The following is a 144,179-nucleotide window of genomic DNA, read 5'->3' as shown; positions in this document are numbered from 1 at the left end:
AAGGCTTAACGCCATTACGATGATAAAAGCTGAAGTTTTGTCAATGCGAGGGTGCAATGTCCACCTGGCGTATGTTGTCAAAGCTACGGCTGACACGAAAGAAATGAAGGATGTTCCTATAGTGTGTGACTAACCAGAAGTATTCCCGTAGGACCTTCTGGGGTTAGCACTAGAACGAAAGGTAGGATTCCAGATAGAGTTAATACCATGAGCACAGCCCGTCGTGAAAGCACCTTACCTCCTGGCGCCGTCCGAGATGAAAGGGTTAATATCCCAACTACAAGAACTCCTTGACGAAGGTGTACTATGCCGAGTATTTCCCTACGTGGTGTACCGGCGATGGTCATGAAGGAAAAAGATGGAAGTATGAGAATGTGTATAGATTTCTACGAGTTGAACAAGCTTACTGTGAAGAATAGATAGTGCCACAAATAGATAATTTGTTTGATCCAATGGAAGGTGCGAGTTGGTCCTCGCAAATAGACCTCAGAGCAGGCTATCATCAGTTGAAAGTGAAAGAGGCAGACATCCCTAAGACAACATTTCAGACGCGATATGAATACTACAAGTTTCTCGTGATATCGTTGGGTAAACGAATGCTCAAGCAACATTTATGGTTATGATGAATAGTGCATGTCATCCGATATTTGGACAAATATGTCGTTGCCTTCAAAGACGATAGTTTCGATTATTCAAGGGATAAGTCCAACCATGTTGAACACTTGAGAAAAGTGTTGGAAACACTGAAGAGAGAGTAATTGTATGCTATGTTTTCAAGGTGTACCATTGACACATGTCATAAGAAGCAAAAGGAACGGAATACAATGCAAGAAGATGAGTGAGGCTGATAAAGGATTACGATTGTGGAATCAAGTATTTTCCTGGTAAGGCTAATATGGTTGCTGACGGCCAGAATGTGGAGAAGATATCACGACATTTAAGTAGTATAAATTAGTTAGTACTCCGGATTGCATTAGAATGATCCACAAGGTACAGTTAAAAGTTATAAAGGATGAGAGCAAGACCAAAAATTAATGAATTCTCTAATTACACCGAGAGTTGAAGGATAATACTTATGATGTGAAGATCAGATTTGGTCGCCTGAGGATTCCACGTCATGGATATCTTCGAGGCCAAAGCCTAGATGAAGGTCATCAGTCTAGATGTCGCTTATAATGAAGGCATATACTAATAGAAGTGACACGATTTAGTAGAAGTCAGATGAAGATGAGTCCATGGCATGTGACAGTTGTGGATAGACATGATAGTTTGCCAACACAGGTAAGAACAACCACAAGTGTTACGAATGTGGAGCCGAAAGTCACACTGCAAGAAAATGCTAGAAATCAACGACAAAAGGTGGAAAGACATGCATGGAAAGTGCAGATATGGTTTAGATTTATTGAGTCGTGACACAAATGATTAGTGAGTAATTGATAATCATGTGATCATGGAAGGGAAGTCCTCTGGAACGGAAAGGATAGAATGGTATTATAAAAGAAGGTCAAGACATACCAGGAAAGGAAGTCGGTTAAGGTAATTGGTTACGACAGATCAGGCAGCCTGATATACAATGGCAAACAACAATGGATTCATAGGACAACGTAAGGCTTGATTAGTCAAGAAAGAGAGAGATGTATTATCATGGACTTCATGATCAAGCTACCTTGGACAGCTATAACTCATGAACCTTACATGTTGATGCAGAGCTGAGAATGAAAGAAGGTATAAGTGGTGACTTAAGGAGTCCTCCGACAAGTTATGCAATGGATGCGCTCAAGAATTGCAAGAAGTGTTCTCTCTCAAGGAATAGACAAAGGGATTTTAAGAAGTAACCCTTAAGGATAAACTGGAAAGGTTTCCTTTTCTTTGGAATTAATATGTTTTGAAAGTATTGCAAGCAATATATTTGCTACATGTTGTAATTAGACGGAATGGTCATTCAGTGCTAATTTAAAGGACAAGGAAGGAGACCATACTTGTGGAAGTGATATGCACTAGCAACATCTGAATAAGGAAACATATCATCAAGGACTTCATGAACAAGCTACTTAGAAAGCTAAAACTGATTAACATCACTCGATGAATGTGGGACAAGGATAAACCGGTAAGTTAGGGAGCTAAGCCGGTTCAAGAAAGAATGCGAATACAGGAACTATTCCTTTTACAAGGACAAAGCAAGTTTCAAGGACGAAACATCTTATAAGGAGGGTAGAGTTGTAACATCCCGAAATTTCTAAGAATAAATAATTAATACATTATTTATTTAAGATGGAAAAGTTTACTTAAGTTAGTAGAGAAATAAAAGAATAAAGATGGAATGATAAGTAGGCTAATTAGATGGAAATTAATTATGGTCCAAAAAGGAAAGATGGGCCTAAGGTCCATGGGCTTAAGGGAGTATAAATACCCCTTTAAACCCTAATCCTTTCCATTTCCATATATCTCCACACCATAGCCTACACCATCAAAACATACTTAACCCAATTCCCGTTTTTGAGAAAAACACCTACAAAGATACAAAGATTCCCGGAGATCTAGCCGCCGGATCGGTCTAAAATTTTAACTGAGTATTCCTGACATATAAATGAAGTTTTCCAACGAAAAGATCTTCGATCAGAGGTTGGGAAGTCCGATTTGTATAAGTAAAACCACAGCAGCTCAAAAGTGAAGATTCCGGCGACTGTTCAGCTGTTCCGGTGACTGTAGCGGCAGTTTCCGGCTAAGGTGAGCTGATGGGTTTGTAGATCGAGATGAGATGGTTCCGTGGCCGCTTAAATCGCTCAAATCGGAGTTCGTTTGATATGGTTTTGAGCATCTCAAGTGATTTCATACAAAAACCTCAAATGTACGTTTTTGTTAAAAAGGCTTACTTTTCATGAACGGATTTACATGAAAATTGGTAGGATGATATATCGGGTCATGATTATTGAAAAAGTAATGAACTTGATAATATACGGGTTAGTTGGTTCGTTTCAGGTAAAACGAGTAATGTTCGGTTTGTAAAAAGAACGAGTAAACGAAGTCGGTTTTGCATGAAACTTAGTAGGTTAGTAAATTGGACCCTATTATGTGATAAAGTCGCAAACTTGATTTATTAAACGGACTTAACGAACTCATGGACATATACGGTTCATAAAATAAACCCTAGATCTAGTTTTAAATGTTTTAAGCCTAAAGGTCCAAACTTTATGCTTTTCCGGGCCAAGTCTTATCTGAAATTGACCATGGGAATGTTTACGGGATTGGTTAGTACCATATCAAAGGGTTACACGTTGAAACGGAGATGGTTAAAGGGGTTAAGATCGAACCCGTAGCTTATGCTACAAGTTCGCTGAGTAAGTTCGCCATTTCAAGTTCGCCTATTGTAAACTAAGTTCGTCTGATATCTAAGATCGCTTATATCTAAGTTCGCTTATATATAAGTTCGCCTGATATCTAAGTTTGCTTATATCTAAGTTTGCTTATATATAAGTTCGCCTGATATCTAAGTTCGCTTATACCTATGTTCGCTTATATCTAAGTTCGCTTATATCTCAATTCGCTTAAATTGAGACCCGGATACATGGCGACCTGTATATGTATACATATATGTGCATACACGTGAGGGTATGCATTGTAAGGACCTAAAAGGTAAAACGCTAGAATGTTAAAATAAAGGAAAACCATAAAAAATGCTAAGCTAATACTAGGCCTTTGGATTAGATTAGATGAGTATTGATACATATAACTTATATACAGTTAGCCGAGCTCAGTTAAAGAAGGGGATAACGATTAACGGTGAACACAACATGATCCAGGTAAGTTTCTAGCCCCATTCCGTGTTATGTTTTCGGGGTTGCGTACATACTTGATGTGATTAGTTAATACACTTACCTTAAGTGGTAAGTGTATGCTTTATATGATTTTTGTATGAATGAATTCTTGACGGTGCGTGAACGATCTTCGGATATTGCATGTACCGCCAGGTGATAGTTTGAAGATATGATAGTTATATATGATATGTAAATGATGTGTGTATGTATGAAAGTTATAATTATGAATATATAGACTAGTAAGGTATGGTTGTATGGACGAAAGGGAGACCGGAACTTAATAATATCCGAGGATGGAGGGTGACCGGACCCTAATAATATCCGAGGATGGAGGGTGACCGCACCCTAATAATATCCGAGGATGGAGGGTGACCGGACCCTAATAATACCCGAGGATGGAGGGTGACCGGACCCTAATAATACCCGAGGATGGAGGGTGACCGGAACCTAATAATATCCAAGGATGGAGGGTGACCGGACCCTAATAACATCCGAGGATGGAGGGTGACCGGACCCTAACAATATCCGATGTATGTAGGGCGAAATGCTCTTTATAATGTAAGGTTAGTTACGTGTGTATTGTGTATGTTAAAGAAAGAAAGTATGAAAGAATGCAAGTATGTGTATTGAAGAACGATGAACAGGTTAAGTATGTAAATGTATCTTCGGATACGTATATAAGTAAGTACGTGAATGTATTGTATGTTGTTTGATTAACTAGAATTCACTCAGCGTAGCTGAATTTTAGTATGCACGCAGGTGAGTAGAATGAGGCAGTTAGCTTGAGCGGGACACACGGCGGCAAAATAATGGGCTGGCATCTGAAGACTCAAGATGTTTTATAATTAATGTTTTATAACTGAAAGACAAGGATGTTTGGTTAAAGACAAGTTTATGAATTGTTATGGTATTTTAATGAAAGTTTTATGTTCCGCGTTAAGTTTCAATTAACTCTGATTTGTAGAACTGTGTTTATGAGTAAATCCAACGTCCAAAGTGAGGCACCGGGAACGCGGCCTTACAGTGAAAGTGAATAATAACTCTTCACCAACTGCAACCCTTGCATGTCTTTGTAAATAACAAAACTAATATAGACAAGAGAGAGGGGGGGGGGGTGGCCCACTTTTGGTTTCCCTCCAACAAACTCAAAATGTCAAGTATTATTATTTGTTACTTATGTAATATTGACTTAGCAAGGTCTTGTAACATGTATTATGTAACATGTCTTTTATGTTTGTTGTATAACAAAGTTAAACAACAACATAAAATACTTTCTCTCAAAATATAAATTAACCATATAATTTATATATTACACAAGTGAAAATATCTAGAAACCCATTTCTAAATATTCTAAGTGTTGATATTTATTTATTAGATCATATCTTAAATAAATATCATGGTGTTTGTCTAGCTTGTTTTTGGGTATAACCCGACTTGGATCATAACGTACTAGCCACATCAACTCTAATATGTGTCTTGGGCGGACCGATTCCTACATAATTATGTCTTAGGGTCCTTATGCGTGTTGCCGATACGTGTTTACCCTACTCGATTGTTCATTACACTTATTTAATTTATATACTTATTTATGTCATCAAATCGTAAATATACACATACACACACTCTCATAATAATCTAAAGTATCCTTACCTTACCACAAAAGGATTAGCTTTTATCGTGTTTTATGGATCACGAGCTTAACTTGTTGAGTTCCATGGTTATGGGTTTGTAGAGAATAGCCTCGGTTTAACCGTAAATAGCTCCAAACCATAAACCGAACTTTGTTTACTAGTTTTATTAAATAATTGTATAAACATGCTTTATGTCAGATTTAAGTTTCTTAAATCATTTTTATGAGTTCAATGGTTATGGGTTTGTAGAATCTAACCTCGGACTTGACCCGAAACAAGATCCGAACCGAAAACCAAACTTTCGTTTAAAGACTTTATCATTGACTTTTTGGTTGTAAAACTTAAGTATCATCATTTATAAATTATTATACGAGTTCTTTGATGTTTGGGCATATGGTAACCATTCTTGACCTTATTCCAAGATAAAAACCGAACAAAACCGAACTAAGCCGATTTCACTCGCTTAAGACACACAAGTGTGTCTCTAGCTATTAAAACTTGTATATTTCTTTAAAAATATTTTATAAACTGATTTTAATTACTTTCTAAAAGTACTTGGAATGTTGAATCCAACTTGATCTTATGACTAAGTTTGGACCGACGAAACCAAACACTCGCTTAACGGACGCTATTAGTTTTAAAACAATAGAACTTCATACTTGGTTAAGTCTTCTTAAATTTTATTGAGTTATCTCATAACATTCGTTATTTTGGAAAGTTGACTTTGGCTTTGACCAATTATCAAGACCCGAACGAACAACCCGAACACTCGTTAAAACTCGTTTTAGTATCTATACTATAAAGGGACATGCATTCTTGCATTTTTACCCACCTTATAACTCAACATATTTGTGTAATAGTTAAGGGCTAGATACGTTAAACCCGGTTTCGAACAAACTTATATTTTTAAAGGAGTATTATTATAATTTCTTAAATATTTACATTTTAAACCTTAAACTTTAAATTGTTTGCATTTCCTATCATTTACTTTATTTAAAGACTTCCTAGACAACATTTCTAATAAAATACTTCCTTTCATCTAGGCTTTTCTCGTTAAACCTCATCCTTCCGATTATTCCTCATTTTACCGATCATGTTTATTACATAAATGTTAGTACTTCCATCCCCCCATATTCTCTTTTTTGTTTTGGGGGTGATATTGCATACCTAATCAAACTAAGCTGTTTTATACTTAAGTCTTAAACCACAAACTTTATTGTATACCTTACTTAAAAAAAAAATGCCCGATTTGGTGTTATATGCGTACATGCTTGATTTCCAATGTGTTTACCGCTTTTGGTTGGCTGATTCATAAATCCGAGTATATTTGGCATCCCTTAACGAAAGGTGTCGTTAATGTATTCTTATTAACGATTTCCTAAAAATCCGAGTCTATTTGGCATCCCCTTATATAAAGGTGCCATTAATGTATTCTTATTAACGATTTCATAAATATCCGAGTCTATTTGGCATCCCTTATAGAAAGGAGTCGTCAATGTATTCTTATTAACGATTTCTTTATCTAAATTGTTGCTATTATTTATTTTTTTGTATACAAGTTGTGGAATTTCCAATTATATACTTATTGTTCAAAACTATGAAATTGCTCACCAATCTTTATGTTGACAAATTCTATTTTATGCAATGTCACATGTTTGACTTTTGGTTGACTCGAGGACTTTATGAAAAAACGTTAACAAGACTATTAGGATATTAGCAAAACGATCAATATATTATTTGCTAAGATTGAATTCGGTTATTGTATGAACACGTTATGTGACTCTTTATGGTTTTATGAATTTAAATGAGTTGATTAAATATTGTCACTTTAATAGTGTCTTGTGTTCTTGAGCAATCCGTTGCACCCCGGCATGTTCCGCCGCCTTTGGTCGGGGTGTGACAGATTGGTATCAGAGCCATGACTATAGGATAGGTGGTTTTACGTAACGACCTAGTATAGTTTATTGGATTTTAACAAGATTATCAAAGTCATATAAACTCATTTATATGAAAACCGCAGCGGATTAATTAGTTAAAAATCTTGTTATATTGATTAATATAAAATCTGTTTTATATGTAAAACCCAAGCCCCGGATCCAAATATGAATTTGGATGCATAAAAAAACATCATCCATAGGGGGTTTATGTAATACAACCTTTCAAGATGCAAGAAAGATGAAGGAGATGACAATTTGAATAGCATGCCTTCAATGGAGAAGTGCCTCAAGCTTGTATACCCTCCAAGCCTTCAACAAACACCTTGTATGCTAGGATTTGTACTTAGAAAGTCTCTTTCTTGTTCTTGTTCTTCCCTTGGCAGAAAACTGGAAGAAGGAATGAGAGAGAGTTTACTTGAGTGTGTGAGAGAGAAGGTTAAAGTGAATAATAACTCTTCACTAACTACAACCCTTGCATGTCTTTGTAAATAACAAAACTAATAAAGACAAGAGAGAGGGGGGGGGGGGGGGGGGGAGGGGTGGCCCACTTTTGGTTTCCCTACAACAAACTCAAAATGTCAAGTATTATTATTTGTTACTTATGTAATATTGACTTAGCAAGGTTTTGTAACATGTATTATGTAACATGTCTTTTATGTTTGTTGTTTAACCAATTTAAACAACAACATAAAATACTTTCTCTCAAAATATAAATTAACCATATAATTTATATATTACACAAGTGCAAATATCTAGAAACCCATTTCTAAATATTCTAAGTGTTGATATTTATTTATTAGATCATATCTTAAATAAATATCATGGTCTTTGTCTAGCTTATTATTGGGTATGACCCGACTTGGATCATAACGTACTAGCCACATCAACTCTAATATGTGTCTTGGGCAGACCGATTCCTACATAGTTTATGTTTTAGGGTCCTTATGCGTGTTGCCGATACGTGTTTACCCTACTCAATTGTTCATTACACTTATTTAATTTATATACTTATTTATTTCATCAAATCGTAAATATACACATACACACACTCTCATAATAATCTAAAGTATCCTTACCTTACCCAAAATGATTAGTATTTATTGTGTTTTATGGATCACGAGCTTAACTTGGATCCCGTTGTTTCAAATCTCCTTAAAGACTGTCTCATATGAGACAACCACTTTAAGTTTTCGAATGCAAGTGTTCCGGTTGCCTCCTTATATTTTGATGTTAAGATATAAAAGCCACGGTGATACGTAGACAAGTGTTTTTTATATCTCGTCGTATCTCAAATTATATTGGTTGTTAACATCGTGAATTGAGTCGCATACATGAACGACGCGGTGATACGTGCATATGTTCGACACCACATTTTATCTCATTTTTTAAGATTTATCGTCGGGACGTCAATTCATGGTGATTCATGTACCACTCTTCCGTCTTTTAATTCTTAAGACATTATTTACAAGTTTTAAATTTCCCTTCGATTTAATCATATTAGTCCTCAATCACAAAATTCTCATTTATATAGTTTTATTTTTCCGTTATGATTAATTCTCATACGTTTTGATTTCACATAGTAAAGTTATTTTTTTCATTTTGATTTCACACCCTTATTTTCATTACAAGATTTCATCTATTGTGATTTTTCTTCAATTTAAATTAATATATTTCCAATTACTTCTAATGACTTTCAATATTCCATCTTTGTTCATTAAGATTTTTATAAACAAAATTTTTATCACATAATTTCATCATATTAAAAAAACAAAAGTTTTATGATAAATTTTACCTTGATTTTTCAAGTAAATTCCCATTATATAGATTTTAAATTGTCTTTAAAGTCCTCATACAAGATTTCAAAAAAAAATCTATTTTTTATAACAATCCCGTTTATTTGAAACTATCATTTCACGATATTGATTATTTAAATTTCTCATGACATTTTAATTACACTATATTATATAATACACTTAGTAGAATTTTCATTAGCCAAATTTATTCTCGTAACAACTTTCATTATGAAATTTTTGATTCATTATAACTTTTCACAAATAAAATTAGTATTATACGATTCAACTTGTTTTACATTTCTTAAGATAGTTTCGTCTTGATTTTTCAAGAAATTCACAAACTTATAACTTGTAATTGTCTTGAAATCCTCATGCAAAACATCATAGAAATTCTAATTTTAAAGAAGATGTCGTTTATTTCGATTTCTCGATTTACAATGCCGGTAATTTTAACTTACTATGATATTTTCGTTACACTATATTAAATAACGAAATTGGTAAAAAAAATAAAAAAAAATTCATTACGTGAATTTTTATTCCCAAAACAACTTTCATCATTCATATTGATATCTCATAACAAATTTCGACAATCAATTCATTTATTTTAATTTCCTCATAAGCAAGAAATTTTATTTGACCCGTATAAAATTTATTTTGCTTCCTCATGACAATCGACTTTTATTTTTATAATAGACATCAAAATAAAAACTTTATTATCTTAGTTTCCCGTGATATTTTCCACTACTTAATTTTAAGTATTTCAAGAACGATTTACGTTACACGGGTTGGTTTATTTCACAATTTTCTCATAAATTTTTTTACAACTTAAGCCGATCCGATGTATCATAATAACTCTTGATTTAGTGGAAAATTTTTAACAAAGAAATTGTTGTGATTCACAAGTTTCAATCTCAATATTTTTATAAAAACTTTATGTTTCAAACATTTGTAGGAACCTCTTAATTAACTTTCTCTAACTACATTATAGCACCCTTTTTTTACGAACGTGAGTATGCTAAAACGCGAACAATCCGTGGTGGTTCACGAAAGTTCCGTTTTCGTGCAAAAATATTAACTTGTAATTTTATTATCAAAAGTTTAATGAATGTTTCAATCATTATTTATAAATTATGATATTTTCAATTTAAAACTAATTATTAGTCAAAAATTACCTAAACGCAACGACTAGTTTCCAAATGCCCGTATTCCATCTCAAACTACCACCTTAATTCAAACCATCATTCCACTTCAAAAGTTTTCCCACCCAATCAAACCTTTCCTCAAGATGAACGAAACCTAACATCCAAAAGTATACCCTCACCAACTCAAACCCCATGCAAATCCAAGATGTACAACATCAACCTAACAAAAAGCCCTAAATACCGACACTTTTGTGCCATGAAAACCTATCAAACTCACTATCCTTATACTTCGAAGACACCGACACCCACAACCACAATACCTCGAACATATACAAACGAAAGCTTACCCAACTATGACTCAAACCCTTCGACCCATGCTATGTCAAATCACAAACCATATCGCCACACCGTTTCCATCCAACCATAGAGTTTGATATCAAAATAACAACCCCAAACACTCCTTGCAAAATACATGTATAAACCGAACCTCAACCCAAACTAGTCAAGGTTGAATTATCCAACCCATTAACTTGACTCAAACTCAAATAAGCAAACCTCATCCAAATAGCGCAACCACTACTCACACAAGTCATCTAAGCCTAACCTACTCGAACGACCTAAACTCAACAAACCCTATCAATCCAACTCAAGAAAACCCAACTACGTAAGACACCCGAAACATACTCACTCTTCACCAAATATCCAAACCATTCACTATTTGAAGCCTAAAACCTCTCAACACACACGCAAGCTTCATTTTTCCCTTAAATTTCTTTATATATATATATATATATATATAAACATACTCACTCTTCACCAAATATCCAAACCATTCACTATTTGAAGCCTAAAACCTCTCAACACACACGCAAGCTTTATTTTTCCCTTAAATTTCTTTATATATATATATATACACAACTAGTGTATTTATAACGACCATATGTGCTCAAATATTCATTTTTTTAATTATAAACTATTTCAAGGATAACGATTTACGTATTATGCTCATATTTTATAAATCATCTTTGTAGAATACTATATTGTCATGACAACAAAATGTTATTATGAGGATTTGTTTTCAAAGATTATTGAACAATTATACACCTGTTTTCAATATTATAAATGTTGTCACCTGATGTGATAATCCCATGATAACTTTATAAATACGAGTTTTCATTTTGAATGCTGAATTCGAGAGTTATTCAATAATCAATTTACAACTTTCATTATTTTCTATAAACTCAATGATCATGGCTTTACAAATCCTTTTTGGGACACATTCATAAATGCTTCATACACTAAATACTGTAACATGAATTGTGTTCGATAATGATATATGCGAATTATTACTTCTTATTATCGCAAGCATCATTTCTTTCATGATTTATTATAATCACAACAACTTTACGTGTGCAAAATTCATTTAATAGTTTAACTTACAAGATTTTCGTTTGATAGCAATTTAGATGTTTCTCTAACTACGCGTTACCGCGATGCTTTGTTATTATATACATTTTCTTGGTAACAGTAAAACAGCTTTACTTGAGACTTAATTTTCGACTTTATTTTTAAAAGGGTATATGATACGCGATTTACATATTTGTCATTACTCCGAGTCTCACTGTTATTGTCATTACTCCGAGTCTCTTTGTGTTTTTGATTATTCATGACCGACTTCAAGTTACTCAATAACAATTTGTGAACTGCTTTCAAGACCTCATTTTCGCTAAAAATTTCGTTTACATTTTTAAACAATATTTTCTTGACTATGTTGTTTATGTTCGAGTATTATGCTTTTCAAGCAAAACACAATTCTATGCATGTTTTGCACATCATTTCATTTACACAATCAACGGCCTATGTGTGGCTGTCCGAAAATTTTGGCGCTATTGGAAAACGTACTATTATCATGATTATGTAAATGGTTTCACAATATGAGCCATGTCCACATTTTATCACATATCATATATTGTTTTGTCAAGTTAATCAAATTTTTGTTTATTTTAAGTTTGATATATGTATACATCACCCCAAAGAACTCACCTCATCCTCTTGATATTTAATCTTATTTCACGCTATCATATCCTCAAATACCTATAACCTTAAGTTTGTACACGCATGAAACTCATCGTACGATGTTATTACTAATGGTATCGTTGTTTATCCCAACCTCATGTACTCACTATTTGGATTTTTTTTCTCATTTACACTTATTAGATTTCTCATTCTCACTTATTGTATCTCTCCTTTTCAGCTATCGGAGTCCTCATTTTCAGGTTTCATTTATCGATTTTATTTAGTACCTCGATTTATAGACATTGACATTTATCTTGATGACTTTTGACTTCAAGTCTCATTTCATATTGTTTACCCTAAATTATTTTTATTTATTTGATCGTCTTTACTTATTTAAACCGAATTGGTATTTTCACCTTGTTATATATCTTAAGGTTTTAGTTGTTTCAATTATTTATCACATTTTTCCTACTTATATAAAATTCAACCCCAGAATTTTCAACCGCTGATATCTGTTTGTCAATATTGGTAACATTTAATAGATTTTATTTACGTTTCTAATATTTAAGAATTCAAAATAAATATGTCTTTTAACCCACACAACTAAATGAACCATGTGGACTATACGACGATCCAAATAATTATGGGTGCACACCTAATTATCGAAATTCTCGTATGGAAGCCATAGTAAGTGCGGTTGTGTGCGATAACTCGGACTAGAGAATGATAGCAGAAAACTGGTATAAGTGCAAGATGATAAAGGAATGGTGGATACGTCCCTAGTACATCCTATATATAAGTGCCTTTATTATGTTTCTCATTTGTGGCGTTTTTCGAGTCATGCAAAGATTTGACATTATTCCTTTTCTTAAAAAATTTTCTTACATTTACTTTACTACAAACGACATTCGTTAGTAATTACCTTTACTTTAAGTTTATTTTAATTTTGGGACGTAATTCCCTAAAGTATTTGATACTATGACATTCGTCAATTTCGGGTCAATCGTATATTTGTCCTGCGACTAAAACTGCCAATAATGGAAAGCTGATGGTTTTAATCGCGTAGGCATAGCAAGACACGATGGCTTGGGACATATGGCCATAGCGTATCTCTATGGCGTGCAACTGCATATTCGAACTTTTGTGTTTTTTATGCCATCTTGTGACTTTAACCAACCCATTTTTCATGCAAGACTCTTTATACTTGACCATTTCAACTTACCCTATATATACATGAACATCTCCTTCATTTTACACCTGCTCATACTTCAAATTCTCTCTCAAATTCAAAGATCTTAAGGTTGTTCTTCATGAATTCTTGGCAGTTTGACTTTCCATAGTCAAACTGACAATTTTCTTTCATTTTAATTAACTTGTTAAGTCTTATTAATACTTGAAGCTTATTACACAACATATATATAATATACACCCATTTTTACCTTTGGTGGTTACTTCTCCGGTCTCGGTCGGTGGAGTGTCAGGCCTCGTAAAACAAGGCTTCATGGGGGACTCACGTGGTCCTATATATATATATACATATATATATATATATATATATAACTTGTTTATGCTTACTAACCATGCTTAACTACTGCTCATTTTATTTTGTATTTCATATTTGTTGAGTTCCATGGTTATGGGTTTATAGAGACTAGCCTCGGTTTAACCGTAAATAGCTCCAAACTGTAAACCGAACTTTGTTTACTAGTTTTGTTAAATAATTGTATAAACATTCTTTACGTTAGATTTAATTTTCTAAAATCATTTTTATGAGTTCCATGGTTATGGGTTTGTAGAATCTAACCTCGGTCTTGACCCGAAACAAGATCCGAACCGAAAACCAAACTTTTGTTTAAAGACTTTATTGTTGACCTTTTGGTTGTAAAACTTAAGTATCATCATTTATAAATTATTATACAAGTTCTTCAATGTTTGGGCATATGGTAACCATTCTTGACCTTATCCAAAGATAAAAACCGAACCAAACCGAATTAAGCCGATTTCACTCGCCTAAGACACACAAGTGTCTCTCTAGCTATTAAGACTTGTGTATTTCTTAAAAATATTTTATACACTGATTTTAATTACTTTCTTAAAGTACTTGGAATGTTGAATCCAACTTGATCTTATAACTAAGTTTGGACCGACGAAACTAAACATTCGCTTAACGGACGTTGTTAGTTCTAAAACAATAGAACTACATACTTGGTTAAGTCTTCTTAAATTTTATTGAGTTATCTCATAACATTCGTTATTTTTGGAAAGTTAACTTTGGGTTTGACCAATTATCAAGACCCGAACCAACAACCCGAACACTCGTTAAAACCTGTTTTAGTATCTATAATATAAAGGGACATGCATTATTGCATTTTTACCCACCTTATTTCTTAACATAGGTTGAGTAAAATTAAGGGCTAGATACTTTAACCCGGTTTCGAGCAAACTTATATTTTTAAAGGACTATTATTATAATCTCTTAAATATTTACATTTTAAACCTTAAACATTAAAGTGTTTGCATTTCCTATCATTTACTTTATTTAAAGGCTTCCTAGACAACCTTTCTAATACAAGACTTCCTTTCATCTAGGCTTTTCTCGTTAAACCTCATCCTTCCAGTTATTCGTCATTTTACCGATCAAGTTTATTACTTGAATGTGAGTACTTTCATCCCCCCTATTTTCTATCATTCTTTTTGGGGGTGATATTGCATACCTATTCAAACTAAGATGTTTTATACTTGAGTCTTAAACTACAAAATTTATTGTATACCTTACTTAATAAATGCCCGATTTGGTGTTATATGCGTACATGCTTAATTGCCAATGTTTTTACCTCTTTTGGTTGGCGTAAATGTATTCTTATAGAAAGGTGTCGTTAATGTATTCTTATTAACGATTTTATAAAAATCCGAGTCTATTTGGCATCCCCTTAAAGAAAGGTGTCGTTAATGTATTCTTATTAACGGTTTCATAAAAATCCGAGTCTATTTGGCATCCCCTTATAGAAAGTTGTCATCAATGTATTCTTATTAACGATTTCATTATCTAAATTGTTGCTATTATTTATTGTTTTGTATATAAGTTGTGGAATTTCCTATTATATACTTATTGTTCAAAACTATGAAATTGCTCACCAACCTTTGTGTTGACAAATTCTATTTTATGCAATGTTACAGGTTTGACTTTTGGTTGACTCGAGGACTTGACGAAAAAACATTATCAAGACTATTAGTATATTAGCAAAACGAAAAATATATTATTTTCTATGATTGAATTCGGTTATGGTATGAACAAGTTATGTGACTCTTTATGATTTTATGAATTTAAATGAGTTGATTAAGTATTGTCACTTTAATAATGTCTTGTGTTCTTGAGCAATCCGTTGCACCTCGGCATGTTCCGCCGCCTTTGGTCGGGGTGTGACAACCGTGATGATATAGACAATGATCATAATGCATCAAAAGGGGCAAGTGGTGAGATGCCAAGGACTTCACAGGTTCTTGGTACTTAAGCTACAACTTAAGGGGAGTCAGGTAAGACAGGTTCGGGTTTTGGAGGAACTGACACAGTTATTCTAGATGAAGATATTAGTGCTCTTCAGGGTTTAGATAACTTTCATGCTATATCTTATGTGGATGATGAGATAGAAGAGTGGGAGATAAGATAAATATAGTTGAGTCCTTAGAAGAAGGAGAGATTTTTGAGGTAGGGGTAGAACATGTTATACCATCTCCTAATAATGAACAAGTTTGGATAAATGTTGATGGTGGTGTGTTAGTGAATCTTGAGAATATTTCTAAACTGGTTGAAGGAAAGAGCGTAGAGTCTGAATGGAAGAGAAGTCCAAGTGGAAGTAAGGGTGTGCTAAATGGTTTATAAGAAGAAAGAAACCAATGATTCCCCCTTCGTTTATAAAACGTTATAATATCAAGGGAAAGGGATTATTAGTTGGTCGTAGGATGAGGGGCGGAAATTGTTTGTGTTGAAAAGATCTGATGGATCTAAGGTTATTGAGGTCATGTAATTCGTAATCTGAAGTGAGGTGTAGGATTTGGCTAGAATGACATTGATCAATCGAGGAAAACATGATTTTTCTGATTGGGTGAAGAAGATTATATGGAAAGAAGTTATGAAGGAAAAGAAATTCACTCTACTCAAGCCTCAATAGGGAAAATATATTTAAGATGTTGAGAGACGTGTAAGATCAAATAGGAGACCATGGATGATGGTAAAATATAATAAACCTGTTCGATGCTTCAAGAAGATTCCAATGAAGCCGTTTCTGCAGAATGTGTTAAAGAATATGAACTTATGGGGAATTGACAGTGAAACGGCTGAAGCAATGATGGAAGATAAATATGAACAAGAATTGTTGAGAGTGTATGATACAATGCACTTGGTGAATCTTTCTAAATCTGATTTGCAGGCACTCAATGACATAAATATTTTCTATATTCCTGCATGGAGATTAGAAGGGATGAAGTTTCAGAGAGTGGTCTCGGTTTGTTTGAGACATGGAGTGCATGCTGGAAGTTTTATCTGAAAACGGTGTTATATTGCAGACTAAAAAAAAAAAGAAAAACTAGAAACAAATGAAGTTACTACCAAGGGGGAGTCTTTTGGTTGATTTTTTGTGTGTCATTACTTCATAGGTGTATCGTTTGTCTTGTCTATAATATAATTTATGTTTTGTTTTGTGTTTAATAGTTAAACGGATTAGTGATTAGCCAATTTAAGGTTTAAGCGATGTTAAGATAACTTCGCCCATTATGTAACAGGCGAAGATGTGTAGTATATAAACACATCTTCGGCCTAGGGTTTTAGTAGTTGCTCAGTTGTTTACTCCAGTCGTTCGAACTTGTGAAATGCTTTATCGTGTATTGATTGATAGAGACATATTATTCAATGCAAGTAAACGTTTGCTACAATACTTGCTGGTGTGTTCTTTTCTACAAATACTCGTAAACCAAATACTTAGGGGATTCCATGCCCTCTGTGTTTGTGATATCTCCTATAGCGATCCATCCCAGGGACATACAAATGTTGAATATGAAATTGAAGAAGGGGAGATTGTGATAGATAGAGCTGAAATGGCTAGATTGTTGAATGTTACTGAGGAATAATTTGATTTTGATTTTGAAAAGGATATAGGTAGCGTAGGGAAAGTGTATAAGTATTGCTTATTTGAATAAGATAAAAAAGATAGCATTTCGAAGACAGTTTTGAGTTCAATACTTTGAGAGTCTAATGGAACTAAAGTTGTTACCTTGGATTGACATGGTTGATCTTTGCTCGAAGAAATTCTTATAAGATTCTGCAAAAGGTTACATACTAGAGATTTGCAATTTTATTGTGAGGAAATCTAAGTGTGGGTTTCTAAAATGCACTCCATAATAACCCAAGATACATATCTCACGATTGAAAATTGATCCCGAACAAATGATGTTGTGAAGATGTTGCGATACCGACGACATGATACGTTAAAGGTTATTCCCATTTATCTTATGGAACAAGATTTCCATGTTCATTTCTTATGGTGGTACTATTATAGGACGAATCGGGAAATGGTGATTGTTTTGAAATTGGGTGAAAAGAAATATGATGTGATTACTGTTCTAGATCCCATGTGGTTGATTAACTGTTCGGAGGAAGATATTGAAATTCTTCATGTGAACAAGATTCAGATCTACAATGAAAAGGATGAAGATCAAGCTTAACAATACCATCGGGGTTTTGAATGTATGTTTTGCTTATAAGATTCATTATGGTAGGACTTGGGAGACTTGGTGGAAAAATGTGGGGGAAGAACAAGAACAAAAGGAGGCAGAGCTTGAAGCTAAATATTAAGATATATTCAAAAGAGCTTCTTGGAATTTCAAGACCAGCACCTCAAATTGTTCTACTAAACCGTATTTTGAAGAATCACATAGGAAGTATCGAGAGAGAGTGTTTGGGAAAAAAGAATAAATATTTTTGAAGATCAAGACCTAGCAATATCCAAGGGGGAGTTTGTTAAATCATAATGTCTATCTCTAGGGTTTTGTTTGTATTAAATTCAGTCGAGAATGTATTTGGTATTGCATGTAGCACATAATTGATATACAACGTATAAGACTTATACGGTTCATAGGTTATGCGTCAGAAAAGACTTATGAGGCGTATATGATTTTGCCAAGTCTATAGATAGGTGTTAGGACTTATGCGCTGAGTAGTGACCATCCAAGAGTACCAGTGCTGTAAAAGATAATCGTTGTATATTTCACCTTCTAATGGATTCCGCAAATTAAATGAAGAGCAGATATTGTTATATTCACTCTTTCATCGATCCTAGACATCACTAGCATGTCTACACATAGCTATGGTATTCTCTTTCGACAAATATTGTTCTTATCTGGTCCTTTCAAAAACCATTGTCTACATAGATCATGCAGAGAGTAGGTACTTGTTCAGTAAACAAGATGCCAAACCACGCTTGATCCGATGGATATTACTCCTATAAGAATTTTACATCGAAATCAAGGACAAGAAAGGTGTTGAACACATTGCAGCCGATCATCTTTCTCATCTGGAATGCTCAGCTTAACAAGAAGTAGCGGGGTCCATATACATAACAACTCCCCTCCCCCACAAATTTCTTATGCACATCTAGATTAGTAAAGGAGATCATCCTCAGTTTGTTGACATCATAAATTACGAAGCAAAAGAAATTTTTCTCAAAGGATTGACCTTTCAGGCGAGAAAGAAATTCTTCTCTAATGTCAAGTATTAATTTTGGGAAGATCCTTACCTATTCTGTGTGGGATCTGATCATATCATCTGAAGGTGCGTGCATGGAGAAGAAGCACGCAAGATTCTAAACCATTGTCATGAAGATCCAACAAGAGGTCATGACAACTTCATTTTATGCTCAAATATGGTCCAAACGTGTCTCGTTCATCCTGATTCACTATAAAAGGAGTTCTGGGCAGATTATAAATGTTGCATCACTCCCTTGGGAGTTTTACACATCTTATAACCAATTTTCTATGAATTACATCCTCTAAAATGCACATGGAACTATCAAGTGCTGGTAACCAAGTCACGATACCTTCGAAGAAAAAGGTCAATCTTGAGATGATTATGTAACTTCAAGAGCTTTCTCGGGAGCTCACTAAGATGCTCTCCAAAACAAGCAAACCATCAAAGAAATGAAGATGGAGCAAGAGAAATTAATGAACAAATACAGATGTAATCCATCCGGTTTTGGTTTCTTTCTACCACCGCCACCACCACCACCACCATCTTTTGTTGGTGAGGACCCATTTGGAGGAGACTTACCTGGAGGGGGAGGTTTTGGTGATGCCTATTTGAACCTCTTTGATCTATTCGTTAATGACTTATAGTAAGGACTAACCGGCGGGGGTGAGAAGATTTCAAGTCGCCCCAAAAATACCCGAGAACCGGACCAAAATATTCCCAAAACCCAACCGATATGATGTACATAAGCAGGTCCTCGGTTCCAAATTCGGGTTCGGGTCGGTCTTCGGTTTTAACCAAAGTTAACCGAGTGTCCGAATCTATCACAAAAGACATAAACTAATAAACCATAAAGAAATTTTAATAGAGCTGCAAAATTAGTCATCTGGAATAGATTATTACATATTGTATGCAGCATCAGACGTAATACTAAACATATGTATCCACTTCAAGTCAAGTGAGAAAAAACAAGGTATACGTAAAGTGTAAACAAGAACCAGATGAGAAACAAAAAGAAAAATGAAGAGAGCGAAACTATGAAGAAAGCTAGAAGGTGGGTCATCTACCGAACATAAAGAACATGTATATAGACAAAAAATATATATATAAAGGTTCCTTGGTTTCAAGATAATTACTATTGTATTGAGAAAATATATGCAAATTAATTACGGTGTATTATTTTCTGGAAACTACTAATTTGGATATCAACTTATGAAGTTCGGTTTTAACTTCCTACTTAAAAAATAGTGAAATTTATATTTTTTATTACGAATATCGTACAAATTAACTTCTTAGCTTTTAAAGTAATTGTTTTGACTTTCTCATATCACCCTCTGTATTCTTTCATCTTCTCTACAAAATAAATCCTCTGACTGTATGTGTGATGTGCTAAAAGTAGTCAAATAATTTAAAACTAAAATATGTTACTCTAGACACTTAGTAATAATTCTAGACTCTTAAACTATTAACCGACAAATGTACCAGTCGACTCTAGTACAGCTAAATAAGTCCAGATAGCGAACCCACGAGACTCTTTAAATTACGTAACTAACAAATTACACTTGACTTACTGACACGTCTTTTTATTAATATTATATAAAGTGGGGGGGGGGGTATTTAACTAATTAAAATTAAGCTAAACTTAACACTAATTAAATATATAATAAAACCTAATGATTAATTAAATAATTAATAATTAATTAATAAACTAATTGAAACCCTAATAAATCAAAAGACTAATAAACTAGCAAATGTACTTTGGATTAATTCAGATGATAGAATCCCCTAAGTTATGGCTATCAGTTAATTGGAAAAATTAAGTTATGGAACTGGGATCGTAAGATAGACCCTTAAAAGAAAACCCGAACATGACCCCTAACCTTTCTCAAGAAGACTCATATGAGTTTCTAACGAGTTTTAAGATACACCAGTTTTATATATTAAACTCTCTTATGGTTATTTAATCATTAATATTTAAGTGCCTTTATAGTGAAATCCTACCTTACAGCGCAGAAATCAAAGGTAGCTAAGCAAACTCAGTTGACTCAGTAGACTAAGTTGAGAAGTCAAACCTAGACGGGCGCCTTACAAAGTACTAAATCTAGCAATCCTAATCAACAAAGATCTATCAATAACCTATCACCGTACAAAGAACTAAATCTAACTTGTTTGATTAGTTTTATTGTTTCTATGATCTTAATCTCATTCAATCACAAACTAGTCAAGAACATACAATAAATGACCTAACACAACCGTATCCTATGAAACAATCAACAAGGGTAATCTGAAACAATAAACCTAAGCAAAGAAAACCAAGTAATCATATGCATCAATTAGATAAAACTCAACATTTCACTTAAAACAAAAAATCCGTAACGAATCCCAATCAAAATTGAACAATACAAATGTTCATCATGACCTAGGTAGCCTAATAAGTTTAGCCTAGCATCATATAATCAAACGAAAACAAAATAGTAATGATTGGAAACATGGTGAAAGAACAAAATAACGAAAGATCAAAGGTAATAAAACCCGTAATCTTCACTCTTCAATGTATAGCTCTTCACTGAATGCTTCCTTGCCTTCAAAATTGCCAAAAATCTCGGATAATAACTCCAATAATCTCCAAATTTGTCTAGTGGTTGTAGGGTATTTTTCAGGTTAAGTTTAGGGGTGTTTATATAGTGAAACAAGGCCCAAAACCTAATCAAAACGGGTAATTTTCTAGAAATATTGTATCCAAGCGCAACTGACTGAATGAGAGAACCTGGCCATGCGGCATAGCGTGCTTTCATATGGGGGCCGAACTGACCTGCCGGTATTACCGATTCTCCACCCGGAGCCTTTCCAGAAGCGTTTCGGTTTCTCGTTTTAAATTATTTTGACTTGTTTTTTGCCTTTTTCACCCACGGTAAACTTCCGGAAGCTATAAAACACATTTATGTTAGTAGTTTACAAATCTTAACTAAAAATGAACAAAAATAATTAGAGATAATATAAAATATACAAGGGAAATATATATTATCATTATATCAAATATCCCCACACTTACTCTTTTTTCGTACCTGAAAAAGTCTAATGTAATGGAATCATAATCGGAAAATTGGTCTTAAAAACATATAAATTAATTTACACTTTCAGAGATAACGCGAAAACCACGATCACCGATATTGTTGTCCACTTAAACCCATGCCTTAATCTTTACCGGAACAAATAAGATCCAACAATTTCTTTTTATTTATATAACTCAGTGCCTTACACAGTTAAGACCCGTTTATTTTCAGTTTTTACCGGACCCGACCAATCCAACTTGACTTAAACCTCAAAATTAGTAGATTTAAAATTATTGTAGCTCTCTCTTTTTCATGAATAATTAAGAAGATCAAGGGTATTGTTTTTCCACATAATTTTAAGTATCAAAGTCTACCAAAGCAGTCATTGTATATGATTAAGGTATAACTAATTAATTAGCTAGTGTTCCCACAGCATGAAATACCCCCGTTATCAAGCAATACCCCGAACCCATCACCATAGGTGAGTATGCACAAACTCATCTGTAGGGTTTACATGTGGCGTGTTCCTTGTGGTCCGCTTCTTAATGGTAATGAGACGCGAGAAGGGGAACTCGCATGGCTAACAGCGTGGATGATCAAGTCAGTAGTGTATTTGAACTTTAGATACGTAATGATCAAGTTTAGTGACTTATGTGGCAGATAACTGCAGGTTTGCTCTTTTTTATCTTTTTTAATATTCCAATCCCACATAGGAATTGTGAATATCCATATGATAAACCGCATATGAACCATAGTCTCCGGACCCGAGGCATCCCATCAATACAAGATTTAAGGTTATAAAACCATACGCCAATTAAATGTAAAAAACTAAAGCTAGACAGTTTAAGATTTATATCACCAGCTACTTGGCATACTCTAACGTTAAACCTACCCAAGCATTATATGATAACGTATTCAAATTTAAAATTCATAATATTTATAATATTTCATACCAAAAATTGAGTCTTGAGTAAGGCCCAACTTTTCATTACTTATTTTTCACGGACAAAACGTTCTACCTAAAAAAGATTTTCGTTACCCGTTTCTCTCATATTATTAGTAGTTTGAAAAACCAATTTCCAATAAGCATCATCATCTTCCACTTTTCACGTAGAAAACTATAATCAAGGGATATTTTTTTAAATTTTTTTAAAATAAAATAACTATAAAAATTTAAAATAAAAAATTTGGAAATCTGGGTTACAAAATATTCCAAACCGAACTCATCCGAATGGAAATTGAGTACGAATGAGCGATTTATTATCAAATAAAGCTAACGGAAAACCAAATTGTTAAAAGCAAAGTTAGTTTACAAAACCGACATTACAACATAGACTCAATGTACATTATCTCCTCTTGGCACTTTAATTGTCCCTATTATGCCCAAGTGCCAACAAACCGAAGATTGTGTCAAAAACGAGAGGAAAACCAAAATTTGACAAAATATATAGTTAATAAAACCATTTTCCACCTCGTTTCGACCTCCAAAAATTATATGTCCAACATCCCAGACTTAACCACAACACTAGATACACTCGGTTAAACCCAAACCGAACCAACCGCAACCTCGAAACAATCTTTCAAAAATTACCAACCTAACCAACCGCTCCCAACAAGCTGAGCAATATGCCAAACCAAACAAACCTGCACCCATAAACCAACTCCTAAAACTAGTTCTTGACCAAACAAGACACCCAACACTAAGAATACAAATAAAGGACAAGAATACAAGAAATCATACCTTTGAGTGATGCAAACAAGGATTAAAGTTGCAAAAAATTGGAAAGTGAGAGTGGCGCAAGTGACTTGAATGATGAAGAGTAAGTTAAAATTTATGGGGTTTTGATAATGTGATGATATTATGATGAATTTATGGTTTAATTTGGTGAAAGAGCGTGTAAAAATGGTGGATTTGGTAAAAAAGGGGGTTAGGGTTCGTGGGTTTTTGGTGAGGGAGAAAGGAGACTTTGAAAAAGTGAGAAAAAGTGTTATAATATGGTGAAAATAACAAAACAAATCTGATAGTGGGGTTTTGTCCGCGCCGCACGACCAGGGTGGGAACCTGGCCGCGCTGCGCGGCGCAGTTTGTGGCTGCAATTCAAGCCCGTGTCACGCGGGCAGGGGTGTACTATCTTGTCGGGCGGCGCGACAAGGTGTTTCCAAAAAGTTTGGTTTTTCGAGGCCTAAATGCCTTAGAAAAATTTTCAAAAAATTACAAAGTCTTTTAATGCCTATTTTATGTAAGTTTTACGTTAAAAACTTACCTGGAACCACTGAATTCTTGTTAAATCCTCTTTCGATAATGGTAATGATTCCTTGAAATGACTCAACGACACAACAAAGCTACAAAAATTGTTATTAGTGACTCAAGAAAAAATAAAAACAAAAAATAAAAAATGAAAATAAGATAAATTTACAAACTCTATAGTTGAGTTTTCTCTCAAGAACTCCTTCGATGATTCAATTTGATGGATCGATGGGTGTTTCCTCCACCTCGATTGAATCCTCCGACCCTCCAAGATAATGCTTTAAACGATGGTCGCACACCTTCCACGATGTTACATTATCCATTTCTCCAGCTCCACCACTCCATACGGGAAAACTTCTATACCAAATATGGTCCCGTCCACATTGATCTCAATTTACCTGCAAATAACTTCAAACGAGAGTTATATAATAATACTTTGTAACATTCTTAAACTCTTTTCCTCCCTTCAAACGTCAATCATGCAATATTTTCGTTTTTTCTTTAATATTCAACGATCAACAATACGCGACTTCACGAATTTCCCCCAACTCATGAATTTGAAATTATCTCTTCCTTGCAGCCTCGATAAGATCAAAATTAACCATCTTCAACACCCAAAATGCGCTTTCTTTTCTTAGCAACACCGTGTTTCACCAAAACACAGTCGTGGTCAACCAATTGTTAACCAGAATCGGCCACTGTCAACACGGGCTGTGTTGACATCAACACGGTGATGGTTGGTTAATTTGTATGCATTTTAGTTCGTTTATCTATTAGTTTTAATCGTTTATTGTAGAAACTTCAATACTTCTTACGTGTTTGTTGTATTTCAGGTCGTATACGTTAAAGCAACTAATTTGGACCTGTTGAGGCACGGGATGAAGACTCGGGATGTCTAGCACGCAAAATGAGAAAAGACAAAAGAAGTTTGCTGGTGACAAGCCCCATCGTGATGGGCATACTTGAAGACCCATCGCGTATCGCGATGGGTAGTTAAATAATGTTTACCTTTGGTCCATCGCGATACGCGATGGACCAGTGAAGACCCCATCGCGTATCGCGATAGGGGGTGCAGACGGGGTGTTAGGGTTTATTATAAATTTCATCATAACTCGACCCTAACTTCACACACTTCGAGTCAGGCGATTTCTAGAGCTCAAGGAGGCCGAATCAACCATACCGGACCATACCGAGACCACCTAGATGCTCTATATCATCAATATTGAAGATTCCACGATGTCGAGACGTGGTTAAACTCTTAAAATCTCACCCGGGAATATAAAGTTTGTAACAATTTCATTTTTCTCATGTAACTAAGAACGTTTATATATAATTGTATATGTTTAATCTATGATTATTGATGTTTAGTATTTCAGTGTGTTCAATCGGTTTAGGTTTACGTTGATCTGAACGATTAGCTACCAGTTGCTATAATAATTGATCATAGGGTTGTTTGATTAGGTTGAATACGATAAAGCTTATAATTTGCCTTAGCTGAGTCACACTGGTAGGGACTGTTTGATAACCGTGTGTAAAGCGATTATTGACGCCTAAGGTTTTGTCTAGTTATCAGTCTATAGTTAACCGTTAATGATTGCTACTTCATAATATTGAACTTGTTTTCACGATTTGCATTGACCACATACTCCTGGTGGATAGGATACCTTACTTATCCTAGCTAATTAGGTTAATTAGGTTTTTGCATGACTCAAACGACGGTCATCAAAATGGCGCCATTGCTGGGGAGTTAGCGAGCTTAGTGTTTTTCGTGTAGTTTGATTTTTGTGTTTGTTTTAGTTTTAATTTTAGTTTTTTTAATTTCTAGTTTTTAGTTTAATTTTTATTTGTCCATTTTACGCGGGATGTGTTGTTTGTGCAGATAACAGGTTTATGCACACCCGCCACTCGGGCAGACAATCACCGCTAGTTTTCGAACCCGAAATTGAGAGATTAGCTCGGCAGAACCGAGCTCAGAACATAACCTCAGAAATGGAAGATCATGACCAGAACCAAAATAAAAACCAAAACCAAAACCAAAATCAGAATGAAAACCAGAACCAAGATCCACACCCACTCCCAGAAAACAACACGTTTCACCCGGACAACATGCCTCCACCACTAAATTTCAATCACCAAAATAACTTAGCCTGTTTGTCAAGAACCTGAAACCGAAACCTTGATCAGGCTGAACCATCATTCCACATAACACCCCTAACCGCAAAGTTCGGATTAATCTTGATGATGCTCATCGTAGCATTCTGACATAAGATGAAGAAGAGGGGGAAGAGAATGATGTGAACCAGGGTTTCGAGGTTGAGAACAAGGTTAACTAGTGGATTAGAAGGAATCGGGAAGTTGAGCCAGAGAACGAAGGTTTTGAGATGGAAAATGAGGGGAATGAAAATTGGGGTGGGAGGTGGAAGTGCCAGTGAATCAGAGAGGGGCTGAAGCGGTTAACAGAAATGAGGGTAGAAATGGTAGGGGTTGAAACAGGGTTAATCGGGCAGTATGGCCCGAAAGGGTTCGTAGTATTCAGGTTAACAGAGGCGGTTTGATAAATCCGGTGGGGGGGGGGGTGGAGAAGGAATTTTGTAGCCCCGGTTCAGGGTGTTAACAGTCGGTTCATGTTAGGACTGATATTTTCAATGTTGAGGATATGCTATCCTTGAAGATATGCCTGGATCAGTTATCCTCCTAAAGAGTTCCAGAACCATGTCGAAGATCAAGGATCCTTAGAGGTTGGTATTATTAACAATTGTTTCACGTGTGTAGGTTACTATTCAACAGAAGTAACGACTCTATGACTGAGTCAACCTTAAAGTTCACTATAGGAAGCTCCTAGCACGAGGTCAAGGAATGTTGGAGGAGTTATGGAAGAGTTGCGGATAATTAGGACTTGTTGTTAAATGTATTTTCTTTATAAACATCAAGATATGATCGATTAGAAAATCACTTGTATTCACACACATTTAGAGCAAAACTCATAATTCTCTCTATACACTAGCATTCTATTGTAAGATCGATAACAATCTCCAGACAACTATAACCTTTTTTTGTTATTAATAAATTGGTGATCGACGAGTTGTCATCACCCGGGGTTTTTTTCTTTTGATCTGAACAAGATCAAAAGGTTTTTCCTCGTACCAAATCACGTTGTTCATTCCATTTTCGTTAATATACTCACTTTTATCGTTTTAGCACTAGACCTCACTTTACGGATTTTGATACATTGTCCTTAGCAGATTTTTATCCAAAACAATTTGGCGCTCACCGTGGGGCAATTGGTGCTATAATCCATATCATTCCCATTAATTTTCGATTTTTTCATACCCATATCACTATCAATGGCCTCTCAATCAACCTCTACTTCATCAACCATGCCATCATCGGTTTCTCTCTCATCAAAGACTTTGCTATCGATACCTCCGCCAATCATGGGAGTATCACGACCTGCTGCTGCTGGGAGCAAGATGCAACTACCAGTCTTCTAGATCTCGAAAACCACTGCTGCTACGCCGGTGGTTAGTACTGACAATGATGTTTCATCTATGTTTTCGCAGGTTAAAGCATACATGGAGCAGCAGAACAAGACCAACCAGAGGATCCTTTGTGAGATTGAAGATCTCAAGAAGACTAAGAGGCCAGCGGAGGATCACACTCCCCTGATGCCCAGGATGCTGGATTTCACCAGTCTAGGATCCATGGCTCAGTTCACACAAGGATCATCTATCCTTCAACAAGGTTCCATGGGTCAACAGACTCAAGGAATCTCGTTGTCTTAGCCAGGATCATCTAACCTTCAACCATGGTCCATGGGTCAACAGACTCAAGGATCCTTGTTGTTTCAGCTAGGATCATCTATCCTTCAACAAGGGTCCCTGGGACAGCAAACTCAAGGATCCTCATATTTCTAACAAGGATAATCCATCCTTCCACCAGGATCCTCTGGGTTATATCACCAAGGATCCTATATTCCCAACCTCAAGGATCCTTCTTTCAGAATCAAGGATCCTCAGGAGTTCAACATCAATGATCCTCTGAAGTCCATGAAGGAGACATAATCCCCATGCAGACCTTAGCCTCTGGAGGACCAACTCATGTAGCAGACTCTTCTTATCCCAGCTACTCATCCGGGATGCCGACCTTCACCCAGCAAAGAGGTAACTTGTATGATCATATACCCTTAGATGCTAACCGTGGTTACATGCAGGATGTAGGTATTGACCAAGCTATGGCCAAGGAAGTACAAAAGCTCAAGGATATGATATCCAATGTTCCTGGGGTGATACGTCCAATTCCCGAGATACCGGAGGGAAGCCACAAGTTATCCAGATTTGCTCCACCTATCTATGATGCTGAAATCCTGAAGCGATTCCAGACCCCAACATAAAGAATTACGATGGGACCACTGATCCTGAGGAGCATGTGGCATAATACAGAGAAAGGATGGAGATCCATCCTATTACGGAGAGACTCAAGGAAGCATGTCTATGCAAGGGCTTCGGATCTACACTGACAGGATCAGCGTTAAAATGGCTGCTAAGTCTTCCTCCTTTTATAGTTACTTCTTTTTCACACTTAGTTAACTTGTTCAATAGTCAATTTTCCTGTAGTAGGAAATTTGAGAAGTTAACTAATGATTTATACCGAGTTATCCAGCCTAGTGATAAATCCCTTAGGGATTTTGTTACAAGGTTCGGCAGGGAAGCTTTGTAATTCCCCAATCTTGATATGGCTAATGCTGTTGAAGCATTCAAGATGGGACTTCAGAGGGCTCCCCCTTTTATGATAATCTTGTGATGACTCCTTGCAGGTCTCTAGATGAAGTAAGGAATAGCGCACTAAGGTTTATAAGGCTGGATGTTGGGTCATAAATTGGTTAGACTGACGCATATCAAAAGGCCATGACATGATCAAACTAAAATGACATTAACAAAGACGAGTTGAAGAACTGCATTGGTGTAATACCGAAATCCCTATGGATTTCGGTTAGGCTAGTCTGAAGTGAAATAAACAAGAACGAAGCTACAAACCAAGGGGGAGATTATTGGGTCCATATTTGGTGGTTTGTACTTAGTTCTAGCTAAATGGTTTTGGTTGTATGTGTTATAAGTAAACCGAAATCCATAAAGGATTTTGGTGGGCTTTGGGCTCTACTTGGGCTTGGTTGTTAGCTTCCCTATATATAGAACATGCATGTATAGGGTTTAGGTTGATCTGTTGTTGAGCAGAACTTTGAGAGCCACCACATCTAGAGAGCATAAGATTGTTTGGCTAAGTGGTTTATGTATCTGACGATTTATTGATTAATGGAATCGTATGCATTGAAACCATATTACATCGTGTTCATCTTGTTCTTCATTTATATTGTTCTTGAATCACCACGTTAACTAGATTCCGCATATTTGACGTGTTTGGTTGATATCATATTGTAGTGATCCAGATTCGGGACATACAATTGGTATCAGAGCCTTTGACGAATTCAGGCTCGTTATTGTGATATCAACGGTTTCAAGATTTCAAGTTTTGGTGGTGTTTTGTTCTTTTCCGGCCAACTGATCATCGGAGGAGGAAAGACCTTTTTTTGATAAAGATTGGATTTGGATTTGGGAACATATCCACTTTCCAAAATTTACGAAAGTTTGTTGCAACTAAACTGGGAAGGTTGAGTTGTCGGCCAAGACTAATTCCATTAAAATCCTAGTTCTCGGCTGACTCAGTTCTCGGCCATAACTTGCTCAAAAGGAGAGTTCTCGGTCTAAAAACCTTGGTTAATACCTTTGGTTTCGGTCAGCCATTGATCTCGGTCTGGACTATTGGTTTTCGGTCAAGATTGTCTTCGAGTAACAACAGTTTTCGACTAAACTTCGTTCTCGGCCAGTGAATTCAGTCAACCTGTCAGTTCTCGGTCATTTTTTGGTCAACCTTACGTTCTCGGTAGACTCTATTTCTCGGCCCAAGTTACTGTTTTCAACCCAGTCTGAGTTTGGGCTTCTCGTATTGGACTAGCATCTCAATTGAACCTTAAAAATTAATAACTATTTTGAAATGGCCCAGTTAACAAATGGGAACAACTCAACTAATTCATCTATTCACCAAGAACTTGATTCAATCATGGGTACTGCTACACGTGTACCTCGTTTGTTATCCTCTGAAGGGTTCAACGAATGGAAATTTCGTTTTGAACACTATGTCAAAATGAAAGATTCAAAGATTTGGAGAAGTATTGTGAGGGGACCTCAAAGGATTACTTATCAAAGGGCTGGTTCAACTGAGGTTCTTGTGAAACCAGTTGCTCAATATGACTATGATGACTTTGCAAAGGTTGAAAAAAATGAGAGAGCTTTATCAACTCTAACTATGGCACTTTCACCCGAGATGGCTCTTCAGTTTAGAGAACTTCAATCAGCGAAGGAGTTGTGGGATGCACTAATAGAAGTTTATGAGGGTAATGAGGATATGAAGAGAAGTCGACAGGATTTGTTGCGACAGAAGTTTAATATGTTTAACCACGTTCTAGGAGAAACACTGGAATCTCAACTTCAAAGGCTCATATCTCTGGAAACAGAAATGAGAACTACTGGAATTCTTTTACAAACTTCAGAGATTAACAACAAGTTGGTGAATTCCCTACCAAAGAATTGGGACATGCATGTGGCAGTCATTAAGAAGACCAAAGATCTTAACAGAATGAGTATGACTGAGATGATTGCCACTATTAAGGCTTGCGATATGGATGATAAACAACGGGCAATAAATCATGCTAGTTCTTATAGCGCTGCTGGATATAATTTTACTTCTAATAGTTCTCTCATGTCTCAAGATAGCTTCTCACTATTTAAGCCTTCACAACTACCACCACCGGGAAACTTTCAGATGTTCTCATCCACCCTTGGTCAATCATCATCATCGAACTCACCTAACCCAGCTCCAGTGTTCTTTACCAAATCTGGTCAGTCAGTCAGCGATGCTAACAAAGTCACGTCCAGTGTAAACCCTAGCCAGATTCCTACCATACCCAAAGAAACTCAAGTATTGTAAGTGCTTAAGCACCTGACGTAATCAATATACGTGTGTTTTGAAGCATATTTGTGTTTGTTTACTTGTTTGTTCTTGTGTTCTTGAATCACCGAGCATTGGTATTCCGCACCAATACTCGTTAGGTTGATATCATATTGTAGTGATCCAAATTCGGGACTTACAATTGTTATCAGTATTGTAGTGATCCAGATTCGGGACTTACAATTGATATCATATTGTAGTGATCCAGATTCGGGACTTACAAGATTTCAGTGTTCTTGGTGTTTTAATTTGGTTTTCCGGTGAACAGTGCATCGGAGAATAAAGAGTGCTATATTAGGCTATAGATTTGGTCGATTTGGAAAATATTTGAATCCCATAATTCAAGGGATTCAGTTGGTTAAAAATCTCAATATAATCAAGGCAGATCTTGGCTGAAATCAACAGTTGTCGGCTTTCAATCAACAAATTTTCAGAGTTTTCGGCCAAAATCAAAAGTTCTCTGCCATTTTTGAACGTTTTCGGTCAACATTTTAAGGTTCTCGGTCAACATTTTTTTGGTTCTCGGTCAAACCAAGTGTTCTCGGTCAAAATCTCGAGTTTTCGGTCTAAGCAATAAGTTTTCGGCCAGCAGGTTCTCGGTCAACAGAGTTTTCGGCCATCAGAGTTCTCGGTCTACCTTAGTTTTCGGTCAAGGAGTATTGAAGCGAAAAAAAATGGTAGAGTATCGGATGCAGATGCTAAAGTTGCTGATCATTGAAGTTGCTGCTTATGTTCTAGTAAAGATTCTGAAGATCTTGAAAGCATCAGTTTAAGGGCAAGATTGTTAGGTCATAAATTGGTTAGACTGACGCATATCAAAAGGCCATGACATGATCAAACTAAAGTGACATAAACAAAGACGAGTTGAAGAACTGCATGGGTGTAATACCGAAATCCATACGGTTAGGCTAGTCTGAAGTGAAATAAACAAGAACGAAGCTACAAACCAAGAGGGAGATTGTTGGGTCCATATTTGGTGGTTTGTACTTAGTTCTAGCTAAATGGTTTTGGTTGTATGTGTTATATGTAAACCGAAATCCATAAATGATTTTGGCGGGCTTTGGGCTCTACTTGGGCTTGGTTGTTAGCTTCCCTATATATAGAACATGCATGTATAGGGTTTAGGTTGATCTGTTGTTGAGCAGAACTTTGAGAGCCACCACATCTATGGAGCCTAAGATTGTTTGGCTAAGTGGTTTATGTATCTGACGATTTATTGATTAATAGAATCGTATGCACTGAAACCATATTACATCGTGTTCATCTTGTTCTTCATTTATATTGTTCTTGAATCATCACGTTAACTAGATTCCGCATATTTGACGTGTTTGGTTGATATCATATTGTAGTGATCCAGATTCGGGACTTACACTGGAAGACAACAAAAGGATCCCAGAACGATTGGGGGCTCAGACAAAACAAGAATCCCTTGACAATAATAAAGGATCGTCATACAGGAACAACAACTCGAAGTCGTATACCAAGTTCAATAATCAAAACGTGTGAGAAGTCGAAGAAGGAGATGATGATGAAGACTATCTCTGCATCTCTGAGTACTGCTTCTTCGTAGATACTCATGGCTTGATTTTTGCCATGAAGGATCTAGGGGAGAAAGCAAGATGGCCCCGAAAGAACGAGAAACCAACCACCTTCAGAGACAAATCTAAGTGGTTTGCCTTCCATGAAGATTTTGGCCATACGACGGACGATTGCATTGGCTTAAGGAGGGAAATTGGATACCTCCTGAGCAAAGGCCACTTTAAAGAGCTCTTGGGAAGGAAGAAATCCAAGATCCACGATCCTTAAGATCTTTCACCAAAAGCAACTCCACCACCGCCAGATGCGTACGTGATCAACTTCGTCTCCAAAGACTATGACTTATTTTGAACTACGTGTTCTACAATGAGGAAGCTCACCGAAGAAACCAAGTTGGATGATGGGGGAAGACCTCTTATTCCCACTACTTCAATAACCTACATGAGGATCTTCTTTGATCAAGAAGATAATATGAGCATGCAGGATCCTCACCATGACGGACCTGATGCCCATATGATCAACTTCATCTCCGGATGATCAGACATATGTGGCACATCCTTCTCTGAAGCTAAGTGGCTCGCCAAAGAGATCAAATTGGATAACGGGGAACGACCGGTTATATCCACCACATTGACCACTTACAAAAGAATCCTTCGACGAAGAAGATAAATCAAGCATTCAGGATCTTCAACACGACGATTTGATTGTCACTTTATTTATTGCTAACCATTATGTACGCAGGATCCTGGTCGACGGTGGTAGCTCGGTCAATATCATCCAACATGATATTCCTCAGAAGATGAACATACCAGGCTCAGAGATCATCCCAAGGACATCAGTGCTAGTTGGTTTCAGTAGAGAAACCAAGAAAACCTTGGGGGACATCAACCTCCCGATGTACATAGAAGAGTTAAATTCTTATCAAAGATTTTGTGTTATTGATAACCTTTCTTGTTGCAATGTTATTTTAGGCAGGCCTTGGTTACATGGGATGAAGGCGGTGGCTTCTACTTACCATCAATGCATTAAACTCCCTACCCCTTGGGGAGTAGTAAGAATAGACGGTGATCAAGTGGAGGCCAAGAACTATTATTCTACATCAATGAAGCCAACAGCCAAGCAAACTATAGCATAGCAACCACAGCAACATCCTTGGGACGTACTGGAAGCTCGATAGAAAGAAATTAAAGAAGTATCCTTGGACCCCGAGGATCTAGATGTAAAGGTGTTCCTAGGATCCAATATTCCCAGCAAAATCGAAGGGGATACGATATCCTTCTTGAAGCGAAGAAAATCTACGTTTGCCTTTAAACATTCAGACATGACAGGTATTTCTAAAGAGGTAATTACTCATAAATTAGGCCTTGATTTATCTGTTAAACCCGCCCATCAGTAGCGAAGAAAATTCGCTCTTGAAAATAACGCAATTATACAAGATGAAGTTGAAAAACTTCTTAAGGCCGATATGATCAGAGAGGTTAAATATCCTCGGTGGTTGGCTAATGTGGTTGTTGTTTCTAAAAAGAATGGAAAGTGGAGGGTGTGTGTCGATTTTACCAATTTAAACAAGGCATACCCCAAGGATCCTTTCCCGTTACCACATATAGACTTCATGGTGGATGCAACGGCAGGGCATGAGATGCTTACCTTTATGGATGCTTCCTCTGGATTTCAACAAATTCAGATGGAACCATCTGATCAAGAGGATACAGCATTCATGACTCTTACCGGCATATATTGTTATATTGCTATGCCTTTCGGACTAAGAAATGCAGGGGCAACATATCAAAGACTAGTCAACATGATGTTCAAGGATCAGTTAGGCAAGACTTTGGAGGTCTACATAGATGATATGGTGGTTAAGTCAAAGAAAGCTGAGGATCACCTCAGAGATCTTGAAGAAGCATTCAATATCCTCGACCAATATAACATGAAACTGAATCCGTGAAAATGCCATTTCGGTGTTAAGGCTGGAAAGTTTCTAGGATATATAGTGACCAAATAAGGGATAGAAGCAAGCCTCGAGCAGATAGAAGCCATCATCAACTTGAAGTCTCCTGCGAATGCTAAAGATGTCCAAAGGCTGACAGGATGAATAGCTGCTCTCAATAGATTCATTTCCAGATCCTCCGAAAAGTGTAAAGATTTCTACGACATCCTCAGGAAGAATAAGAAGTTCGAATGGACAGAATGGCATGAAGCTGCACTCAAAGCCTTGAAGGATTACTTATCCTCAGCTCTAGCTCTGTTGAAGCCTGTGGATGGAGAATCCTTATATCTGTACCTAACTGTCTCAGGAAATGCTGTAAGTGCTGTCCTTGTGAAAAATCATGAAGGTGAACAACATCCCGTTTACTATGTAAGTAAAAGTCTTTTAGATGTAGAAGCCATGTATTCTCATTTAGAAAAATTAATTCTTGCACTTATTATGGCTTCTACTAAATTAAGACATTACTTTGGGACTCATACTATTATTTTGAGAACTAATTATCCTGTTAAAAATGCCCTTAGAAAGCCAGAGTTATCTGGTAGGATGGCCAAGTGGTCTGTGAAACTGAGTGCATATGATATTTAGTACGAGCCAAGAACAACTATCAAGTCACAAGCACTTGCAGACTTTGTGGCTGATTTCAGTAGAGACGTGCAGAAAGAAGCCGACTTGGAGGTTCAACAATTAGAAGAAACCAAGGATCCTTGGATCCTCTTTACAGATGGAGTTTCCAATATATAAGGAACAAGATTAGGTATCCTACTTAAATCGCCACAGGGGGACATATTACCCCAGTCTATAGCCTGTGAGTTCCAAGCAACGAACAACGAGGCAGAGTATGAAGCTCTGATCACAGGTTTGCAATTAGCTAAATGCATGAGGATCAGGTATCTTTAAGTATATATTTTTTCATTGTTGATTGCTAACCACTTTAATGGCTCATATGTTGTTAAAGGAGAAAAACTAATCAAATATCTAGATGTTGTGAAGGAATTTGCAAAATCCTTCGAATTGTTTAGTATTGGTCAGGTACAACGGGAAGAGAATGCCGGGGCAGACGCCTTGGCAAATTTAGCATCATCTTTGAAGATCCCAGAAGACACGAAGATCCCATCATATTCTCTCGCCGGCAATAGGAGAACAAGAAGTTAGGGAGATAACGAATGACAAAGAGATTGTACTTTGGGATCCATTATCCTCGAATATTCAAGAATCACGGATCCACCCAATCATTCATATTCTCTCGCCAGCAGAACCGATGTATCCTATATCCTCGTCATGGCCTTTCATGAAGTGGGGCATGGATATTGTGGGTAAACTACCTATGGCACCTGGAGGAAAAGTATTCATGCTTGCAATGACTTATTACTTTTCAAAGTGGATAGAAGCAGAAGCTTTTGTTCAAGTATGCGAAAAAGAGGTGATATATTTCATTAAAAGAAATATTATTACTCGATTTGGTATCCCTTCGGAAATTATTTGTGATAATGGTTCCTAGTTTATCGAGAAAAGAAACACTAACAATTGTGACAGTTGGGGCATCAAGATGATAACCTCTACTCCAGTGCATCCTCAAGCTAATGGTCAAGCGGAGTCTAGCAATAAGATAATCATCAACTACTTAAAGAAGAAGCTAGGATCCAAGAAGGAAAAGTGGGCCAAAGAGCTACCTTATGTTCTTTCGGCCGACCGAACAACACCCAAGAATGTAACGGGCCAAACACCCTTTTTTCATTGGTGTTTGAATCATAAGCAGTAATCCCTACAGAGATAGTGGTTCCTACAGCAAGAACAAGCACCCGTGATCCTGAGGCCAATGAAGAAATCCTTTTTGAAGACTTGGATACTGTTGAAGAACTTAGAGACCTGGCCAAGATCATAATGGCAGCATATCAACAAAGGGTAGCTGGGGCATACAACAAAAACATAAGGATCAGGAGATTTCAAGAAGGGGATTTAGTTTTGAGAAAAGCCTTCCAAAACACGACCAATCCGGCTGATGGGAAGTTAGCACCCAAATGGGAAGGTCCATATCTGATCGAGTCGGAGGTAGGAATAGGGGCGTATCATTTGCTCACTATGGAAGGCAACAGGTTACCAAATAAGAAGTACTTTTTCTAATCAGGATCAAGTATCCTGTGAGGATCTATTATCCTGAGAGGATCAAGGATCCCCAAAATTGGTAATATCTATCTGATTATTTATTCTTTTCAATTTCCTATTATTAATCCCAGGATAATATATTCTTAACGATTTGTTTCTTCCAAGTTTTAAGTAACAATGCAGGGTTCTAAATAATATGTTGATGATCAAGAGGTTGGCCACCTCTCTTTCACCTTTAAGGTACTTTATTATTTCTCTTGGCCTAGCCCACGATTGGGTATGACCCCCGATGGTTATATCCCCTAAGATTTAACGGTTTTCACCTTTCTTATAAATTAGAGTTTCTACACTCTCTCCTGGAGCACACACTATCCAATGTATAATCCAGGGCAGCGGGACCTGTTGGTGTATGATGTCAGTAGTTTAGTATCTAGTGTCTGTAATCGTGTTAGTTTGATTTTATTGATGTTTTAGTTAACTTGTCTCACAAGTTCGCCTAGTATAAGCGAACTTGTGGAACAAGCGAAGTTATCAACAACTTCGCCTAGCTTTTTAGGCGAAGTTGTCGATAACCATATAAGCTAGGTTACGGCTTATTTTGTAAGTAACAATTCAGTATGTGTAATTGGTGATTGAGATATCACGTGTTATTAGTTGCAATATAACGTGTTTTTTGCGCATTGTAACGTGTGTTTGCTTGTGTTTAACGTATATCGCTTCTACGCTCGTATCGTCTTACGTAGGGATTCCGCACCTACGTAGAACGAGATATTTCCCTATAGATCCGGCTGGGAACCTACAATTGGTATCAGAGCGTTTGCTCGTGATTGTGTGGTTCGGGATTATCACACGGGTGTAGAAATCTTTCCGTTCGACTATTCGCGGGACGAGTTTACGTTGAAATACCGAGTTATTGTGTCCTACTCACCTTCCTCCATCAAAAGCAACCCATTGCACCTTCGAATACCTCGCAATTCATCAAAATCAAACCTGCAAAAACCTTGTGTTCATCAGGCGAAGTTGCCGCCTTTGTTTGTAGGGTTTAGGCGAAGATATAACTTCGCCTACCTCACAAGTTCGCTTAACTTAAGCGAAGTTGTCCACAAGCGAAGTTATCATTAACTTCGCCTACTGGTACTGTTCAGAATTAAAAAAAATTATTATTATTGAGTTTCTTTGTGTGTTCGAGCCGTATTTCTTTCAAAGATGACTTCTATAAACATTACGGAACTGGTGAAGATGGAGGTGGAAGCAGGTTCAGCTACTAAGGCTCCGAAAATGCTTAAGGGTACCGATTTCATGGCTTGGAAAGATCGTTTTGAGCAGTATGTTAAATATCAAGATGCTAAGATGTGGGTGTGCATTCAAGATGGATACATTCCACCAACGGCCCTATTTGAGGGTCGTGATCAAATAAAGAAATACAGTAAGATGGATGAGGAGGAGAGAAAAATGTATGAGGCTGAGAGTAAAGCTCATGCGGCTATCACCATGGCTCTTCCACAAGAGATTCTTCACACTTTCAGAAAATACAAAACCGCTAGAGAGCTATGGGAATCATTGGAAAACCGATATGAATGTAATGTGAGAATACGTGCATCCAAAATTAAGCTACTAAAAACCCAATTCTCGGTGTTCAAATATCTGAAAAATGAATCACTTGATGATATCATCACAAGATATTATCACCTGATGACCGAACTCAGCAATTATTCCATTGTTTACAAAGAAGAGGAGATAGTAGAGAAACTTCTTGATGCTCTTCCACCGAAATGGGAAATGTACACTGTGTTGATGAGAGAAGATAAAGAGTTTGCCGATTTTGACTTGGAAACGGCAGTCAATAAATTACGAACTTTTGAATTTAACATGGTTTGGAAAGAGACACCAACTGATCAGGTTCAGGATCCGGGAATGTATGGTGCAAAAGTTAGTTCAAGTTTAACTTCAAGATCAGAATCAACTGCCTACCACTCAAAAAGAGACTCAAGCTAAAATTCAACACAAGATGGTCATGTGACTCTTAACATGGATGGTGATGTATGTTTTGTAGCTGGAGGAAGTAAGTCTTCAAAATCTCAAGCCACAACTGGTAGTTTTCCTTCAAATATTCCAACCAACAACTACTCTCAGATGCCCATGAGTGTTAAATCAGCTGAACAGCAGTTTGCTCTCTATTCATCTTTCATTGCTTCTTACGAAAACTACATCAAAGGTAAAATAGTCGATCCCGCAACTTTGGATGAAGACTATGATCAGATTGATGCTGATGATCTAGAATATATGGATCTGCAGTGGCAGATGGCAATGATAGTAAGAAGGGTTAAAAGGTTCATGAAGAAAACAGGTAGTAAGTTCATTGGCGAAAGACCAGGGTTTGACAAATCAAAAGTTAGATGTTATAACTGCCAACAGAATGGTCATTTTGCAAGAGAATGTACAAACGAAAGAGTTGAACGCAGTCAAAACAGGCCTGCACAACAGAGTGGTGGAGGTAGTGAAAATAAGGCTATGGTATCTAGACACAATAGTGGGTATAACTGGAATCTACAAGTTGAGGAAGACTTCGAACAGGCAAATTTGGTGAACATCAAAACTGCAGGAAGTGAGAAAGTGACTGGAGAAAATCAAGCTTACATGGCAGAAGTGAACGATCAGCTTTCTGAGGTAAGTTCTGAACTCCCTTGTACGAAATGTGAAAATCTGTCTGAACAATTGAAAACAATAACTGATCAGTTTGTTAGTTTGGACGCTCAATTTAAAACATTAAAAGAAGATCATCATTACACTAAAACTAGAGAAAACAGTTACTCGGTAAAAATAAAAGCTAGTGAAAAAGATATCAGAAGTCTTAAAGCCAGTCTTGCTGAAAAAATACAAGTAATTGATCTTAGTTACGAAGTGTTAGAAGAAAAAACCAAGCTAATTGCTGACAGGGATAAACAGATAGCTGATTACCAGGTAAAAGTGGTGGAATTAAACAGAAAAATTGAACAATTTAGAAACTCCTCAGCAATGCTTGATCACATCGTAAGTGTTCAACGTTCCCCAGTTAAAAAAGGAGGAATTGGATATTCTGAAGTTCCACCACCATATAACCATAACTATACGTATGATCCTAGTAATCAGAAATCTGTTGATGTTGAAATTGGTCAGACAGTTCCTGTTAAGGTTACGATTAAAGATCCTGAAGTTAGTAAAAGCGAAACGAGTAAGCCTGTTTCGAATGTTAAGATTTCTGTTCCTAGTTCTGTCTCATCAAATTCGGACAAGACATCCGAATCTAGTGAGACAAAAGAAGAGGTAGTGTTACTAAAACGTGGAGAGGACTATAAACCAACTGAAAAGAATTCTCCACTAAACCCGTATGTCCCACCATATGTTAGACAAACGGGCAGTAATGCAACCTCAACATCTGAAACAACTGTTGAGAAGAAAGTTGAACAAAGGAGTTGTTTCAAATGTAATCAAATAGGACACCTGATTACTGATTGCCCTCTAGATCAGAGATTCAGAGGTATGAGGACTCTGAAAACTGAGAATAAACCAAACAGTAATTATTATAATAGACATAATGCAAATTCACCAATGTTCAGACATTGGACTAAACCAAGATTTCAAAGATGTCAATCTCAGTTTTTCCCTGTTAACAACCAAACCACTGGTTACAATTCATTTGAGTCACGAAGGTTTAGATGGCCTCATAGTCAATCTCCAAGAAGGTATCCTTTCAGAACTTACAGAAGTCATTATCAAACTGACTTTGGACGACCAAAGTACGGGATGCAGTTTAACAGATTTAATCGACCCAAGACCAGTAGGTCTTGGGTCCCCAGATTTTAATCCTTTTCTTTAATTGTGCAGGAACAATTGAACAGGGTTGTAAACAATTTGTGGGTTGTGGATAGCGGATGTTCCCGGCACATGACTGGTAACAAGAATTTGTTACACGAATGGAAACATGTTTAGGGAGGTAGAGTAAGTTTTGCTGGAGAGAGCGGTGGTAGAATTACTGGGATTGGAATTGTGACAAATGGTAAAATGAAGTTAGAAAAGGTGAATTACGTTGAGGAGTTGAAGCATAATTTGTTGAGTGTATCTCAGATCTGTGACAAAGAGTACACGGTGCACTTTACCAAAAATGAAACGATTGTACTGTATCCTGGCTTCAAGATACCATAGGCATGGATAGTGATGAAGGCTCCAAGGGAAAAGAACACATACGTAATGGATATGAGGTCGACTGAGATGGCAACAGATGAGTCATGTCTTCTGTCAAAAGCAACTGAATCAGAGTCCGAGCTATGGCATCGAAGAATGGGGCATATACATCTTCGAAAAATGAACTACATTGTCAAGAATGGGCTGGTGCTTGGTGTTCCCTTGAAAAATTTTAACTTTGAAGACAAATGCTTATCATGCAAGAAGGGAAAGCAACACAAGAAACCTCATCTCCCCAAGAAGTTTAATTCAATAGTCAGCACCCTAGACTTACTCCACATGGATCTCTTCGGTCCCGTGAATGTAAAGAGTCTAGGTGGAACATCATACTGCTTAGTGATAACTGATGATTATTCTCGATACTATTGGGTATACTTTCTGAAGACAAAAGATGAGACGGTTCAGTTTGTTATTAACCTGATAACCAAGGTTGAAAATGTTGTGGGGAGAAAGGTTAAGTTCATCAGGAGTGACAATGGGATAGAGTTCAAGAACTACCAGATGGAGATGTTCTGCTTACAGAAAGGGATAGACCACCAGTACAGCGCCCCGTACACTCCGCAACAAAATGGGGTGGCTGAGAGGAAGAATAGGACACTAATTGAAGGAGCTAGAACTATGCTGGCTGATGCTAAACTTCCCGTGATGTTTTGGGCTGAAGCAGTTGCAACAGCCTGTTATATCCTTAATCGTGTTTTAACTGTTAAAAGGCTAAATAAAACTTGTTATGAACTTATGCATGGTCGAAAGCCAAACCTGAATGGTCTCGAACCATTCGGGTCCCCATGTACGATATTAAAGACAACCTCAAAATTTGGTGAGAAAGCCGACGAAGGTATTTTAGTCGGATATGTTGTTGGGACACCCAATAGACGAGTCTTTAATCTATCGACCAGCAAGGTTGAAGTGGTATGTAACTCTGACATCACGAGTTACAAACCACCAATGCCCAGCACGGGACCCGCTGAAGCTTTTGACTATGATAGACTGTTTAAATATTTTAATGTGCCTTATTTGGATTGTGCAGTAATTGATGAGAGAATTGCCTCACAGATCAGGTATGACGAGAAAGAAAACATTGTGCTACGTCGACGACACGATGAAAGTCAACCTTCTACGTCAAGTGCCGTTAATGCACCTGCCGCCTCTACTGAAGAAGAATTTTACAACCCTTTTCACTCTCAACAACAATCACCCATTGATGAACTCTCTTCGAACCTGGAAGACAATCTGCAAGTCAGTTCGGTTCCGACTACTGGAGTCCACAAAAATCACCCTTTGGAGAACGTGATAGGTGATTTGTCTGACAGTGTACAAACAAGACGAAGCTTGAATGAGCACACTTGTGTTTACGCAAGCATCAAAGAAACAGGTATCATTAACGAGTGCTTGTACACCTGCTTCATCAGCCATATTGAACCAAAGAACTATCAAATGGCTCTAAAAGATAGCTCCTGGGTGGAAGCCATGCAAGAAGAGTTAGCCCAGTTCGAGAAGATGGAGGTATGGAAATTGGTTGAAAAACCGGAGAATGTGCATGCGATTGGCACCAAATGGGTTTTCAAATGTAAGAGAGATGAGAAAGGTATAATTATCAGGAACAAGGCGAGGCTGGTCGTTAAAGGGTTCAGTCAGCAAGAAGGGATCGACTACAATGAAGTGTTTGCTCCTGTGGCAAGATTGGAAGCGATTCGATTGTTTTTGGCATTTGTTGCACACAATGAGATGAAGGTGTTCCAGTTAGACGTGAAAAGTGTGTTTCTTAACGGTAAAGTCGATGAGGTTGTGTACGTTGAGTAGCCACCAGGTTTTCCTGACCCAGACTTTCCCGATCACGTGTACAAACTAAGCAAAGCTCTATACGGATTACATCAGGCCCCTCGTGCCTGGTATGCAACTTTATCTGATTACTTGCTTGAGAATGGGTTTGAACGAGGAAAGATCGACAGCACACTATTTGTTAAGAGAAAACGGGGAGACTTTCTTCTGGTTCAAGTCTACGTGGACGACATCATCTTTGCTGCATCAAAAGTCGACATGTGTCCGGATTTTAAAGTAGTCATGAAGAAGAGGTTTGAAATGAGTGCAATGGGTGAATTAACTTTCTTTCTAGGATTGCAGGTTGATCAGAAGAAGGATGGGATGTTCATCCATCAGACTAAATATGTCCAAGACGTTCTCAAACCCTTCAAGATGGAGGACAACACTCCATTTGACACTCCAGTTTGCATCAATCACAAACTGGGTGCTGATTCAGACAGTGATGCAGACGTGGACCCCACCCAATATCGGGCAATAATAGGTTCTTTAATGTATTTAACTGCATCTACACCTGATATTATGTTTGCAGTTTGTCTTTGTGCTCGTTTTCAGGCCAACCCAAAGGAATCTCACATGAAGGGTGTGAAAAGGATATTGCGGTATCTCAAGGGCAAGCCTAAGCTGGGGTTGTGGTACACGAAAGGGGGAGACTTGGAATTAATCGCTTACACGGATTCTGACTATGGAGGATGCAATCAGAATCGGAAGTCGACAACTGGTGGATGCCAGTTTCTGGGAGGAAGATTGGTGTCATGGCAATGCAAGAAGCAGACCTCAGTAGCCATTTCTACCTGTGAAGGAGAATACATGGCAACGTCAAACTGCTGCTCCCAGGTTCTTTGGATACAACATCAATTGCGCGATTACGGTCTGAATTTCACTCAAACTCCTATTTGTGTAGATAACACTGCTGCAATCTCAGTAACTAACAATCTCGTAAAGCATAGCAAAACTAAACACATTGACATTCGTCACTATTTTATATGGGATTGTGCTGAGAAGAAATTAATAGTGCTCGAAAAGGTTTATTCGTTAGATAATTTCGCTGATTTGTTTACTAAAGCGTTTGACAGAACTCGTTTTCAAAACCTTGTTGAGCTTAATGGGATGATCAATCCCGAGTAACCGTGTTTTTCGTTTTTACATAAAAAAAAAATCACTATCGCTTAGAATTATGTCAGTTGCTTCAGTTTGAAGGACATATCTTCGGATGTGTTTGGTCCTTAGTTCTACCAGTAGATTATCAGGATAGCCATTAACCAGATGACTGAAAGTGACCGGGGCGGTTCATGATGTGGTTTTATTCTTTCGCTGAAAAATAGTCGTTCATACTTAGTTAGAAGGACACATACTCGTATGTGGTCGGTCCAGCTGATCCATTGGATCTTCCGGATAGTCGTTTACCTGAAGACTTTGACTTGATCGGGGCGATAGAGTTTAATTTTTTTAGGGGCTATGAAATAATTTTTCAAGTCTATAACTTCGTAAGAAGTTTCTTTACTATGTTTAAATGAAAATTGATCCAACCTTGGAAAGTGATAGACAAACTAATTATGTGTGCTTCACTAGTGAAGTTATGAGGCCTAAAAGACTTTAGAGCAGTCATTGTATGTTATGGTAGCTTTTTATGGTGCGTAAAAGTTGAAGTGATACTAACTAAATCCTCTCGATTTAAAGGGACAACTCATTAAGAGTTGTGTATGTCTACATATATATCTTTCCGAATGATAGGCAGAAAAGTGATTACCCAGTCATACACGAGCCCGTGAGTGTTCTGATTCGCGAGAAGATAGTGTGTCAAGAAACTGCAGTGGTCCAGATTCGAGACTTGCAGTAGTCTACTGTTTTGAGGCTATGTAAATCTTTTGCCTAAAAAAAATTATTAAGCCTTTTGAAGTCTATTATGTAATACTTATCAATCAAGAGGCAAGATCGAGGACGAGACGAAGACTCTAAAAGATCAAGATGTATTTACAGCTTAATCAAACACTACGGGTCGAGGTCAACTCGGGGTGACTTGGGGAAAGCCAAATAAGCTTTGAGAATAGATAGGAGGCATCACAATCTCTGATGTGGTGTCCATTTATATTTTGGGCTTAATTGAACCTAGCCCGTATCACAGAAGTGATGAAAACCATACTAAGTTGTTTACCTGCTTACAACCTGTTTCTTTATGTCATAATACAGCTGAACATAGATCTATGTGACAGTCATTTAATTAGTATGATTCCTGTTCGGATCTTTTCTAAAACATGTGAGTCCCTGTCAAGACTGAAATTTGATCCCGTGTTTTTATTTCTAAATTTAATTTTACTTATGTCATTTTATGGTTTTATACCTGGTTACTTGTTATTTGATCGTAACATTTTACTCTTTAAAGGAAGTTTTAAAAGTTAATGGCATAACGTCCTAATTATAAGGGTTTGTTGTGTAACGTCCTAATTTTATGGTTTTATATCAAGCGAAGTTGTTATACTTAGGCGAACTTGTTAACAGGCGAAGTTAAGGGGTAAGCGAAGTTAGCCCCAACTTTGCCTGTGTAACTTTGACCCTATATAAAGAATTTTTCTAGTCAAACTCTTTATTATTTTCAAAATCCAGCGAAGTTGTGTATTAACCATCGGCGAACTTGTTATACTCGATTCAAACCTTGTTATCTTTTCTCAATTTCGATCCGTATTAAAGGTGTGTTGGGTCGGGTTAATGTATAATCATTGTCAATCAAGGTAATAAGATGCCGTTTCGGTCCGATACGAGATCTTGTTCTTACAAACTTTTGAACACCCAATTTTCATACTTATTTTAACGTGTTCGTAACTAATGTGATCGTCTAGATCGCTTTAGTGTCATGTTTGTATCGTCCACAATCAACAAATTCACCATTGTTTTCCGTCTAAACCTTTGCCGTTTCAGTTCAGGCGAAGTTATGGTTTAGGCGAAGTTGAGAACAACTTCGCCTAAGGCTTAACTTCGCCTGTTACTTTAACTTTTAATTAATCTGGTGTGAAGTTGTTCAATGGCGAAGTTATGTTTAGGCGAAGTTGTCCTTAACTTCGCCTTATACCTAACTTCGCCTGTTTAATTATTTCATTTAAAAATATATTAACTGTTATAAGGCGAAGTTGTAGTAAAGGCGAAGTTATTCACAACTTCACCCTTTCCCTAACTTCGCCTACACAGAATCAATCATAACTTCGCTCATGGTAATAGGCGAACTTGTGATCCGCTTTGACGATTCTCTAACTTAGACCGTTTGTGGTGCAGATATGGCAGCTGTTGCAGGAGCCGGTGGTGCCGGTGGTGACGATGGAGGAGATAACAATCGTCAGTTTTTCCCGGGGCATAATATGTACATTACTTTGGACCCGGATGCGAGCGGTGTTGATGATTTTCGCGAGATCATCACGTTTCTTATCCGCTCGCGTATTGTGACAATCGTCAATTTCAGGTTAACTCCATTAACTCAACTCCGTTAGTTCAAACTTAAAGATCATTGAATCTATGACGCACACCTCATTACATTTAAAGTAGGGTTTAAATGACGCTTGACACTTACTACATGTGTAGTCTTTCGGGAATTGCACCGAAATGCAAACGAGTTGACGCAAACAATTGGTGAATAAACGAAAAACGTCAAAACAATAATTATGTGATAATTATGTGTTAGACTTATGTGTTATGTGATAACATTGTTATAAACGTTAACTCAATGTGCTAGAACTAGTTAATTAAGTTAGAAAAGTAACATTTGAAAGTTAAGGGACCAAAGTGTATTATATGATTATTATTAATATTAACTTAAAAACCCTAACTCTCCTCTTTCTCTCCCTCAAACCCGACGGCAGCTACCCCCCCCCCCCCCCTCTCCTCACGATCGGCTCACACACACACACATATCTCTTGGTTTTTGATCTTGTTTTTCACAATTGAAGCCTCCTACACCCGATTCTAGTCATCTTCTACCTTCCCCTTGCTTTTTTTTATGCTTTTGAAGGTATAATTATAAACCCTAAAATCTGGAAATTTCATATATTGTGTTCATATGATCTTTGTTTGATTTGATGATGTATTGATGATGATTTGATAACTAGAATTGATATTATTACATGTTAATTGGTTGTGTCTTTGATTTTGAGATCAAATAAAACCCTAACCATGTATGTAATGTGTAATTGATGTGCATGGATGGTGATATTGGTGTCTAGAATGTTATATGAACGGATTATGGTCCATAGATAGTTAATATGTTGAGTTTGGATGCAAACAGTTTCTGGACAGATTGTGTTATTGATGTTCAATTGACTGTATCGGGGTGTAAATGTAAATATTGGTTGAGATTATTGATACTAAACTAAACTAGGTTGAGTCTAGTTTCTAAAGAATATAAATTTGCAATTATTGGACGTGTGAAAGTTAACCTTTATGATTTTACAAAAACGTTGTGCAAAGCTGAGTTGTTAGACCTGCTGTTAGGTTGTTTTGTAAATGTTATATCTCATGAACCAGGAGACCAATTGGGTTGGTTCCACTTCTGGAAGTTGACTTGTTGAGTTAGGAACCTAATCCAAGTGGTCTTGCATTTGTTGGATTTTTCGTTTAACAGGAATTCCAAATAACATTCTGTTGCGCATAAATTTGACTGTTGTGAGTTTGCTGTGGTAAATTGGTCATTGTGAGAAATATATATGGAATAAAAATACAACAAAATATGTTCTGGAAACCTAACACATATATTCTTTTGTAATGATTTTTGGTAAATTAATTGAGATGCTATGATCGGTGGAATAGACTAGTTTTACAAGTAGAATTCTGTCATTAAGAAACTAGTTGCTGAATTTTGTAAAAGTTGCATGAGACATGGTAATTGCTAATTTATTTGTCGTGTTTTGACCAAATTGCCCTTGAGGGGAATAATTGCTAATTAATTGTCGTGTTTTGACCAAATTGCCCTTGCGGGGAATAATTGCTAGTTAATTGTTACGTGTTGACCAAATTGCCCTCACGGGGAGTAATTGCTAGTGATGTACTTTATTAATACATGACACGTAAATAATTGCTCACACGTGTAATGTATCACAACTGTACTTGTTAAAGTCACACACGATTCACAAACGAAACACGAAACGTGATATTTGCATAGGTACTACGTGCCGGGTCTAGAGACTCGTTAATAGTTCCGACACTTAGAAAATCTCTTTGTTGTTTTAGAACGCTAGAGAGAGTTTTCTGTGACGCGCATCACTTGGTGATTTATTTTTGGGAATTCTTCGCAAACAGTGAGTTCACTTACCCCTCTAAACTATTTTCAAACGCTTTTCACTTGGAAAGATAACATAATCCGAAAACGCATTTAAGATTTTGTTAATATAAATTATATATCACTTGTAAAGACTAAGTGGCAAACGCAATAACTAAAGTCCTTCATTCACATCGAACCGTTTAATATTGAATAATAGCGAGTCATTGTTGAGTAGTACTACGGGGTTTGATAAACCCCACCCAACGCTAAACTCGACTGGAGGTCGAGTGGGTGTAATCTTGGCTAAACACATACCATGGTCGGGATAGACCTGGTGGCAAGGCAAATGATAAACAGTCAGCTTCGGTGTCGAACACTTAGTAATACTTGTTTTATAGGCTAGCTACCTATAGATATATAATTGATTTAACACTATCTGGTAACGCAAAACGATGAACGCAAAACGCTGAACGCAAAACGCTAAACGCTTTATTTTATATAAACTCGTGAACTCACCAACCCCGTGTTGACACTTTTAGTATGTTATTCTCAGGTAGCCGAGACGGGCCCGCGGTATAGGATCATGCATTGCTTTAAAACGCTTTTGTTATGCAAACTATTTTAAAACTGTTATCATTGGGTTTAAGTCGTCCTGCGTGACGCAACATTTTGTTTTATGGTTTTTACGCTTCCGCATTTAAATACTCGTAAACGTTTTCATGGTTTTGAAACTTTGTTTTATGGTTTGATTATAACTAATGAATCCGATCCTGTTAGTTCACACCCTCTGACGGTAAAACTCCGTTAGTGGATTTTGAGGGTGTGACACATATCTTCCATGCTATTACTATGTAACACCCCGTAACCGCAGCGGAAACGTACACGGGATGCAACAGACACATCTGATATCAACAGCATTGTTTATAAAGAAAACACCACTACATTAATTTAAACGTATTACATTGTTCTGAATTTCATAACCATCTAAGCGTTATCACATAAGTGTTACCGATAGTACATTAACATATTTAATGCAAAATATAGATCTCTAGACTTCCACAAAATAGCACACAGCATCGAACACATATCACTCATTCCAATTTGAGTGTACCTAGAAAGCATGTAAAGAAAACGGGTCAACTACGAATAGTTGGTGAGTTTCACTAATTTAAATAAACCATAACAAATCATTATAATAATCATAAATAAGCGATGTAATTATGCTGAGCCCACAAGTGAGAACTCTGTAATCCCAAAACATATCGATTAACCTACGGGAACTCTGTTACCCCAGAATACTTCCAATAACCTCTGGGAACTCTGTTACCCCATAAACACATTTAATAACCTCTGGGAACTCTGTTACCCCAGAAACACATTTAATAACCTCTGGGAACTCAGTTACCCCAGAAACACATTTAATAACCTCTGGGAACTCAGTTACCCCAGAACACATTTAATAACCTCTGGGAACTCGGTTACCCCAGAAACACATTTAATAACCTCTGGGAACTCAGTTACCCCAGAACACATTTAATAACCTCTGGGAACTCGGTTACCCCAAAACACTGTTTCGGGCCTTACACTGTTAGCAACTCAGACAATTACCATCTTAATTCATTACCGTACGATTCCCGTACAATAAACATTATATAAATACGTTCATTTCCATGCGATCAGCATGTACTTAAACACTTTGATAAAAAAAAAACATGCTTTCCGCCCCGGGAAAATATTTAAAATAGTTCAGTAAAAAGGGGCTCGTGAAAACTCACCTTCTTGTGAGCAAAGATTTACTACGGTGCACGGCTACTGGTACAGATCTGTAATACGATCCCCAAATCGTTACTACACAATTTCTATCAATATAACTTAAATTCGTGTTAACCGGTACGTCTGGGGACACTGCTAACCCAGTACCGTACACGATCCAGGGACAATGTTAAGCCCGAAATACTTTTCAGGACTTAGATTGTGATATCACTTAGAGTTCTTTAGTCAAAACTACCGTTAATTTGTTTTCTCGTTTTACGTGCCTAGCACGGTTATTCGTCTTTATGTTTTCAAAAAAATGAGTTTGACCACATACGACCCGAAAATAGTTATTATTGATATTTTCATTAAAGTGGTGAAATTAGAGCTCGGTTAGACATCCCGTTTGGCCGCGTGGCCCGTTTCCGCCTTTAATACACCGGAAACGGTTAAGTCGGGTAAAATTACCCAAATCATCCGAATTATTTTCGGATGATTTATTTTTACTTGATTAACTTAGTTTCATAAAAATCATCCATTTTTAAGGTTTTCAAACACCAGTCAGCTCGCTTAGGCGAACTTCGCCGGTTTACTCGTTTTAAGCTTTAAAAGTTTGTTTTTAAGTTCCATTGAGCACAAATAAATATCCGTTTAGTCTCGGACCTTGAAATTTTGTACAAACCATATTTTGACAGTAAGGAATTTTATAAAATTTTTCCAGAATTAATTTTTATATCTAAAATTTATTTAACCATTTTTAAACGTCATTTAAACACCAAATATGTCGAAAATACCAAACAACCTTCGAAAAATCCCAAATTTTTCTGGGATGACCCCTGTCACCCAAATAGTTCCCTGTAATTTTTCCAGAACCAAAAACTCATTTTTCATGCCGTTTTTACCAAAACCGAGCTAGAAATCGCTAGAACTCGTTTTACCGAAAAGCCTACATAGACTTCTCCAATGAACCTGAAATTTTGTGTGTGACTTTTATATGTTATAAAAAGCTTATCTTAAATTTTCCAGAATTTTTCATGATGTTTAGCTATTTTTCACCATTTTTGGCCAAAACCGAGCATTAAATTCACCAAATATTCATCCTTTATCCAAAAATTACCAAAAATTCACAGATCTCATATTTTCATGTGTAGATCATCTCTGTGAAATTTAGTGACCCAACTCTAGGTCTATCACAATCTGTCCAAATTATCTAAATCATACGAAAACCGAACTACCATGTGTTTTCTAGCGTTAGATCGCAAAGATCTTGGTTTCTAGCCTTTGCTAGCCACTACATACAACACCTACAAGCACAACAACACCACACCAAGCAAGTTATACCCGCAATCAAGCCATTTCTTTCATGGTTTCGGTTACGACATTAAAACAAAGATTTTAACCGTAAAAATTCGTTTTTGACTCTTTTAAGTCATTTCTTGGACCAAGATCCCTTGTATAACTTGTATACATCACTTGATCATGTAAGAATCGGTTTCATCCCGGGTTTTCACCCATTTTTCACTTGAAACCTCATTTTCTCAAGATTTTGGAATTAAAAAGTAAGATCAAACCATAATATCATGTTTATACCTTGTGGATCTTCTTAAAAATCAAAGGTTTTTGGTTGAATGAGTGAAAGGTTGAGAGGATTTGAAGAGTTGGAATGTAGAAAAAAAGAAAAATGAATGTGTAATGGGGATAGGGTGGACCGATCGGTCCATGTTAGGGTGTGGGGTGGGACCCACATCTTCATTCTTGGCCACAAACTTGGATTGTGTAATCCGGATAATGTTGTGGATAATCTGGTTCAGTTCATTTTTCGGTTAAACGTTTAATTCGGCTTAAAACGAGGCTAAAACGGTCGTTTTTCGGCTTAAAATTTAAATTTATATAAAACCGATTTAAAGACTTTAAAAACTTAAACCATGACATTTGTTGACTCAACACATCATATTGTCGGTAATTGTGCATCTTTTTCGGCTTGATCGAACGTCTCTTGCTTGGTTTGATGTTAAAGGTTTCGTTTATCGTACCGACGTACTAATAAATCGAAATCCTTTTTATGTGCTATAATTCACTTATCCCGATGCTTTAATACTTCGTAAACATCACTAAACATTATATATTTCGTCTATAATGTAATTCCCGATTCGTTCGGGTTTCAATAGCCGTTCATCGATTAATCGTAATTTCAATACGACTAGCTGTATATTCGAGTATAATTCTTACTGTGAATCTTATATACTCGTATAAACACATTATAATTCATATATTCAGTATTGAATAACACGTAAATAGTATATTCCGGCTAGGGTATACCTGAATTTGCCGGAATCGTTACATACTACAACACTGCCCATCTCCTTACCAAACATAGAAGATTTCTGGCAGACAGTTGAATATGATTGCAGAGTCGAGCCCCCAGTTATGCGTGCTACGGTTAACAATCAGGTGGTGCAGTTCTCGTCAGAACAGATACGGGTTGCTCTGCAGTTTGGGGATGAAACGAGAGATGATCCTACAGACTTCGTGGCTCCATTCAGAGATGGTGCTTTTTATGAATGGGCTATTCTGGTCCATTGGGGGATACTCAGAGACGCAAGGGATTTTTATTAGACCAATGGCGCTTTCTCATGCACGTGATGATCGTGTGTATGTCGGGTAGAAAGGCTGGTACGGATGGAATGGGTGCGACCATGCAGTCGGCAATGACTGCACTGACTTACAACAAGCGTTATAGCTTCAGTCAGATGGTGTTCTATGAGATAGACCGTCAAAGACGAGCGGTGGCGCGTGAGAGATTCTTGATGTACCCAAGATTCCTTCAAATGATCTTGAATCACGTGGCTCCCACGTTACCTCAGCGCCGTCTGATTCGATATGTGGAGAGTGTCAGCAAGAGGATCTTCGCCCAGTGTAGATCGTCAAGTGCCAGAAGTAAACCAGAGCTCCGTCCTCGCCATACTCCGTTATTTGGGTACTTGATCAACCCGGAGTATGTTGCAGCTCGTGGGGACGAGTTTCGGGATCCGGCACCGCAACAGGCAGGAGCACCTCAACCACCACCTGTGGTACATCATTCACTGCCTGCTGCACCTGTTGTGGCATCGGAGGAACACGTCGACCTTGAAGCGGCTTTTGGCGGCCAAGGATTTTTCGATATGGAACGTGTTGATCCAGAGGAAGAGGTACATGTCTCGTCTTCACAGATTACGAATGTGGATGTGTCGATGGTAGCTACGACTGTGGCTGTGTCTGAAAGAACTGATTCTGACTCCTCAAACTTTGATGTGGCTAAAGCAAGACAGATTCTAATTACTCAAGAAAGAATTCATGGGAAGAGAAAGCGAGACACAAATGATAGTGAATCAGATTTTGAGGAGGATTTGCATCGGTTGGTTCGTCGGGCGAGAAGGGCGAGAACGGGTTAAGGATCGGGAGCTGGTGAGAGCTCGAGGGTGGTTCGTTTTTCTTCACCCGCACTGTCTGGTATGACTATGGTCCCTACATCATTGACAGTTACAGGGCCGATCACCTCGGGTGTTCCCGTGTTGACTACCTCATCTTCCTTCGGCATACCACCCACTACGTTCCAACTCTCGGCTCCAGAGATTGTGTCCTTGCCACCTCCAACTCTTACTCCATCGGAGGTCGTTGCAAGATTTGTTGAGTCGACGGTTGTTGCCACCGCGGGATTATCTATTACGATACCACCTGCGGTTACGTTTCCACCTATCTCTGTTGTTCCGGTTACCTTGGGAATCCCTCCTCCGTACGCTCAAGACATTTCACATATGAGGTTTGATTTTGATGCAACCTTATCCGACTCGGAAAGAATAGCAGCTCTTGAAAGGGTCGTGGCAGAATAGTCAAGAGTAAATCTGATCCAGACACACGCTATTCAGCGCCTCATTGCAGAGAATCAGATTCAGTCGTCCTTCCTGATTGAGCACGGTAAAATTTTTGATGCATTGAAACAGTTCTTGGCATCTCAGGGGGAGACGAGCTGTAAGGGTGACGAACTGAGGACGAAGAAGAGAAACGATCGAGACGATGATCCCAATGCATCGAAAGATGCAGGTGGAGAGTTGCCAAGAACTGAACAAGCTCTTGGGACTTCCACAACTCAGGGGGAGTCAACTGGTGCAACTGGTGGATCGGGGGGTGATGACGTGGTGGTAGTGGATGCTGAGGAGGTGTTGGGTGATGATGTTATAGGTGATGACGATGTGTTACCGTTGGAAGAGATTGAGAAGATTGGGGCTGAGATTGTGATTGACAAGAAGTCGAAGAAGGAGAGATTGTGGAGGATAATATTGAGCATGAAATTCCGGCAGTTGAAAAGTCAGATTTGGGTCAAGATACGGAATGTAATGAGACTGAATGGGAAGAGCAACCAAGATGGAAAGAAGGCTACGCTCAGTGGTTCGTAAAGACTAAGAAACCGGCGGTCCCTACTATGTTCAAGAAAAGTTACAACATCAAAGGGTATGCTGAATCGAAAAAGGGGATTATTTGCTGGTTATATGATGAGCAGTTGAGGCTCTTTGTGATTAAACGTTATGATGGGGTTCAAAATTTTAAGAGATTGATGAGGTCGTTGAATAGTTTGCCGGAGTGTGAGGTGAAGGACTTAGCCAAGTTGGGGTTGATAAACAGAAGTGATGATAATATGGCTAGGATTATTGGAAAGATAGTCTGGAAAGAAAGCATAAAGGAGAAAAAGTTTGAGCTGTTGAAACCGCAGAAAGGAAACCTCGTTGAAGATAAAGACAGAGGAATGAGAGCTGATGGCAAGCCTTGGATGATAATGAAGTATAAGCCGATCCGTTGCTTAAAAGAAGTGCCAATGAAACAAATGCCCAAGGATGTGCTAAAGGATCTGAAATGGTGGTATGTTGATAGTGAAACGGCTGAAGCGGTGATGGAGGATGAGGATGAACAAGAGTTGCTGAGAGTGTATGACCCTATGTACTTGGTGAATTTGTCTCAAGCAGACTTGTTGGTGCTGAACGAGAAAAAGATATTTTATATTCCTGCCTGGAAAGAAGAAGCAAAGAAATATCAGAGAGTAGTTTCGGTTTGTGTCAGAGAAGGAGTACATGCTTGAAGATGGGTGACTCGAGTTTTGAGATTACAAGACACGTGATTGAAGATAGAGATATAAAGCTACTGCCAAGGGGGAGTCTGTTGGTGTATGATGTCAGTAGTTTAGTATCTAGTGTCTGTAATCGTGTTAGTTTGATTTGTATTGATGTTTTAGTTAACTTGTCTCACAAGTTCGCCAAGTATAAGCGAACTTGTGGAACAAGCGAAGTTATCAACAACTTCGCCTAGCTTGTTAGGCGAAGTTGTCGATAACCATATAAGCTAGGTTACGGCTTATTTTGTAAGTAACAATTCAGTACGTGTAATTGGTGATTGAGATATCACGTGTTATTAGTTGCAATATAACGTGTCTTTTGCGCATTGTAACGTGTGTTTGCTTGTGTTTAACGTATATCGCTTCTACGCTCGTATCGTCTTACGTAGGGATTCCACACCTATGTAGAACGAGATATTTCCGTATAGATCCGGCTGGGAACCTACAAGACTAATACACGTTTAGTGGCTGACAATTCGTTTTCTTCGGCTATATGGAGGATCCTATGATTTATGGTAGACGTACCATACCACCGGTTTACAACATTTTCATGTTGTCTCACGTTTGGGCTAAATCCCGGTTTTGGCGAGTCCCCAGTTGACATGTATCCTTGGGCCAGTCCCCAGTTTGGGCTTGTCCCCAGTATTTGGGCTTGTCCCCAGTATTAAACCAGTTTGGGCTTGTCCCCAGTATTTGGGCTTGTCCCCAGTATTACACCAGTTTGGGCTTGTCCCTAGTTTTGGGCTTGTCCCCAGATTCACGGGATTGTCCCCAGTTGGACGGGCTTGTCTCCAGTTTATTATTATTTGGGCTTGTCCCCAGCTTAATGAATTTAATCCTAGTTAACGTTATAAGTTATTTGCAACAGATCTTCTAAGTTCATCACGAAGACAAAGTCCTATGGATTCGAAATCCTTAAATTACTTCTCCAAGGATCATCGAAGGTTCTGTACTTATGGTAACTTAGGTCTACTTAGACCTCATGAAAAATAAAGAACAGGGGCACCAAAGGTTTCATCCCCATAAACAGAGGATCCATCCACCTTTGATACCCATGAGAATTGTCTAGAGGATTAGTGATCCTTAAATCCTAATTACTACTGTCTATTACAAACCATATTGATTGTTCATCAAAAACATCAACATAAAAAAATGGGCTCGGGCCTTGTCTATAATATCATTCATCGCCCATTTAAGCTGCATCTTCACCATCCGCAGCACCTGCTCCTTCATCGGCTTCAGCCACGTCTTTGACTCCGCTCGTCCCAGCTTCATTCTCCTCAGCCATCTCAACGTCCTCATCACCACCAAGAGCAGCCAGAGTAGTCTTCCACTTTTACACATTCCAGGTCGCCTTGTCAAAAGCAGGATCACCGGCCTCCATTGCCATCTTAATCCTTGCTAGCAGTCCCGACCTGGCAGCTCACATTTTGGCCTCTTTCGTTGCTTGCTTGACTTCCTCTAGGAGCTGAGCATATGCTGTGGATATCTGATCCTCAAGCTGCCTCTTGAGTTGGGCTAAAGATTTGCCCTTGTTGACCACGGCGTTCCCTAACCCATACAACTTATCACTCATTTGGCTCACAATCTTTTCGTAATGCTCTTTGAAAGCATTCATAGCATGTAATCAACACAAAATCAAAGATCAGAAGGATATTGGATCCTTAAATTCAACATAGCAGGATACAGAATACTTACAGTGAGGACCATGTCATAGTGGGTTTCGGGATCAGAGGACCTCTTTCTCTTGGAAGCGGCTGACTTGGCTCTGGTAGTTGCGGTCTTCGGCTCAGAACTGGTGGCTGCCTTAAAAGCCTCTTTCTTGACGTCTTGAGGAGTGATCATACTGTCAATATCTTCCAAAGAGAACTTGCTGGCAGATTTCTGAGACTTCTTGGCGCCTACAAGATTAAGTTAATAGATAAGTACTCTATCTAGTTTTATCTACTTTTAAATCATTGTACTAAACTTACTTGACATATTGGATTCTGAGGAGATCTCACAAAAAGCTTCGATAAATCGGGCTTGAAAAGTTCTAACCTCAGGATCCAGTGCAAGGAACCGCTTTGTTTTCTCTTCTGTTCCAAGTAGCTTAGCCAATGAAGCGAAGTTCTCAACTGCAAGCAAAAAGAAGAATCAAGGTTAAGTTAGTCATCAAGGATCCTATTATTTTTAAAGATCCAGGATCCTACCCTTTCTGACCCATTTTGAAGGAAGGTCAGCCCCTCCAGATATGGAGTCACGTTTCACGAAAAAAAACTAATTCCTTCAGAAAGAATCATTCAATGTGACTTTCATAATCGGATGGGGTTGTCGAGGTTTGAATTTCAATATGAATCAGGCTGGACCATGGGTAGTAAGAGAATAAAGATGGGATAACTCTTGAAGGCCGAAGTCAACTTTCTCCTCTTCAATGATTCTTTCTATAGTGCTGAGGACTCTCCACGCCATAGGCATAGCCTGGATGTAGGATATGCCAGTGGAATCGAAGAAGCTTTGTGTAAAAGGGGGGAACGGAGATCGATAGCCAATAAGGAAAGGGCAAGCCGGAAAGCACACCCAAGTCTGTGAGTACACATCGCAATGGATGCTGGAGTCGTATGCTCAAAACACGGTTTTTGGCGGAAATAAGGAACGAAACTCATCGACTTCGGGATTCGTGAGTTTGCAGATTTCAATGGAAGGGTTGGCTATGAAGTTTTGTGGCTCCATCTCCGACAACTCAGAGTCATCGGAAGATTGCTCGGATGGTTTAGAAGGAGGTAGAGAAGATGAAGTGACAGACATTATTATCAAAGAAAATAAGAGAGAAAAGAAAGGTTACCTGACGTGTCAACTGGATATGTGGTTATAAAAGATATAGGGACGACATATATAGGCGGTTATGAATAATATCAAGGGCTGGGTGGTAATTATTTCTGGAAACCGTCTAATCAACCAGTTTTGGCAGAAGATTCAAATTTCAAAATGACAGCTGTAAAGCATAAACACCCGCCATTTTGGGGTCAGTTGTTAGGACTGATATTTTCAATGTTGAGGATATGTTATCCTTGAAGATATGCCTGTATCAGTTATCCTCCTGAAGAGTTCCAGAACCATGTCGAAGATCAAGGATCCTCAGAGATTGGTATTATTAACAATTGTTTCACGTGTGTAGGTTATTATTCAACAGAAGTAACGACTCTTTGACTGAGTCCACCTTAAAGTTCGCTACTGGAAGCTCCTAGCACGTGGTCAAGGAACGTTGGAGGAGTTATGGAAGAGTGGCGGATAATTGGGCTGTATTTTCTTTATAAACATCTAGATATGATCGATTAGAAAATCACTTGTATTCACACACACTTAGAGCAGAACTCATAATTCTCTCTATACACTAGCATTCTATTATAACATCGATCACAATCTCTAAACAATTGCAACCTTTTTTTTGTTATTAATAAATTGGTGATCAACGAGTTGTCATCACCCGGGGTTTTTTTCTTTTGATCTGAACAAGATCAAAGGATTTTTCCTTTTACCAAATCACGTTGTTCATTCCATTATCGTTAATATACTCATTGTTACCGTCTTAGCAGATTTTTATCCAAAAACAGTTTAGACCAGCTATTTCAGATGGAGCATCCCCGTTGGTTCCACATGTATGTAGGGCGGGACAGGAAACCTTTAAGTCTAGGACTTCATACATTAACATTGTACCTCATTTTCACGGGATGGCTTCCAAGGACCCGATTCTCATTTGTCTGATTTTTTGGCTATTTGCAGGTCGATTGGTGATGGTAGATTTGATTAGGATGAGGTTCTATTGCGGTTATTCCAGTTTTCTCTAAAAGACAAAGCTAAACAATGGTTTAACTCGCTCCCGATGCATAGTATCGCTAATTCGGCCGAGATGTAGCATGTGTTCTTAAACGAGTATTACTCACAGTCGAAGACAAGTGAGGCCCGAATGGAAATTTGACATATTTCACAGTTATCGGGTGAATTATTTCACGAATCATTCACCAGGTTTAAGGATATGATCCGAAAATGCCCATACCACCAGATTGAATCGTGGGAATTGGTGAAGTATTTTGTGGATAGGTTAACATTCGAGGACCGAAAGCATTTGAAAGCCTCGTGTAATGGTCAGCTGCTGAATCAACCTAAGGAGGATGGTTGGGATTTTTTGGAGTTCATGTGTGAAGATTCTAAGGCAGAGGCAGCAGCTGAAAGGCGACATGGTACTTCTTCCAGGTTAGTAAAGTCAGTCACGAGTGATTCTGAAAGAATTGATGAGTTAGAACGTGAATTGGCTGGGTACAGAAAGGGTAAGAAGAAAGAAGTCGGGAAAGTCAGAGTGAAATTCCCGGTTTGTGATGATTGTGGTGAACTCGGGCCTAAGGCAGAAAATTGCCCCGAGTTTTATGATGGCGAGGAGGATGAGACCGAGGAGGTTAATTATTCTTATGGGGATTCCAAGGGTCAAGGGTTGAAATCAAACACCTATAACTCGGGCTTGAGGAATCACCCGAATTTTCGTTACGGGAACGCGTCCACATAGTTGAACCCGAACTTTCAGGAATTGAGCCAGAACATATCGCAGGGTAATTACCGCCAGGGCGGTTATCAGCAGCAGCAGCAGCATGGCTTGTATAATTAGAATCGGGGGTAAAACAGAGATAGTAACCGGGGTGGAAATTCATCGGGTAACCAGGACCAGCAAAATGGGTCCTTGGGAAATGCGGATGAGTCAGTGCACGCGAAGTTGGATGCATTGATGAAGGTTATGACAAATCATATGGCTGAAACAAAGCAACAGTTCGAGTTACGAGATAAGTCGTCAGAGGCAATGTTGAAGCAGATTGGTTAACTCACCGCAGACAAGGCAAAGTTGCAGAAGAATGCGGGCCAACTCTCGAGTGACACCACAGTCAACCCGAACCACTACAGCTCGAGTTTGAAACAACACGTCAACCAGGTAAGTATTTTAGGAAGTTGTAAAAAGTAAGATAACAAGGTTGGGGCTCCACCACCATTGGTTGAGGGGGTGGTAGAAGAGATTGATGAAAATCTCGTCAGTGATGACAAGCCGGAACCTGTTAAATTACTGAATCTAATAAAAGTTAAACTAATATTAACAAACTGGTTCCAAAAGGATGACACCAACAACCCTAAGGACAAGGAGAAGGTGAAAGCCGTCCCCTATCCCGATGCTTTGTTGACGCCATCTAAGGCGAAGATGGCATCAAAAAAGGGGACAACAACATGAGGTAATGTGGGAAACATTTAAACAAGTAAAAATTAATATACCCCTCTAAGATGCCATAAAACAAATTCACGCATTTGCTAAGTATTTGAAAGAGTTGTGCACACAGAAAAGAGTCATAAGATTCCTAAACATATTGATTTTACTGATAATGTGAGTGCAACTCTTTCGGGTGCTCTTCCGCCCAAGCTATAAGATCCGGGAACGCCCATTATACCCATTCAAGTGGGTGAAATTAAAATGACTCGGGTGCTTCTAGATATTGGAGCTAGCATAAGTATTCTCCCGGGAAGTCTATATGATCAGTATGACTTCGGTCTGCTTCGGGCAGCTGCTACCACGGCTGTCTTAGCTGACCAGACACCGAAACTTCTCCGGGGGATACTGACTGACGTTGTCATTAAGGTGGAAGACTTTTATTTTCCAGTTGACTTTTTGGTCCTCGATTATCATTCGGGTGAAAGGACCAAACAACTTACGGTTATCCTCGGTAGGCCATTTTTGGCCACCGCAAATGCCAACATTAATTGTAGAAATGGTATTGTTGACATGGCATTCGGTGACCGTATGTTGAGTATTAATGTTTTCACACATGGAAATAATTCTCCGGTCGATGACGAGTGCATCCCGCTTTACGACTCTGTCGTCAGCACGGATGGCACAGCAGAGACGTGTTTTTTGTTGGACAGGTTACAGGTGGAAACAGACAAGTTGCTGGAAGAGAAGGAGAGACAGCTGGAAGTTGCAGCTATGCGAAGAGACCGTCCACCATGATCAGTTCAGGTGGAACCATTTCCCGAGAAAATCGATACCGGGTTGAAACCATCTATGCAAGAAGCACCAAAAGTCGAGCTGAAGGAGCTCCCAAAGTATTTGAAATATACTTTCCTTGGTAACAATGAAACTTTGCATGTTATTATTGCTTCTAATTTATCTGTTGAACAGGAAAATGCTTTGATGGCGGTGCTGGTTGCAAACAAGGAAGCAATCGGGTGGATGATAGTAGATTTGAAGGGAATCGGTCCCTCGATCGTGATGCACAAGATTTTAACAGATCTGATTGTCAAACCATCACACGATGCTTAACAGAGGTTGAACCCGAACATGAGGGAAGTAGTGAAGAAAAAAGTGCTGAAGTGGTTGGATGCTGGTATTATATTTGCCATCTCAGACAGCACGTGGGTAAGCCCGACACAGACGGTACCAAAAAAAGCGGGCATCCAAGTCGTCAAGGACGACTCCGGTAACGAGGTCCCCACCCGTACGGTAACCGGGTAGCGCATTTGTATTGATTATCAAAAACTGAACGCGGAACATCGAAAGATCACTTTCTGCTTCCGTTTATCGATCAAATTGTCGAAAAGCTATCTAGTCAAAACTTTTATTACTTTTTAGATGGGTATTCTGGTTATAACCAGATAGCTATTCATCCTGAGGACCAGGAGAAGAAAACGTTTACGTGCCCTTATGGCACATTCGCGTCTAGGCGAATGCCATTCGGGCTATGTAACGCCCCCGCCACCTTTCAAAGGTGCATGATGAGTATTTATTCCGATATGGTGGGGGAGTCTTTAGATATATTCATGGATGACTTTTCAATTTTCGGCACATCTTTTGAGTCATGTTTAAATCAACTCGAAAGAGTTTTGAAAAGATGTGTTGAAACGAACTTGGTTCTTAGTTGGGAGAAGAGCCATTTTATGGTCCAAAAGGGATTGTTTTGGGTCATGTTGTGTTGAGTCGTGGGATTGAGGTGGACCAAGCTAAGGTTCAAGTTATTTCCACCTTACCTCATTCCACGAATGTTAAAGGCATTAGATCTTTTTTGGGGCATGCCGGGTTTTATAGACAGTTTATCAAGGGTTTTAGTGATATTACAAAACCCTTATGTAATTTATTGCTTAAGGATGCCCCATTTGATTTTAATGATGAATGTGCTAAAGCCTTTGATATTTTGAAGTTGAAATTAGTTGAAGCCCCGACTTTGCAATCACCCGATTGGAATTTAGCTTTTGAAATAATGTGTGATGCAAGTGATTATGCGGTCGGGGCTGTTTTGGGTCAACGGGTTGACATGAAACCCGTTGCCATATACTATGCGTGTAAAACTCTCTCGGATGCTTAATTGAATTACACAAAAACTGAGAAAGAGTTACTAGCAGTAGTATATGCTCTAGATAAATTCAGGTCTTATATTTAGGGAAGTAAAGTAATCATTTATTCTGACCACTCTGCAGTTAGGTACCTTATGGACAAAAAGGATGCGAAACCGAGGCTCGTAAGATGGGTTTTGCTACTACAGGAATTTGATCTAGAGATTCAGGACAAGAAAGGAAATGAAAATGTTGACGCATATCACTTGTCCCGAATTATGGTGAATGATGGAGACAAGTATGGACCCATTAATGAGTCTTTCCCGGATGAGCACATTCTAGCAATCTCACAAAATCCCTGGTTTGCTCATATTGTTAATTTTATAGTGGCATGTGATATCCCGGAGCATTGGCTAAGGAGGAAAAAGAAACACTTGATGTCCCAAGCCAAACAGTACATTTGGGATGACCCCGACATGTTCAAAGTTGGTGCAGATCGGATGATCAGACGATGCATACCCGAGGAGGATGTCAGATCGGTGTTGGAAGACGCGCATTTGGTTGCGTGTAGTGGCCAGAAAACTGCTAGAAAAGTTCTTACGAGTGGCTTCTTTTGGCCATCATTGTTTAAGGATGCTCACGAGTTCCCAACACACTGTTTAAAGTGTCAACAACTCGGGAGAATTTCTAAGAGGGATGAGATGCCCTTGAACCCGATCCTAGTTGTTGACATTTTTGATGTTTGGGGGATCGATTTCATGGTACGCTTTCCCGAATTCACACGGTAATTTATACATCCTAGTGATCTTTGACTATATGTCTAAATGGGTTGAGGCGATAGCCACTAGGACGAATAATCACTCGGTCATTTGCAATTTTGTGCAAAGTAACATATTTTCTAGATTTGGAGTCCCTGAACCATCATAAGTGATGGGGGATCTCATTTCAAAAACTTTAAATTTGGAAAATTGCTTAAACGATATGGTGTTGATCATAGGATTGTAACTCCTTACCATCCACAAATGAGTGGACAAGTTGAGGTTTCCAATAGGCAAATCAAACAAATTTTAACGAAAACTGTTCGGACGGACTGAAAGGATTGGTCAACCAAGTTAACCGATGCTCTATGGGCCTACCGAACCGCATATAAAACGCCAATTGGAACCACTTCTTATAGACTTGTGTATGGAAATGATTGACATTTACCGGTTGAAATTTCACAAAGAGCATATTGGGCTACTAAACAGGTTAACATGAGTTATGATGATGCAGGTAAGGCAAGGAAGTTAGCTTTGTGCGAGATTGAGTAGTTAAGTGACAAGGCGTACGATTGTGCATCCGCTTACAAAGCAAAAATGAAGAAGGTTCATGATGAAAATACCCGGTTGAAAAACTTTGAGGTTGGACAAAAGGTTTGGATATACAACACGAGGATGAAGCTCTTCCCGGGTAAGTTGAAAAGTAAGTGGAGGGGCCCGTATTCGGTTGTTAGAGTTGGAAACCATGGTCAGTACGAGATTGAGGATTTTGACGATCATGTGAGGCAAGTGGTAAATGGCTATAGATTGTCGCCATGCTTGGAAATGAAGGATATTCACGAGATGGATAAGAAATCGGTGAGTTTCATTGTACCTTCACCGGTTTAAGAGGACAATTGAGAGTTCGAGGCATATCGAGCTGTAGACTTTAAATTCAGCGCTTACGCGAGGCAACCCAAGGTTTGTAAGTGTCTTTCCAGTTTGTATTTATTTTATTGAGTCTTGTATTAATTTTTGTCTCGAGTTTTGTGTAGAAAACACCAAGTGTGGAAAAGCTTGTTTGAAGAGTTGGAAGTTCTTGAAGTTCGGTATGTGTTTGGTTAATTGCACGACTTTCCAGGTACGAAGAGTATGTTTTGAGTTCGGAAACGTGTTTAGGGTGATGTCAGGATGCCGAAAGGTCATCGGTCGGAAAATGTTCGGAACCGATTTCGTTAAAAACTTTCTGTTAACAGGGCCAATCGCGATACGCGATGGGCTTAGCAACTCTTCCATCGCGTATCGCGATAGAGATGGTATTACTGACATGGCTGACGTCATCGCGACACGTGATGACGTCTACTCTCACCCAATCGCGTATCGCGATGATGTGAAAACCCTAATTGAGCATATTTGGGCAGCGATGCACGATGGGTCATAAAAAACCCAAAAAATAATAATTTATAAACGGTTCTTCTTCCTTCTTCTTCTTTGCTTCTTCTCTCTGTTCCTTCTCCTTCCCTCACTCCGGCCACCCATCAGCCAATCACCACCACCTCCGCCGTCATACACCGTCACTCCGCCGTCTACCACCGCACCTGTCATCATCATCCTCCATTAATCATCACCGTACACCACCGGTCACCACCAATCACCCGCCGTCCACTCACTCTCCGTCTAGACACCACCGTCCTCCACTCACCACCACTATCCACCATCACAACCATCATCACCGTTCACTCTCCACAGTCGTCGACCAAAACTGTTACCACCTTCAGTTTTATTATCCTATTCATTCATTCCGAAGCCGACGTATGTAATTTATATTATTTTATTTCATTTTGTCGGTTTCAATATATGAAGTTTTGAGGGTGGTTATTATTGGGCTACTCGTGTATGACGGTTTGTTGGGGTAATTGTTAGGTTTTCATTGAAGTTTAGAGGTCGGCGGGTAGGTTGTTGGGAGGTTGTTGAGTTTATTAACTTTGGTTTTGTCGGTTTTTGCTAAGCGTAAACATAGTGGCGAATTGGGTTTTTAAGTTTAAAATTTTAAAATCATTAATTTATTATTATTTTAATGATAGTGATGGTTCAATATTAAACGATATTTTTGAACTTGGTATATTAATATTTTATTAATTTGTTATACCCTAAACTCGATTAGTCAAATAATTGTTTTACCGGCATGTCATATATTAATTGTTTGGTTGCACATTAATCGAGACAGTCAGTTAGTTGTTTATTTTGTTCGTGTTAGTTTGTCGGTACGTTATTAGTTTGAGTCGAGTCTTTTGTAAGTTTGTTAATCAAGTCACGGGGATGCTTTGCTAGTTTGAAATTAGTTTGTTTTGAATTGCAAATTGATTGTACCGTTTTACGGGACAATCTGGTTCTTAGAAATACGTGCAGGATGTCCTCGAATTTTTCGTCTTTATTTATTTTTATTTTATTATTTTATTATTAATTTAATATTATTTTATTTCATGGGACGACCGCGACAGAAATGCTATTCGGTCGTCGCCACAGTCAGTGTTGACATATCTAACTTGAATGTTTGATTTTGAAGATATGTCTGATCGCGCTGCCAGGCGCAAGAGGCAGAGGCCAGAGGGGTAGGGCCGACGTGGTTCAATTGCAGCTCCTCCGGGCGATCCTGAGCCGCAGCACCTTATTCCGCAGAGGCTGCCACGTATCATACAGTACGATGGTTAGGAGTTACCGATTACTCCTTACATCGACCGCGAGGCTATTATGGGTGATGGACGCCAGCTTCATCATGTGCTGGGATTCAGGATTACGAGCAATGAGTACACAAGGTTGGGTTGGATTAGGGAGATGCAGCTGCTACGTCACCACTCATTTCATTGGACGTTGCTGCGGGATTTGGGCCTCGACGCCCAGGTACGTGCGTTATTGACGGATCGGTGGGATCAGGTGCTAACGTGTGACTCGATTCCGTATGTCGAGCTTACACGCGGGTTTTACTCGACTTTTACATTTACGCCCAGTGATTTTCCTGAGCCACACGAGGTGTCATTCTCGCTAGGATGGCATCTACATGAGATGTTCGTCCCTGACTTCGCTATGGCCACCGGATTTTATACGGCCGAGCAGGTTCAGGATCCTGAGTTCCTTCAAAGCTTTCGGGGCTACACGCCGCATGCTCAACGGAGCCGTGAGCACTGGCTCAAGGAGGACCGGGTTGGCCAGTTTTGGGCAGAGATCGCTGACGGGCCCATTCCAGCACTGTTGTGGAGTCGTCCATCAGGGACCCTGTCCATAGCTACATTCACAGGATCATTGCTTGTACTATCGTGGGTCGACATTCGGGTCACGAGAAGTGCAGCAACCTTGATCTTATGTGTCTTCTTTCCATCATTGGCCGCAGACAGGCCAATGTGGCAATACTACTGCTCTTATCGTTCGCACGAGGTCGCAGCCTACAGGGATCCTCGACACGTCTATAACTAGGTCCATATATCACAAGAATCGTCGAGTGACTCTGTGTGTTTGACCGTTATCCGGTTAGATTCTTTACTCCAGGGCCAGCTACAGGGGCCTTTGGATTAGAGGAGGCTCGTCGGGCCGGGATCGTTGAGCTTTATGATCCACTGCATTAGTCCCGGTCCGAAAGGGTCCGCAGGTACCGACACCAGAAGGGAGTACAGCAACGTGGCTATGCAGAGGGGGATCCCTACTCATCGACAGCACATCCAGATCCCTCACATGATGCGACCACAGTAGCAGTCTGAGCTTCGCCAGCCACCACCGTAGTCGCATCAGGTTACAATTGATATGATTTTTCAATAGCAGCGACAAATACTGGAGGAGGCTCGGGCAGAGAGGGAGAAGGTTCAAGCTCATAGCAGGAGACGCGGGCCCACCTGGCCCGCCATGATGATTATTTTAGATTATTGTTTATTTCTTCGCAGGTAACGCTCCCATATTCAGTGAATATCATAGAGGAGCAGCATGTGGACCCGCAGGATGGAGCAAACGATACCTCACCAGTACAGTAGATTTTTGGTTACCCTTTTTGCTTTATTTTTTTTATTCTCATGGCCAGTATAATATTAATATTATATTGGGAATATTGTATGGGTAACTGGTTGGGCTTTTTTGTATTTATATCTATTGATGTCTGCTGTGCGTTATTTATTTGTATATTATGTTGTAACCGAACTTTGTGGGTGTTGTTCACTATAAACCCTCACGAGACCTCACTCGTCCTCACAGGCTACAGGGAGGTTTAAAGGGCTTGTTGCATACGCTAAATGCAATCGTGATTCCTACGAAGTGAGTTAGGTCTTTTAACGTTTTTAACCTGTTTAACAAAATTTATTATAAAACGATTTAATTCGGTTCGGTAATTGTTTAATAAAATTAACATAAAATAACTTTTATAACTCTTAAAAGACCTATTTCTTACACTTGTGAGAAGCTTGCTTCTACACTTCTCGAGAGTTTGCAAATTCGGGTGTCAGTTTGGTAATTGGTTGAGACGAGAGTGTACGAGTGTTCGCGAGCCAGCTGGTCCAATCCATTGTCGTTGATATCAGGTGACTTCAGTTTCATAATCTATTCTGTTTTTATTAGTTTAAATGTTAAAAGTGTAATTGTATAATTTCTAGTAGAACCATCACATTAGAGCCCCGAGTCTTAAATTGTTAAAAAAGTCAATTTCAACCCCGCCCCTCAAAATTGTTCATTAATTGTTTAAATATTTTAACATGAGGACAATTAAAACGTCAAGTGTGGGGATGGGGGAAATTTGAAAAATTTTAGCCCAATAGTACCTCGAAGAGTGTTCGAAAACCAAAGTTATTAACTGTTAATTATTTCCATTAATGCCAAGTTATAGGTTTCTGGTCATGGTTGGTTTTTCAGCTTCTCAATAGTTTTACTCACAAAGCTTTCATAACGAGAAGTTGAAAATGGGTTGTCTCATGCACTTCGAGATCTAGCTTGGCATGAATGCAGAAGTGATAAGAGGCCATTAGGTTAAGCCTCGTCTGGATGAGTGAGAGTGTGGGTATTGGAGGTTGGGCCTCATACGTTATATATATGATCGTGGGTAATGTGAGGGGCGGGGGGTTGGTTCCCTTAGAAAAGATTTTTAAAATCCTATCAGATCTCAGCTCTAAAGGTTAATTAACTATAACGGATCTAGTTTATAGTTGCTCTTGATAATTATATGTTATCTATATGTATTAGTATTAGTTGTATATGTATGTGTATGTATAATATAAGAGGATTAATTAAGATGAAACTTGAGAGGAAATCCGGACAGAGGTTCGACACGTTAAATCTCAAAACTTGAATTACGCAGAGGATGAACCTCTATATATATGAAGATGGGTCTAGTTCGTTACACATTCAGTAACAAAGTAGCCACCCACTTCGTTACAATACAATAAATAAACAAACATAACGAAACACTCCCTGATTCGTTAAGCATCCTTAACGAATCAGGAGGAACTTAACTTATGGTCTAGTTTGTTAAAAATCCTTAACGAACTAGACGGTTACACTAACGAACTAGCTTAAATAATAATACATTAAATAAAACGATAATTACAAAGACTCGAGACGTAAAACCGTGTACTAACTGACACCCCCTCGTCTTGAGCTCTTTGTCTTTAATTTACTTGAAACGTCTTGTCTGCCAATCTCTACAGCTGTGAATACCATGTTCATGACACAGTCGAACAATGCATTGAATTTGCATTGCTCGGTCATAGTCTTCACGACACTCAATCAATATCTTATTCTTGAATAGCACGTCATTGTCAGTCTCTGTCAAGTTCACGAGCCACATCGGATCGATGATCTTTATCAGCTCGGTCTTTATGCCATTACCCAACACAATAACGGCCTCTCCAGTTCGGTTATCGTAGTACCAGCGGTTGAAAGATAAATACATGTGCTGATTCAGCGTCTTCACCGGTACACACTTCATAGTCTTTGGCGGCTTTACCTCAAGAACCAACTTCCTCCAACCCGTCCTTGGATCAATCTCATTGATACGCTTGCGAGTTGGAACCTGTGGCTTGAAAAATTTAAACCCATGGTTGACCTCGAACAGCAGATGTTGATGAAACAAATCTGCATGTCGATTTCCTCCATGGTTCATGAAAGGTCGGCAAGCGAGGGTCCGAACGTCCCAACGAGGTAATGAGAGAACATTAGTAATCTTTTCAAAATACTGGATGCCGTTATCCCATTTGATAATACAGACCTTTGAATCTAAATCATAAAGCCATGAAATAATGTCACCTCGCACTTTAGATACGGCCTTAAAGGATGTAATTTAATTAGCTTGAGCACGAGCGACAGCTTCAATCTTTTGCTCTTTATCCACAAAACAATATGCATCAATAATCTTACGAGCTTTCTTTTCCTGATAACCAAACCATCTCTGAATATCAGTAACAGCCGGATCTTGGATAGAATCAAATCTCAACTACATGTTTTCCCTTTGAAACCTTACAGACGATCTTCTGTTGCTTTAACGATTTCTTCAGTAAATATAGGAGCACCCTAATCAACATTTGTATGCTGAAATAGATCAGGATATTCCTCAGCAGTCATGTCCTCGATCTCTACCTCCTCGTCTTCATAAATAAAGGATGTGTTCATCTCAAAAGTCAGATCATTTAAGATCTCTTCATCGTTCTCAACTTCCACATCGTCCTCAGCCTCTAACACGGTTAATTCATCATCATTCAAACCAAGTAGTATAGAAATCTGCTCTCGTGTTAGTGACCTTTCAATGAACTATCCTTCCTCAATTTCATCCGCATTCACGATACTTCTAACCACCCCCGATACATCAACAAATACGACAGTGTTAGCCTTGATCATCTCAATAGGTTTATCAGCTGTAGAATCATGATAAACTATCAACTGCTTCCCCAAATCACCAACTGCACTTGTGCCTGTACCCGAGGACGAGCCGTGAGTTTGTTTAGGCTCACTTCCTCAAGCACTCGTAGCATCTAGATCTTCATCATCGTTCTTGTGCTTCTTAAGGGCATCATCCTTGCATGTTAGCTGCAAGATGAGATCCTCTTGATCTTTGATCTTCACCCCCTGAGACTTAACAATCTCACAAAGATCTTTCGTTTCTTTTTGACAATAAGAGATATATCTTATCAGTTTTTGTTGATTATCCATCATACGTTCTTGAGTCATTCGGTCAGCAGACATTTGATTTTCATACAAATGAAGTAGACTCAAGACCATATCCATATGTTGATCATGTGACATTGCAAGAAACGAAGATGGGATTGGTTGGACAAGACCTTGAGGTCGGTTAAGCTTCAAAAATGAGAAGTCCATCGGTTGTGGAGACATCATAGTCGGTGTAGGAGAAACCACCGATATATCAGTTGTAGGCCTTGGTATTGTTGATAAGACAGATTGAGGAATCATACCAAGCCTAGGATCTGAAGTAAGCGTGGTCGCCAAAGCTAATTCCGGGGTGCTAGTAGTAAGCGACACCGCCGGTCTTTGAGGAGCGGACGACCTTGGAGGTTGAACTCCAAATGAGATGCCTGCACCAGCCGACACTCGTCGCTTAGACAACCCTTCACTAACCAACATTTCCCTTTTCTTTTATGATGAGCAGCTATAACACCAACTAAAGCAGCCTCAACCGCAGCTTGTTGGAGAGCTGGAGTGTCACCATTACCACCATCACCACCATTACCACCATCATCATCACCGTCATCACCCTCATTCCCACCTGCTCCTTCCTCATGCTTAGAATCCGAGTCATCTTGGATCCAGCGATCATCGTCAGGACATACATAATTAGGGTTTATCAAATTACCGATCAATCTTTTGGTTCGTGGATGAGGAGTTTGACGATACGACTTCATCCTACGTATAGTATCGGCTATCATGTGCCCCAACTTAAACTTATCATCAAGATGTGTTGGATCGAGCACCAAATCATGTACAACATCTTGAACGAACAATTGGATGAAACGAGGATACATCAATAATTTAGTACGACGCTTCACAACAATTCAATTTTCCTTGAGATGATCGAAGATCATTTCAGAGAAGTTGAAGGGTTTGTTCAGGATTAGCGCAGCGAACGCCGATTGAAGCATAATACGACATTTGTCGAAACCCCCCTTCCGTCCTCCAAGGCAATGTATAAGTACATGTAGTAAATACTTGTATGTGGGACACAAGTATGCCTTGTTATACATGGACTCATCAAGATCTCCAGAATAAAATAAACTTCGAAACAACCCTTTGATCAGCTCTTTGTGGTACTCACTTGGGTTATCAATCGTATCATCGAACCTCAGCACCCGAAGAACATACTCAATTGATACCACAACTGGTCTCGCATTCATGTCAGCTGTAATGTGGTTCTCGGTCTCCACATATCTCGTCGTATTCCAAAATTGACGAACGATACTGAATCGGACATCAGGATTAGCCATGATAGAATAGTGAATACGCGAGCAACGTAAGAAGTCCAATACCCCAACAAAAACATTCTCGTCAGCAAAGTTTGTACCAACGAAGGCACACACGTTGTGTCGTTTGTCATACGGAAGCATAGGAATATCCTGTGCCGGTTGTGGTTGTTGTGGTGCATCAACGGGAGGATCTTGATTCATGTTATCAGCCATTATACTATATAAACAAAGCAGAGAATCAATGATAATGAGTAATAATAACCAGATAATTAAAAGTAGAATATTTAAATTATATATATATATATATATATATAAACTTTTAATTTAAAATAACTATGAGAATTAAAATAATTTAAAAGATTGAAATAAATTAACATGTCATTGGTTAAACAGTCTGATTTGTTATAACGAATGGTGATTCGTTATAACGAACTAGCTACTTCGCTATCAAGTAAATTGTGAACGAATTAGGTCTAACGAACCATGAATAAAAGTTAATGATTTAAAGTCTAATTCATTATATAAAAACAAATGAAAGTCTGATTCGTTATAAAGGAAGATTCGTTATCCTGATTCGTGTAATTTGGATAACGAATTGGACACGAATGAGTTCCAATTCGTTATACAATAACGAATGGCTAATAATGCTTAATGTTTGACTAATATGGTCAAGGTCAAAATCACCAAGAACATAAAAAGTCAAAATTGCAATTTTGTAATCAATTCCACCAAAAACAACGATAGATAACCGAACAAAGGATCACAAGGATCTCGGAAACCCATTGCGATTAGAATGGTATTGAGCTGTAGTATCAAAACATGGTACAAATCAGTTAAATTAAGGGTTTACATAAAGCATAAAACCTGATAGTAAAATCCAATAATTAACCCAGCAAACATTCATCAAAGATGACGTAAATCATCACATTTTGATCGCATTTACCTTGTGAATAAGAATATATGATCAACACTCGATATAACGATGATCAAAGATTTAGGAAAATTTTGCCAGAGTAACAGTAGGAAAAGGTGAAGAAGAAAGTGACTAGTGTGAGACGATCGCCTTCATGAATCCCTATATAGTCTGACACGCACAGTTTTTAATGTAACGAATCATCTGATTCGTTTGAATTTTGAAATAACGAATCAGGTGATTCGTTATCTTAAATTAACACCTGACTTAACGAATTAGAGTCAAGTGTTAAGGTTAAGACATAAATTAACGAATTTTCTTTAATTCGTGTCTAGTTCGTGTAAATATGCTTAACAAATTAGAAGTCATTCGTTACAGAGTGGCGGAAGAAAATTAGGTTAACGAGTTAGAATTCAGTTCGTTAAGAATGACCTAATTCGTTATACATACATAACGAATTAACTTTATTTAAATTTAAACTTAAATAATTAAATTAATAAATCCATTAAATTAAATACCAAATGAATTCACTTAAATAACCAACGAGAACCCATATCTCGATGATCGAATACCTTAACGTGTTTTTACGCTTTAAAACCTTTAACTTAAAGAAAATTAAATAATATGTAAAATGAAAAAGCAAAATCTTTTTGGTATTTTGAGAATTTAATAAACGGTTTTGGTGTCCGTAGTAATCGAATAAGTTATAAATAGTCTAGTATGTAAAATATTTACAAGAAAAAATATCCGAAGATAAAAATATAGAATCGAAAATGTTTTTTGTGTTTTTGTATGGTTTTTCAAAAGCAGTACATATTTTTAGATTTTTGTTGAGTTTGAGCATAGAATCATATTGACCAGAGTGCCCTTCCATCACAGTTTTATATTTCAGCAGTATTGTGACTGGCGTTAAGTCGGTCATTGATATTGTTGTCCACTTAAATCTTATAACAAACGTTCAAGCGTTTTTGTGACATGATTAGTGGTTCAATTAGCGCACAGAATATCAGAAACTATCAGCCTCTAATCTCGGTTCAAGCTTAATTTGATTTTTGCCATATCAGCCCAACTTGACTAAAACCATCATAGTGTCGATCAAAATTTTGAATTTAAGAACCAATGAGCAATGCATCAAGTTTCCTTTGCTCTGAGTGAGTATGCACGAGTCCATCTGTCGGTTTACATACATTGTATCCCCTGGGGTCTGTTTGTTATCGGTATTGAGACGCACGCAAGGGAGGAAAATATGTATGACTAACAGCGGATTTTTCTCAAGGAAGTAATTTGGATTGAACGAAATACTGTAGTGATCAAGTTTAATGACTTTGTGTTTGCTCTAAAAGCGAGTGAAATATTCATTTTTTTGAATACCCAGATGATTAAGCCGCATATAGACTCACAGTGTCCAGAATCCTAACGCTTGTTATTTGCTTTATTATATTTTTGGGTGATCAACAGCTATAAAGCTTGAGTATGACCGGTTATTACATTTCTGCTATCCTCACCGAGAATTTTGCTAGAGACTAACACCTCTTTCAATTTGGAATTTCTTTATGTTTATATCACATACTTTACTCAAACAGCTTGTTTAAGACCTACCAATGCACCAATGATTAAGCACTTAGTCTTTTAAGCTTATTTCTTGCTGGATATGGGGTCAAACAGTCAATGTACTATCATTTTCTCTTTTTTCTTCAAAAACTCAAAATTTTGAGGAGCATAAAACAAAATGAATTTAATCGCCCCAGTTACTTTCAGTCTATAGATTAATGGCTATCCTATCAATCTACAAGTAGATAACAAGACCAATACATGCAAGCATGCTCCGAAAAAACTTAAATAACCGAGATAATTTTCAGCGAGAAAATCAAGTAAAAACACATAACAAACGCCCCAATTACTTTCCATTGTCAGGTAAATGGCTATCTAGAACATTTACGAATAAATCTAAGGACTAAACATATACAAGTATATGTCCTTCAAATATGAGTAATTGACATACTTTTTAGCGAACGTATGCAAAAATCTTTTTGGTTTTCTCTTTACATTTTTAAAACACAATCTTTTTGTTTTTTTCGGATTTTTCTATACAAACAAAAGATTCACAATCTTTTTGATTTTTCAAATTCTCTTATAAATAAAATAAAACTTCACAATCTTTTTGGATTTTTGAATTTTTCCTATACAAACGAAAACACAATCTTTTTGATTTTTCAAATTTTAAAATGTTATTGGATTTTCAATATTTTAAAGAAAAATAATAAAAACATGAAAACACACTATTTTTGATTTTTCAAAATTTTCAATGTTTTTGGGTTTTATCTATACAAACTAAAATACAATATTTTCGTATTTTCTATTTTTCACCCACTAAAACCCAAAACCAAAATAAAATTTAAAGTAAAATAAACCGAAAATAAAGATAGTTATCCTTGTTTCAGGATATCAGCAAGGGTCTTCAATCCACTTAAACCAAGCAAAAAATTGAAAACGCGTTTTGTCAAATGCTTTAGTAAATAGATCAGCTTTTTGAAAATCAGTATGTACTTTCTCAAGATCAATTAATTTCTTTTCAAAACAATCCCGTATGAAATGATGTCGAATTTCGATATGTTTCGTTTTAGAATGTTGTATGAGATTTTTGGTGATGCTAATGGCAACAGAGTTATCAATTAAAATGGGAGTAGTAAGAAACTTCAAACCGTAGTCGCGAAGGTGTTGTTGTATCCACAAAACCTGGGAATAGCAACTCGAGGCTGCAACATATTCAGCTTCAGCAGTTGAAATGGAGACCATTGTCTGCTTCTTACACTGCCAGGAAACAAGTCGGCTTCCTAAGAATTGACACCCTACTGTAGTCGATTTAAAATTAATATTTCATCCTCCATAGTCTGAGTCAGAATAAGCGATAAGATCAAACTTATCGTCCTTGGGGTACCATAACCCGGTGTCTGGATTGCCCCTCAGATATTGAAGAATACGCTTGATCGCTGCTGGTGAGTCACTTTGTGACTAGCTTGATACCTAGCACATTAACAGACAACAAACATTATGTCGGGTCGAGAAGTAGTAAGATACATAAAAGAACCAATTATTGCTAGATAGAGGGTAGTATCGACAGTATCCTCCAATTCATCTGGTGAAAAATTGTGACCCACGGGGAGAGGAGGTGAATGGGTTTTTCCGGCAGTAATCTTGAATCCGCTCAAGACATCATTCACGTACTTAGTCTGGTGAATGAAGATTCCTTTCGAAGACTGGTGAACCTGCAACCTTAGAAAGAAGTTCATATCTCCCATTTAACTCATTTCGAACTTGGTTTGCATTGACTTTTCGAATTCCTTATATAACGCATAGTTTGTTGACCCAAAGATAATGTCGTCGACATAAATCTGAATGAGGAGAAGATCATTACCAATGTTTTTATAAAATAATGTGCAGTCAACAATCCATCATTTGAAGCCGTTATCAGTCAGATGGTCGGCAAGTGTGCCATACCAAGCTCTCGGGGCTTGATGTAGACCATAGAGCGCCTTGTTTAAGCGATAAACTCGGTCAGGATAATCAGGGTCTTCAAAGGCAGGAGGCTGTAACAGAAACACTTCCTCGTGTAGTTCACCTTTGAGAAAAGCACTTTTCACATCCATTTGATAGACTTTAATATTCTTGTAAGCCGCATAAGCCAGAAAAATACGTATAGCTTCCAATCTTGCAACCGGAGGGTATACCTCAGTGTAGTCTATACCCTCTTGCTGATGGAAACCTTGCACCGCTAATCGTGCCTTGTTTTTCATGATCACCCCACGATCGTCCTTTTTTTGATTTAAATACCCACTTAGTTGGAATAGGTTTCTTAACTCTAGCAAGTTTGTCGATAAGATCCCAAACTCCCAAACGTGCGAATTGTTGTAATTCCTCTTGCATAGTTTCTACCCAATAAGAATCTTCAAGTGTCATACGAGTTGTCGTTGGCTCAACTTGGGATAGAAAGCAAGTGAATTTGGCAATATTTAAAATTCCAGACGAATGTAAATCTGCATAAGCACACAATACGTTATTTTCACTCGAAGAAGCAACTTGATGACGTGTTTGAACGCCCGCATCCAGTTCTCCAATGATGTTTTCCTTTTAATGATAATTATGAATCCTAATAGTGGGATTCTCAGGAATAGCAACATTTTTGAATAAATTAGTGTAATGTTCTCCAAGTTCATGATATGAATCATCACTATCAAGTTCAATAACCTGATCAACAACTTGATTATCATCGGAAGAAGTAGATGCATTATCAAAAGAAACTGGAGAATCATCAAGAGGATCTTCAGTTGGAGCAATGGTTGGAGCTTCAACATCATTAGAACTTGAAAACTTTGGGATTACCAATTGATCTTCAAAGTTTGCACGAACCAGGTCTTCATCTGGTTGCTCAGTAGTTGGAGTAAATGAATTAAATAAGCCATCATAGTCAAACATCCAGTCGTGACCTTTCCCTTGAGGAGGTGTGGTGTAATTTTGACTGTCCACATGGTACCACTCCTCAACACAACCAGAAGTGAAATTAAATACCCTTTTCTTTGGAGAAGCATAACCCAAGAAATACCCCACGATAGCTTTTTCATCAAACTTACCCACATCCTTTTTCAATATCGTACAAGGACACCCGAAAGGTTCCAAGTACTTTAAGTAAGGCTTCGGTTGTTCAAAAGCTCATAACTCGTCTTCTTGAGTCTCTTAACAGTGAGAACCCGATTGAGCGTATAACAAGCAGTATTCACCGCCTCATTCCATAATTGGACAGGAAGCTTAGAGTCAGCAAGCATAGTTCTAGCAGCTTCAATCAAAGTTCTGTTTTTCCTTTCAGCAACACCGTTTTGTTATGGTACATATGGGGCACTGTATTCTCGATGAATTCCCTTTTGTACACAAAAGAAATCCAATACAGTATTTTTAAATTCAGTACCATTGTCACTTCGAATTCTCCTCACTTTTTGCTTGGATAGTGATCCGAGATTGGTGATTAAATTTTGATCAAGAATAGGTGTTTGATCTTTCGAGCTCATAAATAAGACCCATGAGTATATTGAATAATCATCGGTAACCACAAGACAGTACCAATCTCCAGAGATACTAGCACGATTCACTGGACCGAAAAGATCCATATGAAGTCATTCTAAAGGTGTATCAATGGAATTAAACAACTTAGACGGAGGTGACTTTTTCTTCTGTTTGCCTTTCTTGCAAGAAATACAGTGATCAGATAATTTAAAGTTCTTTAAAGACACACCTTCAACTAAATCATTCGCCATTAAATAATTCATCTTTCGAACATGAATGTGACCCATTCTACGATGCCATAGAATAGAGTCCTTCTCGGTTGCTTTTGAGACAAAACATGTTTCGATTGTTGTTGATACTTTAGAAATCATATTTAAGACATAAATATCGTTCGATCGAGGTGATCGCATGACAACCATGTCCTCGGGAATTACGTAAACCGGTTTCAGAATCAGACATTCTTTATCTGTAAATATTGTAGTGTACTTCTTGTCTAAGATTTGCGACACACTTAATAAGTTATGATCTACCTTGTCATAGTAATTGACCTTCTCAAATGTAATGTGACCATTTGAAACTTCACCTTGCAGTGTGATCATACCCCCAGAATTCCCAGCAAATGCCACATAACCCACTTGAATATGTCTCACATTTGTTAAGAGGTCGAGATTTCCTGTAATATGACGAGAACATCCACTATCCATTATCCAGTTTTCACTGGACACGGTCTTGGATGTACCCTACACACAAAGTAAGAGTGATTAGTTCAAAAATGCAGCCAAGGCCTTAGTCTTGGGCACCTTTTGATTTTCATGAGAAAAAGTAAATTAAGCCAATTCAATTGTTGTTCAGCAACTTGAGAATAAGTTACAGGCCTTTTAGACTTTCATCTCAGATAGGCCGCTTGAACGACATTTGAGTTCACGTTCTTGCATATTGGCTCAGTTGGAATAAACTTTGGCTTAACTTGACCAGAAGTTACATTCACATGAACTACCTTTCGTGGATTCACATTTTAGAACATGATGTGAGTATCATCATCACACGACAAAGGTCGCTTCAAAATCTCCTTTATCAAAGGAAACGGTTTCGATTGGTCCTTGACAAATGGATGAAGATTCTGAGATTTCTTCTGTCCACAGTTTCTCACAACATGACCTTGTTGACCACAAAGAAAACAGCTTCGCATGTCCACACGATCAGCTTGAAACTTTAGCAAAAACAGATGCTACCGAAGGTTGATGACTCACGTTCTTAGTAAAACTCTTAGCCAAATCATCAGACGACACCAATTTCTTTTTCAAATAGAAATCAAGATTAGAGCAGTTTGAAAAGGTTTGCAAAGTGTCAGTTCCAGTAGATTTTACAAAATTAACTTTGTTAGCATTTTTTAATACTTGTTTAGCTTTAACCAATGGGTATGATGTGTTTGATGTTTTGGAAGAAGCATACTAACGTTCAAGATCTTGAATCTAGAAGGTTTCACTGTGAAAGACACTTTCAATCAGTTCCGGTTTGATGATGCAAATCGGAATGTCTCTCTCAGTGAACATCGTGTCTATTCCTTTTAATTTAACCACATGACCAGTTGATGTCTTGGAAACATTAGGATTGATAAAACGTATCAAATCCTCATCAGAAATTTTGGACTTTTCTTGTTTCTTAGCTTTCACTGGTTTAACCTTAACATGATCTTCTTTTCTCACCTGAGTTATGTGTGAACCATACACGGCCTCCTCAAATTCATGAGGTTCACAAAGAATGTGATTAGAACTTGGAATGTTCTTGTTCTTGTGTATTACTTCAGGTTCAAACACATCCTCAATGATGACTTTATCAACATTCTCAACAAAAATTTTGTAGCTTTCAACATGAGGTTTTTGAGTCGTTGGTTGGACTTTAACATTTTTAGATTTTAGTGGTTTAGGTTTGTCAGAAACAACAGATTCTTTCACAATCACATCTTCTTCTTTCTTAGCAAAAGGATTTGTTGTATAATCATTGTAAAACGATGGTGGATATTCAACAAAACCTATACCCTTTTTAGAATCTTTTTGCTTACCAGATACTTCAATTATCTCATTTAGCAAAAATGATGAATTTCTAAACTTGTCCAACTTGTTTTTTAACTCAACAACTTCATTCTCAAGCTCGACTATCTTAGAACGATGTTTCAAAATATCTTGATATTTTTTATCGGTAATCGTCATTTTAACAGATAACTCAGCTTTGAGATCATGATTACTTGTCGACAAGGCTTTAATTTTCTCCCTAGGTCTCATATGAGATTCTAAAGATTGTTGATAAGTATCCTTAAGTGAAGCAATTTCTTTCACTAAATAGTCATTGTGATTTTTCAAGGAATCTAACTTAGGCTTGTTTTTCTCACATTCAATACAAGAAACAGAAGAACTAACCTCATTGATTTTGGCCATGCAAGAAAAAGTAGTTGGAAGCTTTTAACACGAGTCGTCAAAATGAGACTAAATATCATTGTCAGGCGATAGCTCACTCCCACTTGCATCTTGAAAAGTTTTATTTGACCCGAACATAGCCAAATTAGCTTAATTATCATTGCACAGCAGTCTTTGTGACCAATCAGTTCCATCCATGTTGAACAGCATAGCTTGTGACCCAGAAGAAGATGGTTTAGTTCCAGAAGACTTCCCAGTATCATTTCCATTTTTCCCAGATGAACTCTGATCTTATTTTCTAGGGCCAGTATACTCCTTCTTTGGCTTATCACATTCTTTAGCAAAATGCCCAAACTCTTGACAATTTTAGCATTTAACCTTCAATTTATCAAACCCCAACTTCTTGTTTAATGATGCAAGATCTTTACCAGTTCGTTGCATGAACTTTTTCACCTTTCTAACAATCATAGCCATATTCCATTTCAAATCCATGAGTTCCAAATAATCAGGATCTATTTGGTCGTAATCTTCATCAGTTAAGTCACTAGTAGCAATTTTACTACTGACCAAATTCTCATAAGACATCATAAAGGCAGATAAGAAAGCAACGTTTTGTTCAGCCTCCCTCATGTTCACATTTGGTTCTGATGACAATTGATTTGCTGGAGTTGCATTTCCGGATCCTCCAAAAGAACCAGAAGCACCAGGTGACCCAAAACTTCCAGCAGTGTAGAAACAAGCACCTGGATCACTATAGATAGTTGTAGCATTGTCACTTGCATTTTGAGTCAAAAATGCAGTGATTGGAGAAATTGTGAACTCAAAGGCATACTTTCCCCATAAAAGGCTGGATCTTGATTCTCTTTATAAGACTTTTGACACTTAAGATCATATTCACGAGCTTTGATCTTTTTCATTAATTCAGTTGCAGTCAAATCTTCCTTACTGAAATAATTATTTTCATTCCATACCATTAAGAAAGTAGAGTAGGAACTCGGTAAATCACACTTGATGGTATCAATCTTATCAACTTCAGAAGTTTCCAACTTCATCTTGTCCATTTCAGCTATCAGATGATTAAATCGTATTGTCATCTCTTCAACAGTTTCACCCTTAAGCAAATTGAAATTTCTAAATTGAAACTTTAACATCACTTTCTTGCTTTTAGTAGTGTTACCCATACTTCTCATACGAATATGCTGAAACAAAGAAAAGCACAAATTTTAATGCTACCAACTTGGTGAAATATGTTTTCAGGTAATGCCATTGTAAGTGTTGAGTATGCTTTCGTTTCAATCTCCAAAGCTTTCTTTTTCTTCTTAAGAATACTGTGAGATAGCTTTAGGAGTGAATCCAATTGTCTCATCTCCGATCATGGGAATAGTATACACTTCATCCAAACCATAAGAACAATTAGGGTGCACAGAACCCAAATGAGCACGGAAACGAGGTTCCCATTTAGCAAAGTCACTAAATTTCATCAATCTAGGAAACTTGGAATGAGATCCAATCTCCGAGTCCAATTGTAGCATTTGTTGCATAAGCATATTTTGGGAAGCTAATGTGTACATACCAACCATTTTGAAAAATAACACGACAATCAGACTTCAAGGGTTAAAATTGAAAATGTCTTAACGAACTGTGAACAGTGTTTGTTAGCGAACTAAGATAACAAATCAATTATAAAGAATTGAATGTTATCTCAGTAACGAATTAGGAACAGTGTCACATGAATCTGGAACAGTGTCACACGAAATAGGTTATAACAAACTGGGTCAACGAATTAAGTCAACATTAACGAATTAGTTTGACGAAATAGGTCAACGAATCAGTTGGTTCCCTTAACAAATCAAGTAACGAATCAACAAATGAAATCTTAGCGATTTAAGATAACGAATTGCTGAGTTCCCTTAACGAATCACTAAGGCAAGATTAACGAATCAGGTGACGAATTAAGTGACGAATTAGCTACAGTTGATAGCGAATCAACTATAACGAATTAGGTTGTTAAAACGGTTATAACAAACTCTGACAGCTAGTGCCACGTGGCAAAAGGTTGTTAGAATTAAAGTTAACGAAGTGGATACGTGTCTCACGAACTGGAGAGCACGAATCAGAAAAAATAACGAACTGGATCACGAATTAGCTAGAAACAATAAAGAATTAGCTTGAAGTTTTAACGAATCTTTAACAATCAGATGAAGATCTTCAAATCTTCAGACCTTCAACATACATTTCCAAATTTCTAGAAAACATATGAACACTAAACCAAATCTCAAATTTGTAATACTCAACCAATCCTACACCAAATCGCACAAATTACCTATCAAAATACTCGGAAACACAACACGAAACCAACTCAATCCATCCCGTAACCAATTAACCTTAACTCGTGATCAATTCAACCAAAACCAAACCTCTCTTTCGACCAAAATCCAAATCCAAACCAATAACCACACAAACTCAAACCAATTATCAATTCCAGTCCACAACACCTTTCAAATACCTTAACGATCACAGATCAGCCAACTTCAATCCATAATTCAATCAAACTCACACTAAATTTGATCAAAATCAAACCAAATACAAAATAATACCAAATTATCAATTAAACAATCCTTAATTAACCAATTAGCATACGAATCAAGAGCAATCGAACACCGAAAGCTCTGATACCACTTGTAAAACCCTATCAGATCTTAGATCTAAAGGTTAGTTAACTATAACGGATCTAGTTCACAGTTTCTCTTGATAATTATATGTTATCTATATGTATTAGTATTAATTGTATATGTATGTGTATGTATAATATAAGAGGATTAATTAAGATGAAGCTTGAGAGGAAATCCGGACAGAGGATCGATACATTAAATCTCAAAAATTGAATCACGCAGAGGATGAACCTCTATATATAGGAAGATGGGTCTAGTTCGTTACACATTCCGTAACGAACTAGCCACCCACTTCGTTACAATACATTAAATAAAAAAACATAACGAAACACCCCTTGATTCGTCAAACGTCCTTAACGAATAAGGAGGAACTTAACTTATGGTCTAGTTCGTTAAACATCCTTAACGAACTAGACGGTTCCACTAACGAACTAGCTTAAATAATAATATCTTTTAAATTAAATAAAGCGATAAATACAAAACGATAATTACAAAGACTCGAAACACAAAACCGTGTACTAACAACATTGTTGAACCTATTTTTTCATTTAATCAAACCCCGATGTTATTTTACAAGACAATCAGGCTTAATATGTTTTTTTATAATTATTTTAGTTTTTATCAATAGGATGTATTGAGCATTACGTTTATTATGATTCAAAAAAACAAATCTGTTTATATTTAGTTATGTAATTAGTAGTTTGTTTGTGCTTGATTAGTTGTTTATAGTCAAAAAAATATCTATAAGTTGTTTATGTTATGTATTTGTTTATTTAGTTGTTTTGTAATAAGCCAATCGGATCGTTTGAGCTACTTGAAAAATTCTCTTTCATACCCTTACACTTGGCCCCGTTACAACCCTTTTAAGCCCTCTTGATTTGCGTTCATGTCAAAGCATTTATACGGGTGGAGATTTGACTTGCTTCCAAGCTTATTACTTTGTGTTCATACTTGGTTTAGAGGGCAGAGAGATATTGGCACATCTTTTGCTAGTCCAGATATTAAACCAAGAGGAATGATATTATATTATGAGGTTTATGAGCATGCGTGCCTTAATCGGAAACAAAGTACACTCGTCTGGGCGGCTCTATTGTTTTTATTATATCATTTAACCTTATTTGTGGGATGTCAATCTAGAAATGTTAGTCGGGGAAACTGGGTATGACCTTAAACCTTACTAGTATTAATGGTGATAATTTGAATACCTATGATGGAGGTTGATGTTTGCTTTATAGTTTTCTTGAGGGCAAGCAAAAGATAAGTGTGGGTATGTGATCGTTGGTTAATTTTTATGTGTTTTAGTTCGTTTATTTATTAGTTTAAATCATTTATAGTAGAAACTTCAATACTTCTTACGTGTCTATTGTATTTTAGGTCATATAGTTAAAGCAGCTAATTTGGACCTGTTGAGGCATGGGATGAAGACTCGGGACGTACAGCACGCAAAACGAGAAAAGACAAAAGAAGTTTGCTAGTGACAAGCCCCATAGCGATGGGCATGCTTGAAGACCCATCGCGTATCATGATGGGTAGTTAAATAATGTTGACCTTGGGTCCATCGAGATACTCGATGGACCAGTGAAGACCCTATCGCATATCGCAATGGGGGGTTCAGAAGGGGTGTTAGGGTTTATTATCAATTTCATCATAACTCGACCCTAACTTCACACACATTGAGGCAGGCAATTTCTAGAGCTCAAGGAGGCCGATTCAACCATACCGAGACCACCTACATGATCTATATAATCCATATAGAAGATTCCACGATGTAGAGACGCGGAAAACCTCTTAGAGTCTCACCCAGGAATGTAAAGTTTGTAACGATTTCAGTTTTCTCATGTAACTAAGAACGTTTATATATAATTGTTTATGTTTAGTCTATGATTATTGATGTTTAGTATTTCTGTGTGTTCAATCGGTTTAGGTTTACGTTGATCTGAACGATTAGTTACCAGTTGCTATAATAATTGATCATAGGGTTGTTTGATTAGGTTGAATACGATAAAGCATATAATTTGCCTTAACTAAGTCACACTGGCAGAGACTTTTTGATAACCAGTGCCATGTGTAAAGCGATTATTGATGCCTAAGGTTTTGTCTAGTTGATTAGTCTATATTTAACCGTTAATGATTAATCTGTTAGGTTGCATGAGATTACTGTAAGTTGCTTACTTGAAGTCCCGGGTGCGATTTGCTTTTACTATTTGACTGAAACTTGCTTACTTGTTCGTTTTCTTAAATATAAACTAAACTATTTGCTTGTGTGATTAGCACTAAAACTTGCTACTTCATAATATTGAACTTGTTTACACGATTTGCATTGACCACATACTCCTGGTGGATACTATACCTTACTTATCCTAGCTACTTAGGTTAATTAGGTTTTTGCATGACTCAAACGACGGTCATCACACGGGCCATGTTGATCCATTGGAACAAAATTTCAATCTTCCTTTGTCATTTTCTTATCCCAACACTTATAGGAGAGTAGTTGCAAAGAAGATGCATTAAAGAGTATAAGACGTGATGATACCGACAATGATCCTAATGCATCGAAAGATGCAAGTGGTGAGATGCCAAGGACTTGACAAGTTCTTGGTACTTAAGCAAAAACTCAAGGGGAGTCAGGTAAGACAGGTTCGGGTTTTTGAGGAACTAACACACTTATTGTAGATGAAGATATTAGTGCTCTTCAGGGTTTAGATGACTTTCATGCTATATCTAATGTTGATGATGAGATAGAACAGGGGGAGATAAGAGAGATTGGTGAAAAGACAATTATAGATGTGTCCTTTGAAGAATGAGAGATTTTCGAGGAAGGGGTAGAACATGTTATACCATCTCCTGTTAATGAACAAGTTTGGATGAATGTTGATGGTGGTGTGTCAGTGAATCTTGAGAAGATTTCTAAACTGGTTTAAGGAAAGAGCGTAGAGTCTGAATGGGAAGAGAAGACCAAGTGGAAGTAAGGGCATGCTAAATGGTTTATAAGAAAAAAGAAACCAATAATTCCCCTTTCGTTTAAAAAATCATATAATGTCAAGATATTTGATGAATCAAAGAAAGGGATAATTAGTTGGTTGTATGATAAGAGGCTGAAAGTGTTTGTGTTGAAAAGAAATGATGGACTTCTGTACATTCCAAGGTTATTGAGGTCATTTAATTCTTAACCTAAAGTGAGTGAAGGATTTGGCTAGAATGACGTTGATCAATCGAGGTAAAGTTGATTTTCTGATCGGGTGAAGAAGATTATATGGAAAGAGGTTATGAAGGAAAAGAAATTCACTCTACTCAAGCCTCAATAGGGAAAATATATTGAAGATGTTGAGAGACGTGTAAGATCAAATAGGAGACCATGGATGATGGTAAAATATAAACCCGTTCGATGCTTCAAGAAGATTCCAATGAAGTTGATTCTGCAGAATGTGTTAAAGATTATGAACTATTGAGAATTGAAAGTGAAACGGCTGAAGCAATGATGGAAGATAAATATGAACAAGAATTGTTGTGAGTGTATGATACAATGAACTTGGTGAATCTTTCTAAATCTGATTTTCAGGTACTCAATGACATAATGATTTTCTATATTCCTGCATGGAGATTAGAAGGGAAGAAGTTTCAGAGAGTGGTCTCGGTTTGTATGAGACATGGAGTGCATGCTGGAAGTTGTATTTGAAAACGGTGTTATATTGCAGAATAGAAAAAAGAAAAACTAGAAACAAATGAAGTTATTACCGAGGGGGAGTCTTTTGGTTCGTTTTTGTGTGTCATTACTTCATAGGTGTATCGTTTGTATTGTCTATAATATACTTTATGTTTTGTTTTGTGTTTAATAGTTAAACGGCTTAGTGATTAGCGAATTTAAGGTTTAAGTGATGTTAAGATAACTTCGCCCATTATGTAACAGGCGAAGATGTGTAGTATATAAACACATCTTCGGCCTAGGGTTTTAGTAGTTGTTCAGTTGTTTACTCCAGCCGTTCTAACTTGTGAAATTCTTTATCGTGTATTGATGGATACTGACATATTTTTCAATACAAGTAAATGTGTGCTGCAATACTTGCTAGTGTGTTCTTTTTTACAAATACTCATAAACCAAATACTTAAGGGATTCTACACCCTCTATGTTTGTGATATCTCTTGTAGCGATCCATCCCAGGGACATACAAATGTTGAATGTGAAATGGAAGAAGGGGAGATTGTGATGGATCGAGCTGAAGTGGCTAGATTGTTGAATGTTACTGAGGAATAATTTGATTTTGATTTTGAAAAGGATATAGGTAGCATTGGGAAAGTGTATAAGTATTGCTTATTTGAATAAGATAAAAAATGATAGCATTTCAAAGACAGTTTGGAGTTCAATATGTTGAGAGTCTAATGGAACTAAAGTTGTTAACTTGGATTGACATGGTTGATCTTGCACAAAGAAATTGTTAAATGCTTCTGCAAAAGGTTACAAACCAGAGATTTGCAATTTTATTGTGAGGAAATATAAGTGTGGGTTTCTAAAATGTACTCCATAACAACCCAAGTTACATATCTCACGGGTGGAAATTGATCCCGAAACAAATGATGTTGTGAAGATGTTGTGATACCGCTGACATGTTACCTTAAAGGTTATTCCCATTTATCCTATGGAACAAGATTTCCATGTTCATTTCTTATGGTGGTACTATGATAGGACGAATCGGGAAGCAGTGATTGTTTTGAAACTGGGTGAAGAAATATGATGTGATTACTGTTCTAGATCCCATGTAGTTGATTAACTCTTCAGAGGGAGATATTAAAATTTTTCATGAGAACAAGATTCAGATCTACAATGAGAAGGATGAAGATCAAGCTCAACAATACCATCGGGTTTTGAATGTATGTTTAGCTTATAAGATTCATTATGGTAGGACTTGGGAGACTTAGTGGAGAAAAGTGGGGGAAGAACAAGAACAAAAAGAGGCAGAGCTTGAAACTGAATGTTAAGATATATTGAAAATAGCTTCTTGGAACAGATTTTGATATATACCTTATGGAATTTCAAGACCAACACCACTAAACCGTATTTTGAAGAATCTCATAAGAAGTATCGAGAGAGAGTGTTTGGGTAAAAAGATTAAATATTTTTGAAGTTCAAGACCTAACAATATCCAAAGGGGAGTTTGTTAGAGCATAAATGTCTATCTCTAGGGTTTTGTATGTATTAGAATCAGTCGAGAATGTATTTGGTACTATATGTAGCACATAAGTCATATACGACGTACAAGACTTATACATTGCATAGATTATGCGTCAGAAAAGACTTATGAGGCGTACATGATTTTGCCAAGTCTATAAATAGGTCATGACAACTTCATTTTATGCTCAAACATGGTCCAAACGTGTCTCGTTCATCTTGATTCACTATAAAAGGAGTTCTTGGCATATTATAAATGTTGCATCACTCCTTTGGGAGTTTTGCACATCTTAAAACCAATTTTCTTTTAATTACATCCTCTAAAATGCACATGGAACTATCAAGTGCTGATAACCAAGTCTCGATACCTCCGAAGAAAAAGGTCAATCTTGAGATGATTCTGTAACTTCAAGAGCTTTCTCGGGAGCTCACTAAGATGCTCTCCAAAAAAGCATCGGGTCATTTCTCTCACTAAAACCATCAAAGAAATGAAGATCGAGCAAGAGAAATTAATGAACAAATACAGATGTAATCTATCCGGTTTGGTTTCTTTCCACCACCACCACCACCATCTTTTGGTGGTGAGGACCCATTTGAAGGAGACTTACCTGGAGGGGGAGGTTTTGGTGATGCCTATTTGAACCTCTTTTGATATGTTCGTTAATGACTTATAGTTAGGACTAACCGGTAGGGCTGAGCAGATTTCAGGTCGCCCCAAAAATACCCGAGAACCGGACCAAAATTTTCCCAAAACCGAACCGATATGATGTACATAAGCAGGTACCCGGTTCCTATTTTATCCATATTCGGGTTAGGGTCGGTCATCGGTTGTGACCAAAGTTAACAGATTTTCCGAATCTATCACAAGAGACAGAAACTAATAAACCATAAAGAAATTTTAACAAAGCTGCAAAATTAGTCATCTGGAATGGATACATATTGTATGCACCATCAGACGTAATACTAAACATATGTATCCACTTCAAGTCAAGTGAGAAAAAACAAGGTATACGTAAAGTGTAAACAAGAACCAGATGAGAAACAAGAAGAAAAATGAAGAGAGTGAAACTATGAAGAAAGCTAGAAGGTGGGTCGTCTACTGAACATAAAGAACATGTATACAGAAAAAAATACATCTAAAGGTTCCTTGGTTTCAAGATAATTACTATTGTATTGAGAAATTAAATTAAAAATAATTACGGAGTATTATTTTCTGGAAATTAATAATTTGGATATCAACTTATCAAGTTCGTTTTTAACTTCATAGTTAAAAAATAGTGAAACTTATATTTTTATTACGAATACTGTACAAATTAACTTCTTAGCTTTTAAAGTAATTGTTTTAAATTTCTCATATCACCCTCTGTATTCTTTCATCTTCTCTACAAAATAAATCCTCTGACTGTATGTGTGATGTGCTAAAAGTAGTCAAATAATTTAAAACTAAAATATGTTAATCTAGACACTTAGTAATAATTCTAGACTCTTAAACTTAACTTAAACTATTAACCGGCAAATGTACCGGTCGACTCTAGTAAAGCTAAGTAAGTCCGGATATCGAACCCACGAGACTCTTTAAATTACGTAACTAGCAAATTACACTCGACTTACTGACACGTCTTTTTATTAATATTATATAAAGTGGGGGGGTATTTAACTAATTAAACTTAACACTAATTAATTACATAATAAAACCTAATGATTACTTAAATAATTAATAATTAATTAATAAACTAATTGAAACCCTAATAAATCAAAATACTAATAAACTAGCAAATGTACTTTGGATTAATTCAGATGATAGAATCCCCTAAGTTATGCCTATCAGTTAATTGGAAAAATTAAGTTATGGAACTGGGATCGTAAGATAGACCCCTAAAAGAAAACCCGAACAGGACCCGTAACCCTTCTCAAGAAGACTCATATGAGTTTCTAACGAGTTTTAAGACACACCAGTTTTATGTATTAAACACTCTTATGGTTATTTAATCATTAATATTTAAGTACCTTTATAGTGAAATCCTACCTTGCAGCGCAGAAATCAAAGGTAGCTAAGCAAACTCAGTTGACTCAGTAGACTAAGTTGACAAGTCAAACCTAGACGGGCTCCTTACAAAGAACTAAATCTAGCAATCCTAATCAACAAAGATCTATCAATAACCTATCACCTTACAACTTTCTAGGTTAGCAGCTCACTTTTATTTGTTTGATTAGTTTTATTGTTTCTATGATCTTAATCTCATTCAATCACAAATTAGTCAAGAACACATAATAAATGACCTAACACAACCCTATCCTATGAAACAATCAACAAGGGTAATCTGAAACAATAAACCTAAGCAAATAAAACCAAGTAATCATATGCATCAATTAGATAAAAATCAACATTTCACTTAAAACATAAAATCCGTAACGAATCCCAATCAAAATTGAACCAAACAAATGTTCATCATGACCTAGGTAGCCTAATAAGTTTAGCCTAGCATCATATAATGAAAAGCAAACAAAACAGTAATGATAGGAAACATGGTGAAAGAAATAATAACAAAAGATCAAAGGTAATAAAACCCGTAATCTTCACTCTTCAATGTATAGCTCTTCACTGAATGCTTCCTTGCCTTCAAAACTGCCAAAAATCTCGGATAATAACTCCAATAATCTCCAAATTCGTCTAGTGGTTGTAGGGTATTTTTCAGGTTAAGGTTAGAGGTGTTTATATAGTGAAACAAGGCCCAAAACCTAATCAAAACGGGTAATTTTCTAGAAATATTGTATCCAGGCGCAACGCGACTAAGGGAGAGAGCCTGGCCGTGCGGCATGGCGTGCTTTCACATGGGGGCCGAACTGACCTGCCGGTCTGTAACGATTCCGACAAAACCAGGTATACCCTAACCGGTAGACGTTAGTTACGTCATATGTAATGTCGGGTGCATGAGTTACCATGACTATACGAGAATACATGGTTTATTGTATTGATTGTACGTAAATATATAATTCACCGTATTGAATCTGCGATCAAACGATCGATAGTTATTGAAACCCGAATGAATCGAGGGTTCAAATAGAGACGAGATAAATGATATTTAGTAATGTTACGAAGTATTAAAACTTCGGGATAAGTGGATTAAGGCACAGAATAAGGATTTCGATTTATTAGCACGTCGGTACGATAAACGAAACCTTTAACATCAAACCAAGCAAGAGACGATCGATCAAGCCGAAAAAAAAATGCACAATTATCGACAATACGATGTGTTAAGTCAATAAATGTCATGGTTTAAGTTTTTAAAGTTTTTAAATCAGTTTTATATAAATTTTATTTTTAAGCCGAAAAACGACCGTTTTGGCCTCGTTTTAAGTCGAATTAAACATTTAACCGAGACACGAACTGAACCAGATTATCCACAACATTATCCGGATTACACAATCCAAATGAGTGGCCAAGAATGGACTTGTGGGTCCCACCCCACCCCTTAACCTAGTCCGATCGGACTCCAACACCACCAAAACATTCATTTTTCTTTTTTACACAATCCCAACTCAACATCCTTCATTTCTCTCTAGTTCATAATCCAAAAACCGACAATTCTAGCAAGAATAACGAGGTAATGATCGTGTTATGTACGTGTTTATCTTTGTTTCTTGAGTTTTCTTTCAAGAAAATGAGGTTTCCAAGTGAAAAAGGGTGAAAACCCGAGATGAAACCGATTCTTGCATGATCAAGTGATGTATACAAGTTATACAAGGGATCTTGGTCCAAGAAAGGAGTTAAAAGAGTCAAAAACGAATTATTACGGTTAAATCTTTGTTTTAGTATCATAACCGTAACCATGAAAGAAATGGCTTGATCGTGAGCGTAACTTGCTTGGTATTGTGGTATGTTGTTTGTAGGCTCTGTATTTAGTGGTAGATAAGGCGGAAAGATGAGTTTGTAGCTTGTAGTGGCGGAAAACGAAAGGTATATTCGGTTTTTGTCGGTGTATGTGTTTTTGGACAGATTGTTGGTCGTTTAGAGTTAGGTCACGAAATTTTACAGTGGTGTTAAACACATGGAAATATGAGTTCTGTGAATTTTTGGTAATTTTTGGATGAATGATGAATATTTGGTGAATTTAATGCTCGGTTTTGGCCAAAAATGGTGAAAAATAGTTAAATATCATGAATAATTCTGGAAAATTGTGGATAAGCTTTTCATATCATGTATAAGTCACACAAAAAATTTGAGATCCGTTGGAGAAGTCTAAGTAGGCTTTTCGGTTAAACGAGTTCTAGGGATTTCTAGCTCGGTTTTAGTAAAAATGGCATTTAAAAGAAGATTTTGGTTTTGGAAAAATTACAGGGGACTATGTGGATGGCAGGGGACATCCGGGAGAAATTTGGGATTTTTCTAAGATCGTTTGGTATTTACGACATATTTAGTGTTTAAATGGTGTTTAAAAATAGATAAGTAAATTTTAAATACAAGAATTAATTCTGGAAATATTTTTATAAAATTCCCCACTGTTAAAAAGTGATTTTTGAAAAATTTCAAGATCCGAGAGTAAACGGATAATTATTTGTGCTAATTATCAAACTTTTAAAGTAAAACGCGTAAACCGGTGAAGTTCGCTTAAGCGAGCTGACTGGTGTACAAAAACCCTAAAAATGAACTATTTTCATATAAATGAGCTAAACAAGTAAAAATAAATCATCCGAAAATAATTCGGATGATTTGAGTAATTTTAATCTATTTTAATAGTTTCCGGTACGCCAAAGACGGAAACGGGTCCCGCGGCCAATCGGGACGTCTAAACCGAGCTATAATTTCACATCTTTAATTAAATTATCCGTCAACCACTATTTTCGGGTCGTGTGTGACCAAACTCATTTTTGAAACATAAAAACGGATAACAGTGCTAGGCACGCAAAACGAGAAAAACGACTAATAGTAGTTGTGACCTTGGAACTCTAAACGACATCACAATCTGAGTCCGGAGAAGTGTTTCTGGGTTAACCTTGCCCCCAGAACGGGTACAGTGCTGGGTTGACAGTGTCCCCAGGTGTACCGATTGATAAGATTAAAGATTATATAAACAATAATTGTATAATAATGATCGTAGGGATCATATTACAGATTGGACGAGTTAACTGATATTGATTGTTGTTACCTACTTGCATGTGCTAAGGTGAGTTTTCACGAGCCCCTTTTACTGAACTGTTTTAAATATTTTCCCGGGGCGGAAAGCATGTTTTTATCAAAGTGTTTAAGTACATGCTGATCGCATGGAAATGAACGTATTTATATAATGTTTATTGTACGGGAATCGTACGGTAATGAATTAAGATGGTAATTGTCTGAGTTGCTAACAGTGTAAGGCCCGAAACAGTGTTCTGGGGTAACCGAGTTCCCAGAGGTTACTAAATGTGTTCTGGGGTAACCGAGTTCCCAGAGGTTATTGAATGTGTTTCTGGGGTAACAGAGTTCCCAGAGGTTATTAAATGTGTTTCTGGGGTAACAGAGTTCCCAGAGGTTATTGGAAGTATTCTGGTTTAACAGTGTCCTCAGAGGTTATTAAATGTGATTCTGGGGTAACAGAGTTCCCAGAGGTTATTGGAAGTGTTCTGGGTTAACAGTGTCCCCAGGGGTTATTTGATATGTTTTCGGGATTAACAGAGTTTTCACTTGTGGACTCAGCATAATTACATCACTTATTTATGATTATTATAAAGATTTATCATGGTTCACTAAAATTGTGAAACTCACCAACTATTCGTAGTTGACCCGTTTTCTCACATGCTTTTCAGGTACAACTAAGATAAAGTGATTGATTACGTGCTAAGTGCTTGATGTGTGTAAGGTTTGCGTGCTGGACGTTAGGATACATTATAACAGATAGAATTATGAATCGTATTGTATGATGTGTGTATCACCTAGACGGTAAAGAAAGACGAGACAATGTAATTTTGAAGTATATTAATGCATTCGGTTTTCTTTATATACAATGTGGTTGATATCAGAGGTGTCTGTCGCATCCCGTTTACGTTTCCGCTGCGGTCACGGGTGTAACACCCCGTAACCGCAGCGGAAACGTACACGGGATGCAACAGACACATCTGATATCAACAGCATTGCTTATAAAGAAAATACCACTACATTAATTTATAACATATTACATTGTTGCGAGTTGCGTTACTGTCTAGGTGTTACACACATATATTACCAATAAAACATTAATAAATTCATTACAAAACATAGAGCAGCAAGCTTCCAACAGGTAGCACAGATAGTTAAGCACATATCAATCATTCCAACTTGGGCATACCTAGAAAACATGTAAAGAAAACGGGTCAACTACGAATAGTTGGTGAGTTTCACTAATTTAAATAAACACTGACAAATCATTTTTTTAATAATCATTTATTAACCATATAATCATGCTGGGAACTATGTTACCCCAGAACATTTCCAATAACTTTCTGGGAACTATGTTACCCCAGAACAATAATAACCCCTGGGAACTATGTTACCCCAGAACAATAACAACCCCTGGGAACTATGTTACCCCAGAATAATAATAACCCCTGGGAACTATGTTACCCCAGAACAACAATAACCCCTGGGAACTATGTTACCCCAGAACAACAATAACCCCTGGGAACTATGTTACCCCAGAACAAAAATAACCCCTGGGAACTATGTTACCCCAGAACAACAATAACCCCTGGGAACTATGTTACCCCAGAACAACAATAACCCCTGGGAACTATGTTACCCCAGAACAATAATAACCCCTGGGAACTATGTTACCCCAGAACAATAATAACCCCTGGGAACTATGTTACCCCAGAACAATAATAACCCCTGGGAACTATGTTACCCCAGAACAATATCAACCCCTGGGAACTATGTTACCCCAGAACAATAACACATTATAAGCATTTTATATATTCTATGCATCAGTCCATATATATATAAATGTACAAGTATTTCCATACGATCGGTATGTACTTAAATACTTTAAATAAGACATGTTTTCCGCCCCGGGAAAATATAATTAAAACAATTCATTAAAAGGGGCTCGTGAAAACTCACCTTTTTGTGAGTCGGTGAGTAATATAAGGAACAGCTACGTGCCTGGATCTGTAATATAATATCTAGTCGTTACTATATAATTCCCATAACTTAAATACATATCAATCGGTACATCTGGGAACATTGTTAACCCAGTACTGTACTCGATTCGGGGACAATGTTACCCCCGTGACACTTCTAAGGACTCAGATTGACATTGCTTAGAGTTTGACAGTCAATTTAGTTAAGGTGATGAAATTATAGCTCGGTTTGACACCCCGTTTGGCCGTGGGGCCCATTTCCGGTATTTCGGTGCCGAAAACGGTAAAATCGGGTAAAATTACTCAAATCATCCGAATTATTTTCGGATGATTTATTTTTACTTAATTTACTTAGATTTATGAAATAGTCCATTTTTTAGAGTTTTCATGTACCAGTCAGCTCGCTTATGCGAACTTTGCCGGTTTACACGTTTTAAGCTTTAAAAACTTGTTTTTATGTTCTTTTAGCACAAATAATTACCCGATTAGTCTCGGGTCTTGAAATTTTGCACAAAACTTAATTTGACAGTAAGGAACTTTGTAAAAATTTTCCAGATTTATTTTCTTATATTTATATTTATTTATCTATTTTTAAATCTTATTAAAATACTAAATATATCAAAAATACCAAAACACTTTAGAAAAATCCCAAATTTTTCTGGGATGATCTTTATCATCCTCATAACTTTCTGGAATTTTCCCAGATTTATTTTCCTACATTTACATTTATTTATCTATTTTTAAATCTTATTAAAATACTAAATATATCAAAAATACCAAAACACTTTAGAAAAATCCCAAATTTTTCTGGGATGATCTTTATCATCCTCATAACTTTCTTGAATTTTCCCAGATTTATTTTCCTACATTTACATTTATTTATCTATTTTTAAATCTTGTTAAAACACTAAATATATCAAAAATACCAAAACACTTTAGAAAAATCCCAAATTTTTCTGGGGTGATCTTTATCATCCTCATAACTCCCTGGAATTTTTCCAGAATTTAAGACTTATTTTTCAAGCCATTTTCACCCAAAACCGAGCTAGAAAGCTCTAGAACTCGTTTCACCGAAAAGCCTACTTAGGCTTTTCCAACTGAGCTCAAATTTTGTGGGTGACTTTTATATGATATATAAAGCTTATCTTAAATTTTCCGGAATTTTTCATCATGTTTTGCTATTTTTCACTATTTTTGGCCAAAACCGAGCATTAAATTCACCAAATATTCATCTTTTATCCAAAAATTACCAAAAATTCACAGATCTCATATTTTCATGTGTAGATCATCTCTGTGAAATTTCGTGACCCGACTCTAAGCACACGTAAATCTGTCCATTTTTCATAAACACACGAAAACCGAACTATTTTGTGTTTTCTAGCTTTAGATCGCAAGGATCTCGGTTTCTAGCCTTTGCTAGCCGCTAGATACAACACTTACAAGCACATCAACACCACACCAAGCAAACTATACCAACAATCAAACCATTTCTTTCAAAGTGTCGGTTTTTAAGTAAAAACAAAGGTTTTAACCGTAGAAATCCATTCCCGACTCTTTTTACTCATTTCTTGGACCAAGATCCCTTGTATAACATGTATACATCTCTTGATCATGCATGAGTCGGTTTCATCTCGGGTTTTCACCCATCTTTCACATGGAAACTCATTTTTACAAGATTTCAACCGTAAAATTTTATTCTAAACACTTTTAACTCATTACTTGGATCAAGATCCTTTGTATAACTTGTATACATCCCTTGATCATACGAGAACCGGTTCCATCTCGGGTTTTCACCCATATTTCACTTGGAACCTTCCTTTTCTCAAGATCATGGAGTTAGAAGTAGGATTCAAGCATCAAAACATGTTCATACCTTGTGATTTTTGGTTAAAAACTCAAGAGCTTGGATGTATGTTTGAAGATTTGAGAGAGTTTGTGTGAAATGTGTTGAAGAAAAAAGAAAATGATATGAATGATAATAACACAAGGACCGATCGGTCCATAAGGTGGATGGGGGTGGGCCCCACACATCAATTCTAGGCCACACATTCGGATTACGCAATCCGGATAATGTTGTGGATAATCTGGTTCAGTTCGTTTCTCGTTTAGACTCGTAATTCGGCTTAAAACGAGCATAAAATGGTTGTTTTTCGGGTCAAAAATAAAATTTACATAAAACTGATTTAAAAACTTTAAAAACTTAACCCATGACATTAAAACATCATATTATCGATATTTGTGCATCTTTTTCGGTTTGATTGATCGTCTCTTGCTTGGTTTGGTGTTAAAGGTTTCGTTTAGCGTACCGACGTACCATTAAATCGAAATCCTTTTTCTGTGCTATAATTTACTTATCCCGAAGCATTAATACTTCGTAAATATCACTAAACATTATATACTTCGTCTATAATGTAATCCCCGATTCGTTCGGGTTTCAATAACCGATCAACGATTAATTGTAATTCCAATACGATTCACTATATAATTGAGTATGATTCATACTGTGAACCATATATATTCGTATCAATGTGCTATAACTCATATAATCAATGTTAAATAACACGTAAATAGTATATTCCGGCTAGGGTATACCTGGATTTGCCGGAATCGTTACATTCTCCCCCCGTTATAAAAATTTCGTCCTCGAAATTTTACGCGTCAACTACTTCCTTTTGAGGAAATAGGTGGGGGTATTTCTTCCGAAATTCATCCTTTCGTTCCCAAGTAAATTCTGGGCCTCGTTGCGAATTCCATCTAACTTTGACCAACGAGATCTTATTGTGTCTAAGCTGCTTGATCTTACCGTCCACTATTTCGATGGGCTCCTCTACGAAGTTGAGCCTATCACTTATTTGAACACCCTCTAAGGGTAACACCGATGTCTCATCCGCCAGACATCTTTTCAAATTCGACACATGAAACACGTTATGAACTGCACTTAGTTCCTCAGGCAGTTCTAGTCGGTAAGCTACCGGACCGATCTTTGCAGTAATAATGAATGGTCCAATATATCTAGGGGCTAACTTCCCCGCCTTTCCAAACCTGACCACTCCTTTCCAGGGTGATACTTTCAAGTATACCTTTTCACCCTTCTCAAATGACAACGGTTTTCGACGGGTATCAGCATAACTCTTCTGCCGATCCCGCGCGGCTTTCAGGTTGTTCTTAATCTCAAGAATCTTGCTGGTCGTCTCCTGGACCAGATCCGATCTAATGACCTGCGGGTCACCCACTTCAGACCAGCAAAGTGGTGATCGGCACTTCCGCCCATACAATGCTTCATAAGGTGCTGCCTTTATACTGCTGTGATAACTGTTATTATAGGAAAATTCAACGAGCGGGAGATGTTGATCCCAATTTCCCTTAAAGTCCAGTACGCAGGCACGAAGCAAATCCTCCAAAGTTTGAATAGTCCTCTCAGACTGACCATCGGTCTGAGGGTGGTAAGCTGTGCTTAGGTCAATACGTGTTCCCAATGCTTCTTGGACAGCTTGCCAAAGTTTGGAGGTGAAATGGCTATCCCTATCGGAGATGATCGAGATGGGGATGCCATGACGAGACACTATTTCATTTATATAAATTTGCGCAAGTCTCTCAGTGTTAAAAGTATTCCTAATTGGAATAAAATGTGCCGATTTGGTTAATCGATCCACGATTACCCAAATCGCATCATGACCTCGGGGTGTCTTGGGGAGGTGTGTCACAAAATCCATTGTGATCTGCTCCCACTTCCATTCCGGGATTTCCGGTTGTTGCAACATTCCCGAAGGTTTCTGGTGCTCCGCCTTAACCCTCGCACACGTCGTACACTTGCCGACGTATGTGGCTATATCCTTTTTCATTCCTGGCCACCAGTAAAATTCTTTCACATCCTTGTACATTTTATCTGATCCCGGATGTATGGAATATTTCGATTTATGAGCTTCGTCCATGATTAAATCACGAAGGTCATGGAGGGTCGGGATCCAAATCCGATTTTTGAAATAAAGAATTTCGTCCACACGCTGTTCGAAATTCTTCTCATTCCCGTAAAGTCCTTCTTTAACCAATTGGCCCTCTTTCAACGCCTCGCGTTGAGCGACTCGAATTAAATCTGAAAGGTTCGACTGGACTATCATCCCCAACGCTCGCACACGTAGTGGCTTGACTCGATCCTTTCTACTCAAGGCATCGGCTACAACGTTAGCCTTGCCGGGGTGATATCGTATGTCACAGTCATAGTCACTCAGTAACTCGACCCATCTTCGTTGCCTCATATTCAGTTCTTTCTGATCGAATATGTGTTGCAAACTTTTATGATCAGTGAATATGGTGCACTTTGTACCGTAGAGATAGTGTCTCCAGATTTTAAGTGCAAAGATGACTGCTCCCAGTTCCAAGTCATGAGTAGTGTAGTTTTTCTCATGAACTTTTAACTGTCGAGACGCATAGGCTATGACCTTTTTATTTTGCATTAACACGCATCCTAACCCTCTACGGGATGCGTCACAATATACAACAAATCCATCGTCTCCGTCGGGGAGACTTAAGATTGGCGCTTGGCACAATCTTTGTTTTAGCGTTTGAAACGCCGTTTCCTGCTCTTCACCCCATTCATATTTCCGATCCTTTTGAGTCAGGAGGGTTAAAGGTTGGGCGATGCTGGAAAAGTTCTCTATAAATCGACGATAGTATCCAGCTAAGCCTAAGAATTGGCGGATTTCTTTCGGAGATTTAGGCGCTTGCCAATTCTTAATAGCTTCAACCTTACTCGGATCAACGTGTATTCCTTTGTGGTTTATAACATGACCGAGGAATTGCACCTCTTGTAACCAGAAGTTACACTTGGAGAATTTTGCATATAACTTCTCCTGATCCAGGAGCTCTAAAACTAACTTTAAGTGTTGCTCGTGCTCCTCTTTACTCTTCGAGTATATCAAAATATCGTCAATAAATAAAATGACGAACTTGTCGAGATAGGGTTTACAGACTCGGTTCATGAGATCCATGAACACTGCTGGCGCATTTGTTAGCCCAAAAGGCATAACTAAAAATTCGTAGTGGCCGTAGCGAGTCCGAAACGCGGTTTTTGGGATATCCTCCTCTTGAATTCTAACTTGGTGGTATCCCGATCTAAGATCAATTTTTTGAGAAATAGCTCGCACCTTGCAGTTGGTCGAACAAATCATCGATTCGGGGAAGAGGATATCTATTTTTGATGGTTAATTTGTTCAATTCCCTGTAGTCAATGCACATTCGAAGGCTTCCGTCCTTCTTTTTCACAAATAGTACAGGTGCACCCCACGGGGAATAACTGGGACGTATAAATCCCTTATCCAACAATTCCTGCAACTGGTTGGATAGTTCTTGCATCTCGGACGGTGCAAGTCTGTAAGGGGCCTTAGCAACAGGGCCGGCTTGAGGTAACAGATCGATTCTGAATTCGACCTGTCGGGTTGGCGGTAATCCAGGAAGTTCCTCTGGAAAAACTTGTGGAAATTCGCGTACCACGGGAATATCGTCCACCCGTTTTTCCTCAGAATCAGCGGCCGTCAGGCTCGCTAGATACGCCACACATCCCTGACGTATATATTTCAACACCTTGAGGTGGGATATAAATGGTATCATGGTGCCGGATTTTTCTCCCTGCACTAATACCTCCTCGTCATCCGACACCCGGATCTTGACGGTTTTCTTTTCACAGTTTATTTCTACCCTATTACGTGCCAACCAATCCATTCCCACTATCACGTCAAAACTACCCAATTCTACCGGTAATAAGTCAATCATGAAGGATTGTTCGCTCAGAATAAAAGGGCAATTCCGAACAATCCGATTAACTATCATGGTTTTACCGTTAGCGACCTCTACGGTGTAGGGTTCTATGGTTTCACCAATAGGAAGGTTTGCTATCGAAAGGAACCTAACGGAGACAAAACTTCTATCGGCGCCTGTATCAAATAATACAGAAGCGTACTGATCAGAGACGAGGAAGGTACCTGTCACTACGCTGGGGTCCTGGCGCGCCTCGTTCGCTCCCATCACAAATGCCCGGCCTCGCGCCGGATTGGACGACGATGGCTGACCCGCGAGTTGTCTCCCGTTCCCTCCCTGATTCAGTTTCGGGCAGTTCCTTTTGAAGTGATCCGTGCTGCCGCATTCGTAGCAAGCACGGCTAGTGGTCACCATCTGGTTTCCTTGCGGGTTCTGCTGTCGGGCTGGTTGAGTTCTAAATGGTTGCGCCCGAATAGGTTGTGGTTGACGGTTCAGGTTGTTCAGATTTGTCTTACAATTTGGTGCGTAGTGTCCAACCCTGCCACACCGGTGGCACACCACCTCCTTGCACACGCCACTATGGTGGTAACCACATTTCCCGCATTTAGGAAACGTTCCCCTCTGCGGTTCTTGCCTTCCGCCCGAACTAGTCATGGCATAGCTCTGGGCAGCGGGCCTAGCTCGTTTGTTTTGCTGCTTCTCTCGGATCCTATTGTCATACGTACCTCGCTTTCCCCCAGCCGACTCTCCCGTCGCCTTTATCGATCCGCTCCTTAAGAAATCATACGTGACAATACCAGCCTGTGTCACTGCACCCTCATACGTCTGGTGCCCTCCCGCGTTAACTATGCTCCTCACTACTGGAGTAAGTCCCCAAATATAACGTTCCACCCTTTTTGACTCTGGGGTGACCAACCACGGCACTAATCGTGACAGTTCATTAAACCGGTTGGTATATCCCAAGTGGTCCGCCCCATGCATCTCTAGGTTCCACAACTCATGTTCCAGTTTCTGCAATTCATTCTTTGGGCAGAAATGTTTCAAAACAAGATCCTTAAGCTCTGCCCAGGTCATGCGGTTTGTCGCCGCCTGACCTCGAGTCTGTACTATGGTGTTCCACCATGTCAAGGCATGGTTTGTGAACGTACAGGTGGCGTACTTAACGACACAATCCTCGGGACAGTTGCTGATATTTACCACTGATTCTATTTTCTCTAACCATTTCACTAACCCATTCGGTCCTTCCGACCCGTTAAATTCTAAAGGCTTGCATAACATAAAATCCTTGATTGAACAACCCCTGGATGGTCCAGTGCGGTTGGTCTCTACAGTAGGGATAGGGCCATTACTGTCGGTAGCGACCACCGTAGGCGGTGCGTCAGTACTCGGCATAGTGTTGTCATTCCTTGGAGGATTAGCGTTTTGTTCCCCGTCATTATTTATGGGCGTTTGATTGCTCGGAGGGGTTGGATTGGTCGAGTTATTAATACTGGCGGCGATGCGCGATACTATATCCGGTATCGCCGCCTCCAACTGCTGAGCAATCAAACGGCTCACATCTACTTCCGATATTTTCGTTGATCGTTTCGGTGCCATTCTACACAACATCAAGGAAACACATATAATTAATACCATTCCAAATTATGAAACACAAACACATTCCATACATTAATAAACATTAGTACATATTACACAAACATCCATTTACATACTTCCCAGTCATCATTGCACAACTAAGTTTTAATACAAAGGGCCTATGTTGGTATCATCCTCGACATAACCCGCAATGGGTCAGTGCTTGAATGATACCCAAAAGTATCGATAATGATATGCCCTACAAGAGACCCCCTATGGGCCAGCGGTTGTACTATAACTAAACAAGATTCACTCCGTGTTAGTATCACCACTAACTACTTACACGGAGTATCAAAAAGCGGTTCAAGATTCTACCATCCAACACATCTACACATGGTGGTAAACCAACCCCACCAACACCGCCACGAGCACCACCAGCACCGCCATCATAACCCGCATTCGGGTTTCCATCTGGTCGATCAACCAGTGGGAGTATGAGCACTCCCTTTTTAACTGGTTAATAGCATACTGGTGGTCCAGTATGCTGTCCCCGAGGTACGCCCGCCTCTGTACCCCCACGACCAGGGCGGCAGAGTGCTCGTTCACCTGCTCGGTGAGAACACGTAGCCAAGCCGCCAAGTCCCGCTCCTGCCTTGGCAGACCCCACACAGGTAGGGTTGCAGGCTCGGGTTGGGGGCGGGAAGACTCGCCCCGGTGGTATGTGGATCTGGGTGGGGTAACAGTGGGCGGAACATACGGGGCACTGATCCGCGCCGTGAGGCGGGGACCGTGTCTGGGGGGAATCGGGGTGGTCTGTGGTGCGGGCGGGGTAGGAGACCTGGTAACCCTAGCAGGGGAGGGTACACTAGCACTCCTAGCTGGGGTGGTCTGTCTAGAAGTACTATGACTAGCCTCCGAAGGCTCGGAGCTGGGTGCTACACTTGGGCTTCCAGAGGCCCCGGAACTAGCCTCTTCCGGGTCCTCTTCCGTCGACACACTAGGTGTTCCTGCCATTATACCTGCACACAAGTTAACAAACATATAGTCCTTTTCGTAGTGTAATTCATAATTAAATTAATCATGCACTTACTTATACAATTTTGCCACATAATAGTATTATTATACATTTACACATATGTTGCCAATTTTACCTATTTAAGTCCCCCGTGACTTCCCCTGAATTCCCTCGTGCGGACAAGTCTGTTATTATGTTCCGGACCATAATAACCCACTTGTCCATCCAAGTTCATCCCGATCTCGTCACAATATATTATTAGTTGATATTCAGATCCTATAATACTTGAGCTACTGGTTATATTTTAGGTATCTTTTTCAGACATCCTAATTCTTTATAACCAATGGCTCTGATACCAAGTTCTGTAACACCCCGTAACCGCAGCGGAAACGTACACGGGATGCAACAGACACATCTGATATCAACAGCATTGCTTATAAAGAAAATACCACTACATTAATTTATAACATATTACATTGTTGCGAGTTGCGTTACTGTCTAGGTGTTACACACATATATTACCAATAAAACATTAATAAATTCATTACAAAACATAGAGCAGCAAGCTTCCAACAGGTAGCACAGATAGTTAAGCACATATCAATCATTCCAACTTGGGCATACCTAGAAAACATGTAAAGAAAACGGGTCAACTACGAATAGTTGGTGAGTTTCACTAATTTAAATAAACACTGACAAATCATTTTTTTAATAATCATTTATTAACCATATAATCATGCTGGGAACTATGTTACCCCAGAACATTTCCAATAACTTTCTGGGAACTATGTTACCCCAGAACAATAACAACCCCTGGGAACTATGTTACCCCAGAACAATAACAACCCCTGGGAACTATGTTACCCCAGAATAATAATAACCCCTGGGAACTATGTTACCCCAGAACAACAATAACCCCTGGGAACTATGTTACCCCAGAACAACAATAACCCCTGGGAACTATGTTACCCCAGAACAATAATAACCCCTGGGAACTATGTTACCCCAGAACAATAATAACCCCTGGGAACTATGTTACCCCAGAACAACAATAACCCCTGGGAACTATGTTACCCCAGAACAATAATAACCCCTGGGAACTATGTTACCCCAGAACAATAATAACCCCTGGGAACTATGTTACCCCAGAACAATAATAACCCCTGGGAACTATGTTACCCCAGAACAATATCAACCCCTGGGAACTATGTTACCCCAGAACAATAACACATTATAAGCATTTTATATATTCTATGCATCAGTCCATATATATATAAATGTACAAGTATTTCCATACGATCGGTATGTACTTAAATACTTTAAATAAGACATGTTTTCCGCCCCGGGAAAATATAATTAAAACAATTCATTAAAAGGGGCTCGTGAAAACTCACCTTTTTGTGAGTCGGTGAGTAATATAAGGAACAGCTACGTGCCTGGATCTGTAATATAATATCTAGTCGTTACTATATAATTCCCATAACTTAAATACATATCAATCGGTACATCTGGGAACATTGTTAACCCAGTACTGTACTCGATTCGGGGACAATGTTACCCCCGTGACACTTCTAAGGACTCAGATTGACATTGCTTAGAGTTTGACAGTCAATTTAGTTAAGGTGATGAAATTATAGCTCGGTTTGACACCCCGTTTGGCCGTGGGGCCCATTTCCGGTATTTCGGTGCCGAAAACGGTAAAATCGGGTAAAATTACTCAAATCATCCGAATTATTTTCGGATGATTTATTTTTACTTAATTTACTTAGATTTATGAAATAGTCCATTTTTTAGAGTTTTCATGTACCAGTCAGCTCGCTTATGCGAACTTTGCCGGTTTACACGTTTTAAGCTTTAAAAACTTGTTTTTATGTTCTTTTAGCACAAATAATTACCCGATTAGTCTCGGGTCTTGAAATTTTGCACAAAACTTAATTTGACAGTAAGGAATTTTGTAAAAATTTTCCAGATTTATTTTCTTATATTTATATTTATTTATCTATTTTTAAATCTTATTAAAATACTAAATATATCAAAAATACCAAAACACTTTAGAAAAATCCCAAATTTTTCTGGGATGATCTTTATCATCCTCATAACTTTCTGGAATTTTCCCAGATTTATTTTCCTACATTTACATTTATTTATCTATTTTTAAATCTTATTAAAATACTAAATATATCAAAAATACCAAAACACTTTAGAAAAATCCCAAATTTTTCTGGGATGATCTTTATCATCCTCATAACTTTCTGGAATTTTCCCAGATTTATTTTCCTACATTTACATTTATTTATCTATTTTTAAATCTTGTTAAAACACTAAATATATCAAAAATACCAAAACACTTTAGAAAAATCCCAAATTTTTCTGGGGTGATCTTTATCATCCTCATAACTCCCTGGAATTTTTCCAGAATTTAAGACTTATTTTTCAAGCCATTTTCACCCAAAACCGAGCTAGAAAGCTCTAGAACTCGTTTCACCGAAAAGCCTACTTAGGCTTTTCCAACTGAGCTCAAATTTTGTGGGTGACTTTTATATGATATAAAAAGCTTATCTTAAATTTTCCGGAATTTTTCATCATGTTTTGCTATTTTTCACTATTTTTGGCCAAAACCGAGCATTAAATTCACCAAATATTCATCTTTTATCCAAATATTACCAAAAATTCACAGATCTCATATTTTCATGTGTAGATCATCTCTGTGAAATTTCGTGACCCGACTCTAAGCACACGTAAATCTGTCCATTTTTCATAAGCACACGAAAACCGAACTATTTTGTGTTTTCTAGCTTTAGATCGCAAGGATCTCGGTTTCTAGCCTTTGCTAGCCGCTAGATACAACACTTACAAGCACATCAACACCACACCAAGCAAACTATACCAACAATCAAACCATTTCTTTCAAAGTGTCGGTTTTTAAGTAAAAACAAAGGTTTTAACCGTAGAAATCCATTCCCGACTCTTTTTACTCATTTCTTGGACCAAGATCCCTTGTATAACATGTATACATCTCTTGATCATGCAAGAGTCGGTTTCATCTCGGGTTTTCACCCATCTTTCACATGGAAACTCATTTTTACAAGATTTCAACCGTAAAATTTTATTCTAAACACTTTTAACTCATTACTTGGATCAAGATCCTTTGTATAACTTGTATACATCCCTTGATCATACGAGAACCGGTTCCATCTCGGGTTTTCACCCATATTTCACTTGGAACCTTCCTTTTCTCAAGATCATGGAGTTAGAAGTAGGATTCAAGCATCAAAACATGTTCATACCTTGTGATTTTTGGTTAAAAACTCAAGAGCTTGGATGTATGTTTGAAGATTTGAGAGAGTTTGTGTGAAATGTGTTGAAGAAAAAAGAAAATGATATGAATGATAATAACACAAGGACCGATCGGTCCATAAGGTGGATGGGGGTGGGCCCCACACATCAATTCTAGGCCACACATTCGGATTACGCAATCCGGATAATGTTGTGGATAATCTGGTTCAGTTCGTTTCTCGTTTAGACTCGTAATTCGGCTTAAAACGAGCATAAAATGGTTGTTTTTCGGGTCAAAAATAAAATTTACATAAAACTGATTTAAAAACTTTCAAAACTTAACCCATGACATTAAAACATCATATTATCGATATTTGTGCATCTTTTTCGGTTTGATTGATCGTCTCTTGCTTGGTTTGGTGTTAAAGGTTTCGTTTAGCGTACCGACGTACCATTAAATCGAAATCCTTTTTCTGTGCTATAATTTACTTATCCCGAAGCATTAATACTTCGTAAATATCACTAAACATTATATACTTCGTCTATAATGTAATCCCCGATTCGTTCGGGTTTCAATAACCGATCAACGATTAATTGTAATTCCAATACGATTCACTATATAATTGAGTATGATTCATACTGTGAACCATATATATTCGTATCAATGTGCTATAACTCATATAATCAATGTTAAATAACACGTAAATAGTATATTCCGGCTAGGGTATACCTGGATTTGCCGGAATCGTTACAACGGGGAACTTGGTATCAGAGCCGTTGGTTATAAAGAATTAGGATGTCTTTAAAAGATACCTAAAATATAACCAGTAGCTCAAGTGTTATAGGATCTGAATATCAACTAATAATTTATAGTGACGAGGTCTGGATGAACTTGGATGGACAAGTGAGTTATTATGGTCCGGAACATAATAACAGACTTGTCCGCACGAGGGAATTCAGGGGAATGTCACGGGGTACATTAATAGGTAAAAATGGCAACATATGTGTACAGTATATAATATTATTTATATGTGCTAGTGTGTATATATATATATACGTGTGCATATCTTGTGGGTTCAAGTATTGGGAAATAAGACCTGGATAAGGAACCGGGGGATGTTATAATAAAAAATATCGAGGATGCTGAAATTTCTAGAGCATCGGTTGGTGATAAGTCGGACTTATCGGGTTATAGTTATGATGGTACCAAATCAAATCTCCCGTTTGACATTAACCAGAAATGTCTAGTAACCGTCACTCCCAACCAAAAATTGATAAATCCCATACCCTACCAACACCGGTACCGCCTATTCTAATAACTTCCTATGTTATCCTTACATCCGTTAGATGTTTACACCCTTGTATGCTCAAATAGAATGATTACCTATACACAAAGAAGTGTTGGAATCATTATGGCATAGTTGGTTGTTCGTTCGTAGGAGGTATACTGTGTATGCCGGATATACGAATAGACACGGATATTATAACTCCGTGGTACGTAATCGTTCGGTGCTCACGGTGAGCATGTATCGGTTATGCTGACATGCAAAAGGATATTGAAATCAAGCATATTAAACATTGATCTTTGTTGAGAAAGGTCTATATGTCAGTTGGTGACAAGGGTTATGAAACATATTTAAACGTTAACCGATGTCAGGTTAAGTCCATATGTTATTATATTTGTGGGACATATATACTAGATGCCGGTATGTGTAATATATGTGATAATATTTGGTGTGTATGTGTACCTGTTGTTATGATTGAGCTGGTAACGAGTTATATGGTGAGATTAGTATTGATTACTGCGTACGGGATGAGTACGGCAGAATGACATAAAAAGAGTAACTCCAATGATGGAGATTGATATGATTCAGTTGATTGCTCAAAGATAGCAGATGATGATACCGAATGTCGTATCACTGTTCACTGCTAGTGTTGATGCAAATGTGATCGCGGAATTATAGATCGAGCAATCACATGATTATGAATATTTCAACTCTTAATGTAATTACTAAGAGTGAAAATGTTACACCGAATGCTATTATAACTACAAGTATTAGTTATAAACTAAACATGAATAGTAGTCGTAATGAATTAGATCCGGTATGAAGGATATGTTTGTTGTTTGTGGTAAGGAAATTATTAATAGTTTACTGATGGTAAAGGGAGGAATAGATTAGCGAGTGGATGGAAAAGATCGAAATGGTTAAGGATATTGGTAAGAGTCTAGAATATTGTGTAGTGAAATATGCTATAGATATGTTGGTAGATTATGTTGTATCGTGATGGAACACGATGGTACAAAAATTATAGTTGGAAAATTATTACTCAGATGATATGATCAGGATTTAAAATTCTTGTGCTAGAGCATTTTTATTCGAGTAATTAAACTCAGAGATTGGAAACTGAGCTATGAAAGATAGAAATGTTGTGTGCTGATCACTTAGAACACGCAAATCGTTTAAAGGAATTGTCATGTCTGGTAACATGGCTAATTACTCCTGAAACAAAGCATAGTGAGTGCTAGATTGGGGACTAACTCCATCGATAAGGAGTATAGTCAACCATATAAAATATATAAAACCTTTGGAAGGGTTGTGGCACAAGCCAGCATTGATATATTTGACTTTATGGGAAGCGGAATGGAAGGACGTTAGGTGAGACGTCGAGTGTTAAAGAAGGGAAATGATAAAGGTATAGTGCAAGATAGACTTGTGAATAAGTAGGTATGTCCTACAACCCAGAATTATACTAAGACTAGTTCTGGTGTGAAACCATGAACCGCATAAAGGGTCCTTCCCTGAATGTGGAAAATATATGGTTATCAGCAGGAAGAAGAATGCCGAGTGATAGTGGGCCACAGGTGTAGTAAAGATGGACGTAATGCCCCAATTGTAGAACCAATTGAAGCCTTGTGAACCGGCAACCCCCAACCCATTCCTGTACGACCACTCCGAACCCAACAACTTCAATAACAATCCACCCAAAGAAATCAAATTATGCCAAACAGTTGTATTTGCTATGAATGTGGCAGTACAGAACGATTCAAGAGAAATTGCCCAAAGTTGAACCAAGGTGTAGTTGGAAGACGAACCTCATGACAAGCATCAACCTCTGATCAAGCAAGGAGCCGTGCTTTTGTGAGTAATTTGAATAAAGCACGTCATGATCCAAAGGTGGTGTTAAGTATGTGGTAGTTTAAATCAATAGACTTCAGAGATAATTTTTACGGTCGTCGATAGAAGTTAGTTCCTGCTAACCTCCTACCCTTTGGAAAGATACGTAGTGAAACTATAGAACCCTATACTGTAGAATCGCTAACGGTAAACCCCTATTGGTTAACTAAATTGTACGGAATTGTCCTATTATTCTGAACGATTAACTTTCCTTATCGACCTACGACCAGTAAAACAAAGAAGTTTTGACGTAATAGTTAGCATGGATTGGCTAACTCAACAGGAAGCAGAAATCAACTATGAAAAGAAGATGATTAGAAGCTCTCTTTCGGACGATGAAGCGATTAAATACAGAGAAAAGTGTACGGTATTATATTGCCACTCAAATCTCATCTTGAGATGTTATAATATTTACGACAAGAAGACGTGGTGTATTTAACAAACGCGTTTGCCAAAGTATTTAAAAGAAAATATACAGAAGATATCCCGGTGGTACGCGAATTTCCACAAATTTTCCCAGAAGAACTTCCTGGATTACCGCCAACCCGACAGGTCGAATTCAGAATCGATTTAATACCTCAAGCTGGCCCTGTTGCTAAAGCATCTTACCGACTTGCGCCAACTGAAATGCAAGAATTATTGGATAAAGGTTGTATACGACCTAGTTAGTCTCCATGGGGTGCACCGGTGTATTTGGGAAATGAAGGACGGAAGTGTTAGGATATGTATCGAGTAGGGAGAATTGAATAAAGTGACGATCAAGAATAGGTATCCACTTCTTCGAAGTAAATGATCTGTTTAACCAACTGCAAAGGGCGATTTATCTTTAGAAAAATTGATCTTAGCTATAGTTATCACCAAATGAGAAATCCAAGAAGGGGACGTTGCAACAACGGCGTTTCGGACTAGTACGGCCATTGTGAATTCTTATTCATGCCGTTCAGGCTAACAAATGTGCCGGCAGTGTTCATGGAACTCATGAACCGGGTCTGTAAACTTTATTTTGACAAATTTGTCATAGCATTCATTGATAATATTTTGATATAGTTGCAACATAAAGAAGAGCACGAACGACGTTTAAGGAAAATTATGGAAGTGTTAAAGCAAGATGAGCTATACGCGAAGTTTTCGAAATGTGATTTTGAATAAAGAGGGCATAATCCCTTGGTCATGTTGTAAAGCAACAACGATTACGCAAAGATCCAAATAAGATAGAAACCGTTAAAAATTGTACCAAGCGCCGATTTTAAGTCTCCCCGATGGAGACGATGGTTCTGTCGCGTATTGTGACGCGTCGCGTAGAGGATTAGGATGCGTGTTGACGCAGTATAGTAAGGTCATAGCCTAAACTTCCCGACAGTTAAAAGTACACGAGTAAGATTACACTACTCACGACTTAGAACTGGGAGCGGTTATCTATGCACTTAAAATGTGGAGACATTGTCTCTACGATACGAAGTGCACCATCTTCACCGATCATAAAAGTTTGCATCACATATTCGATCAGAAAGAACTATATATGAGGCAACGAAGATGGGTTGAGTTGTTAAACAATTACGACTGTGACATCCGTTACCACCCGGCAGGGCTAACGTCGTAACCGATGCCTTTAGTAGGAAAGATCGGGTTAAGCCATTGCGAATGAGGGCGTTGGGGATGATAGTCCAGTCGAACTTTTCGGATCTGATTCGAGTCGCTCAACGTGAGGCGTTGAAAGAGGGACAATTGGAAAAGGAGGAACTTTACGGCAATGAGAAGAATTTCGAACAACGCGTGCACGAAATTCTCCACTTCAAAAATCGGATTTGGATCCCGACCCTCCATGACCTTCGTGAATTAATCATTGACGAAGCGCATAGATCGAAATAATCCATACATCCCGGATCGGATTTGACTATTGATGATACATATCTCTGAAAGGATGTTGTTAATGACCGAGAGTGGAGAAAGATATGGTTATGTATGTTGGTGAAAATTTAAGTTATGCAAGAGATAAGGCTGCATACCGAAAACCCTTGGGAACGCCACAATAACAGAAAAGTCGCCAATGATAGTGGGAATAAATTACATTGGATTTCGGGATGCAAATTCCCAAGATATATCAAAGGCATGAGGAAAATTGGGTAATCGCGGATCGATTAACCAATCCTCGCATTTCATTCCAATCTATGACGATTACCACAATGAATTCTTGCCTAAATTCCTGATGGTGAAATGGTATCTCGTCGTGGAGTGCAATTTTCAATTATCTCAGATCAAAATAGTCACCCTACTTCCATTATTGGAAGGCGGGGAAGGAAGCATCGAGAGCTTGAAGCTTTTTATGGGTGAAGTAATTATCACCAATTTGTTAAATTGAAAATGGGCGTCAATCAAGCCATAAGATTGGAATTGATTCGAGAAACAACCAATCGGATTTATAATATTTAAGACAAGTTGAAAGAAGCGCGTGATTGGCAAAGGAATTATGCCAACGTTCAAAGGAAACCATTGTCGCCGGAGAGAGGTGACAAGGTATTTTAAGGCGTCACCTTAGAGAAGTGATATGAGTTTGGCAAAACCAAAAATAGCTTCTTAATAATTTGGACCCCATGAGAACTATCTCCATGGTTGATCATTTAGTTTATCGATTAAAGTATTCTAGTGGCTAAGTACTATACATGATGTTTTGCCATGTATACGGATTGAAAAGTGCCTAAGCGATGAGGCAACGAAAGTACTAGTAATAGAAGTACTCATAGAAGATATGTTTGATAACATAACTAATTCCGTAGTGATAGTAGACGGGAAAACTAAACAGTTTGGACATACCAAGCGTTATTAATTAAGATTAAGTGGAAATTCACAGCGAGGACCAGATTATACTTGGTAACGCGAGGGTGAATTCTGAAGGAAAAACCCCCCACCTTTCTCTCGAAGGGAGATGTGGGCGTGTAAAATTTCGAGGACGAAATTTCTTAACGGGGGAGAATGTAACGATTCCAACAAAACCAGGTATACCCTAACCGGTAGACGTTAGTTACGTCATATGTAATGTCGGGTGCATGAGTTACCATGATAACTATACGAGAATACATGGTTTATTGTATTGATTGTACGTAAATATATAATTCACCGTATTGAATCTGCGATCAAACGATCGATAGTTATTGAAACCCGAATGAATCGAGGGTTCAAATAGAGACGAGATAAATGATATTTAGTAATGTTACGAAGTATTAAAGCTTCGGGATAAGTGGATTAAGGCACAGAATAAGGATTTCGATTTATTAGTACGTCGGTACGATAAATGAATCCTTTAACATCAAACCAAGCAAGAGACGATCGATCAAGCCGAAAAAAAAAATGCACAATTATCGACAATACGATGTGTTAAGTCAATAAATGTCATGGTTTAAGTTTTTAAAGTTTTTAAATCAGTTTTATATAAATTTTATTTTTAAGCCGAAAAACGACCGTTTTGGCCTCGTTTTAAGTCGAATTAAACATTTAACCGAGACACGAACTGAACCAGATTATCCACAACATTATCCGGATTACACAATCCAAATGAGTGGCCAAGAATGGACTTCTGGGTCCCACCCCACCCCTTAACCTAGTCCGATCGGACTCCAACACCACCAAAACATTCATTTTTCTTTTTTACACAATCCCAACTCAACATCCTTCATTTCTCTCTAGTTCATAATCCAAAAACCGACAATTCTAGCAAGAATAACGAGGTAATGATCGTGTTATGTACGTGTTTATCTTTGTTTCTTGAGTTTTCTTTCAAGAAAATGAGGTTTCCAAGTGAAAAAGGGTGAAAACCCGAGATGAAACCGATTCTTGCATGAGCAAGTGATGTATACAAGTTATACAAGGGATCTTGGTCCAAGAAAGGAGTTAAAAGAGTCAAAAACGAATTATTACGGTTAAATCTTTGTTTTAGTATCATAACCGTAACCATGAAAGAAATGGCTTGATCGTGAGCGTAACTTGCTTGGTATTGTGGTGTGTTGTTTGTAGGCTCTGTATTTAGTGGTAGATAAGGCGGAAAGATGAGTTTGTAGCTTGTAGTGGCGGAAAACGAAAGGTATATTCGGTTTTTGTCGGTGTATGTGTTTTTGGACAGATTGTTGGTCGTTTAGAGTTAGGTCACGAAATTTTACAGAGGTGTTAAAAACATGGAAATATGAGTTCTGTGAATTTTTGGTAATTTTTGGATGAAGGATGAATATTTGGTGAATTTAATGCTCGGTTTTGGCCAAAAATGGTGAAAAATAGTTAAATATCATGAAAAATTCTGGAAAATTGTGGATAAGCTTTTTATATCATGTATAAGTCACACAAAAAATTTGAGATCCGTTGGAGAAGTCTAAGTAGGCCTTTCGGTTAAACGAGTTCTAGGGATTTCTAGCTCGGTTTTAGTAAAAATGGCATTTAAAAGAAGATTTTGGTTTTGGAAAAATTACAGGGGACTATGTGGATGGCAGGGGACATCCGGGAGAAATTTGGGATTTTTCTAAGATCGTTTGGTATTTACGACATATTTAGTGTTTAAATGGTGTTTAAAAATAGATAAGTAAATTTTAAATATAAGAATTAATTCTGGAAATATTTTTATAAAATTCCCCACTGTTAAAAAGTGATTTTTGCAAAATTTCAAGATCCGAGAGTAAACGGATAATTATTTGTGCTAATTATCAAACTTTTAAAGTAAAACGCGTAAACCGGTGAAGTTCGCTTAAGCGAGCTGACTGGTGTACAAAAACCCTAAAAATGAACTATTTTCATATAAATGAGCTAAACAAGTAAAAATAAATCATCCGAAAATAATTCGGATGATTTGAGTAATTTTAATCTATTTTAATAGTTTCCGGTACGCCAAAGACGGAAACGGGTCCCGCGGCCAATCGGGACGTCTAAACCGAGCTATAATTTCACATCTTTAATTAAATTATCCGTCAACCACTATTTTCGGGTCGTGTGTGACCAAACTCATTTTTGAAACATAAAAACGGATAACAGTGCTAGGCACGCAAAACGAGAAAAACGACTAATAGTAGTTGTGACCTTGGAACTCTAAACGACATCACAATCTGAGTCCGGAGAAGTGTTTCCGGGTTAACCTTGCCCCCAGAACGGGTACAGTGCTGGGTTGACAGTGTCCCCAGGTGTACCGATTGATAAGATTAAAGATTATATAAACAATAATTGTATAATAATGATCGTAGGGATCATATTACAGATTGGACGAGTTAACTGATATTGATTGTTGTTACCTACTTGCATGTGCTAAGGTGAGTTTTCACGAGCCCCTTTTACTGAACTGTTTTAAATATTTTCCCGGGGCGGAAAGCATGTTTTTATCAAAGTGTTTAAGTACATGCTGATCGCATGGAAATGAACGTATTTATATAATGTTTATTGTACGGGAATCGTACGGTAATGAATTAAGATGGTAATTGTCTGAGTTGCTAACAGTGTAAGGCCCGAAACAGTGTTCTGGGGTAACCGAGTTCCCAGAGGTTACTAAATGTGTTCTGGGGTAACCGAGTTCCCAGAGGTTATTGAATGTGTTTCTGGGGTAACAGAGTTCCCAGAGGTTATTAAATGTGTTTCTGGGGTAACAGAGTTCCCAGAGGTTATTGGAAGTATTCTGGTTTAACAGTGTCCTCAGAGGTTATTAAATGTGATTCTGGGGTAACAGAGTTCCCAGAGGTTATTGGAAGTGTTCTGGGTTAACAGTGTCCCCAGGGGTTATTTGATATGTTTTCGGGATTAACAGAGTTTTCACTTGTGGACTCAGCATAATTACATCACTTATTTATGATTATTATAAAGATTTATCATGGTTCACTAAAATTGTGAAACTCACCAACTATTCGTAGTTGACCCGTTTTCTCACATGCTTTTCAGGTACAACTAAGATAAAGTGATTGATTACGTGCTAAGTGCTTGATGTGTGTAAGGTTTGCGTGCTGGACGTTAGGATACATTATAACAGATAGAATTATGAATCGTATTGTATGATGTGTGTATCACCTAGACGGTAAAGAAAGACGAGACAATGTAATTTTGAAGTATATTAATGCATTCGGTTTTCTTTATAAACAATGTGGTTGATATCAGAGGTGTCTGTCGCATCCCGTTTACGTTTCCGCTGCGGTCACGGGGTGTTACACGGTCTTACCGATTCTCCATCCGGAGCCTTTCCAGAAGCGTTTCGGCTTCTCGTTTTAAATTATTTTGACTTGTTTTATGCCCTGTTCACCCACGGTAAACTTCCGGAAGCTATAAAACACATTTATGTTAGTAGTTTACAAATCTTAACTAAAGATGAACAAAAAATAGTTAGAGATAATATAAAATATACAAGGGAAATATATATTATCATTATATCAAATATCCCCACACTTACTCTTTTCTCGTACATGAAAAAGTCTAATGTAATGGAATCATAATCGGAAAATTGGTCTTAAAAACATATAGATTAATTTAAACTTTCAGAGATAACGCGAAAACCACGATCACCGATATTGTTGTCCACTTAAACCCATGCCTTAATCATTACCGGAACAAATAAGATCCAACAATTTCTTTTTATTTACATAACTCAGTGCTTTACACAGTTATGACCCGTTTATTTTCAGTTTTTACCGGACCAGACCACCCCAACTTGACTTAAACCTCAAAATTAATAGATTTAAAATTTTTGTTGCTCACTTTTTTTCATGAATAATTAAGACGATCAAGGGTATTGTTTATCCACTTAAGTTTAAGCTTCAAAGCCTACCAAAGCAGTCATTAGATATGATTAATGTATAATTAATTATTTAGCTAGTGTTCCCATAGCATGACATACCCCCGTTATCAAGCAATACCCCGAACCCATCACAATAGGTGAGTATGCACAAATTCATCTTTAGGGTTTACATGTGGCATGTCCCTTGTGGTCCGCTTCTTAATGGTAATGAGAAGCGAGAAGGGGACCTCGCATGGCTAACAGCGTGGATGATCAAGTCAGTAGTTTATTTGTATTTTAAGAACGTAATGATCAAGTTTAATGACTTATGTGGCAGATAACTGCGGGTTTGCTCTTTTTTAGTTTTTTTAATATTCACAAACCCGCATAGGAATTGTGAATATCCAGATGATAAACCGCATACAGACTCATAGTCTCCGGACCCGAGGCATCCCATCAATACCAGATTTAAAGGTTATAAAACCATACGCCAATTAAATGTAAAACACTAAAGCTATAAGATTTATATCACCGGCTAGTTGGCATACTCTAACGTTAAACATACCCAAGCATCATATGATAACGTATTCAAATTTAAAATTCATAATATTTATAATATTTCATACCAAAAATTGAGGCTTGAGTATGGCCTGGCCTTTCATTACTTATATTCCACGGACAAAACGTTTTACCACAAAAGATTTTCGTTACCCATTTATCTCATATTATTAGTAGATTGAAAAACCAATTTCCAATAAGCATCATCATCTTCCACTTTCACGCAGAAAACTATAATCAAGGGACATTTCTTCAAAACTATTTTAATTTTTTTTAAAACAAAAAACCTGAAAATAAAATAAGTAAAACTGATAATAAAAACTTTGGAAATCCGGGTTACAAAATATGCCAAACCGAACTCATCCGAATGGAAATTGAGTACGAATGAGCGGTTTATTATCAAATAAAGCTAACGGAAAACCAAATTTTTAAAAATAGAGTTAGTTTACAAAACCGACATTACAACATAGACTCAATGTACATTACCTCCTCCTGGCACTTTAATTGGCCGAATTAAGCCCAAGTGCCAACAAACCGAACATTGTGTCAAAAACGAGAGGAAAACCAAAAATTGACAAAATATATAGTTAATAAAACCATTTTCCACCTCGTTTCGACCTCCAAAAATTATATGTTCGACAACCCAAACTTAACCCCAACACTAGATACACTCGGTTAAACCCAAACCGAACCAACCACAACCTCGAAACAATCTTTCAAAAATTACCAACCTAACCAACCGCTCACAACAAACTGAGCAATATGCCAAACCAAACAAACTCGCACCCATAAACCAACTCCTACAACTAGTTCTTGACCTAACCCGACAACCAACACTAAGAATACAAATAAAGTACAAGACTACAAGAAATCATACCTTTGAGTGATGCAAACAAGGATTAAAGTTGCAAAAATTTGGAAAGTGAGAGTGGTGCAAGTGACTTGAATGATGAAGAGTAAGTTAAAATTTATGGAGCGTTATGATAATGTGATGAATTTATGATTTAATTTGGTGAAAAAGGGTGTAAAAATGGTGGATTTGATGAAAAAGGGGGTTAAGGTTCGTGGGTTTTTGGTGAGGGAGAAAGGAGATTTTGAAAAAGTTGGAAAAAGTGTTATAATATGTTGAAAATAACAAAAAAAAAATCTGATAGTGGGGTTTTGGCCGCGCCGCACGACCATGATGGGAACCTGGCCGCGCTACGCAACGTAGTCCGTGGCTGAAAATCAAGCGCGCGTCACGCGGGCAGGGGTGTACTACCTTGTCATGCTGCGCGACGAGGTGTTTTTCCAGAAATTTTGGTTTTTCGAGGCCTAAATGCCTTAGAAAAGTTTTCAAAAAATTACCAAGTCTTTTTATGCCTATTTTATGTCAGTTTTACGTTAAAAACTTACCTGGAACCACTAAATTCTTGTTAAATCCTCTTTCGATAATGGTAATGATTCCTTGAAATGACTGAACGACACAACAAAGCTACAAATTGTTGTTAGTGACTCAAGAAAAAAAATAAAAAAAAATGAAAATAAGATAAAATTTACAAACTCTACACTTGAGTTTTCTCTCAAGAACTCCTTCGATGATTCAATTTGATGGATCGAGGGGTGTTTCCTCCACCTCGATTGAATCCTCCGGCCCTCCAAGATAATGCTTTAAACGATGGTCGTACACCTTCCACGAAGTTACATTATCCATTTCTCCAGCTCCACCACTCCATACGGGAAAACTTCTTTACCAAATATGGTCCCGTCCAATTTGATCTCAGTTTACCTGCAAATAACTTCAAACGAGAGTTATATAATAATACTTTATCACATTTCTTAAACTCTTTGCCTCCCATCAAACGTCGATCATGCAATACTTTCGTCTTTTCTTTAATATTCAACGATCGAGAATACGCGGCATCACGAAGTTCCTCCAACTAATGAATTTGAAAGTATCTCTTCCTTCCAGCCTAGACTATACTTAAACGAACTACTATAATAACTTAATACTTTATTACATAAATAAACGACAAATACATAAATGATAGATACAAAGACTCGAGACGCAAAACCTTGTCCAAACAGACACCCCCTCGTCTTGAGCTCTTTGTCTTTACTTTACTTGAAACGCCTAGACTGCCAATCTCTGCAACTATGAATCCCGTTCTCATAACAAACACGCACGACGCGTTGGAATTGCATAGCCAGATCATAGTCTTCATTGCGTTCGAACAATATCTTATTCTTGTGTAGCACGTCGTTGTCGGTATCGGTTAAGTTAACAAGCCACATCGGATCAATGATCTTGATTACCTCGGTCTTCAAACCTTTTCCTAGGACAATAATAACCTCACCATTTCGATTATCGTAATACCAGCGGTTGAAAGACAGGTGCATGTGTTGTTTCAAAGTCTTCACTGGTACCCGCTTCATGGTCTTTGGCGGCTTAACCTTGAGGATCAATTTTCTCCAACCCGTCCTTGGATCAATTTCATCTATACGTTTTCGGGTTGGAACCTGAGGCTTTAGGAACGTGAACCCAGAGTTGACTTCAAATAACAATTGTTGATAAAACCAATCTGCTATTCGGTCACCCCCTCGGTTGATAAATGGACGACATGCGAGGGTACGAACATCCCAACGCGGTAAAGTGAGAACATCCATTATCTTCTCATAATATTGAACCCCCTATTGCCATTTAACAATGCATACTTTAATATCGGAATCAAATAACCAAAAAATGATATCACCTTGAACCTTTGACACGTTCTTGAATGAAGTCACTTGGTTGGCTTTGGCACGAGCAGTGGCTTCATCCTTCTACTCTTGATCTACATACCTATACGCCTCAATAATCTTACGGGTTCTCTTGCTTCGATGACCAAACCGTCTTTCAATATCAGCATCGGTCGGGTTTTCAATCGGATTGAATCTCGTATATGACAGGTGGTTCACGGGACAACCCTTAAGTGGTTTAAGTCCATTAATATTCATGTGTTTAATTGGTTTATTTTGTTGAATTGGATAACTACGTTTACTCGTGTAATGGCAGGTATGAAAAGCTAGATGATGGAACTACGAGTACGTAGGCGAAAACGGTGGCGAAAACGGACTTGAAACGAAAAAGTTATGACGAAAACAAGAAGTTGGTGGTGAAGACCACCGTAGTTTACGGTATCCACCGTAAGCTACGGTGGAGCTAAAGAATATTAGCTGCCGTAAGGCAGTTTGTTGACGCCGTAGTTTTTTAAAGCCACCGTAAGCTACGGTGGCCACCGTAGCTTACGGTGGACACGAGCTGCAGTTTTGTAACTGCCGTTTCTACTTGTATTTGGGACGACTTTTCATATCTTGATCATTACTTTTCACCTAGAGATGAAAAAGAGGCGATTTTGAGAGATAATCCATTATTTGTGAGTGTGGTAATCATTAGATACTTGATTTTGATTCTTATGCAAACTATAATCAAAGGGATGATAAACCAAAACATCTGTGGCTAAATTCCTTTGTGTTTTCCCTCGGATTGTAAGGTTTCTTATGCTTGTTTGGTTGAATGCTTTATCAATTTCTGAGATAATATTTGATATTATTGATTTCATTATTATGATGTTTATGTATTGATTGATAGATTATTAGTTTATCGATTTTGTGTTCTAAACCGCCAGTTCTTGGTTCTTTAAGTAATCGAGATTAATCGAGAGAGATTTAGGGTTAGATAAACTAATTGGTTTTTGATTGAACACCTTACGTTGTATAATCCAAGTACTTGATCTTCAATTATCGCAATCGTTTACATCAACTGTAACATTCATGGAAACCTGAAACCGAGGGAAGGCATATTTTCGCATATTGATTAAAACTCGTTTATTGCTTTAGTTCTTTTTGTTATCAAAACCAAACAACCAACTCATTGAATTTAATTTTTGCATTTAGTTTAATATAGATATATTTCATAACTACTTAGTATCCCAAATTCCACAAATTCCATGTGTCAGATACCCGCTTACCGCTAGCTAATAGTTGTAATCTGTTTATTTTTGAGTGAGTCTTCGACCTCGCCAAAATTTGACGTGAGGTCGAAGACTCACTCAAAAATAAACCGATTACAACTATTAGCTAGCGGTAAGTGGGTATCGAACACAGGAAGTTTGTGGAATTTGTGCTACTAAGTAGTTATGAAATTTATCTATATTAAACTAAATGCAAAAATTAAATTCAATGAGTTGGTTGTTTGGTTTTGATAACAAAAAGAACTAAAGCAATAAACGAGTTTTAATCAATATGCGAAAATATGCCTTCCCTCAGTTTCAGGTTTCCATGAATGTTACAGTTGATGTTTAAACTGAGTTCATGTTTATGTAAACGATTGCGATAATTGAAGATCAAGTACTTGGATTATACAACGCAGGGTGATCAATCAAAAACCAATTAGTTTATCTAACCCTAAATCCCTCCCAATTAATCTCGATTACTTAAAGAACTGTAACGATTCCGACGAAACCAGGGATACCCTAACCGGTAGACGATAGTTACGTCATATTTAATGTTGGGTACATGAGTTACCATGGTAATTATACGAGAATACATAGTTCATTTTATTGATTGTACGTGAATATATAATTCACCGCATTGATTATGCGATTAATCGATCGATAATTATTGAAACCCGAACGAATTGAGGGTTCAATTATAGACGATATCTATAATATTTAGTGATGTTACGAAGCATTAATGCTTCGGGATAAGTAAAGTATGGCACAGAAAAAGAATTTCGATTTAATGGTACGTCGGTACATTAAAGGAAACCTTTAATACCAAACCGAGCAAGAGATGATCGATCAAGCCGAAAAAGATGCGCGATAATTAATGATATGATGTTTTAAGTTAATAAATGTCATGGTTTAAGTTTTTGAAGTTTTTAAATCGGTTTTATATAAATTTCATTTTTAAGCCGAAAAAACGACCGTTTTAGCCTCGTTTTAAGCCGAATTAAACATTTAACCGAAAAACGAACTGAACCAGATTATCCAAAACATTATCCGGATTTCGGAAATCCAATTGTGTGGCTAGAATTGAAAGAGGTGGGTCCCACCCCACCCCCTCAAGTTCCGATCGGATTGGGAGTGCTCCCTTAGCCTCCCATTTCTTTTTTTACACAAACATTCCATCTCCTTCATCAATCCTCTCCACTTCATCATCTAAAAACCGAGATTTTGGAGCAAGAAAACAAGGTAAAGAATCGAGTTAATCACGTTTCCATCTTCGTTTCTTGAGTTTGTTTGCAAGAAAATGAGGTTTCAAAGATGAAAACCGATTCTTTCATGATCAAGTGATGTATACGGGTTATACAAGGGATCTTGGTCCAAGAAAGGAGTTAAACGAACCGAGAACGAATTTTTACGGTTAAATCTTTGTTTTTAAAGCAATAACCGAAACTATAGTGTAAGAGGCTTGATCGTGAGTGTAACTTGCTTTGTATTGTGGTATGTTGGTTGTAGGTTCTGTATTTAGTGGTAGATAAGGCGGAAAGACGAATTTGTAGCTTGTAGTGGCGGAAAACGAAAGGTATATTCGGTTTATGTTCGGTTTTGGAGATTTGGACAGATTGTTGATTCTTTAGAGTTAGGTCATGAAATTTTACAGAGGTGTTAAACACATGAAAATATGGGTTCTGTGAATTTTTGGTAATTTTTGGATAAAGGATTAATATTTGGTGAATTTAATGCTCGGTTTTGGCTAAAAATGGTGAAAAATGGTTAAATATCATGAAAAATTCTGGAAAATTTCAGATAAGCTTTTTATATCATGTATAAGTCACACACAAAATTTGAGGTCAGTTGGAGAAGTCTAAGTAGGCTTTTCGGTTAAACGAGTTCTAGGGTTTTCTAGCTCGGTTTTAGTAAAAATGGCATGTAAAAGAAGATTTTGGTTCAGAAAAAATTACAGGGGACTATGTGGATGGCAGGGGACATCCAGGAGAAATTTGGGATTTTTCTAAGATCTTTTGGTATTTACGACATACTTAGTGTTTAAATGGTGTTTAAAAATAGATAAATAAATTTTAAATATAAAAATTAATTCTGAAAATATTTTTATAAAATTCCCCACTGTCAAAAAGTGGTTTGTGCAAAATTTCAAGATCCGAGATTAAACGGATAATTATTTGTGCTAATTATCAAACTTTTAAAGTTAAAACGCGTAAACCGGTGAAGTTCGCTTAAGCGAGCTGACTGGTGTATAAAAACCCTAAAAATGAACTATTTTCATATAATTGAGTTAAACAAGTAAAAATGAATCATCCGAAAATAATTCGGATGATTTGAGTAATTTTACCCGATAAAACAGTTTCCGGTGCACTAAAGACGGAAACGGGTCCCGCGGCCAATCGGGGCGTCTAAACCGAGCTCTAATTTCACAACTTAAACTAAATTATCAGTCAACCACTATTTTCGGGTCGTGTGTGACCAAATTCATTTTTGAGACATAAAAACGGGTAACCGTGCTAGGCACGCAAAACGGGGAAAACAAGCTATTAGAAAATTTGACTGTTGAACTCTAAACGACATCACAATCTGAGTCCGGAGAAGTGTTTCTAGGTTAACATTGCCCCCAGAACGGGTACAGTACTGGGTTAACAGTGTCCCCAGATGTACCGGTTAACACGGTTAAAGTTACATTAATAATGAGTGTATAGTAACGATCGTAGGGATCATATTACAGATTGGACATGTTAACTGATAATGATTGTTGTTACCTGCTTGCATGTGCTAAGGTGAGTTTCACGAGCCCCTTTTTCTGAATTGTTTTTAAATATTTTCGCGGGGCGGAAGCATGTTATTCCTGAAATGTTTAAGTACATACTGAACGCATGGAATTGCGCGGATTTATATATATTTTATTGTACGGGAATCGTACGGAAATGTACTAAGATGGTAATTGTCTAAGTTGCTAACACTCTAAGGCTCCGGAACACGAGTGATTAACTGAAAGCCGGTAGAGTGTGGATAGTACTATTGGTCTGACAAACCCAACTGGTCCGGCTTGGATTTGCTGATGTTTCCCAGCCAGTTGCACATGTCTATTTTGGGTGTTATATATATTTTGCTATGTAATGTTAGACATAGCGGTTTGGGGCAGTTCCGTGGGCGGGGGATATGCCACGGGTCCGTGGGCGGGGGATATGCCACGGGGGTTGTGAGTGATAGTCAGAGGTTTCACTTGTGGGCTCAGCATAATTACATCGATAATACTATATTTTGATAATGATTTATCATGGTTTACCCGAATTGTGAAACTCACCAACTATTCGTAGTTGACCCGTTTTCTCACATGCTTTTCAGGTACAATTAAGATGAAGTGATTGCTTACGTGCTAAGTGCTTGATGTGTGTAAGATTTGCGTGCAGGATGTTAGGATACATTATAACAAATAGAATTGCGTATCGTATTGTATGATGTGTGTATCACCTAGACGGTAATGAAATACAAGATAATGTAATTTGAAGTATATTAATGTATTCAGTTTTCTTTATAAACAATGTGGTTGATATCAGAGGTGTCTGTTGCATCCCGTTTACGTTTCCGCTGCGGTTGCGGGGTGTTACAAGAACCAAGAACTGACGGTTTAGAACACAAAATCGATAAACTAATAATCCATCAATCAATACATAAACATCATAATAATGAAATAAATAATATCAAATAATATCTCAGAAATTGATAAAGCATTCAACCTAACAAGCATAAGAAACCTTACAATCCGAGGGAAAACACAAAGGAATTTAGCCACACATGTTTCGGTTTATCATCCCTTCGATTATAGTTTGCATAAGAATCAAAATCAAGTATCTAATGATTACCACACTCACAAATAATGGATTATCTCTCAAAATCGCCTCTTTTTCGTCTCTAGGTGAAAAGTAATGATCAAGATATGAAAAGTCGTCCCAAATACAAGTAGAAACGGCAGTTACAAAACTGCAGCTCGCGTCCACCGTACGCTACGGTGGCCACCGTAGCTTACGGTGGCTTTAAAAAACTACGGTGTCAAAAAACTGCCTTACGGCAGCTAATATTATTTAGCTCCACCGTAGCTTACGGTGGATACCGTAAACTACGGTGGTCTTCACCACCAACTTCTTGTTTTCGTCATAACTTTTTCGTTTCAAGTCCGCTTTCGCCACCGTTTTCGCCTACGTACTCGTAGTTCCATCATCTAGCTTTTCATACATGCCATTACACGTGTAAACGTAGTTATCCATTTCAACAAAATAAACCAATTAAACACATGAATATTAATGGACTTAAACCACTTAAGGGTTGTCCCGTGGACCACCTGTCACATTCCCACACTTACACGTTGCTTGCCCTCAAGCAACAACTCAACACAAACTCTTTATTATTTTCAACTTGTATCCACCAATCTTACCACAGATTCGGTTCGGTTAGGGTCCCAAGTCATACCCTATTCCCTTGTTTTTATCGGGTGCACTAGTTCAAAGTTGATAACCCACCAAATAATTTGATGTCACCATTTATAACTATGGAACCGCCCAAACGAGTGTACCTTGTTTCCAGTTAGGGCACACATGATCACGCCCCTCATAATATAACATCTCTCCCCTCGGTTTAATATATGGACTATCAAAAGATGTGCAAGTATCACTCATCTCTCAATATCACTCATAAGTACATATTAATCCATCAAGCTGCTTTGGCACAAATGCAAATTAGGAGGTCTTTAAAAGGGTTGTAACGGGGCCAGGTGTAAGGGTATGGAAGGGAGATATTTAAGTAGCTCAAACGATCCGACCCGGCTTATTACAAAACATCTAAATAAACGAAACTACTATACAACTGACTGACTGATTATAAAACCTCTAAATATGCAAACTAACATACATACTGATTTCATAATTTTTTTTTTCTTCTTGTTTTTTTTCTTTTTTTTACATAAACGAACTATTGAATACATAACTGAATATAAACAGACATCTTTTTGGCTTTTTCCTCAAGTTTTTTTTAAGCATAATATCGTGATGCTTAATAATGGAACAAATACAAAAGCAAAAACAAATACAATTACAAATAAACCTAGTAAGCCGGATTATCTCGTAACATAATGTCAGGGTTAAATAAATGAAAAATAAGTCCAAAAACTGTTTTCTAAGGGACCCAACCCCCCGCCCCTCACATTAACCACACCTCACATGTGTAATAATGAGGCCCCAACGCCCCAATACCCACACTCACGCTCATCCATACGAGGCTTAACCTAGTTTCCTCTATCACTTTTGCATTTTGCCAGCTGTGATCCTGCAATCCATGAACATCAGTGAAAGCACTCAAATGACATGTGTGTACTATATATTATGTGTATTATATATATTTGGGTCAACTCACACACGTACCAGAGGAATAGGGATGACGATATAAACATGTGTACCCATCCCCATGACTCGTTATCCCATCTAAACGGTCCATTTTAATTTTCCTTTCTTTTTTTAAAAAAAAACAAATATGCACATGTTACTTAAGGAATTGTGACCATAAAAAGGGACCCAAAACTTCACCCCGCCATCATACCGCTTTCCGGTTTCATTAAAACATTTTTAAAATTTTTGTTTTTCTGATTTTTTAATTTTTTTTATTTTTTTATTTTATTTATTTTTTGTTTTTTTAAAATTTTCGATTTTTCAAAACAAACAAAAACAAACGAAAATTTTTCCTCATCCCCACACTTGGGATACATTGTCCCCAATGTACGGTTTTAAGAAAAATATAACAAACTACTTGCTAAACACCACCTTCATTCCAACATAACCCATAATACTTAATCAAAAGTATTATGTCCACCACCCATCCACCCAAATAAATAAAAACACAAAGATAACTTATACAAAACTATATAAAATGACGTTCACCTGATAACACGAGAACTCATCATGAGAAGGGCGGTCGGGTCGGCCCGAAAATGGACGTCATCACATCGTTGAACTCACCAAATCCAAATACATCTTGACCATCACCACCTTGCTCACCTCCTTGTTGTTGCGAGGTGCTTTGACTTGAACCTTGATTGGGATCCACCCACAAGAATGATGCAATGGTGGTGTAGGGTATGACATACTACCATCATACGGTGGCAAAGTGGTGTAATCCACATATGGCTGGTCGGCCACAACCGGCTATCCCGCATGCCACGAGTCATGCATCCGTCGCTGGCGATCATCACGGTATCGGCTGTTCATGTCATTCTCAAAGGCATAAGCATGGGTGCGGTTCCACAACTCTTGTCGATCATAATTCTTCTTTAACTCCCTTTCCATACTCGCACCCATGAAGGTTTGTTGATAAAAAATAGTTTGGGATTATTCGAGCCAGTTCCCAAACATAGGCGGTCTTTGGCTTTCGACCACCTCTTGCATCGTTCCCTGGTGAGCCCAGTTCGAATCATACGGCCTTCGTGCATAGTCAAATGCACTTCCCACATAACCGGATTGCATCCCCGGTTGCCTTCCACCCCCACTCCGTCCCGCTTGATCCACATTCATATGAGTTACATTTGGATCATCATGATATGCCTCATCACCACTCATCTCTTCTTCACTTTCCGGGTCATCCGCTTCACCCGCATTTAATAGTCTTGCATCTACCTTCAAGACTCTCCATCTTCTCCCATCACTCTTCAACTTGTGGTACCGTTCGGATTTGGAATATACCCAACCGGACCCCAAATGTGAAATGTCAAATGGCTTGAATTTCTTATAAGAACCCCTATCACCCACTCGAATAGCACCATATGTCTTTAACAATGCCGTTATTAATCGACAATGCGGTATGATCTTCCGGTCTACGCTATTTCGGCTTATCCATACGTTACTCATTACTAAGAATCGATATGAAATAAGCGGGGAGCCATGTAGCAACGTGTATAATATTAGAACTTCGGGATATCGTACCTCGATCATATTACCACGACGCGGGATGACATTATTGACGCTTATTGTTAACATCAATTTTGCTTCCATCTTCAAATTTTTCGGTACAATTTCCCGGCGTATGTCCCGGGCAAAAACAGATCATCCAACATTGTGTTCCACATCGGGTGCTTCTCGGGTGCCAAATACAAATCATCCCAATCCGGGTACTTATACAGATTTTGCGGTTTACTATCAAACTTTGCTACCCGTCTCAATCTATCAAACGACATTTCCACTTTAACCCCATTCACAGTACCAATCAACCTGTCCTTTGATGGATGGTTACCTGCAACCTTTCGTAGAGTGGCCATCCATTCTTGAATTTCCGAATTGAACAGTTTAGTTGACTCCTTGTCTTGACATTTCAGAGCTGCTTCCCAACCCAATGCTCTGAATTTATCGGTAACCTCAAATGGCCCAAAATCCTCTTCTCTAACTTCTTTTACGCAAATAAACGCATCAGTTCGTTGTCTCAACGCGTTCATTTGATCATGGAAGAGCTCCGCTTGCCATTCTTGAGGTTGATCTGCCAAAGACCCTGACCTCCAAATTGGCTTTTCCATTATTTGATCCTCTTCCTCACTTTCCGGGTCATCCCTTTGAAGAATTAACCTTCTTCTTTTTGGTTGGTCAGCCGGGTTACTTGAAGACTCAACAGGTTCCTTTCCTTTTCTACCCATTCTAAACACAACAACAAAACAACAAAATAGCAAGTTAATCACTTTTCAACCTTGAACATCCCCACACTTGCTTAACATTATGATTGAAGATGGTACTTAGACATATTATTCACTTTTCAAACAATTTCACAAATTTTTGATATTATGTCCACTAAATGACCAATAATATGCCCATAATTATGTTTCAAATCATACTAATCATCTTCAATCATAACAATTCAACAATTCAAGCAAGTGTGGGTGTAGCAATAATTATGAACAACTTACAATTCCATTGCAATACACCATCAAGAATGATAATAGATGAAGAGAGCTTCAAAATACACCAAAATCCAAAAAATTTCGGACCCTATATGTCCATAATCGACCAACAAAACAAAGGATTCTCACAAATACAATGGTATAATTGAAACCCTTGTGAGATTCTAGCCAATTTAGACCCAAAAATCAAGTTATTAGGTTGAGAGATGAGAAAGTTATTAAGGTATTGGTAGGAGTTAGGGTTTTAATGTTTTGGGGAAGAAGAAGAGTAGTTTGGTGAAATATGTGGTGAATGAGGTAAGAATTTCGTGTGGTGTATGTTAATTGTGAAATTGTTTTTTTTTTCTCGAAACCAGGTCGCCCAGCACCAAGGTCCACCGTAAGCTACGGTGGACACCGTAGCCTACGGTGGCTTTGGTTCAAAAACTCCTACCGTAAAACAGAGTGCAGCCAGCGTGGGTTTTTTTTCTCTCCACCGTAGCTTACGGTGGGTACCATAGGCTACGGTGGCCCTTATAAGTTTTCAATTTTTCAATTGTTTTTTGTTTTTTTTAACCAAAAGAGGAATTAAAATAACTGAAATTGAATAAAAACTTATCTACCAAAAATTAACCAAAAATTAAAATTCAAAATTACCCTACCCCCCATGAAAAACCCGAGTTGCCCTCAACACGGTATAAAAATCACAAGGACTTCCCCACACTTGAATTGGACAACTCCAAAGCGAGAAAGGTAATTTTTAAAACCAAATTTAAATAAAAACTAAATTAACCTAAACTAAAATATTCAACATACCTTGGCCTTTTCAATTCGTTTCCTCATCCGGTGAGCGTAACAAATAACTCACCCGGTCCATATCGAGCATATTGATGTCTTTTCCTTCCAAGTAAGGTTTAAGCCTTTGACCGTTCACCACTTGTTTCGTTTGTTCTTGGACATATTCTATCTCCACATCACCAAATTGACCCACTTTTGTGATGACATTTGGGCCCATCCATTTGTTCTTTAACTTATCCGGAAATAACTTTAGCCTTGAATTATATAACCACACCTTTTGACCCACTTCAAAAGTCTGTTTTCTCAACTTTGCATCATGTACCTTTTTTAGTTTATCTTTGTATGCGGAAGCACATTCATAAGCTTCATCCCGGATTTCCTCGATCTCATTCAACTTCAACTTTCTCAACTCACCCGCTTCCTTATAATCCGCGTTAACATTCTTGATCGCCCAAAACGCCTTATGTGCCAACTCCATTGGTAAATGACACCCTTTCCCATAAACTAACCGATAAGGAGTTGTGCCAATAGAAGTTTTGTAAGCGGTCCGATACGCCCACAATGCATCACTCAATTTAGAAGACCAATCCTTCCTATCAACCCTCACCGTCTTCATTAAGATTTCTTTAATTTGGCGATTGGACACTTCAACTTGTCCTTTTGTTTGTGGATGATAAGGAGTAGCAATTCGGTGATTCACATTGTACCTTTTTAAAAGCTTCCCAAAGTTGAAATTATTGAAATGTGACCCACCATCACTTATAATAACCCGCGGGATGCCAAACCTAGCAAAGATGTTTGATTGAACGAATTTACAAACTACCGAATGGTCATTAGTTCTTGTTGCTACCGCTTCTACCCACTTGGACACATAATCAACCGCAACCAAGATATATATAAATCCATTCGAGTTTGGAAACGGGCCCATAAAGTCAATTCCCCATACATCGAAAATCTCTAACACCAAAATCAGTCAAATCGCTTGTGGCAATCTTACTACTAACCAAATTCTCATATGAAGTCATGAAGGCAGATAAGAAATCAAAATTTTTTTCGGCCTCCTTCATGTTCACATTTGGTTGTGATGAGAATTTATTTGAAGGTGATAATTCCTAGATCCTCCAGATGAACCAGAAAAACCAGATGAACAAGTATTTCCAGCTGTGTAGAAACAAGCACGTGGATCACTATAGATAGTTGTTGCATTATCACTTGCAGTTTGTGTTAGAAATGCGGTGATAGGAGAAATGGTTGAACTTAATGGTATATTTCCACCATAAAATGCAGGATCTTGACTATCTTTTGAAGACTTTTGACATTTAAGATTGTATTCTCGAGCCTCGATCTTTTGCATAAATTCCGATGCCGTCAAATCTTCATTGTTGAAATAATTATTTTCTTTCAGAACCATCAAGAAAGTCGAGTAAGAACTCGGTACTGCACTTTTAATGGTATCAATTTTAAGTTTCCAATCTCATTTTATCCATCTCATCTATCAAATGATTAAATCTTGTTGTCATCTCTTCAACAGTCTCACCCTTAAGCAGGTTAAAGTTTCTAAATTGAAATTTGAGCATAACCTTTTTGCTTTCAGCGGTGCTACCCATAATCCTCATACGACTATGTTGGAATAATGAGGCACAAATCTTTATACTCCTTACTTGGTGAAAGATGTTTTCAGGTAAAGCCATAGTAAGAGTAGAATAAGCCTTTGTCTCAATTTATAATGCTTTCTTCTCTTCAACCGAATATTGTGAGATAGCTTTAGGTGTAAAACCAATAGTCTCATCTCCAATCATTGGAACGGTGTAAACCTCATCTAAGAAATACGAACAATCAGGGTGAACTGATCCTAGATGAGCACGGAAACGGGGTTCCCATTTAGCAAAATCGCTAAATTTCATCAAATGTGGACACTTCGAATTGAACCGATTTCGGTATCCAGTTGCAACATTTGTTGCATTAACATATTTTGGGAAGCTAATGCATACATACCGACCATGTTTGCTAAATAATCAATTTTCTCAAACTTCAGGGGTTAAATTGAAAACTAATGTAACGAACTATGAACAGTAGATAACGAACTGTGAAATGTAGGTAACGAAACATAATTTAACGAAGTTAAGAGTATTCAGGTAACAAAATAGAACTGAGACTAACGAATCTAAAACAGTGACCTTAACGAATCGGTCCACGAATTAAGTAACGAAACAGATTGTTTCCTTTAACGAATCACTAAGTGTAATCTTAGCGACTTAAGTAACGAATTAGCTACAGTTGATAGCGAACCAACTAATAGCGAATCAGTGAGTTACAACGGTTGTAACAAACTTCAGACAACAATTGCCATGTGGCAAAAGTTGTTATGATTACAGTTAACGAGGTGAGACACATGTCACACGAATTAGGTAACACGAATTAGAATGTGTAACACGAATTGGAAATGTGTAGCGAAATGGTTCACGAATCATCTAATCATCCTAACGAATCAACTTAAAGATGTGGACGAATTAGTCAGAAATGTTAACGAACCACTTGAATATTCAAATCTTCAAACCTTCAAACACAAATTTCCATAAATCTGAAAAACATATGAACATTCAACCCAGAAGCAAATTTGTAATACTCACACAATACTTAACCAAATCGCTCAATCATACTACCAAAACACTCGGGACCACATCGCGAATCCAACTCGTATTATCCCGTAACTCAATTAACTATATAACACAATCAATTTTGACCAAAACTTAACCCCTATTTTTGGCCAAATCCAAAACCAAACCAATTCAATCAACAACAATCCAAATCCCAATTCCTCACTACCAAACCTCACTAATACTTTGCCAATCTCTAATCCAAACCACTCAAACCATTTCTAATTCTGAACAGACTCAACTCAATCCAAAATCAAACCGGAGATAAACTTAAACACAAAAATACCAATTAACAATCTAATTAATATCAATTAACATCCAATTTAAGTGTAAACGAGCACCGAATGCTCTGATACCAATTGTGAAGACCTACCATGGATCTAGCCGCGTCGATACTTCGATTATACACGAGATCTAAATGTTAAATTATTATTTTATTGATAAACATGGAGAGAAAACATTATGGTGGATAAATACATAGTAACTTATGGATCTCACTTATTCTATGTGTGTGATCTCTCTTAATTATGAGCATGGATTAGCCAATTTATAGGCCACATGCTCCATTCGTTAAGTTAACTTTAATTCGTTATGCCTCCATAACGAATTAGACTTCATTCGTCAACATTCCATGACAAATGGTAATAACTTAACGAACTAGCCCTCATTTGTTATGCTTCCATAATGAATGGGCTTATATCTTAACTAACTAGCCTAGTTCACTAACGAATGGACCTCATTCGCTATACAAACCATAGCGAATGTGCCATTTACAATAAATATTCAATCTAGACTATGTATAAGTTATTCGAATGCTACGGACACCAAATCCTGTACTAACAAGTAGAGACAAGAAAAAGAATACATTTTGAAGAAAAAGCTCAATTAGTCATTCCCCTCCAAAAACACACTTACCTAAAAACACGATAACAGCTATCACCCACACCGATAACCTATGGAAATATATTATTTTTTAAAGTATGCAGCATTTCATAAAGTGGGTGAATAATTGATCTCTTGACAAGCATATTTTTTGCAGGTTGCATCTTGGCTAAGGAGTGTTTATACATACAACATTACACGTATGTTCATATATAAAGTCGAGTGTGTGTGAGCATTGTGAGCACGTGACGTATTGCATAATATGAAACTTATAAAAGCAAACCATACTTTTAAATATCACTACATATATTAACATTTTTGCTCTTATGAATTACCGGGACTCTCTAAAATTTCTCGGGACGTTAAGCTTCAGTTCAACGTGTTGTTCGAAAAACTTGTTCAGAGTTAGATTGAGGGCAAGCAAGGTTCAAACATGGGAAGATTTAATGTATATAAATTTATACATCTTTTTCAGAAATAATATTAGATTAAACAATCACTAATGTTTACAATTTTTATTTCTATGTAATTATAGCCTTAAAGAATAAAACGAGTTGATATATGAAGAAAAACAGAAAAAATTATGAAAACCAACTCAATACATCCCATGTTGAATCAAGGCATGGCCCATGTTGCAAGCATACAAGGAAAAGAAAAAATTCAGAAGTTCCAACATGGCCCGTGTTGACACCACCGAACCCCATGGTGAAAGTACAAGAGGGAAAGACAAAAATGATGAAAACACGGCCCATGTTAACACCAACATGCCCCGTGGTGATAGTACAAAAGAATAGACAAATGGAAGCTTCTGAAGCTCACCATAGGTCGTTCCAGGACCATCATGGCTTCTCTCTCTTGACGTACTTTCTAACAACATGCAATTAACACTATAAATACCTTGTCATTCTAATGCACACCGAAAAGCACACTTAACACTATTAATACACTTCACCCACCTCATTTCACCACCATTAATAAGGGAATTATCCCATTTATCCATATTTTGAAGATCAAAGAGATTAAGTTATTGGAAGAAGTCATTAGCATCAAAGATTAGTCATCCAAATTGGTTAAATTATTTCAATTTGATCATGTTTATATATATATTACTTTGATGAATAACATTATGCATATTATTGGCTAAAATTTTATGGTATCATCTTGGTTTATAATGAGTCTTAACTAAAGTTTAATAATATTGATTAAACATGTGAGTGGTTTATATAAAGTAATGATTGTGTTGTAATTATCACTTGAAAAGAAATGTTATATCACATCTAAAAGAGACACCAAGTGACGTGCTTGATGATAAGCCGGGAACTGCCATTCTTATGAGGCCTTGGTTGATAAAACATAAATGCTAATATGAACGTGGACCAAACGAATTATTCGTAGTAATTAACCATCTTTAAAATGGCAACGTTGACAATGATGTGGAAACGGATTGTTAAGCTTAATCCACTAAAATTGGTTGGTTACTTGTCAAGTGAGTGTACAACATAATCTATTTTAAACAACTCTTGGGTGGTTATTACAAACTTCTATAATTGTCAAAGACTTGTGCGGGTAAATACTTGGTAATTCAAGGTTAATCCTTTACAACATAACTAATCGTAATTGGTATTTTAAGTATAATACAAAGGTTATTTTTACTAAAATATCAAGGACAATTCACTTAGTAATTTAAGGTATTGTCTCATCTTTAAAGTAAGTTACCTCATAAATATTTAATATAAACCAACTTGCTTACATAAAATGATGTTTTTTTGTGGATGTCATGAAGTTATGCATATCTCATTCTTTAACTATCATGAAATAAAATGACTAAGGAATAAGGTGTTATACCCACATTTAATTACCAAAGTAAGTTTATATCACATGTTTACCAATTAAATATTAACTCAAGTTAAGAGAAGTTTTAACCACGGTGATACACTTTTATCCTTGATCATCTCTATAAAAATATAAAAAATCCAACAATATTGTTTTTTATTTATGCTTTTAAATTCTTTTGAAAATTACTTGTTATACCAAAACCACTTTGATGTTTACTTCTGGTTAAAATAAATACAACGATTAAGTAGTAAGAATCAAACAAGTGTGTTCGTGGATCAATACTTGATTCTTACCCATAATGTACTACATATACGATAGTTACACTTGTCTCTTTGTGTGTAATCTAGTTACGATAATAATTTTTTTATAAATTTAAAACTCGACTTTATGTGAAATAAAATACTTTTGAAAAACTAACACTTTTTCTACCACAACGCACGTACATCAACAATAAAATAAGAATTTTTATCCTGTAAAATATTCTTTGAATTACGTAAATTATCTTGAAAATAAGATTCACATGATGCAAGATTGTCATTGAAATTAGAGTATCCAAGAATCACCATGGGTTTTCGTATTCCAATAACAACTAAGTTACGTTTAGAGAAAATTACATAAAACAACATCGAAATTGAAATATCCAATACAAACTTAATATAAACAAAGAAATCGAATTGAAAATCTAGTGTTCATGATCACCATGACTATTCGAATTTTCAATAAAAACCATAATATAAACCTAATTAATAGATAAATACATAAAACGAATTGAATGTCGATTGTTAATGTATCACTATGACTTTTCGAATTTTCAATTAAAAATCACAATATAAATCACATTGACTTGTATGCAATTGAAGAGTGGGAGTGCAACCATTTTCTTTTCACAAAGGAAAATGGTCACATTGATGACTTAAAGTGGTTGTTCGTATGGCATTTGGTGTGGTGTGCTTTGGCCTAATAGGTTTGACACACTCTCCTAACCCCTAGGTATGCAACCTAGTACCACGGCTGATTGGGATATTTTTGCATATTGCTTATCCTTAGGTAGTAAAAACCTTGGTGACTTCAAAGAAAACCAGAAATCCTTGGTGTCACACCCACTTGGGGCCTTGGATAATTTAGTTATTAAATCCATAGAGATTTGCTCTTATTTCCCTATTGGAATCACTAGTTGTTGAAGTAAACTAGTTAGCTTTTGATATTTCGCCTTTACCTTAGCACATGTCAAGCACTTAATGCATACTAGGGATGGCAATAAAACTCAAATCCAATGGAAATACCCGAAACCCGACATAACTGGGACATGTAATACCAGTCCCATTAGGGTTTGGGACGGGTATGGGATTGGTTTTCAATTTTTTTGCGGGTTCGGGACATGTATGGGATTTCTAATATACATGATTACCAGATAAAGTTAACCCATTTACCCCATTACATACCCGACGTACCTGACATAAATTTTTATATATTTATATGTGGTATTTTTAAAAAAGTTAAATATTCTAAATATATCTTAAATATATATAAGCGAAACCTTTAAAAGTTCTCTGGTTGCTCCTTACATTCTCTCAAGCCACCAGATTGTTTTATTTATAAATAGAGACTTCACATGCATCTGATCCAAATTCACGAGTATGGGTCTCACCAAACCAAGATAGCCCTTAAACGCGTTATAAAACCTCATTAAATTAAAAATCAATCTCACCAAATATTTGATATGAAAATCCAATAAAATAGAGATACACTAAAAATTAATATCTGATTATTTTTAAAAGATATTATTTATAATTAAGAAACAAATTTATTGTAAGAAAAAAAAGCGGATCATGGGTCTCACCAAACCCAGATAGCCTTTAAACCGGGTTATAACATCTCATTTATTTGTGAACCCTTTCATCATCAAATCCTAAGTATATTATTAACATCCTTACAATAAATAAAATTATAATTCAAAATTATATATAAATATTAGAAATAAACAATGTAAAACAACCCCGTAACACGAGAGATAGAAGCTAATTTTATTATATTAATTACCAATTCCTCAAATTAGTTCCCATTCAAAAAAAAATAAAAAATAAAAATCTATGAAACCATGAGTTATCAGTTTCCAATTTCCATATCTAATAACTAATTTCCAAAATATTAGGGGTGTTCACGGTCCGGTTTTCGCGGTTTTTAGGTCAAACCGTAAACCAAACCATTAGTAGCGGGTTTTTATTCTTGTAAACCAAAACCAAACTGTAGAACTCCTAAACCGGACCGAACCAAACCGCTAGTAATGGTTTGGTTCCGATTTCGTTTCACGGTTTGGGCTCGTTTGCCTTTTATACAAGATGTCCAAATAAACAATTTTAACAACAAACGTAGTACTTAAGCGATAAAAAAAGAACTTAAAACAACTGTATAAAGGAATTCATAACACATTACTAGGTGTTGCAAACTTGATTTATTAAACATAGAGAAGAGGGCTTGCTTAATGTGTTAAGAGAACTGAGAATGTGCAAATAGGGTTTGCTTAACTCGATATACTTTAACTTATATTGAGTTAAAACAGTTTTAACTTTAATTATGTCTATAAATATATAATCAATTCAAGATTGTAACACAATTTATTCTTACGGTCCAATCCGGTTTTTGTTGAACACCAGAATTAACAGATCCAATCAACAATGATTCATAACATATTGATTAGATCAAGGATCTAGATATATGATATACTTGATATGTTAGCGAATAGATCTATAATATTAAGTTGAAGTGATTGAGAGAGCAATTCAGCAGAGTAACGATATACTTTTAATCAATGATTTAGTCTCAATTTCTAAAGCTTTCTTCTCTTATTGAGAATATTGAGAGAATGCTTTTGGATTAAAACTCGTAGTTTCGCTACTAAGCGTAGGAACTGATAGACATCATCAAGGCATCGAGAACAGTCGTGATGCACAGAACCAAGATGTGCTCGAAAATGTGGTTCCCATTTAGAAAAATCACTAAATTTCATCAAACAAGGACATTTCGAATGGGATCCAATTTCAGCATCAAGATGTAACATTTGTTGCATTAGTACATTCTGAGAAGCCAGTGCATAATAACCAGCCATGTTTAGTAAATAAAAGTTCAAATCTTTAATAAAATTCAAACTTAAGGATTTAAACTGAATCTATAATAACGAATGAGTGAAGATGGGAGATAACGAATCAAGAAAAGTAACTTAACTAATGACCGGTGACTTGTTTAACGAATGAAGTGATGTATTGATAAGAAATAAGTAACGAATGACTAGACGAATGAGTGACGAATGAGTAAGTGAATGAGTAACGAATGAGTGAGAAATGAGTGAGTGAATGAGTGACAAATGAGTGAGTGAATGAGTGACGAATGAGTAATTGTTAATAACGAATTAGCTACAGTGACGAATGATCAACACGAATAGGTAAAGAATAGGTAACGAATATATGAAGAATGAGTTTGTTAAACAAACTTAACATGTGTCATGAATCAGTTCAGAGCCGATAGCGCATGAATATCATAAGCATAACGAATAAGTAAAATAATCATAACGAATGAAGTTGGTATCTTCAAATCTTCAAGTTAAGATTTCCATATCTGGAAATCTTCCATATCCAAGTTATGATTCGGACGAACACAAAATGATGGATAAAATGATCAAAACTTAACCAATTTCCACAATCAAAAAGCTCAATCAACTCGTCTCAACCTCGCAAACAAAACCAAAACAATCTGGACATCAATTACCTTATCCAACTCAATCAAAAACTCAATAGATCAACAAAAAGAGTCTTTGTTCCGTACTATAATCAAAATCCACCCAAAACAATCTTAAACATACTCAATCATCCAATTCATAAAACACACACCTTAAATAATCCAATCTGATCTCAAATTCACCCAAATCAATCTCCAATTAACATCTCAGCATGTTAATTCAGAACAATTTATTAAACTTAAACTTAAATAAAAAATTAACGATTAACTAATGGATTCTCAATCAATCCATAACGAATGACCTTAAACACAAGTAATCTAACCCTGGTTGCTCTGATACCACTTTTTGAACACCAGAATTAACAGATCCAATCAACAATGATTCATAACGTATTGATTAGATCAAAGATCTAGTTATATGATATACTTGATATGTTAGGTAATAGATCTATCATATTAACTTGAAGGGATTGATAGAGCAATTCGGCAGAGTAACAATATACTTTTAATCAAATGCTTAAAATAACTAAGCAGAACAGCCTTATATAGACGATGAGATGCCATTCATTACACATCCCGTAACGAATGGCCTCCATTCGTCTTCTTTACATACGTTAACACTATGGTATAGAGAATGACTCATTCGCTATACCCCATTCGTCAACATTCCATGATGAATGGATCAAATACATAACGATTGAAGTTCATTCGTTAAACATCCTTAACGAATGGACATATACAAATAACGATTAAGGTTCATTCGTTAAACAACCTTCACGAATAAACTATAAATAGTAAAGAGCTGTCTCATTCGTTAAACATCCTTAACGAATGATCCTAACATAGAGAATGTGTCAAAATTACCAAATTGCCCTTTAACATTAAAATAATAATAAACTACAAACAACTATTACAAAGACTCGAGACGACAAAATCCATTACTAACAGTTTTATTCTGTCGATTTTTGGTATAAACCGTAAACCAAACCGTTTGTTACGGTATGAAAATCTTGAAATCGATCGACTGAATGCAAAGTAAAAAAAACCGATTTTGAAACCAAACCAATGACCGGTTTGGGCGGTTTCACGGTTTGAAACCGAACCATGAACACCCCTACAAAATATAGCGCCCAGTTCCTTCATATTCAATGCCAACACAAGATACACATTTTCATGGTCATATCTGATGAACTTCTCGTCATCATGTGAATTTGATTAGTTTATATATCGTCAAAACCCGATGGGTTTTTTTAATAAACTAACTGTTATACCTGAAACCCATGAGTATACCCTATATGTAATTACCCGATAAAAATCCGACGGTTATAGAATGAGATTTTATAAATGGGTGTGATTCTGGGAATACCTAGACTTATCCCCAAGCCCAACCCATCGCCTTCCCTAAGGCATACTGTCACACCACAAGCTATGGCGGAATATTGGGACGACCCATGAGTATACCCTATATGTAATTACCCGATAAAAATCCCACGGATTTGGGATGGGTATGGGGTGAGCTTTTATAATTGAATGTGGTTCTGGGAATACCTAGACTCATCCCAAACCCGACCCATTGCCTTCCCTAAGGCATACTGTCACACCTCAACCTATGGCGGAATACCGAGATGCGAACCATTGGTTCATAGCTCACAAGGTACTATCATGCAATGTAAATATGACAGCATCTAATTAATTATCTTAAATAGAAAAAACGTCATTCAAGTACACCGAGTTCAAAGAAATTACAAGTAATCCCAAAATAAAAACGCAAATAATCTGGCTATAAGTTTTATCCTAATGCATCTCTAAATGTTTCCTCACCTTAGCTTCAAACTAACTAATAACCTGCAAATGAGCACAAAACAACATATATTTGTCAACACGAGGTTGAATGCGAAAGTCATTAGTTTTGATACAATACTAATATATAAACAAAAGAGCAAAAGGGATACCTTGAGTATAAATCAATCAAACCATGAGCAAAAAAAGGGCGTCGATTAACCATTTGCATAGCAAATTGGAATCTGGCTACTAAGACAGTCGTATGATCATACTATAATGTGGTTATGATAGACCTCTCCGAATATGATACAAATAAACAAGTAAACAAGTAGCATTTAGTCATTTAATTGATACAAACACAACGTCCACAGTTTGCTAGTGAGTATACAATATAATATGTAAATAGTTTTTAGTATGCGTATGTCCCCAAAACATCTAAAAACCAATCAAATATGGGGAATGACTTCTCACCTTATTACTTAGGCGAGATCAGAGAATAATAATAATAAGAGTAAACAAGAAACCGAACTTTAATGCGCTGACTGAGTTAACCCGAACTAACCTGAAACTTAGATATAATATATGAAAATTAAAACCGAGATTTTCAGAAAATAAGCGAGCTGGTACTGACCAAAATCCAAACTATGATTCGGGAGTCGGGTTTTGGTCAGTACACCCTAAATCTCAAAACAAACATAAAAGTATTCTGGTATAAAAGCTAGTTCCGACCAGAAGTGATAGAAATCGATTAGTCAACTTTGTTGACTAATTTGCCCATGAACGGGTCGGAGTCCAATTGACCCAATAAAACCCCTCAATATCATTAATTTATTAAGGGTTATTGATTTTTGAATTAAAGTGAACAAAATTGCAGCAGACAACTTACCCAAACGCGTATTAGAACTAGGAGAAATATGTGGTCAAAGATGCCTTGAACTTGAAAGTTAGTGAGTATGAACTTGATTAATTATTGACGAAGATGATGATGAAAAGAGGAGAGGAATTTCGTGGGTTTTGCTTGAGACGGCTGAGACATTAGGGTTTATGATTGTGTTTTGGTTAAGAATGTAGAGATTATAACTAATTGTTTTAGAAATTACTCGATTAAGGTAACCGAATAATGTAATTTAGACGAAATAGGTTCACAAACACATAAATTGATTCTTGTAGAAGTGAAAAATGAATGTGGATATATACCATGGCTAAGGGGGTTTTCTTGTAGCTTAAAACACGAGATTTTGGTCAAAAATAAGCGATTTTGCATTAAAACCCGTAATTACCAAAAAAAACAAATTTGAAGCCACCCCCCCCCCCCCACGCAACATGGATTGGGGGTGATGTCACACCCCAACATAAGGTGAAATTGTCGGGGCATGAGCTGATTGCTTACAGCTCACAAGGTACTATCATGCAAATTGATAAATGACAATATATATTTAATTTATTTAAATAAAACAATTCCAGTTAAGTACATCAAGTATAAAGAAATTACAAAAATGATCAATAAAGTTTGTATCCTAAAAGGGCATCTCTACGTGATCTTCATCTTGCTAAACAACCAAGCTGATAACCTACAAATGCGTATAAAATATATTTTTGTCAACAACACATGTTGAGTGATTAAAACACCAATTTCAGACACAACAGTAACAATATATAATAATTAAAGAAAGATGCAAATTGTGTCAAGTGAGATAAGCAATTTAACCAATAAGCAAGTAAATAATGTTATCGGTAAACTCGATGTCAGGTGAAACTGAACGATGGCTAACACGATGGACGTATGGTCATACTAGACTGAGAATATGTTGGACCTCTCCGACATGTATTCAAATAAAGAATATAAGCATATAAAACGTTAGGTATAAATTGTTAAACACACAAAACAAACAGCTGCAAGTTGATTATTAAATAATAGGTAAATAGATTAAAGTACGCATATATCCCAAAAATATTTATAATAAGTAAAAAAGGGGAGTGATTACTCACTTGTTCGGGTGAAAGATATATAAATGATGATATGAGAACGATAGATCCTTCGGGATATACCATCAAGGATTCCAAGTTAAATAATAATAATATAAATTAACTAATAAAGATATACACAATTTAATGAATTGAGATAGGGTTGGGATTAGAACATTTATTAATTAATCGATGGGTTTCTATAATTATTATTATTGCAAAGTAATATTAGTGATTATTATTTGTAAGAAACATTATTTTTTATTATTTATAACATCACCTTTGCTTACACTTGATGTGATAAATATATAATCACATATTAAGTAAATATAATGTTTAAATAAGTAACTAATTATAATATGTAATAATAATGTTTAAATAAATATATTAAGTAAATATATAAATGTAGTAAGTAATATTTTAAATGAATAAGTATGTCGAATCTTTAACGAAAATCGGTTTACGGAAAAATTATAGTTAACGTATTTTTTATATTTATTATACCATTTATTTAATAACAAAAACGTATGTATATACATATATTATAAAGATATATGTAGACACACACACACACACACACATATATATATATATATATATTTATATATATAATAGTTAAAAAAATACAGAGACGAGTAAACGTCAATATAGGGTGTCGATTACATAAAAATAATACTAATTTATGTTTATCATAAAATATAGTTTAATTAATAAACCATTAAATCAAACCTAAAAAAATAAAAAATAAATAAAACGAAAGGTGGCTGGCCGGATTCGAACTCAGGTGATGGCCGGCTCACAAGTATGTCGAATATTTAACGAAAATCGGTTTACGGAAAAATTATAGTTAACGTATTTTTTATATTTATTATACCATTTATTTAATAACAAAAACGTAGTATATACATATATTATAAAGATACACACACACATATATATATATATAATAGTTAAAAAAATACAGAGACGAGTAAACGTCAATATAGGGTGTCGGTTACATAAAAATAATATTAATTTATGTTTATCATTAAATATAGTTTAATTAATAAACCATTAAACCAAACCTAAAAAAATAAAATAAAAACGAAAGGTGGCTGGCCGGATTCGAACTCAGGTGATGGCCGGCTCACAGTTTTAGAAAACACATACAGAACCAACTGTGCTACCAAGCAAGTTAGTTAAAGATTGAAAACGAATTTTTAAATATGACAACTGTTAAACCCCCAAACTAACAATAAACCCTACAATCAAAATTGATTAATCTGTGTTATATTTTTTTTGATTAAAGTTAGGGTTAATACAAATATGATCAAAACATATTAGCAACATGTATGAATTACCAGTACAGATGGCTAATTGATTATGAACGCCAAGACGAAACCAACGGCCAAGAACACGATCAGGATCGATATTGCAAGTAGATTATATTGTAATTGAGTATGAGGCTTAGGTTAATGGTGTCTAGCAGAAGGCGTCCACATCTTAATTTGTTTATAACC

The sequence above is a fragment of the Bidens hawaiensis genome, unplaced genomic scaffold (assembly GCF_021521415.1).
Source record: "Bidens hawaiensis isolate Kalapana, Puna unplaced genomic scaffold, B.hawaiensis_p1.1 tig00001440_1, whole genome shotgun sequence".
NCBI classification, from domain to species: Eukaryota; Viridiplantae; Streptophyta; class Magnoliopsida; order Asterales; family Asteraceae; genus Bidens; species Bidens hawaiensis.
The sequence above is the reverse complement of the archived record's forward strand: the minus strand, read 5'-3'. Positions refer to the sequence as shown.